Here is a 121,661-nt window from a genome sequence, read left to right on the forward strand (position 1 = left end):
GCCGCCTCTGCTCCTCGCTTCCCAGCTCCAGAAGGATGCCATCCAGCCTGCAGTCAAGAAGGGGGAAGGGCTGGTAGGTATCCCCTTCCCAGCTGTCCCCAGTGTGTTGCAAATGGCAGGGAGAACTTGGGGAGCCGTTGTCATGGAGCGCTATTGAGCCACTTCCCCTCTGGGCCTAGGCTGCATCTCTCCCTCTACCTTTCCCTCCCATCCAATGTGTCCTCCCCCCACCCCCTCCCCACTGCCTGACCTGATGAAGAGCGTTGCCATGGTGAAGTACCAACTCCTTTTCTCCTCCGTTGGAATCTAGGGAAGCAGAGAATGGCCTGTGAGCCTGTTATGGAGGTACCTAGGCCATTGTTCATAGATTCCCCCACTTTTCCTGAACCCCGAGAAGTAGCGAGTACACTCTTGATTATATTCCTGGCCCTACCACTGGTTGCTGAGTGACCTCGGGCAAATTACTTCACCTCTCTGATCACAGAGATTTGCCAAGACAACCTGTGTGAATGCCCCATGTCAGGCACCCACTCAGAGCAAGCATGGCTAGGTTTCTCTCCTCCCATTGGGCTTGTTAAGCTAAGCTCCCCTCTCCTACCCCCACCATGTCCTGGATCCCCCTCCCTGCCAGGGCCCACTACTGGCCACCTTCTTTCTCGCCCACTGTCCACTGCCTCTCCCCTTTGGGCATGTTGAGTGAGCCCAGCTGAAGCCCACGACCACCCTGAACTCTTTCCCATTGTTATTCTTGCCAACCTTGCTATGCATTTAGACCGACTTGGGCACCAGATAAAATATTTATGCCGTTATTTATGGGAATAGCTGCTCCTGCCTCGGGAAGGAATTTTAATGAAAACCAATAAAACCCCCAGTGCATATCAGCAGCTCTGTTTCGGGCTCGGCCCGCCCTCTGCATTCATCTGCTGTCGTTGATCTCCAGGCTTGATTCTGCACTCACCACCCCCCACCCACCTGGGTCTCCTCAGCTCAGGACCCCCATCATCCCTCCACCCCCACCCCAGCAGCGGGGTGAATGCATTCAGTGTAGCCAGCTTTCTAGAACGTAGCATGAGGCCCTGTGTTGGGTGCTGGGAGATGAGGCACTGCATGGGACTTGCCCTCAGGCCCCCAGTGGGCACACAGCCTGGCTAGAGGACTGGGGAGCAGACCCAGAGAGCAGAGATGGACCACGCGCCTGGCCCTCATCATGATCCTTGTCAGGATCCAGCCATCATTTCAATTCACAGCCACCTAGGAGGTAGTTGTTACTCCATTTCACAGAGGAAGATATTGCAGCTCAGAGAGGTACAGAGACTTGCTCATGCATGTGAGTATCAGAGCCAGGATTTGAATCCACTTGTTAGGCTCCAAAGCACATGCTCCCCTCACCACACCAGGGTGCCAGTAGCTAGAGGACAGAGCAAAATGTGCTCAAGGTCATGGGAGGGACACAGATAAATGCAGCAGGCTGGGGAGGAGGGCACTTCCAGCCAAAGACTCTGGAAGTTCTTGCACAGCACGGGCTGTAGGGTGGGTGTGGAATAGCAGAGGTATTTCAGAAATGGCGGGAGTGGGGGAGTGGGCGAGGGCATTCCAAATGAAAGATTCAGCAAGGAGATATATGGCAGCCTGGTGAGCGAGGAACACGCATGACTGTGAATGGGACCTGGTGCTGGGGTGTGTGTGTCTAATGCTGGCAAGTTGGGTGGTGGCTACTCTGGGGAGGTGCTAGAGGGGGAATGGGTGGCAGGGGCACCTGTGAGTCAGCCCCCATGAAGTGGTGTGGCTGCAAATCTAGGCAGGGGCTTTAACCTGGGTCTGAGAGCAGGCTCCATTAACTACATTTCTCAGCCACTACGCACCAAGTAGCTTCTCTGTATGGCCCAGGCTGGGCTATGGGGCAGAAGAGGAGAGGCAGGTCCCACCCGTAGGAGTGCCCTTCTGGTAGGAAAGTCAGAGGCAAAGCCATGATTTGAGATGATAAAACAGCAGGTACCTGGGGAGGGGGTATCCTGGATCATTCAGGAGTGTCCCCAGGCTTCCCAGAGGAGGATGAGCTGGAGCAGGATTTTTTTTTTAAAAGATTTATTTATTTATTTATACAAGTACTGGTACAGTCAGAAGCGCGGGAGGTGAGAGAATTTACCAGAGCCAGAGCCGGGAACAGAACAGGCAGACTGACGAAACACACTGCTGAGGGGAGCAGCGGGCGGCAGGAGAGGTCTGCGCTCTATGCGGGACACATGCCTGGCCCCAGTGCTCAACCGCTGTGCCACCAGGGAAGGTCCTGGGGCAGGATTTTTGAGGACAAGTAGGACTCACCCAGCTGGATGTGGCCAGAAAAGCCATTCCAGACAAAGGGGACACCGTTTGCAAAAGCTGAGAGATAAGTGATGCAAGTGTGTCAGGGAGCAGGGGGTGATGCATGAGGTCCTGAGTGGCTGGAACGCCACTTGGGGGATGAGTCAGTAGGGGTACATCAAGAGGGGGCCCTGAATGCCAGGCTCAGAACCTGGAACTCATTTGCAGGGCAGTGGGGAGCCATAGAAGGGGCTAGAGCTGAAAGTGCTGAGATTCAATGCATTTTTACATTCACATCACCTTGAAGAGTAATCCTGTTAGTTGGGTGGGAATGTGTATATCGGGGCTTTAGCTGGGAACAGCTCTGTCTGGAGGGGAAAGCTGCAGGCCCCAAGAGTTAAAGCCCATCCTCAGTGGGAGGCCTGGCCCAAGCAAAAGGGTAGGATGTGCTGCTGGATTGCCTTACCTGCTGTATCTGCACAGACTTGGATTCATGGGCCGAGCTGGTTAAAGACCTTGACATAATGCCAGTGCCTCATCTTGGAAGGACCAAAGGCATGTGTGCTCAGGCTCCCTGGATATTTGTTGGTGTGATCTCATGACCTTTGGCCCCAGCCCCACGTTGAAGTTGGCCAAACAGAATCGTGATGGGGTTAAACAGAACTTGCCCCCTGCTCCTTTTTCAGACTTCTAACAAAAAGAAGTGCAGCCACAGCAGAAACATATGTAGACTCAGAAGCCGTAATACAAAGAGCAGAGCCTCGATGGCCAACCCTGGGAAGCTGAGTTACCCCTTAACTCTGTCCTTATCTGCAAGGGGTGTGGGTGGTGGTAATGATCTAAGCCTCACAGAATTGTGAGGGCAGTGCTAGGCCCAGAGTACATACTCTAGAAATGTTTGCTCCCTTCCTCCTGGTTTCGGTTGAGCTGAGCAAGGTTAGGGATGTCTAGGAGGCTGTTCTGCCACTGTGACCTATATCAGTTCTCTGTGGAGCAGTGACATCTCTGACCCCGGAGTCCAGAGCATCCTGCTTCACCCTTGCTCTCTCTACCACCATTGTGCTCCAGGGCTGTAGATCTCCTATGGAGGCCCAGCCACTTTTCTGGCCTCCACAGGTCCCTAGTGTTGGAAAGTGATGTGGCGCCCTCAGGGTTTGCCCTGGTTCATAGCCGCTCTCTTGTCTGGCTTTCAAACTGTAAGAAATTAAGTTATGTGCCTGAACCACCCAGTACATGACAGAGCTGGGGCTGAAACACAGGCCTTCAGAGTCCTAGCCCCATGCCAGATCCACAACACTCATTATCTTGACCAATCTTCTTATTAAATATCTTAGGACACTGAGACCACAAAGGCGACACACCACTTAGAGTCAGGGATTAAAACCCAGTGGTTTCACCACCACTTGGATGTTCTTAATTCAAGAGCCTGGTTATGGTTTGCACGAAGCAAGCAATACTACCACCTGGTGGCAGTATGCCTGAATTGCAGGGGCAACTCATAAGCATTAACACTTCCTTCCCTTCAACCTAAAGATTAAAACTGATTTTCAGAAAGTAGCTAGCTGAGTGACATCTGTATGACAAATTCCAAACACAGTCCCTCCTCAAATGCCACTGAGAAGTGGAATTTTCAGGTGGGTTTATGGGATTGCAGAGACAGAATGGAGTTAATGGTATAAATAGATCTAGTGATCTCTGCTCTTGAACTTCAATCTTCTGTCCCTGCCATGAAGCTGTTGGAAGCCAAACACTCTGTTGTGCAATTCTGGCCCTAAAACAAGCTGTCTCTTTAAAAATCCTTCTGGTTGTAACTGAAGTGGTAGCTGAAACTGTTACCAGGGGCAACCTGGCAAGCCACAGTGCGTTAAATTAAATTAAACAGGCCTCTGACTGTCCCCTCCCCTCCTGGAGAAGGAGGGGGCCATTCCACCTCGCTCCTGGAGAATAAAGTTGCTCTGAAACCTCTTCAGGCTGCAAGGAATTCACTTCCAGAGTTGATGGCTCCCAGAGGCAAGATGTTTGGAAGCAGCTGGGTAGGGGCTGAAAGGACCTCTGCCAGGAGAGGAGTGTTTACTAAGGACCTGCCCCTGTGCATTCTGGGCGGGACACCCCATCCATCCTCTTGTTAAATCCTCATCACAACCCTATGAGCCGGGGACTCCAGGGGCTCTGAGGGGGGCTGGCCTGTGTGTGAGTCAGCCAGTTTCAAGCTGGAACAGCTTCCAATTAGCCTGCTATTCTGAAGCACATCTGTGGGAGGGCAACTGGGCAAGACCCAGCACCAGCATTGACCCTGAGGTGAAACCCTTGGACCCCAGTACCAGCCGTAATGAGAGGGGGGCACAGACCCCAGGGGAGGGCTTTGGAGGACATGTCTCAGCAACTCTGAGGCTTCACTGTTATTTCTCTCACTTTAGAAACGGGGAACCCAGGCTCTCAGAGGCAGACGGCTGCCCACTTCACCTGATATTTCAGGCCAGGCCTTTCTAACCTCAAGTTCATGTTCTCTTCCAGCATTTAGCTGCAGTATTTTTGTACAGTGCTTAGCATTTACAAGGTGCTTTCACATAGCTTCCATTTGGTCCTCAGAGTACCCTGCGTGGAATGTAGACTAGGTGAGCATTGCGCTCTTAGCGCAGACGGGAAATCTGAAGTGAGACATTGTCCTCAAAGTCCCACAGTGAGTGTGAAACCTGGACAGGAATCTGGAGAAGTTGCTTTTTGTGCTATCTAATAGCCCACTGTATAGAGGGCTTGCTACGTGCCAGGCACATGTTAACCCATCTGACCCTCTCAGAGACTACCTATGAGGTAGGGACTGGGATTAGCCCGGTTTTACAGGTGAGGCAACTGTGGCCCAGCGTGGCTCAGCTGAGGGAGCAGAGCTGGGAACTAGAAACTTAGTTCCAGAGTCCCTGCTCCTAAGTAGCAGACCAGCGTTTCTCAGTGTGTGGTCCCTAGACCAGCAGCATTAGCGTCACCTGGAAATTTGATAGAAAAGCAAATTCTTAACCCACTGTCTGAGAAACTCTGGGGGTGGGATCCAGCAACCAGTGCTTTAACAGGCCCTCTGCTGCACGCTGAAGTTTGAGGACCTGCACCAGACTTGTTTTACTATACGAGGAGAGTGGAGTGAGAGCAGATTGGCTGGTGTATCTCTTTGTAAATGGGCAAAAAGATCAGAACTTGTGATCCTCAGGGAAGCCTGAAGAACTAAGTGTCTGCAGTGGGATGGGCAAGAGGGGGGTCTGGCCTGCCAAGAAGAGTAGGGTTAGGATATGCCAGTAAGGAGCAGGTTTGTGTTGACCTGAGCTGGTATAAGGAGAGACCCTGACCATTCCACTGACTTCCAAAGGTGACCTCCAAAGAAGGACATGTGGTGGGGGGTTGACTGTGTTCAAGGATTTCAGTAGATCTTTAATATGCACAGAGATCTTACAAATCTCTATGTATCTGAATACAAAGATCTCGTTCATTCTGAAGGAATATATTTGCCTTCAAGCTTGAACTTCAGCCCTGATGACTTTGCACTCTACATATCAGTTTCTGAAAGCTGACTAATTCTCTTTCCAGGATGGGGAATGGCAAGGAGGAAGGAGAATGAACGTTTTCTAGAGCATCGACTGTCCCCTGGGTCCTTCGGTGCGGGGCGACACTGACGCCTCGGCGGCCCAGGTGCACAGCATCCTCCTCCTCTCACCAGCCCAACCCACAGCCCAGGGCAGAAGAGCTGGCATTCAAGTTTAGATCTGCTTCCCTCCAATGCCCCTGCTCTTTCCACCTCATCACGCTCACCGTGTGGAGGCTGACTCTGCAGAAATAAAAGTCACAAGGCGGCAGGCCTCAGGAATGTGTCCTTCCTGCACAACTGGAATGTCCTCTGTGATGACACAGGTGGCCTCTTGGAACTACACAGGGAGCCCTGCCCGTGCCCCTGCTGGCTCTGCACTGTGGGGTCAAGTACCAGAAGGGATTTCTTGTCCCCCAAACAGCCCCTGCTCCTGCTGGTATGGGGAGTAAACAGAAGATGGCATTGGAGTCCCATTTCTCTGAGCTTCCCCTGGGGAGCCTGGAGAGGTTGCTGGCCCAGCCTGGGCCTCAGCTTCTGCATCTCCAATGGGGGGTGGTCCTGTTTGACCTGTCCGTGTCCATCCTCTCTTGGGTTCCCAGAACCCAAGTTCTGCATGGATTTCAAGAATGAGCAGCTTGCTGCTCCCCCTTGTCACCTCCTTTCTGGTCCCAGTTGTGTCAGGCAAACTAAGGTCCTGTGGGTCATCTTTGCTTTGCACTGGTTCCTCTGGTTTGTTTGAATGTATTGGGGCACTTCTCTATTCCACTGACTCTAGAGAAAATGGGCCACCCCCACTAGTCCTGGGTGCTAGTTCATCTCTCACCAGTAGGCGCTGGGTGGGTGTGGAAAGTCTCTTGGCCTCTGTAGTAATAACAGTGACTCCTGAATTTTCTTAGTTCCTCCCATGGGTCCCTGCTAAGTGTTCCCTTAACAGACCTTTTCTTTCCTCTTGTAAGAGGCTGTTGGGCCAGATGATGCTTAAGGCAGCTTTGGCTCTGAGGTCATGTATCAATGAGGAGGGGAGACCTGGTCCCCAAACTTGCCAGGTGAGCAGGGAAAGAAGCAGCAGTAAGCTCAGGAGTTCTGACATGCAAGTGTGAGTGGCATCAGGCCAGCAGGAGGCCGGAGTCAGGCCTTTGGGGAGCTGTCCGCCAGCCTGGGCTTTCTGTCCATGAGACCTGAGTATAGCTCCTGCCTGCACTCATGCTGGCTGCACAGATGAGCCTCAGTTCCTCATCTGTAGAAGGTCTCCCAGCAGATCCATGAGGCTCAAGTGAGAGAGTCTATGGAAGCCTGTGAGCGTATAGCACCTAACACGTCGCCCAGCTTCACCCATCTCCTTTCCAGCTAAACCAAATCAGACCACTCAGGAGGGTGAGTGTGTGTGTGAGGAGAAGTTCATGACGTCAGAAGTTAGAGATTAGGGCCTCCCTGGTGGCGCAAGGGGTTAAGCACCGCACTATGAAGCAATCCGCAAACTCTGCAGAACAAGTTCGCTCCCTGGCTGGCTAGGGAGCAACCCACATGGCGCAGCAGACCTCTCCTGACTCACCTGCTGCTCCCCTCAGCCGTGTATTTCAGTAGATCCACCTGTTCTGCTCCCCGCTCTGTCTCTGGTGAATCCTCTTACCCCCCCCCCACACCTCTGGCCTGTACCCCAGCTCTTGTATGCATAAATAAATAAATCTTTTTTAAAAATTAAAAAAAAGAAGTTAGAGATTAATTCTGAAGTCCTCCCAGTATTGTTCCCCCACCCACCCACCTTATGTGATTTTGGCCTGGAGGTTCAATCCTCCCTCCTCTTCACTGCTCTACCAAGTCCTCCTTGTCCCTGAAATCTCCCAGTCACTCCTCACTCCACTTCCCTCATTTTACAGAAGAGGAAATAGGAGAGATCCAGGGGAAGAAGTTGACTTGCTCACTGCCCCCCAGTAAGTCAGTGCAGGGCTAGGACAGAAACCCAAATCTTGGCCCCTGACTCTGAGTAGGGTCTGCCCCAATGTCACTATCTTCGTCTTAATGCTGATTCTGGGGTGGGGGACAGTGACCTCAGAAAGGGGCAGGAGAAGCAGAGAAGGGGTTGGGGGTGTTGCTTAGAAGGAAGGCCCCAGGTCCCTTTTGGTTCTGGCAACCCCACCAGGGGATGTGGATGAGAAAACCAAATCACCAAAGCTGGCTGGGGCTGGGCCTTCCCTTTGTGGCCTCCTCCCATACCCCTCCCCATTGCGCAGAGAGACATCCAGAGAGGATGGGCATCCAGCCCAGCTCACCCAGGGTGTGACTGGCAGAGCAGGGATCCCCTGCAGTCTGCCGTACTGACCCTGGTCACCCTGCCCAGCCCTGCCCTGGCCAGTATGCTGAGTCCCCAAGGTCTCGGGGTGGCCCTGGGGCATCAGGGGGAGAAGACAAGACAGAAAAAGGGAGGTGGGGGCACATGGGAAGCAATAAGCTGTCAGGAGAGCAGCTCCTTATGGGGTGCAGGTCTTTGGGTTGGCCTCCCCCCGGGGTGGCAGAGCTGTGCATGAGCTTGTGCCCCAGGAACCCCGGTGCAGCTGACTGGCCGTGCCCTCTCCCTTCCTGTCAGGTCCTCGCCCCACTGGGTGCAGCGAACGATAGGAATGCCCACACCTTTGTTTGCAAGGCTGTCTGCCCTGCCTATCAGCAGCCCCTCCTTCCCTACTGCCCCACTGGGCCCCAGAGGGTCATGGTACACAGGGTCACCTTGAGCAAGTCGCTTCCCTCCCCGAGCCTGTTATCTGCTCTGGGAGGGGGACTCACAATACCCAACCAGCGCGTGTCTGTGAGGTCTGAATACAAATCAAAGGCACTAACAGATGGCTTGTTGGAGCTCAGTGCCCGGCACACAGGCTGGGATCAATGACACCCACTGGGTGCTGGTTCTTGTTATCACCCAGGGTGTGTGTGTCTTGGTAGGTGTGTGCATGCGCATTGTGTATTCACAGGAAAGGGGGAAGAAAATCAAATAACTGACTGTGGGGCAGGGATTTTTTTTTAGAGAAATATAAATTTGAGTTGCCTTATGTTAAACAAATTAATAGAGATGATCAGGCTTAAAATTCGGTTTTTCAACTGAAGTAAATTGCACAACAGTCAGATCCCTCTTGGATGTCCAGCTAGGCACTGGATGGTGGACTGAGGATGGGGGAGACAGAAGAGGGCTCCCCCCCTGGGGGGAGGCAAGAGAATCATCTGAAGATAAGCCATAAGCTGGGAACGGCTCTGCTAAGGAGCACGCAAAGCGCTGTGCGCTGGCCAAGCGGAAGCAGGGGAGAGTCTGGACCCCCACATGCTTTGTACCACCTGGAGTTTTTCACATTTTCTCACATAATCCTCATAGCACCCCTATGAGGGAGGTGTTAGAATCCCATTTTGTAGACAAGGAACTGAGGCTCACAGAAGTGAATGACTTTGTCATGGAGACAGAACTTTAACCCACTCTGTCTAATTCCAAAATGCATGATCTGATGCCCACCAAGCTTTGTGATTTGCCACTAAGAATCTACTGTGTGTGTGCTCTGTGTGTGTGTGTGTGTGTGTGTGTGTGTGTGTAGGAATGAATGGCAGATAAAAGCAATCTGCCTCTTCATCTTTTTATAACTCGAGAAAGAGAAAGGGGAGGGAAGGGAGATCTGAGAAAGGAAGTCACAAACACCCACTCTCTCTCGCACACATGCACACACACACTGCTCATTTTTGGAGCACGGGTGGAATTCTGAACTTTTATAATGTTTCCTCTTGTCGTGAGCAGAGAAGCAGCTGTTTGTTGCTCCTTCAACTGCCCTTTATGCTGTGAGCCCCGGGGGCACTTCCCCACCAGGGACAGTCCCGCTAGGATGGAAACTCTTAGACTGCCAGCTGCCCCCCCCCCACTGTGCTCCTGTTGGGGGTCTCACCCTGCTGCTCCACAGTCCCACCTCCTCCTTCCCTGGTCTGACTCAGACTTCCTCTCTGGCCTGCCTTTCGTGCACCCCCCCATACGTGACAACTCACCTCCTTGCTCTTGACATATCCTTTGCCCACGAGGGGCCTCCCCTCGCCATCCCCCAGCCACCTGTACCCCACACCGCACCTCCACTTCTCTGAACTCTGCAGAAAGAGCAAAGGCCTTGAAGTCTCTGTGGAATGGATTCAACTGCCAGGATGACCTTGGGCAAATTGCTTAGCTGGCTATGCCTCAGTTCCCACATCTGTGAAATGGGATCAGATGGGTGTTGGGAGAACTGCCTGAGTCTGGAAGGTGCTCAGAGAAGACATTCGTGGACACGGTCACACAGGGAGTCATGTGCGGCTTAACGACAGGGATTCGTTCTGAGAAACTCATTACAGGGTAAGATCACACAAACCTACAGGGTTAAACCTCCTGCACCCAGGTATTAATGTTAGGGCCTATGTGGACTGCTGCTGTACATAAGGCCTGTTGTTGACCAAATGTGTGGCTGTCTCCATCTCTCAGGTGTGCCCAAAACTGGCCAGTTTATGGGCGCCTTTACCTCCTGATGCAATTGGATAATCACAGTGAACCTGAGGGGAGATCACTATTGTTTAATGTTCCTGAAGCAGACAGAAGCCAGAGATGACAAGTCACTTTTCTAAAGCCACACAGCAAAATAATAAGGGAGGTAGGTGCTGGAAACCAAGCCTCTGGCTCTAACCATCATGAAATCACCACTGTCAACCTGGCTGCTGCTGCTGCTTAGGTACCTGCTCTGTGCCAGGAGCTTCTTAATGTGCAGATGACAAAACAGGGAGCTCCAAATCCTGGTATTTGTAGGGAGGTGCTGGCCATAGCTGCTCTGGGGAGCAGTCGCTGGGCTGGGCCCAAGGACACAGCCTTGGGGGAGGTCAATGGAGGTGTCCTTGAAAAGTGGATGCCTGAGACACAACACTAATGATAAAGGACTGATCACAAAAATCTGCAAAGAGCTGATGAGACTCAACAACAACAAAGAAAAATAATCCAGTCAAAAAATGGGCAGAAGAGCTAAAAAGAAACTTCTCTGAAGAAGAAATGCAAATGGTCAACAGGCATATGAAAAAATGTTCAACATCACTTGTAATCAGGGAAATGCAAATCAAAACTACCACGAGATACCATCTTACACCAGTGAGAATGGCACATATTAAAAAAACTAGCAACAACAAATGTTGGCGAGGTTGTGGAGAAAAAGGAACTCTCCTGCACTGTTGGTGGGAGTGCAAACTGGTACAACCACTGTGGAGAGCTGTGTGGCGATTTCTGGACCTACTAAACATAGAGCTTCCATATGATCCAGCAATTCCACTCCTAGGTATTTACCCAAAGGACACAGAAACATCCATTCCAAAGAGCACCTGCACCCCTATGTTTATAGCAGCACTATTTACAATAGCTAAGCTTTGGAAACAGCCCAAATGCCCCAAAATAGATGACTGGATCAAGAAGATGTGGTACATATACACCATGGAATATTACTCAGCATTCAAAAAAGATAAACACATGCAATTTGCAGCAACATGGATGGCGCTGGAAGGGATCATGCTCAGCGAAATAAGCCAGAAAGAAAAAGAAAAATACCAGATGGTCTCACTCATAGCAGGAATCTAGAAAACTAAGGGACCAGGAAAATGAATAACTATAGAAAGTGAAAATCAAAATCAACAAAAAACTATGAACCAGAGACACTTTTTGGGGGTGGGGGGTTGGGAGGGGAGGGATTGGGGTAAAAATGGGTGGTTGTAATTGTATGGGGAATATAAAAATAAAATTTATTATTAAAAAAAAAGAAAAAAGAAAAGTGGATGCCTGAGACTGAAGGGCCTTCCAGGTAAATGGGGAGCAGAAGGGCACCTCAGAAAGAGACTGCGAGCACGGCAAGGTGCGATGTAAGGAGACCTCGCCCATGGGGAACAAGAGGAAGTAGACTGTGGCAAACTCCTGACTGGAAGGGTGGCCATGGCAGACATCACGGAGGGCTTCAAATGCCTGCTAGATAGCCTTGAATTGAACTGCCAGGCAGTGGGGAGTCTCCGGGGGAGTTCTGAGGGATATGGTGGCAAAGATGGAGCAACATGCCACTGGCAGCAGAGTGTAGGATGAGGCAGAAGGGTCGAGGAGGGTAGGAACCAGGTAGGATAATGGCAGCTCCACTGCTACAGACTGGGGACGTGGAGTCTGGACTGGCAGAGGGAGACTAGAGAGGACCCTGGAGATATAAGGAGGTGGGATGGGCAGAATTTGGGGTGAGATGGGGGTGAGGGTGAGGGGAGTAGAACAGGTAAGACTGCTGCCCGAGGTTCGGGCGGGATGTGGGATTATGCCTTTTAGGTGGGTGTGCACGGGCCATGGACAGGTACTTGCTGGGAGGAGCAAGATAAGAGGGATGAGTTGGCCGGGCTGCCTTTGCAGTGTTGCCGAAGAGAGACTGAGCGGGCAACAGGAAGAGCCAAGGAGCCGGTCCACTCCCTGGCCCAGGAGAGGACAGCTACAGCCAGTTCTGGGACGGGAAGGGGGATGCTAGAGCAAAGAGGAGTACTTATGGAGTACTGGAATAGTACTCATGGAGTACTGGGTGCGGAGATCCCTGCAGACGTCAGGGGCCACCATCCTGGCCCTCCGAGCCTGGGAGTGCTCACTTACCTGCTGTCCGTAGCCCAGCGCCTTGTCGTAGAGCCCTATTCCGGCTGCCAGCACCCGGGCGCGCTCCTCGGGGCTGGCGCAGCCCACGTCGAAGCCGTGCGCATAGCCCTGCTCCGCCAGGCAGCGCGCAGCGCGCAGCTGGAGGGCCCCAGCGGCCTCGCGATCGCTCTGCGGGTCCATGAGGCCAGCCAGCCGCTCGGCGCACGCCTCCTCCTCCTCCTCCTGCCCCAGGCGCCCGTAGACTTGGGCCAGATTGGCCCAGGCGTTGAGGTTGCCCGGGTCCTCGCGGACCACCTCGAGGAAACGCTCACGGGCCACATCTAGCTCCTCCAGGTAGAAGGCGAAGGTGCCCAGGAGGTGGCGCACGGCGGGGCGCTGCGGGGTGGTCGCCACCTCGAGCTCCTGACGAAGCCCTTCCCGCTGCAGCTTCAGGTCCCGCGCGCGGAGCGAGGCCGGCGAGCGTGGCTCGAAGTTCAGCTGCATCTCCAGGTGGAAGTGGCCCGGGAGGTAGTCCAGGTTGTCGATGAGGGCGTCCAGGTCCTCAGCCGCAGCCTCTGGCTCCCCCATAGCTGCCGCGATGCTGCCCTGGTCTCACACTTGCCCCAAAGGCTGCAGAGGGCAGTGGGGAGGGGGCGCCCCCACTGCTGGCCCCGCGCTGGCAGCGAGGGTCAGAAGCCCAGCTCGCAGGTGCCTACGGTTCAGGGCCACCTCCAGGAGGTGGGTGGATCCAGGCGTCTACCTGGATCCACCTGTGGGTGTTTCCGCTTTCGCTGTTGGGTGTTAGACGCCCGCGTTGCGCAACCAGGTGTGCCAGAAAAACAGGTGCATTGCCAAATGCGGCGCTCGCAAACCCTGGTGCATGGCAAAAAGTGTATTTTACTCTTTGCTCAGCAGACAAGGAGACGGAGATTCAGAAGAAAAGTATTTGAACAGGTCACAGAACTGGGCTGTTCCAAGCAAGTGGAACCCAGTTTGCTGAACCCAAGCCAAGCTCTTCCTCCGCGGGCACTGTCCTTGAGTGAATTCGCTGACTAGGAGGGTCAGGACTGCCCTTTCCAGCCACTCTGGGCTCCTACTGCTGCCCCCCAGCCCAACCTCCCTTTGACTGGAGCCTGCCCCTCCCTCTGCTCTTCCTCTGACCATTATTCAGCAGGTTTCCTCTCCTGGATTTCTCTGCCTCCTCTCCACGGTGCACTGGGCCCCTGGGGAAGGACACTTGGGGTCCAAGTGCTGGATCCAATCCTGGTTCTCCATCCCTAAATACTGTGTCTCCTTGGATGAGTTGCTTCAATCTCATACTTAATGCCTCCTTGTCTGTGACTTGTGGGTAACACCCCTTTTCCAGGGACAGGGCACATAGCATGGGTAAACCTGGTAAAAGTCATTCTGGATAGCCGTCTGCTCCCACCTCTCCCCCACCCTGCCCTCCACCTGTGGTCCCAGTTTTCCTGTTCTTGCCAACTCCCCCCACCACCACTGGCCTGGTATCTATCTCCAACCCATAGAAGCTGGGCTGTGCTCCCTGCCGCAAGGCTGCAGTGCCTGGCTCTTGTAGCAGGTCTGCCCTTGGGAGTCCCTCCGGCCGCTCAGTCCACCTTGGTTCCTGAAACCCTGTTGCTTTATCTTCCTGAAAAACACACCAGCATTTTTCAGGAGAGGAAATAGAGCTAATTAGTAAATTTGAAAAAAAAAATTGACTTGAGCAATAAAAAGATAAATGAAAACAACATTCTGATGCTTTTTTTTAAAATCTGTAATTTTTAAAAAATAAAATCTAATAATTTTAAATAAAAAATCATTGCTATGAAGTGCTAGGGATTGTGAGATAAAACGTGGGCTTTTACCTGCTTGGGAGGACCGGGGTGGAATATCAGGATGTCTGGCTTGTTTTTCTTCTTTTTATTATGATAACATATCCTTAACATAAAATTTACTATCTCAGCCATTTCTAAGTGTCCATTTCAGCAGCATTAAGTGCATTCATATTGCTGTGCAGCCATCTTCACCATCCATCTCCAGAGCTTTTCATCTTTCCAAATGGAACCTCTGTAACCATGAAACAAGGACTCCCCAGTCCCTCCTCCCCCCACCCTGGAAGCCACCCTTCTACATCCTGCCTCTATGAACGTGACAATATCTGTCTTTTTAATCTGTCTTATTCATGTGTAATCTTGTCAAAGGTCATCCATATTGTAATTTGTGTCAGAATTTCCTTCCTTTTCAAGGCTGAATAATATTCCTCCGTGTGTGTGTGTGTGTGTGTGTGTGTGTGTGTGTGTGTGTGTGTGTATCCTCCAAATTTTTTTTTCCATTTATCCATCAGTGGACACTTGGTAGGTTGTTTCCATTTTTTCAGGTATTTGGAACAATACTGTTATGAGCCTGGTATACAAACATCTGTTGGAGTCCCTGCTTTTAATTCTTTGGGGTATATATACAGAACTGGAATGGTTACGACATATGTTAATTCTATGTTTAATTTTTTTTTGAAGAGCTGCAATCCTGGTTTTCCATAGGAGTTGCACCATTTTATACTCTGACCAATGGTGCCTGAAGTTTCCATTTTCTCTACCTCCTTGCCAATACCTGCTATTTTTTGTTTTGGGTTTTTTTGTTTGTTTTCATGTAATGGGCATGCTAATGAGTAGATTTGGCTTTTGTTCTAACTGAGAAGATGAGTAGGAATTGGCTGGGGGAGGGAGGTTTCAGGTGCATTTTGGCCACAGCAAAGACACAATAAGGCCAGAGACTTGCCAGTGCTGGGGGTGTCCTGGGGACTGAACAACCCTTTATGGCTGACACTCACAGACATGGGACTGAAGGCAGCAGCCAAAGCCCCATTGCAGAGACCTAAATCCTGGCTGAGAAGCTTGACTTGACTCTGTTGACATAACAGATGAATGCAGAGCCTGGATGAGTTAGAAACTCTTGCAGCCAGGGAGCTCAGAAACCCAGTCATTAGCCCCATATCTGGTGTATGATCCTATACCTCACCAGATGTGACCAGGCAAGGAGCTCTCCCTGTCTGAGCCTTAGCTTCCTATTCCGTATAACAGGGGTGGCAGCGGGTTGCAGCAGTCCCTATAAGAGAGAATGAGTTAGTTGTTCTGATCACTGAGTCACTGTGGTGAGGGGCTTCGGGCTGCCTAGGGCAGCAGGCTGCTTTGCTGCAGAGCTGACTCTCCTGGCTGGCTCTGACCTGCCAGGCTGCCAGGACTGCCAGCCCAGCAGACCTTGGCCTATATCCTGTGGTCACACCTCTGTTAGTCCAAGAGTCAAGGGGCTCAGACTGGGAGAGTTGAAGCAATGCAGCCCCAGGCAGGACTGAACCACCCTGGGAATAGCTGAGCAGACCCAGGGCTGGTCCCAGGGCCTCCCCAGCACAAAGGACATGATCTCATACACACCATACCTTGCCGACTCCTCCACAGACTCTAGTCACATGCCCACGTCACAGACAAGGAAATTAAAGCTTGGCCAAGATAAATTGCTCAGGGACACTTGCTAGAAGTGGCAGGTCTAAGACTCAGATGTGAGTCTCTTTGAGAAGTGATGCATTCCTGGGAAGTTGGACTAGATTCATTTATTTGTTCACTTGTCATTCAACAAATCTTTCCTGAGCATTTACTATGGGCCAGGTACTTTACCAAGAGTGAATGAGACAGTTTCTGCCCCTGGATCTTCTGTAAGTCCCTTTCCATGGGTGGGGAGTAATCTCTTATTGAGTTTCTGCTGTGTGACAGGAACATACATAAATTAGCTGATTTAATCCTCAGCAATCTGGAGAAATAGAGACTATTTACTTTTATAGGGGAGAAAGCAGAGAATCGGTAAAGCTAGTGGTTTGCCCAAGTTCACACAGATGGGGAGGGGTGGTGCCTATGCTTGCGTCACCCAGGCTCATCCCATGTGTGCTCAGGCCTAATGCCGTTGACTATCATTTCAGAGTGCAGGGTGGATGCTCAGCCAGTCAAGTGCTGCTGGTCCTGGAGCCTGGGAATCTAGCCAGGGAGCCACACTTCCTATTTATTTTTCTAAGATTTATTTATTTATGCATTCAAGAACTGGGGTACAGGCCAGAGTTGTTGGGGGGGGGTGAGAGGATTCACCAGAGACAGAGTGGGGAGCAAAACAGGCAGACTGACTGAAATACACTGCTGAGGGGAGCAGCGGGCGAGTCAGGAGAGGTCTGCCATGCCATGTGGGTAGTTCCCTGGGCTGGGGACCGAACTCGTGCTGCAGTGGCTGCTGATAGTTTTATAGATTGCGTTTTAACCCCTTGTGCCACCAGGGAGGATCCACACCTCCTATGTAAACACCGTATTATGATGTCAGAAGGGCATTGGGCGTGGCCTGCCAGGGGATCAATTTGCGTACTAGTCCAGTTCCTTCCAGGAACCTTTTTCTCTACAGCTTCAGGCATGTCATCAGTGGGGTGGCTCTCTGCTTCATGTTAGCCTGAAGCCTTGGATTAGATAATCTACACTTGACTCTGTGGGGATAAAGAAGGGGGAGGAGGGGAAAGAACTGACCATGCCCTATCTGGGGCACATACCCGCAACTCCTTTACTTAACAGGTCATACACAGAATTTAGTGTTGAGTGTGACTTCCTCCTCCAGGAAGTCTTCTTTGACCTACGAACCCACAGGCTGGGTCAGAGTCCTCCCTCTCTAACAGGCCTGGCCATGAAGTGTGATTATTCCCTCCAGCCCCTCCACACTTTCAGGCATCCTGCACAACATCTGCCCAGAGTGGGTGTCAGGGCTGTCTGGGGAATGGTGACTGCTGACTCCAACCTGCAACTCTTCCTTGCCTCTCAGGAGCCTTACTCCTGCCCTCCAAGGTCTGACTCCTTGCCAGCTCCCTCCCTGAAGGCAAAGGACAGGCATGCCCTCTTTGCCCAAGTGGCATGTGCCAGACTCAGTTCTAGCAACTGAGGCCCCTCTGTGCACCCAGTGTTCCCATGAGCCTAGGGTGAACCTTTCCTGGGCTTTGCTCCATCAGGCCACTTCAGGCACTGAGAAAAGGCAAGAAACCAGAAATGGCTCAATGAGTGATTCTCAAACCCACCAAATGGCATCCATGTTAACCACCAGGAGGGGCCATTATATATGCAGGGCTAGAGGAAGGATCTCTGGCAAGGGAGTGGTGAAAACGTGCAGAGCAGCGCAGAAGCAAGTCAAGTCTGAGCGCCCTGGGCAAGCGGACAGAGGCAAGAGGGGGCGCCACGCATGCAGACAGCGCACAGTCCTCCCGCTTATCACAGACCCGGGTTGCCTTGACAGCAGCAGGACCGCCTGGCGGGCAGCGCGGAGGAAGATTCCCGCCACAGGTATCTCGTAAGGAACTCGCTGCTTGGCGTGGGTTAGCGCAATGGCCACCAAATGGTTTACTGGGGCGCCCTTTGGAGTGCAGAGCCACAGGTAGGGCCTGGTGGGGCTGTGCTGGTGATTCTGGGCTTGGGAGTCAGCCCCCTTAGCCTGAGAGGGGGTCGGGGGAGGGCCCACGACGCTGCATTGGACTGGGGGTGGGGGGTGGGGGATGGGGTGGGGGTTCCTCCTGTGCTTTCCTGCCCAGAGTTCTTTTACCATCCTATTTAAGTTACTTAAAACCATTTCGAGAGCATCTACTATACACTAGACTCAGAAGCCAAGAGGCTTGGCCCACAGTAGGTCACTCAGCTCAAAGGGAGTGGTTAGGATGTCACCTGGGTGTCTTTCTTTATACATACAATTCATATATATATATTATAATATTATATAATATATATTACATAATATATAATATAATATAAATTATATATTAATATATTGTGTTATATATAATATATATTATATAATGTGTGTGTGTGTGTATCACCTGTGGTCACGTACATATACACTGACAAGTGGCATGTGCCAGTCTCAGTTCTAGCAAGTGGGGACACATCAGTGAACAAAATAGCAAATCTCTGGACTCAGGAGTGTGTGTGTGTGCATGCGTGTGTGTGTGTGCATATGCGCATGTTGGTTAGTGTGAGTATTGAAGAAAAATAAATAAAATGTTAAGCTATAGAGATAAAGAAGGCTGGGGGAAGGAGCTGGCAGGTGCTAAAGGGTGGCTGGGGTTGTGTTGAGAAGCTGACTTCTAAGTAAAGGCCCTTCAGGGAGGCGGGGACCAGGTAAGGGGGTTATCTGGAGACAGGTACCAGGAAGGATAAGACCCTGAGGTGGGAGCAGCCCTGCTCTTCCTTCCTGCCTCAGCCAGCTGGCAGGGCTGGGTGGCAGGGCTGGGTACCAGGTCTTGGACTATCCCTGGGCCTCCACCCCTCCCCAGGTTTGACATCTCTGCTGTTTATCCCAAACATAAGAAGTTCAGCACCTTCACAGAGGCCCCATACTTCAAGAAATATTCCGAAAATGTGGTGAGTTGGTGCAGCTTCCCTGAGCTCTCAGCGGGGTTGGCCACTGCCCCTCAGAGTCCTCTATTCTGTTGGGTGAGCTGAGCTGTATGAGGGGTATACCTTACCCTTCTCCAAGCCCATGGTGGAGCACAGACCTTGACAGGGAGCTGGAGCTCTGGGCGATCCTGCAATGCAGGACTGCAGTGAAAACAGTGTGTGTTGTGGCCCAGAGACCTGCATCCATTCCCCGCTCTTACACACACGGGCTGGGCTCTTGGAAGGGTTACTTCACCTCTCTGAAGTTCTCTGTAAGGGGCCAGTGATGGAGCATGTCCTGATTGCACCCTTAGTACCATGCCCCTTGGTGCCAGGCTGGTTCTGGGGTTGGGGGCCACACAAGGGCATTACCCCAGGTCAGGGCGGCTGCTTGGTGGAAACCTACTCTGTGGGTGGACAGGGTGAGTGTGGCCACCCCAGCTCTGACTGTGCTCTCACTCAGGCCCACATAGGACCTGGGACTTATGGGACCATGGAGACCTGCTTCAGCAAGAAGAAGCTCAAGAGAGAGATGGGCACAGGTTGGGCCAAGGCCCAAGAAGCCACGCGGCTGACCCAGCTGCCCCACTATCAGTACCAGGCTATCATGAAGGAGAAGCGGCAGCAGGTGAGGCCCCAGGGCCACACTTTTCCCTGTCTGTTGGGCCAGGTCCACTTGGTCAATTCTAGCACCCACCCCCCTCCCCACTCCTTCCTAGGTGGACATTCCCAAGTTTAAGGTTTTTAAATATCTGTCTTTCCTTGTCTGCTCTCTTCTCTTGGTGCAGAAGGAAAAACTGGGCCCTGGCTCCTATGACTTCAAAGACTTCATTGAAGTGCTGAAGCAGAAGCCATGTAGCACCCGTGGGCTGCTCAGCTCCGGGGAAATTCGTTTCCGAGGACTCATCGGGGTAGGTATTCTCACCTGTGCCCTGCGCGGTGCCTTCCTCCTGCCGGGCTCCCAGCCGGCTTGGCCAGGCTCCACTCGGGGTCCCACAGCCACTGTGCTTTCCAGTGCCACTGGCTAGCCCATATTCCTGTGTCTGTCTCCCCAGCAGACCTGCTGGCGGGGATGGGCCTGGTTCATCTCTAAGTCTGCAGCACAGAGCCCAGTACCAATGAGGTGCTCAAAAAAAATCCATTCATCCATGAAGCCAGCCAGCCAGCTAGCCAAGGATGATGGACCCCTGCTGGAACCATGGCTCTTCTAGGCCCTGGGGATCAGCAGCGAGAAAGACAAGGTGCCTGCCCACATGGAGCTGGTGTCCTGGTGTAGAAGCAACAGCACAAAAAAGCAAATCATATACAATCAGGTCTGTGAGGACCATGAGACAGGAAGGGCTGGACAGTGGTGGAGATGCAATTTGTAGGCTGGGCAGGGAAGCCTTCTGGAAGGTGACGTTTAAGCAAATGTTCAGGCCATGAGCAGTGGAGACTCATGGTATTTGTGAGAGTATCCAGGCAGAAGAAACTGCAAAGCCTAAGGCCCTGAGGTGGGAACCTCCTGGGGGAGTTAGACCAGCAGACAGGGTTGAGAGTGGAGGAGGCAGGAAGGTTGAGGAGCAGCAAGCTTGCTGGTCAGAAGAAGGACCTTGAATCATGGAGGTTGAGGGGAGGGGTGTTCGGGTCTGGTTCTGAATGCCAGAGAAGATGGGAGGATTTTGATGGGGTGGGGGAGGGTCTGATTTGCATTTTCATAGGGGTGGTGGTTGGAGGCTGCAGGAGTGAAGGTGAGAGGTGGGGATGGCAGGGGGGCTGCAGTGGTATTGGTGTGGGCCAGGTTGTGGGGGGGATACTTACTGGGATTCAAGCTTAGCAGTGAGGTCGCGAGGGAGGAAACAGGAGTCACCCTATTACTGAGCCTGTCTGCACTTTATAGAGTGCCCCTCCACCCAGGCCGGCCAGCACGCCCTCTGTACAGGACACGCATCCTCACGCGTCCTCCCAACTCCTCAAATGCACCGTGATTTTTACACTGCTTTCTGCTCTTGCTGTTCCCTCTGCCAGAAATGCTTCCCCCTCCACCCGCAGCAGCCTCCTTACCCAAGGAGCTCCTATTCACCCCTCAGCTTTCAGCTCCATGGTTTTGACCTGACCTCCACTGGGTGAGGTCTGTCTTTCCCAGGAGCCCTGACTGTGGAGTGCGGTTAGTATCTCTCTCCCTCTGGACATCAGCCCCTGAGGGTGGACCACATCTACCTGCTTCATTCACTCCAGAATTTCCAGGTCCTGGCAGTGCCTGGCACATAGTAGGCATGAGTAAGTACTTGTGGACTGAGTAAGTGCATGCTTGCCTACTTAAAGTACCAGGTGCTCCAAAACATTCTACATTTTTGCAGTGAGTCCAGATGAGTCCTGGGCATTCAGAGAGGACAAGCAACTTGCCCTAGGCCGCACACCAGGGCCTTTCCCCCAGACCTCACCCCTGTGAAACCTGCTGTGAAGCCTGGGAATTAGTCTGTGCCACTTCAGGGGATGAGCACATGCATTTTTGGGTGCAGAAGCTGTAACTGTGAAGCAGGGAGAGGGGGGCACCTGGAGGCATTTAAAATGAGTCATTACCTTCAAATCTACAGTAATAATAGCTGACACTTAACAGCACTATCACGTGCCAGGCAGTGTTCTAAGCACTCGAGTGTACTAATTAATTTAATCTTCACAACCATGCCATGAAGTCGGCACTATCATCATCTCCACTTTACCGATGAGAAAACTGAAGGGCTGAGAGGTTAAATAATAGCCCAAGGTCACAGAGCTACTAAGCGGCAGAAGCAGGTTTGGAATCCACGGGGTCCACATACCCACTGCCCTTTACCCACAGACTCGGTGCGCTTGGATTCCGTTCTTGGCTGTCCGCGGAGGACAGAGTCTTATGTCAGCGCCCGGCCCAGCTGATGCCAGAGGAGTTGGGGAACAACTCTCATGCTAGCTATTTGCTTCCTGTGTCCCCAGCCGCCAGCACTGGGGAACCTAAGTGGTGGCCGACTTGGTTGAGCTGAGGTGTCACGGCCTGTCCCTCGCTCTGGCTGTCTCTTCTCCTCTTGGTCCCCATATCGCTCCACAGTAGCCTCTGCTTGGCTCTGCAGGATTTCTCTGAGCTGCTGTCCTGGGCTCAGGGCTGGTTAGTCAGTTCACAGAGGTGGCGCTGAAGAAGGCAGTCCCCGAAGGAGGGCAAGTCCTGGGCCGGCTGCAAGACCTGGGCTGGGAACCCCATGCCGCCTCTGCTCCCTCCATTTGCACCCCCACTACTGAAAGTATAGAAATGCCACCCTTCCCAGGGGCCTTCCCCAGTGCCAATGCCAAGGCATGAAGGTGCCCAAAGCACTAAGGGGTCCCACCAGCTCTTCCCAAATCAGACTGGGTGGCCCGACCACCCCCCCTAGGCAAAGGCAATGTCCTCTGTGGGCTTATAACCCCACCCCTCCTGGTCATTGATGGTTGCTGCCATCCCCTTTCCCTCTCTTGACTCTGTGGGTACTGGGTTTTGCACTTGATCTTAGCCAAAAGGCCGAGAAGCGATGGTACTGGGTTCTGTAGCCAAGTTCCTTGCAGATGACGCTAGATCCCACCCAGGGTTTCCCAGGCACCTTAAACTCTGCATGCCTCCCCCCAACCCACAGGTCAGAAACTCCCCTGGGACTGCTCATCCCCGGGAATGGTGCTGCCTTGCCAGAGCCAGAAACCTTGCAGGGCCTCTAGGGCCTGTGCTTTTACCTTGTGCTCTTCATCTATCCTCTTCCTTTCATCTCCACAGCCTCCACCATGGCCCAGGCCCCAGCCCTCTTGACCAATTTCTGAATCCCCTACTCATCTTCCTCAGCTTTCCTCCTGCCTCAGAATCCGACCTTGCTGCCCCTCCCTACCCTCTTCCCAGCACACCTCTCCCATTTGGTCTGGGGTATTGCCTGGCATCCCTGTCTTTGCCCCTCTGCCTGCAGGACCTGCCCCTCTCCCACCCCTGTCTTTGGAATCCTTCTCATTCATTATGCCCCAGCTAAAAAAAATCTTGTAAATGAAGATTGAATTACTCACACCTGGGACCCAAAAGCTCGGCAACATAGCCTCGTTCAAATCACGGGCTTTCACGTCAACCCAAGTATCTTATTATCTCTGAACCTGACGGTTTTAGGGGACAGATGAATCCATGCCAACAGAGCACCAGCACCAGCACCAGGTCCACGAGCTCCCAATTTGCTCCTTGTTAGAGCCCCGTTCTCAGGTCTCCCAGGGCGGGCTCATTGCCCTCCCACCCCAGTGCCTACCATAGCGCCTGGACGGTAGAGACTCAGAAAGATCATGGAGCTTGGTGTTGGGACCCTAAACTTGGACAAGTCGTCTCTGAGAGTCAGTTTCCCCATTTGTTAATTGTGGATGGTGCTGATTGGATCTTTTCCCTTCGCCTCTGGGACAAAGATGTTAAGATTTGTGAAGGACTCACTTAATAGATGCTGCAGAGACCCAGCTCAGCCCTGGGCGCTTGGAGGAGGCCGTGTGTCATCCTGTTGCTCTGAAGGTGAACAGATTGGATGCCCACAGTGGCCTGACTTTCCCAGCAGCGCTCCCTGCCCCTCAGCCATACTCTGTGGAGCTGCTTCCCAGAGCTGCGGGGAGCGGGGTGGAGGGAGGGGTGGGAGGTGGGCAGGGCTGAGCCATCTGTGGAACAGCAGCGACCCCACATGGCTAAAAGGTGCAGTTCTGCAGCAAACTTCCTGCCCGGTCCCTACCCAAGGACCCCCAGGCCCTCACTCGCCCACCACCCACACTGCAGGGTGGCTCTCCTCACGCCACTTACAGAGAGCATACTTCTGATCCTGGCAGTCAGGGCCCCGGCAGGTCATTTCAGCCACGATTCTCAACCTCTTCTACCTCCTCCTCCTTCACCCCCCACCCCCACCACTGACCATGTGACAGTTGTGCCCACTTTGAGTTGGAGCAGAAGGCTTTATAGACATTATTTAAATAGTGGGAGAAAGAACCCCCATTTTACAAATGTGGGCCATGAGGCTCAGAAGTATTAAATGGGGGCCTCCCTGGTGGCGCAGTGGTTAAAGACACAGCACTATCAAGCTATTGCAAGCCACTGCAGCACGAGTTGGATCCCCTTCCCCCCACCCCCAGGGAGCAATCCACATGGTGCAGCAGACCTCTCCTGTCTCCCCCGCTGCACCACTCAGCAGTGTATTTCAGTCCATTTGCCTGTTCTGCTCCTCACTCTGTCTCCTCTCACCCCCTGCATCTCTGGTCTACACCCCAGTTCTTATATGCATAAATAAATAAATCTTAAATAAAAGAAGTATTAAATGGGTGCCGAAGTTCACTCAGCTAGGAAGCAGCAGAGCCAAAATTTGAACCCAGGACTCCAGATCCTCCCAGTACAGTGGGAAACCCATTCATGCAAATGCAGGATTATGACTTCGAGCAGAATTTCTGAGATCCCCCCACCCCCCAAAGCAAGCAGCTGGGCTGATAGGGGAAGGAAGACTTCATTCCCAGGCACTGGCTTTGCAGATTTAGAAGTTTCCAAAGCAGTGGAGGCAGGAAGAGCATCTTGGGTGTTAGTAATAGCACATGCATGCAGAGACAAGGAGGTTGGCAGAATGACATGGGTTTGGGGACCAGAAAGGAGCCCACTCTGGCTAAGAATGGGATGTCAGAGGAAGTGGTGAAAGGTAAGCTGCAAAGGTCAGGGGGGCTTAGCGGAGAGTCTGAGCTTGGAACTGAAATTCTGGGCAGTGGTAGAGGTTCAGTCTGTGGACCTGAAAATCCCGTTCCCCTCCAAGGGCATCTCCTCCTCAGATGCACTCAGCACAGGGAGCGGGATTGGCGGCTATTGTGTGCTTTTCTCCCCCTGCAGAACTACTACCCAGGTCCTGGAAATTACGGGGAGAAAGGCAACCCCTACACTAAGCTGGAGGAGAGTGCTTGGAACCGGTCTCACTCCGAGGGTCTCATGTCCAAGATGTCCAACAAGCCATCCCCTTTGGCTCATCAGGTAGCCCCCCTTGCCGGGCCAGGCTTTGCCTTGTCCACCTTCCTGCAGAGTCTTACGGGGAGGCTCCCAGAAAGATGGGGAACAGCTGGGGTGGTGGGTCAGCCCTAGCAGTTTGCCTGCAAGGCTGGTCCTCTGTGCTCTGTTCTAGGGGAGCGGCCTGGCACCAGGCACCTACCGCCTCAAAAGTGGCATCGAGACTTACATGGCACGATCTGTGAGCACCCGAGGACCCTATGACATTTTCTCTGGCGACCGACACAAGCCCCAGCCATATGGACATTACGCTGTGCTGGTGTGTGCCCAGGCAGGGGTGGGGGTAGCTTTCCCAGGAAGATGCCAGGTCTCAGTTTTCAGCAGGAGCACCACCCTGGGTGCCTTTACCCCCACAGCAAGGGCAGGGCATGGCTTCTGTGTTATGTGGGGAAACTGAGGCTGGCTACCCAGCTGCTCAGGGAAGAGTCAGGTTTTGAATTTCAGTATGTGGGTCTGGCTTTGCCACCAGTTCTGTCTCACTTGACTTGGCATGAGCTGCAGGGGAGGTGCAGTTGGCCACGATGCCAGGACTGGGTGGGAGACTGGTCACCAGATCTACAGGGACCTTGGAGGCACAGGTCTAGGTATCCTGCTGCCCCAGGCATCCCGGGTCCAGCTTAGCTGACAGGGCTGGTGGCAGTACTCTGTTAACATGGCAGAGACTTGGAGCACCAGCACAGGAAACTGAGGCGGAGTTTTGCCTTGCCACCTCCCTTTCCTGCACACGTCAAATTCCTGTGGTGTGATTCATGGGAAGCTATACTTTGCTCTCTTTGGACTCATAGCAATTGGAATTGTTTGTCTTTACCTGCTTATTTTATGTGCACCTTGTTCACTCTGTGTACCTTCAGGCCAGGTCATAGTCCAGGCACAGGGAAACCTGCCTTGGCGAGCCTGTAGTAAAGGGCTTCGGGAGAGCCAGAAAGGGGTCAAGAGGGTGGAACAGGGACCTCCCTGGTGGCGCAAGGGGTTAAGCACCGCACTATGAAGCAATCCACAGCCTCTGTAGCACGAGTTCAATCCCCGGCCGGCCAGGAAGCTACCCACATGGCGCAGCAGACCTCTCCTGTCTCTCCTGCTGCTCCCCTCAGCAGTGTATTTCAGTCGATCTGTCTGTTCTGTTCCCCACTCTGTCTCCAGTGAATCCTCTCACCCCGCCCCCCATCTCTGACTTGTACCCCAGCTCTTGTGTGCATGGGTAGATGGGTCTTTTAAAAAAAAAAGAGGGTGGAACATTGAAATACTTTGGGAGCAGGTGGAAAATAGCTGCTGAACTGGGCCCCCCAATCTGGCTCTTCCTGGAACCTCCCACATCTCCCCATGACCAGCTGCTGAAGTGTCCAGCACAGCAGGAGCTTCCAGACCTCCTCCTGCAGGCACCACCACCAATGCCCAGTCAGGATGACAGCACAATGTTGCTATTGTCTAAAAAAATAGCCTTTTTTTTTTTTTTTTAGAGAAGATGCAGGTCCATGCTAAAACTGAGCAGAACATAGAGGATTCCCACCTACCCTCTGTCTCCCCCACCCCCATCAACATGCCACCCCTGAGTGGTATGTTACTTACAGCGGATGAGCCTACAATGGAAGCGTCACTGTTACCCACAGCCCCTAGCTGACATCCAATTCGCTCTTGGTAGCTTATATCCTTTGGGTTTGGACAAAAGGACCCACTATTATAGTAACATACAGAGTAGTTTCACTGCTGTAAAAATTCTTGTTCCCTCCCTCCAGAAAAATATCAACAACACTGGTTTTTGAATATTTGGACTATTGCTCCTGCTTAGGGTAGTATGTGACCCAGTGAATGTCTGTGAAGCAAGTGAAAGGAAGGATGGAGTAACGCAGCTGGTGGGAGCGTGTGGCCCCAGGTGGGAGTTGCTGGAGACTCCCTCAGACTAACCCACACTCTGGCTGGGGGGCTCATCCCTGCCTGCCCAGGTCTGGCCTCGGGAACAGGTAGGATGGGCACGGATGCCCTGTGTGGTCCCTCGCTGTTCTTCCATTGCTGGTCAGTGCTCAGAAAGGGACTCTTCATTTTTCGGGTCTAACAGAATCCTTTTTCTTCTGTGTCTCAGAAAAAAAAGCCCAAAGAACTGTCGAGTTGCAAGACCTTCGTGGAAGAACTTCACTCACGTTACAAGAAGAAGCACGGGGTTTTTTCAGATGTTCCCCGCAACCCTGAAACCCCTCCAGAGAGGATTTACTGGGCTACCCTTAGCCAGTGTCCCCGAAAGCTAGTCAGTATTCCCCCATGGCCTTCCTTCCTCTCTTGGCTCTCCTGTAGGGGGCTGGAGTTAGGTGGAGGCTTATCCAGGGGGTGCAAACGAGGGGTATCAGGCTCAGCTCAGATCTTGCACATTCTAGTCACCTTGAGTAAGGCCCGCTCACTCTTTGTGCCTCTGTTTACCCAGAAGTCCCCTGTGCCTTGCCCTTCACTCTGTCTCTCCTCCCCTGGAGAGAGGAAGGGAGAAAACTGGGGCAGGGCACCCTTGCTCCGACAAGGGGTGGTGGACTCCACTTGGGGGTGAGGGTGTGCAGTCAGACCAAGCAAGGTCTGTCCCCCAGGGAGAGAACTGCTAAGGGCTTGGGAAAGAAAGAGGCTGGAGATAGGAAAAGGTGGACCGACATTTTCTGCAGGCCTGCTGGCTTAGGCCCCTCCCAGCTTCCCCCCATCCCAAGGGAAGGATGACCTGCATTTTACAGATCCAGAAACTGAGGCCCAGAGATAGGGAGGGATTTGCTCAGGCTCTTCCAGCAAAGACAGAAGGTGCTGGGATTGAACCCAGCTCTTCTTGCTCCAGCTCTGTGTGGGTCTCCTCAAGTTGGGGCCGGGAGCCTCTCTGGACCCTGCCAGGCCACAAGAGTCCTTGGGAGCCTGAAAAGAAGTGTCAGGCTGATGGGGGAAGGGAGAGTGGGTGGCATGGGTCATGTGGGCACAGCAAGATCCCTTTCTCCCACAGGAGAGGCTCCTGGTGAGTTGGGGATGGCAGGGAACCACCTGCTGTCTTTGGCTCAAGGTCCAGGGTGGCCAGAATGGGGAGGTCAGGTCAGAGCGCTCTCATGCCCTGGCCCCAGCTGACCACCACGAGCCTCTCCACCTGCACCTCTTTCCTTCCCTCTAGGACACATCGGGTCCTGGCATGTGGCTTCCTGTGGAGAAGAAATGCAAACACGTCAACCAGCCCCCCTTCCTGCTGTCCTCCAAGAGGCCAGGCAAACCCTACCAGATGCTTTTGGGAGCCTGGGTGAGTGTGCTTGGGGTGGGGTTCCTGCTGCTGGGTAGCTCTAAACCCTTCTTGCCCCCTAGGAAGTGACGATCTGCGTGAGCAGGATCCCACCTCTTTTCTCCCCCAGGGACTATGCCGGGCTCCCACCATCTTCTTTCTCAAAGACCCTGGTTTCCAAACATGAGCAAGCATTACTATCATGTGGGGAGGCAGGGGGGCTTGTTAAAACACAAAACTTCTGCCCAGTAAGCCTGGGGTGAGGCCAGGAATTCTAATTTGTTCCCAGGTGAGGCCCATGCTGCCTTTCCAGGCGCTCAAGACAGGGGAACACACCCTCCATTCTCTTTATATTGGTCTGGGGGCTGCAGGAACTGCTGAAGTTGGCTCATTTCCCCTCCTGGTTAAGAACCCCTCGGCCCCTCCTCCCATTCCCTCCCCAGAGGCATCCTGTAAGGTAGGGGAGATTTTAGTTTTGTGTTCCTGCCTTCTTAGCTCACACTATTGGCAGTGACCTCATTTGTTTCTTATTCCCGGCCTCCAGGTTTTAACTGCACACATCAGTGTCTGTAATCCTTCAGAAAGGTGCACGGATTGCCACAAAATAGCCTGACCATGCGGCCACCCTCCAGAACATTGAAGATCACATTTCTGGCACCCCAACACCCCCTTCCACTCCAATCCCATCAGGCCACCCCCATCCTGACTTCTAGTAGCGTGTATTAGTTTTATGTGGCTTTGAACACCTTTATATTTTTAAGCTCCCTCCTGGATTCCCAGGGAACATATTGCCTGTAACATCTGCCTTCCCGCACTGCTCCCACTGCCCCAGACAGCACCCCACACCTCCATTTTACCTCCTCCAGGGATGGCTTGTTCCCCAATGTACCTGCGCTCCAATACCCTGCCCATTCATGTGAAGCCCAACCGGCCAGTCCCACATCCTTTTTCTCGCTCCCAGCTTGCATTTCCTGCAGAGGAGAAAGGGTCTTTGCTTGGGGCTCCCAAGTAAGATGTTTAGAAAAGGGCCAAAGGACCAAGCTATGACCACCAGGCTGGCCCTCCAAAGTGGGAAGGATTGATGGGATGTCAGGTTCCAGAGGCTGAGCCCTGGGGATGGGGGTGTCTGCGCGCACACCCAGCGGGAGCCTACTTCTTCATGAACCAAGTCAAGTTTGACTTTGCATTGGACTCCTGGGTCCCCAGCATCTCCCGGCCCCACCCCAGGCACTGCTCCTCTACAGATGGCAGGGTTTTTGTCCTGTCGTCTCCTGGGTCAGAACAGGCACTCCAGCTTGGATTTCTTGGTGGGATGGCATATTCATTTCCCAAGGCTGCCATAGGAAAGTTCCACAAGCACACTGCTTTAAAACAAGAGACATGTCCTATCACTGTCCTGGCAGCAGAAGTCTAAAGTCCGGTTGTTGCCAGGGCCACGCTTGCTCTCAGACCTGCAGGGGAGAACCGTTCCAGCCTCTCTCTAGCTTCTGCTAGTGGTCAGTGGTCCTGTGCCCACCTTGGCCTGTGACTACATCACTCCAACCTCTGCCTCTCTCATATGGCTGTCTCCCGGTGTGTCTCTTTTTATAAGGACACAGTCACATTGGATTAAGGACCTGCCCTACACCATTGTGACCTCATCTCAACTAATGAACCTGTTAGCTATTTCCAAATAAGGTCACTCCGAGGTACTGGTGGTTAGGACTTCAGCATGTCTCTTGGGGGAGGGAGGGCACAATACAACCCCTAACAAGTAGAATAGGGCAGAGCCTGCGGGTGGGGGAGGAGGCTTGAGATCAAGTCTCAAGCCAGGCATCCAGCTTGCTAATGTGCTGCCTGCTCTCCCGGTGCAGAACCCGGTAGGTGTGGGCCGCTACCTCAACACCTGGCTGATCGAGACAAAGGACCGGCGGCAGCGATACCAGTCTCTGTTCCTGGGCGAATCTAAGCGCTACCCCTCAGACCCGGTCAAAGACAAGCTCATGCAGTGAGTGTTGCAGCAGCTCCAGCAGAGACAGGGCAAGGGTTACCTTGAGGTGCAGGGGGAGGGTCCCCCCACCCATGGCCATTCCAGGCTCGCTCTCTAAGGGGATACAGTTGCTACCTTGGCACTGGAGTTGCTCCTGGCCAGCTGCTTACTGGCTGTGTGAGGTGGGACAGCCCCTTCACCTTCCCTCAGCGGTCAACTAAACAGAGAACTGTGGAGAACCAAATGAGGTGCTCTAGCTAAAGCTCCTGGTAAGGAAACAGAACTCTGTCAATCCTGACCCCTCCACTAGCAGTCCACCCAGCTTCTCCACATGAAACCTCAGTTTCTTGGTGCTGGTGGTGGGGCGGGTAGGACTCATTTCAGGACGTTGCTGTGAAGCTTGAGGCAGAGGGTGCATGCAATTATGGTAACTATAAGCCAGCTTGCAGATGTGAGCTCCTGCTTCTGCTGCTGTCAGAGAGCCCAACAACTGGTTTCATTATATGCCATTTTGTATCAAGTTGGTTTCCCTCAAGCTATGGACACCATTAAGTGAGCACCCATTGTAGTGTCAAAGCATCCATTAGGGGGACATGGATAGCTCTAAGTGCTCTTAATATCAATCAAGAAAGAGTCAAACCCAATGAAACCTTCACTCGACTCTAGAAGTTAAAAAAATGTGAAAATAAAGCAGGAGTAAAGAGTTCATAAAAATGAGTGGAGGCTGGCTGGCTGGCTGTTGCTCACAGCTCCTCGGGGCTGACGCGATACTGCAGTCCCTGCCTCTCCGGGCCTGGCCACTGTCCAGCGTGCCTGAGGAGGCACAGGGGCAGCAGGTCCACACGCTGCAGAGGTGCAAGGTGCGTGCCAGCACTGCCTTGCCCTCTTATACATGAGTAAGGGAGGCATGGTGAGGTGGCCTTGAGGAGTTACTCAGAGTCCTGTAGCAAACGGGAGGCCTGGCAAGGACCAGAAACGGTGGTTCTGACCCTGTGCTTCCTTCAGCCTCCTCCTCTGTCAGGTGTGGAGGGGCCATGGGTGGCTGAATACCTGTCCTTGATGTTTGCTGTCTTCAGGTCGGCAAGGGAGGCATTTGTGGGAGAGTTGCAAAGACTCCTCCTGGAATGTGTAGTTACAACTGCTCTTTTTCACCTCTCACTCCCAAGCTTCACCTGTATCTTTCTGCCAAACCGCAGAATTCTGGGCTTCTAGCCAGGTAGCCTGGGATTTAACTCCTATGTGGGAGAGACGGTCTTTTGTTTTTCATTCTTCAGAGCTATGTATACAGTAAGTGCATCATAAATGTGGTTGGCTGACCAATGGAGCAGGTTTCCCATCTGATCACCTTCCTAGCCCTGCCGTAGCCAGGCCGTCTTCTTCTGGCCCACCCTCTGACCATGGCCACGGACTTTGCACCACTCACTTGCTCTAGTCCACTGGGCCTTTCCCCACACTGTGATCTGTTCTTGGAATATTCTCCTAGTTTTTTTTTTTCTGGAAAGCTCCTATTTATCCTTCACAACTCTGCTTCCCTGATTTTCCCAGACAATGTCTCTTTATTCTCAGCCTCTTGTGCATTCCCAGGTTGGAGCACTTTTCCTATTACGTTGTAATTATTCAGATGCCCGTGGTCCTTGCTAGACAGAACCGCTCTATTCTTTAGCTCCAGGGTGTAGCTGGCACGCCTAAGAGGCGCTCAATAAATATCTGAAGGGTGAGTCAGCACATTAAGGATGAAATGGTGCAGAGTCTGAATAGCTCATGAAAGAAAGAATGCATGGGAAACTCCCCATTTCACTTGACAGAAGCTTACTTTTCCTTTTGTCTTTTTTTCCATCTGCATTTTATGATTTTTTAAAAAAAACCTACAGCATACTAGAAAGGATTTCCCAAGGGTGAACCTGTATGTCCACTGTTTCGACATTATCAGTAATGTTTTACTCTTACTTGCTCTGTGACTTATCTTTCTACCTATTTTCTATCCCTCTGTTAATCATCCTCTATTTTGAGATTTTCCAAGCAAATGGCAGACACCTATCCCCTTTAAATCCTAGTGCAAACAGCCTTTTAAGCAGTTTAAACTAAACCAATATTCCTTGTCCAGGAATTTGAGTTGAAATCATAACTATCCATTCTTTGTAATAATCATCATAACAACAATTGATGCCTGCATTCATAGACTATACAATGTACGATGTGATTTTGTACATATTCACTGTACAAAGTAACTTTAAAACTTAGGTATTGCTCTTGGTGTTTTTTTCAGTTGAGACATGGAAGGTCAGAGAGAAAAAGTGATTTCCTAAATCACTTGCTAGTCAGCGGTGCTCCTTTGTGCAGTCTTTACAGATTAATTGACCACTTACCCCGTGCCAGGCACATCCTGGCTGCTGGACCACCGCAGGAGAGAACGTCCTGTCCCAGAGTGGCTGCCAGCTCACAGGGGAGGGGCCAACCACGCAGTGTGAGGACAGGATGAGGTCAGCTGGGACCCAGAATTTCCCTATGTTCAGAAAGCTCCCCCACTCCTTTCCCCACTGTTTCCTGGAGGATGAGACTGTTATAGGACAGGGAAAAGGGTCAGCCCAAACCCCGCAAACCTGCCTATTCTAAATGGGTTCTGCCATCCGCCGCATCAACACAAAACATAGGAGACTTTAATGAAAAGGAACTTTAATAAAACTAGGAAACAATACAGGTAAGGCAAAGAATCTAGTTTCTAAATGAAGCACCCAAAGTTACCCGTCCCCTCGTGGGTAAAAGTCCATCCATATGGGATTGGCCCAGAACAAGGCCCCAAAGCCTGCTACAAGTCTAAAGCATCTTCCAGTGGGGACCCACAGAAAAGGGTCACAAACAACTGGACAAGCCCAGAAGGAAAAGAGCAAAATCAACATCAAGATAAAAGCTGCCGGGGCCTCCCCGGTGGCACAGCGGTTGAGCGCTGGGTTGCGAAGCTGCCTGCAGCCTCTGCAGCGCCGGTTCAATCCCCGGCTGCTCCCCGGCTGCCAGAGGAGGGTCCCACATGGCGTGCAGACCTCTCCTGCCACCCGCTGCTCCTCCTGAGCAGTGTGCTTCGGTCCTTCTGCCTGCTCTGCTCCCCACTCCGGCTCTGGTGAATTCTCTCACCCTCCCGCGCTTCTGACTGTACCCAGTGCATGTATAAATAAAAATAAATCTTTAAAAAAAAAAAAAAAAGATAAAAGCTGCCATGGTCACCTCCCCACGGGTCTCACCCACATCTGTGTCACCCAGTCCACGACCAAAAGACAAGCGCAGTTTCTTCACGTGTCTCTAGGCTCCATGCGCCTCCTCCAGGTCTCCTGGCTCCATCCTGCTTCCTTCCTTAGTCTCTTCTTCCGCTTTTTCTCTTCCTGCTCAGCTCCACCCTCCCTTGGGTGGGGCAGGGAACCTCCCCCTTTCCTGGGGACCACCCTGTTACAAGACCAGCAAAGAAGGCTCTTTGAACCCAGGAAGGCTAAGGCAGAGTCTGTCGACCCGTCTCTCTGTGCTTACCCCACCTGCGCTCACCCCTTTGTGCCTGCCACTATGGTGGAGATTGGGCAGTTTGGAGAGGAAATGGAGACTCAGGAAGTTCAGCATGGGGGCCCTGTCCCCTGTAAATCCCATTACACATTCACTCTGCACCCCAGAACTCCAGAGATTGCCACAGAGATGACCGGGCACTAGGGAAGGATCGGGCCTCAGGCCCAAGGGCAGGCAGCCTGGAGAAAGGCCAGTGTCTTACTTTTCCTTCCTTGTGACCTTCCTCTCCTTCTTCCCTCCTCCTATCTCCCTTTGTTTTTGGTGAGGGTGAGTGGGCATGGACACAAGAGCATATCTCTGGACTGAGAGAGATGCCCGGTCCACGTGGGAGGGTGGTGCAGAGAGATGGAGTGTATTCCGGGCTGCAGCCTGGGCCTGGAGAGACAAACCAGCTTAGCCTGTTGGGGGTGACGGAGCAGCTGGCAGGTAGGGCTTGGGAAGGGGATAGGAAAGTGCAGAAGCAAGACAGACCAGGCAGGGTGGGAATGTATCTTTCTGTAGGAGTTTGACCTTCATGCAGACACATACCTGCAGGTCAAGCATTCAACAAACAGCCGAGTGGGTAAACACAGGAGGAGGTCTTGGGCAAGGGCCATTGGAAGCTGTAATATTAGCTTTGCTAATAGGCAAAGCTGTAATATTGGCTTTGCCTCCTCATGGCAGAAACCCTGAGAGATTGTGAAACTTCAGTGGACCCCAACAGGAGCCTAGGATTTGGGGAGGAGACTGTGGTTCTGTGGCTTACAAAGCTGTGTGCATGTGATTAAATTACCTGAGCTCCCTGGGGCACACTGTGTTCCTCCAGTGACCTACCCTCTGCCCCGGGGCCAGCCTGGCTCACTGTGTCCTGAGGGCTATGTGACCCGCCTTATTCCGACCAGCCTGACTTCCCATTGATGGGACCTGATTGAGGCTCTGAAGTTTGTGGGCTTTAGGATGAGTGCAGGTTAAACTGCTGTGCCAGCCCCCAACTGGGTGGCCCCTGGCGACTAAGCCAGCCTCTTGGTTCTCAGCTGTGGGCTGGGATCATGACGTCTGTCTCACAGGCCAGGGTCTGTTTAGAAGACATACTTGCTACCTGCCTCCCTTCCCATAGACCAGCCTCTCTCAGCAGGCCGCCCTTGGCATTTGGGGGACACCTCTTCATGGAGCCAGGTACCTCCCCTGCCTTTGGCACGATGTGTAGCATCCCTGGCAGCTGCCAGTGTTTGCCTCCTCCCCTGTCTCTGTGACAGTCCTGACTCTGCATATTTCCATTGCCCCTGTGGGACATGGACCACTTCTAGGTCAGCCACTTCAATCTAGATCCACTACTGGGTGCCAGCTGTGTGCGAGGAAGTCCCTGGCATTGCCCTTACAGAGGTTGTGTGTGACAGTGGACAGACCGGGACCTGGATGGCAGGAAAACAGATTTTCCACCCCAGGACTATACGAATGATTTCATTTTGTTCTGACTCTGAGTATACATCTGTCCTGTGTTCAACTGGGACCTTTATTCAAAGCACATGGAGTTAGGGCTTAGCTCCAGTCCATTGGCGCTAAGTTGCGTGGACTTTACCCCGCCTGGGAGAAGTCACAGGATTTTTGTTTTAAAGTCAGATTTACAAGAGTAATAACTGATATATAGTAAAATCCACCCCTTTAAGGCATATACTTCCGAGTTTTGACAATGCATGTAGTCATGCTGTAATCACCCAAGCAAGCTAAAGAATATTACCACCCCAGTTTCCTTGTGCCCTTTGTAGCTGGTCTCCTCCCCTGCACCCTGGTGACTACTGAGATGGTCAAAGCGCTGTAGTTCTGCCTTTTCCAGAATGTCACATAAACGGAGTCACGCCATATGTAGGATTTTGTGTCTCTTTCATTTTACATGAAGCTCTCAGGTCCACTTACCTGGTTGCATAGATCATAGTTACTTCCTTTATCTATTTCTAAGGTGAGGGACATTCAGGTGGTTTCCTGTTTGGACAGCTTTGAATAAAGCTGCTGTACAGAGTCAATAAGGTCTTTGTGTAGACATAATTTTTGCTTCTCTTTGTTAATATCTAGAGCAGGATCTCTAGGTTGCTTGGCGAATGTATTCTAACTCTATAAGAAACAGTCAAGTGGCTTTCTGAGAGGGCTGTACCATCAGCGATGTATGTGGGTCTGATGACTTCAAGTCCTTGTGAGCACGTGGCATTATCAGGTATTTCTTTTTTGTTCCGTTTGCTAAAGTGAACCTTCCTGAGAGGCCCATTTCCTTGTGGTTTGAATTTGCGTTTCCCTGATGACAAGACATTGAGCATCTTTTGAGGTGCCTCCTCCACCTACTTTTGTACTTAGGAAAAAAAAAATGGGTTGTTTTCTTAGTTTTGAGAGTTATTTAAATATTATTAGATACGCGTTTTGTCAATATTTTCTCCCACTCTCTTAGAAAGGTTTTAATCAGAAGTAACTTGTGTTTTAAAAAATGTCACCTGTGGCATTTTGGGGTGAAGGTGTAGGGCAGGGGAGGGATAGAGACCACGAGGTGGTTTAAAGATCCAAGTGACAGCTGAATCTGAGCCAGGGACCTTGGGAGAGGGGAGAATGGAGCCTTGAGGACCCACCCATATTAGTAACACCCTTTTCCACCTCGTGAGCTCCTGGGAATAGGATAGTTATAAAGTTCTGCCTTCAAGGAGTTTGCATCTTGGTGGGGAAGCAGACCAGAAACACATAATGGCTGGTAGATGCTGCTTGATCCACGAAGCAGAAGGTTCTCATGGAAATGCCTTCTTCTGAATGGCTCCCAGAATGGCACCAGAGTCCCCGGAAGTTCCACTCTGATGACAGAATCGGGAGGAGCACAGACCGAGGTCTACTGGCTCTCACTAGGCCCTTTGGGGAGACCTCAGGCAAGCCCCATTAGCCTGAAGGCCACTCCCTTTCACAGCTGGGCTGGATGGCCTTTCAGGTGCTAGGATTTTGTGTTTGAAGTTCTTACAAAGCCACATGGGGGCTCCGGTGAGTCATACTAAGTATAAAATAAAGGCACCTCCTCCTTGGAACAAGGCTGTCTAGGTAGAAAGGCTCTAAGGGGTCATCTACTTTGGCTTCTCACTCAATGTCAAATCCATGGACGCACAAGCAACGGCAGATTCATTGCCTTCCAAGGCACCAGTTCCATTTTCTCTTTCTCTTTTCTTTAAGGGAAAGGATCACACCTTTTACTAAAGGGAAGTGTCTTCCAACCGTGGATTACAGTTCAGATCCTACTCCTTAAAGCTGCTTACAGAGGACGGCCTGCGGGGACCGGAGGGCCCTAAGGCCTGAAGACTAGTCTGGGTATGGGAGGGTAGGCGTGGGAATGGGTTTTTGGGGTGAGAGGGGGATGCCTGGGAGAGCAAAGAGGTGTGTGGAAACATGTACCTGGAGGTCACGATGTCTGTGGGGACAGCTGGGGCCAGATGTCTTTTGATGAGATCTAGTATCCTAAGATTCAAATTGGTCAGTGACGTGAATAAGGGAGCCAGAGGGCAGATGGACGCAAGGGTGGAATGTGGAGACACTCTGGGAACCCCTTCTATTCTAAAGCCAAAGTGCTTGACTGGTTCATTAAAATCCAAAATTAGGAGTGTAGCATGTCATAAGGCAACTAAGGCCCTCCAGGAGTACGCTCCACCCCGGATGCTTCTGGAAGTTTGGCAGGGCCTCATGCTGAGAAGGGACTGCTGAACCCCTGGTGAAGTGCAATCATCGGAACAATCAGCTCCACCTCTGGAGTTAGGCACCCCAGTCTAGCTCAAAGGTGGGTCTTGGGGTGTGTGTGTGTGTGTGGCCACAATGTCCTTAGCGTCTTCCCTCACTGTTTCTGTCAGTGAGAGATGGGACAAGAGGGGTCTGTTGTTTCTAGAGAAAGGGGATTGGGACACCAGAGCCTCAGCCACAAAACTCACAATATCAACATTGCTTCAGACACTCTTCAAAGGGAAAGCAGGTACTTGTCCACTCTTGTCAAAGTGCCTATTCTGGAAGAAGTAAAGCTGTCTTTATTCACAGACGTTGCGTCTATGCAAAAAAAAACCCTCAGAAATTCAGACTGAGGATTCTGGCAACCTGCATCCTCAAAAAAAGCTGATATGCCAAATGAGGCACAAACTAGAATGCTGAAGTCAGTTTTAGGAAATACGATCAATATATTCAAATTAAAAAAAGGATATATTGAAATCAACTATTTTAATATACTGGCAATACACAGTCAAAAACCTTAAAAGCATCCAAATTATGAAACAAGTAAAAATTTGGCAAATGATGTATGAAATCTGTACATAGGAAACTACAAAATATCATTGAGGGAAATTAAAGACCTAAATAAAGGGAGAGAGAGATCCCCCAAATTGATCTAGAGTGTCAATGTAATAACAATCAAGATCCCAGTAATTTTTTTAGTCGATAGGTTGATCCTAAAAGTTATATGAAAATATAAAACATCTTTGAAAATGAGGAATAAAACTTGAGGATGAACACTATCTTATCCCAGTGTGGAACTGCTGTCCAGACAGACCTGTAGATGAAAGGAAGAGACTAGAGAATCGAGACACAGAGACTCCACACCTAGGTGGGCAACTCACTTCCAGCCAAGGTGCAAACAGTCTTGTTTAAACAAATGATGCTGGAACTACTAAATGTCAATATGCCAACAACAAAACAAAAAACTGCAATCAGACTTGCATCACATAAAAAAATTAACTCAAAGTGAATCATAAACCTAAATATAAAACCTAAACCATATCCTTCTAGAAGACCACACAGGAGAAAACCTTTGTGTTCAGCAGTGATTTCTCAGACACTATTACACCTGGGGATTCCATTAACACCTATACCAGAGCACACCTTGGCAGTGATAGAAATCCCCAAATGGGGTCACCCACAGCCCTGGTAAACTTGTCCCTCCCCATGGTGTCTTTCAGCCCTTGTTCATGGGAGGGAGCCTGACTTGAGCCCAGTTCACACTGTCTCTCCCTTTATTTAGGTCCCCAGAACAAGAAATGACAAAGGCTACCTTCCAACTCACACTTTTATTTTTACAGAAGCAGCAGTCATACAGTCATGGGGGCATGAAGTATTCTGAATGGTCATAGGCGCAAAGTCTGCAGCTCCAGGAGCCTACTGGGGTGGGAGTGGGGGTGAACTCATGGCCTTCTCCTTGGTCCCCTGATCAAGGAAAAAACTAAAAACCACATACCATACATTGCCACACCCATGGCCACCCCCTCCCTTTCCTTAATATCCAACTATATTATGTATCCTTCCAGCCAAAGACACCGACTACAATTCTGATTTTACAGAAAACCTTCACACAGCCAAGAAACTTGGGGCTCTGGAGGGGACAGGCCTATCCTCCTACTTTCACACACACCACTTACCCTCCCACCCCCGCAACCTGGGTGCCAAGTTTAACTCCACCTGAGACCACCACCTGGATGGACAACGATGGACTTGCCCCAAAGAAAAAGCTGGTAACTCACTCACCAGTCATGCTTGGAAGACTGCCTCTTTCCAGGCGAGGTATTACTTGCACAAAACATTAACCTGGGGGCAGTGTGACCCCAAGACCTTCCCTTCTAAGTCCCAGGTTGCAGGGGCTGTAGAGGGCAGGATTTTGGTTTGCAGGACTAAGGACGACAGAGGATGCTGCATCTCTGGCCACAGTCTCAGTGGCTCAGGGATGGAAGCCCCACGGGAAATGACAGAGCTTTAACTTTGGGGTACCCTAGCCCAGGCCTAACCGTTCCTCTACAGCAAGTAGAATCATTAGTTTAACACTGAGCAGGGAGCGCATGGGCCCATTAGGAGAACTAATGCCAGAATTCACGTGCTTCCATACAAGCAAGAGATGAGGTTACTTATTTTTTTCATATGCCTCCTCCAGAGGTCAAGTGAGTAAAGGTGGTTCCTCTGCCTTCTGAGTGCAGTGCGCATGCCAGGCACTCACAGGACCATGCTAACTAACACTCTGCAGTGTGCCAAGCCTGGGAGACAATCGACTGGCCCACGGCGGCACAGCCCGCTGACAACAGAGCAGGGACTGAACCCCGTCTCCTGATGCCTGGTGTGGGGCACACACTCAGGATGTCACTGTCTGGCACAACTTAATTTCAACTTCCCTCAGGTGACACAATTCTCTCTCTGATTCTGGGCAGTTCTTAAGATGGAGTTGCATAAACAAGCAAGCTTTCATAGATGGGGAAGGACTAGGGAGGTTCCTGTCCCTCTGGGACAGAAACGGAGCTAATGTTTCTCTGAGCTTAGGATTTATAAGGCACTGAAATTAACTACAGCTGGGGGTGGGGGAGGAAGAAAGAAAAAAGTGTGTGGGGGGGTGAGTGGTTGGACAAAATCAAGCTGAAGCTCTTCCAGCCCCACAGTGAGAATCCTCACGAAACATAACAATGGTGGCCTCCATTTTCTGCTTGGTGTGCACTGGCTCCTGCTCCCCCGCAGCAGAGTAGCACCCCCACCGTGACTTAAGTGGGCTCTGAGGACAAGAGGGTTGGAGAACCAAGAAGGAGCGCAGGTCTTCCAGACCCAAATCAGAGCAGAAACGATGCACCCCACCTGGGTAGAGGGCCTGGGGAGTAGGGGTGGGGCAGGATTCAACCCTGAAACGTCTTTTTCAGGGCCACAGCCCCCTCTGAAGGGACCTGGGTGATATCTGGGCATGGGAGGTGGACCTACAAGCCTGAGCGCAAAGGAGGAAGGGGCAGGACATCCCCAGGGGTGGCAGAGTGTACTTTGGAATCAGACCCGGCTTTGGCATAGCACTTCTTGGCCCCTCTGCCCAGCTGCTGCCCTCCTGAGACCCCAGACCTCACTGAGACCCCAGACCTCATTCCTCCTTCCCGCGAGAGCTCCTCTGGTGGACTGAAGTGATGGCAGTGCAACTCCAGGGCATCCCCTTCATCATTCCGGCCCAACCTGAGTGCCAGGAACCTGACATGGAGCCTTTCTGGCTCAGTGGCTGAATGCAAGCACTTGGGTCAGATGCAAGGCTGAGCGGAAGCACTCGTCATAACTGTCATTTATTCACCACCTCTAAGGTGGCAGGTGCTTAATTCAGATAAGGGCAACCTGTAGGCAGGTACTGTTGCCCCCTTTCAACAGATGAAGAGCCGGGCTCAGAAGGGTTGAGTGATTTGCCCAGGGTCACACAGCTTATGAGTGGCTGAATTAGGAAATGGAACACCAAATCCCACGTCCTCTCCACTCCACTGGGCTGCCTCAGGATGCCAGGGGCAAGCTGTTGGGGCTGTCTGGGTGGGATGTCTGGAGGGGCTTCTTTCAGAAAGTGTGGATCTGGGAGAGCAGCCAAGCTTGAGTGGCAGGAAGAGGCCTCCAGGGTCAGCATCTGTCCGTCCACTCATCTGTCTCTTTGCGGGCGGATCCAGCTCAGTGCCTGGCGGCCTTGCAGATCTTGTCGTACACCTCGGGGAAGGCGTCCTGGCAGCCGAGCTGCTTGCGCAGCTTGTGGTACAGGGAGCCGTCAAACATCTCCCAGAACTCCTCCCGGTTCATGTAGCAGTCAGCATACAGCATCTGGAAACTGTGGGGCAGAGACAGGCGTGAGACTGTGGGGAGGTGGCATCAGGGGGGCAGGGAGGGTGATGGAGTGACATAAGCCCTGTTGTCCTGAATGCGCAGCTGCTTTGTAGTTCAGGAAGAACTTTTGGAGGGTTTCTCTTGTTTAAAAGCCCCTGATGATCTAGAGGCTGTAGAGTGCAGGAACTGTTATCCCCATTTTGCAGAGGGAAAACTGAGGCTCAGGCCACTAAGTGGCATAGCAGTGGAGCAGAGCAATAGCACTCACACTGCTGGGTTTCTCCCCAGTGCTTGGAGTACCCCTAGGTCACCTCCCTGCCAGGGGTCCCTGCTGCTCTCTCCTTATTTCCTCCTGCATAAACGCATATATTTAAAGTATGCATCTTGGTAATTTTGACATGTGCATACAACCTCGAAACCATCCCCCTGACCACAAACACCACAGCCACCTCCACCTCCACGTTCCCTCTTGCCCCTGTTATCACCACCCTCGGCCGGCCAAAGCAGATCTGCTTTTAATCACCATGGATTCCCTGGCATTATCTGGAAAATTTATAGAAATGGAATCACATGGTACTCTTTTAATCAGCGTAATCCTTTTGGGATTTTGTCCATGTTGCTGACATCAGTGGTGTTTTCTTTTTTTTTTTTTTTTTAAACATTTTTTATTTTTTATTTTATTTATAGAGGCATGTTTTTATTTGTTTGTTTGTTTGTTTTGTTTATACATGCACTGGGTACAGTCAGAAGCGCGGGAGAGTGAGAGAATTCACCAGAGCCAGAGCAGGGAGCAGAGCAGGCAGAAGGACCGAAGTACACTGCTGAGGGGAGCAGCGGGCGGCAGGAGAGGTCTGCGCACCATGCGGGACCCTCCTCCGGTGGCCGGGGAGCAGCCGGGGATCGAACCGGCACCGCAGAGGCCGCGGGCAGCTTCGCAACCCAGCGCTGAACCGCTGCACCACCGGGGAGGCCCATCAGTGGTGTTTTCTGCGCAGTGCTCTGTCCTGGGCCTCTGTGTGGCTTTTGTAGCTGTGAATCCCTGCCCCCCTCAGCTTTGCTCTTCCAACCTGGCGCAGTGGCCCCTGAAGTAACCAAAGCCTTGCCTAGTGTGTGCCCTGACAGGGGGCTGTGGGGGGTTCACAGGGATGCAGGAAGGGGGCAAGAAGTCCTTTAAGTCTAGGTCCTTACCCTTTACCTTGAGCTTTCTGAATTATAGTACGGCCAGAGTCCCTGCATGACCAGTCTTGCTCTCAGCCCATAGCTGGCTGCTTGGTATAGGGCATATAGGGCCTTTCCCTGCACTACCACCCTCTGCCTGCAGCAGCAACCCCACTCACCCATGCACACTCCGGACGAACTTCTCCAACTGCCTCATGCAGGATCTGGCCTCAAAGTGTTTGACACGCGGCTCCCCATAGGCCCCGATGTCCACATAGAGCTCCGCCTCATCCCCCTTCGGGTGCACCAGGCCCGGCTGGCTGGGCAGGATGAATGGGCACAACCAGATGGGGTAGACCTGGGGGGACCAGTAAGGAGAATGTTGGCGCTTTGTCTCCAATATGTGACAGGCATATGCACCCTTTGCCCCCCACAAAGGGAGGTTCTACAACTTCTTCCAGGGACCCCTCTTTCTAGCTGCTCATACCTTCACCCTCATCCCCCCAAGCCCTGGCTGAGAGTACCCCAATCTAGAGAAGAATACAGCCCAAGCAGCTCAGTGTGCTCAGTACCAGGGCCATGGCTGAGGGAGGGGCAGTTTATAGTTGGGAAAGCAGCAGTCCAGAGGGCAGGAGAGCCCAAGGTCAGCCACGTGGCTTGGGAGGAACCCCATGGACACTATGAGGCGCCCTGGCCAGCCCCACTCACGTGGATGTCGTTTTGGAAGGTATGCAGGGCCTGTGGCAGGCACTTCATGGGCACCAGCATGTCCTGGACCACGTGGTGCTGCTCATACAGCTTGCGCAGTGTCTCTCCTTGGGTCAGCTTCAAGAGGGAGATCTTGGGGGGCACCATCCACCCGAAGAGGTAGCGGAAGATGGGATTGTTGCCGAAGGGGATGATATCCTGCAAGACGAAAGTTGGCAATGTAGAGAAGGGACTGACAAGTGCTGAGCGTATCCACGTGCCAGGAGCCAGGTCCTCGCCCAGGGCCCAGCGTAAGAACAACAGGCACACACCTATTTGGAGGGGTGTAGTAGTACCCAGGACTTTACCCAGTTGGATCTGGGCTTGGGTGTCAGCTCTGGCATTTAGCCACTGTGATGACCCTGGGCTAGTTACTTCACTTCTCTGAGCTCAGTTTCCTTATCTATAAAATGACAAGATACCAGATGGAAGGCACTCAGTGCAGTGCCTGGAGCAAAACGAGAAGGGAGATGTAATTGCAGTTCTGGTTGCTGAGGTCTGTGCTGGCACACAGAAGGCATTCCAAAATATCTGAGAAACAAATGCTGTTGAAGGAGAAGGATACCCAGAGAGATTGAGCAAGTTCCATAAGGTCACATGCCAGGGACAGGTCTTACTGGGATGGGTGAGGTCTGCCTCCATTCCTGGAACCCCTTATTTAAAATGTCACTGCTTGTGTTTTGGTTGGTCTGCCTGTTCTGTTTCCCACTCTGTCTCTGGTGAGTCCTCTCACCCCCTGCATCTCTGGCCTGTATGCATGAATGGATAAATTAAAAAAATAAAATATCACTGCTCCCCATCCCCTCACACACAACAGCAAATTCTTGTCCACCTCTAAAGGCCAAGCTTGATGACAATGCCTAAGTCTAGACAGACTGGCCACTTCCTGTTCCCATGCCCTGCACAGTGCCAGCCCTCCTGCCTCTCCCAACCCCGGCTCTGGCAATCCTCCCCTGCAGAGCTGTCTTTTCTCTTCCATGTCTCCAGCCACAAAAGAGCAAGCTGTCTGGTTGATACCACATACCCTGCCTCCTCTTACATGCAGTCCCCTTAGACTAGCTGCTGGGAACGAGGGCCGGCTAAGAGGCCAGGTGAAGGCAGGTGGGTTAAGGAGAGCTCTTGCTTCTGTCTCACTTGCACCCTGGTACTGCTGGGAAGGTGACATGGAAGGAGACACACGGAAGAGAGACAGGCAGACACTTCAGAAAGACATGGGCGGAGACACGTGGGGAGCTTGACAGTGGCAGCCATTATCTTTATGCCATAATTACTTTTGTCCCAGCTTTCTGGAACTTGCTTCAGAACATCTTTCTGATGGTTCCCTACAAGGTGTCTTAGACTTGTGGCAAGCTTTTGGTCCTCGCTTCAGGCCCACCCTGTTTGGCTAGGTATTTACCCATGAGGGGATGGGTAATCTGGAATTAGAGTGCATACAGTTTCATTGGGAAGCTATTATCCTTTCTTGTCTTCTTGCTCTATGCTCGCTAATTCTATTTAAGTTCTTTCACACTTAATGTCTGATTTGCCTTTGTGCGCATGGATAGCCAGACCTCTTCAGAGCGTGCAAGTTTGGGGGTCCCCGGGTGCCACTTCATTTAGCACTGCTGCTTTCTGATGATACCCTCTGCGCCCCACCAGTTCCTCCATGGCTCCCACTAGCTGGCAACCCTGTTCACCCCTGACAGTGAAGACTCAGCTCCCTGCTCACCATCTTCCTGGCCATTGCCAGTGCTCACCTGATAGCCCAGTCTCACAGCTCCTGGGCCCTTGAGGCCAAGGACACTCCATCCATCAATGACCAGGGACCTACCAAGTCAAGTACCAGGTTCTTTGCTGGGCACCGGGGATACCAAGATAACCGAGGCAGCTACAGGACGAGTGTGAGGAAGTGGGGACAAAGAGATGCAGAGGCAGCCCATCAGACCAGGGCTGGGTGGCTTCCCAGAGAAACCACTATCTTAACATTGAAGGCAGGTGACTCTTCCCCTTTACTCGCCTGGAATCCCCTCCTCAGGAGGGAGGGACCTCTCTGCTCTTTTCTCTGTAAGGGCCCAGCACACAGCATGGCTTTTATTGTTTCTTTGACTGTTTTTGGAAGTCACACATGTGCACAGCAGAAATCTCAACAGTACAAAGGTTAAGCCTCCTCTTTCTCAGCCCTGACCCCACTCCGTTCCTTCCCCAATCTGACCTCTTTCCCCTCCGAAAGGCACGACTGTTATAAATGATTTGTGGACACTTCTGGAGACATTTCTGGACACTTCTTGTTACGTGATGCATAACAAGCAGATGAACTTTAGTAGCATCTTGTGGCCTCCTGCATATCACAGCACTCAGTGCATCAGCACACAGAACCCTGAGCCTAACAATGTCCTGCAGGGATCCATGAACTATGGCCCCAGGACAAATCCAGCCCACACTCTAGATCTCTCAATAAAGTTTTATTAGCACAGCCATACCCACTCATTCACATACTTATTGTCTGTGGCTACTTTCAGGTTGGGAAGGAAGAGCAGCTCCTAGAGAGACCTCAAGGTCCACACAACCTCCATTCCTACTTGGTCCTTTGCAGAGAAGGTTTGCTGACTTCTGCTCTATTGTAAGGATGCACCATAATTCATTTTACATTAATAAATTTAGATTATTTAGATATTCCATTGAATATCCTTGATATGTCTTCATTCATTTATATGTACATCTAACTATAAATTTCTAAAGTGGAAACTCAGTGTGTGCAATTCTAATGGCCATGCCTTCAGGAGCTTGTACTATGTTATACTTGCCCAGACAAGGGAGCAGGGCGCAGTATCCCCTGGCCTTGCCAGCACTGCATGTGATCAGACTTCTGGATCTCTGTCATTCTGATAGGTGAGAAGTGAGGCTCCTCCAGTTTCCTTTCCCTGCTCTTTAATTCTGAGTGAGACTGCATCTTTTTTCTCACATTTAAAAGCCATTTGCGTGCCCTCCCCTGAACAAAACAGTCCTTTGCTAGTCAAAAATGCCAACCAGACCCACATATTCCCAAAGTCTCAACCTCAGAAAGTTCAAGTTTGTATCCTGCTCATCTGCCTTCCCACCTGACCTACCCCACAAGTCATTCTGCTGCCTCTGAGTGACCCAGGGTCCTGTGTCCCTGGCTTCCCTCCTGGCTCTTTCCCCTAAGCTGCTCTTGTGCTTTACTTGCGCCTAGTCTGTGACCAGCTCATCTGCTCTGCTGGGCTTCGTGACAGGTCAGAGCAACCCAGCCTGAGCCAGGACCCCCGGCCCCAGAGACAGGCCCCGTGACAACAGCATCCTACACAGCATGCCCAACCAGGGCCTGCCGGTCCTCTTATTGGTGTGATGTCACTGTATCGGCCAACTTCTTAGGCTGGCTGAAAGTGATGACGGACAGGGGAAGGGAAGACAGGGCTGTCCAGAGTCCCCATTCTTTTCTGCCCTTCATTATTCACCTGTAAGCCCCATGGAGTGCTGGCAGAATGTGCGAGTCAGCAAGAAATGAAACCTAAACAGGTGAATGAGTTTACTGCAGTGTTTCCAAGGGTCTTTTAAGAATGAACTACATATGCGTGAAAAGTTCAAATGCTCCCATATTTGTATTTAAAAGCAGGAACATTCATGATAGTCATTTAATTTTTTTATTTTTCCTTACTTAGAACAATATTAAATAGCAAATATTTCTTATAAGGGAGAGACCATGGAAGGAAGGAAAAATTTTACAATTTAGGACCTTCAAGTTTTTCTCCTGCTTTTTGCACTGGACCCTGCGAATTATCTGGTCCTGACCCCAAATATTGTTGATTGAGAGGGGGAAAGACCTGAACCAGCCAGACCTGGCCCGGTTGTGGTAGGAACGGACTGATCCTCTAGACAGCAACTTCCTAAGGGTTAAGCCCCAAGGCCTGGCACATTTGGCTTGCTGAAGGGCCCAGCTGGGCAGGGAGGAATCTGGGGGAGGGCTGCCAACAGGAAGATAAGGAGTTAACCTGGGAGAGAGGGGAAAAGACATACACTTGAAACTGCTTATCACTTTCTTTCTAGAAGTATCCTGGCTTCTGTACTTCTACTGCAATGGACACCTTGGCGCTCCTCCACTCAGATGCCGCCTCCAGGAAGGCACACAACCCCTCCTTGTGGGGGTGCTGGTTGCAGACCATCCAGCTAATACCTCTCCAGGGAGCTGCCCTGGGCTGAAGGCAGCTTTTGCTGTGACTGTGTAAAAGCTCAACTGCTCCCTCTATCTACCCTGCTTCCTCTGTCCCTCACAGCTGAGGCTTCAGAGAGTTCTCCAGAATAAACTTCCTGTGTGCAAATCTTAGCCTTAAAATATCCATCCTTGAAGATTCTTCTTTTAATTTCAAAAATTACAGGTCAGTGTTGAAAGCACAAGACCATAAGACAAACCTCACTTGATCCCTAAAGCTGTGATTTAAAATCTGTTCAGTCTTTCCTACTCTTTTTTCTCTTGAACTCCTACTGCTCTAAGTCACAGTGACCCTCTTGCAGCTAAGACCAGAGGTCCACTCTGGTCACTCAGCACACTGAAGTCACTCAGTAGCACTTGACACAACTGTTCATCTTCCTTCCTGACAGTGTCTTCCCTGGGTGTCTGGGGTGCCAGTTCTCCCAGGTTCTCTCCTGCCCTCTGACCCTTCTCTCCTAATCTGCAGGGTGGCCCAGGGCTTGGTTCAGGGACTTTTCTTCCCCATGCTGTCTCACTCATCTACTCCCACGGCTGCTGATGTCCACATGATGTGTGCTGCCACTGCTCAGCCCTGGAGAAGGGCTGCCTGCTCAGCGTCCCACCCAATGTCTGAAAGCCCTCTCAGACGATGTGTCCTGGACCAAACTTCCAATCTCCCTTCCAAGATCCCTCTTCCACATCACCCATCCCTCTTCCACATCATCCAATCACCCTGTTGCTTGGGCCCCAAAACTTGAAATCACACCATGGCTAATCTGTCTGGAAATTCTATTGTTTGGTTCAATCTTCACATTTACCTCCCAGATCTGACACTTCTTTCTACCTCCACTGCTACCTCCCTGGACAATAAAATCTTTCTTCTATTCTTCCAATCTTGTCCACCCTCCATACCCATACCCACCATCTATTCTCCAGAGTTCAGTGCTATTCTTTTAAAACAAAAATCAGGTCATTAACTTTTTTTGTGCAAAGCCCTCTCCTGACATTTATCATGCCCAGAATGTTAGACCCCAGCTCACACAATATATAAAACTTAATGAAAAATGGATCAACAACCTAAATATAGGCGCTAAAACCATAAAGTTCTTAGAAGAAAACATAGGACTAAATCTTCATGACCTTAAAACTTTGCTAATGGATTGTTAGAAATGACACTAAAGGCATAAGTAACAAAAGAAAAACATAGATAAGCCATACTTCATCAAAACTAAACATGTATGCACACTGAGGCTTTACTGGGGGAGTGAAAAGACAGTGTACAGAATGGGATAAAATATCTGCAAATCATGTATCTGGTAAGAGTCTAGAAAACTTATAACTCAACAACACACAAATAATCCAATTACAACTGTGCAAGGAGTAGACAGGTACTACTTCAAAAACCACACAAATGGCCAACATGCGCATAAAAGGATGCTCAACATCATTAGTCATTAGGGGAAATGCAAAATCATGATGAAATTCTACTTCACACCCATTAGGACAGCTATAATTAAAAAAATAATAAAACTAGCAAGTGTTGGTGAGAAAGTTGAGAAACTAGAACCTTATGCAATTGGTAGCAAGGTAAAATGGTTGTGCCATGGTGGAAAACAGCTTGACCATTTCTCACTAAGTTAGACATTGAGTGACCCTATGACCCAGAAATTCCATTGCTAAGCATATACCAAAAGAAAAGAAAGCTAGTACTCAAACAAATACTTGTACGTGAGTGTTCATAGCAGTGTGATTCAAAATACCAACAGGTGGAATCCACTCAAATGTCTGTCCACAGAGGAGGAGAAAAACAAAATGTGGTGTTTCCATACAGTGGAGTATTAGCCAGCTGTTAAAAAGGAAATGATGGACAGCCATGTGTTGCTTAGCAACAGGGATACAGCCTGAGAAACATGACTTCATCACTGTATGAATATCATAGTCCTACCTTATAAACTAGATAGTATAGTCAAATAAACACTAGGCTAATGGGATAGCCTCCTGGGACCATCCTCTGGTCCTTTGTTGATTAAATGTTATTGTGTGATGCATGCCTGTACTGACACAGTCTTCCATGGGGGTGGACCTTGAAAATATGATGCTCCATGAAAGAAACCAGATATAAAGGCCACATGTTGTATGTACCCACTGATATGACCTATCCAGAACAGGCGAATCCATAGAGATAGGGCTGGGGAAGGGGATGAGACAGAAGGGGTAAGGGGGAGTAACTGCTTAATGGGGAAGGAGTTTCCTTCTGGAGTGATAACAGTGTTTGGAACTAGACAGACGCGAACATACTAAATACCACTGACATGTATACCTTGAAATGGTTGATTTTATGTTATATGATTTCATGTCAATCTTTAGAAAAAAGAAAAAATAACCCTGGCAATAAATTTGAGGCCTGGTGCTCTGGGGCCGCCCGTGCCTGGGGCATCCTTCCCTGGAGTTGTGAGACTTGTCCTCCAGAAGTTCAGGTCTCTGCTAACAACACATCTCCCGAGAGACCTTCCCTGACCCACCCCCCGCACACTTGAAACATCACTGCTCCCCAGCTCTCCCCGCACCACAGCAAATTCTTGCTCACTGCTCAAGACCCAATTTGCCGGTGACCTTTGGCCCTAGGCAGAACTAGCTACTTCCTGTTCCTGGGTCCTGCACAGAGCCCGTCTGTCTGCTTGGCTAAGCTTCAGTTCCTCCAGGATGGACGGGGTCAGTTTTCCCCAAAGTATCTGGCTCAGATGCTCAGTGAGAGAGAGCCTGCTGTTAAGTGAAGATGGTCGGTTCCCTTAAAAGGAAAGGACAGCATCCCTGCGAGGGCGTTCAGTACCTCAGGCCGAAGCCACTTTTTTCCCCCCGAGAGAGTGTGGCTGCAATGTTACCCGTCCTGGTTCCCTGCCCGCCCGGCTTGGAGGAGCCAGGGCTGTTGGGAAACCCGAGCTTCACCTGGAGTTCCCAGAAGATGCTGCGCGTGTGCCGGTGGTAGTAGTGTCTCAGGGGAATGTATTCCAGGCCCTGTCGATTTGTCTTCAGGTAGTTCTCCACGTGCTTGAAGAACCACGGCTTGTAGTAATTGCCAATGCTATTCAGCTGAAATGACAGAGGGCACCGTGTCAGCCCGCAGACAAGCACCGAATGACGTCAGGGTGTAAGGGCGATACCCGGCTTCTGTTCAGCACTCCTGGCCTTTTCAAAGCTCTTCCCTGTCTATTATCGCGTTTGAGACTCTGAAAGCCCGGTGAGGTTAAGCATAGCAGGGATTCACTAGCAGAGAGAGCAGAAGCTCAAAGAGGTTAAGTGGTATGCCCAGGGCCCAACAGCTCATTCCTGACCGCTGTCTAGAGAGCTCAGCGACCTCATTTTAGTCTGTGCCTCCTTCCCCGGGAGAGACACCCCAAGGGCGCATGTGGAAGGGCATCTCCATAATGCAGGGCTCCAGGCAGGAGAGCTGCCCCCACAGAGCATGATCATCTCCTCCTCGCTGGATCCTGGCTGACAGCACTAATTAACCCGGCACTCTTCCTGCCGCCCCAGGCTAAGCCCACAACCGTCTGGGCGCAGCACTGCCCCCGGCCACCACCACGGGAGGAAGCTCCTGTGCCTCTCCAGCACCACCTGCTACGTGTCCCAGGGTGATTTAGCCTCTCTGGGTCTCAGCTTCCTCATCTGTGAAATGGATGCTGGGCAGGTGCTTTCAGGGAAAAGCACAGAGGCTGCCTGGAAGGAGCAGAGGCTCCAGGTTGGGCGGCAGGGGGCCAACCAGGAGACCCTGGTTCACTCAACCACTAGTTGCGTGCCAGGGGCAGGTCTCTCTAGAAATGTTTCTTTACCTGCACAATGGTAATAAAATTATACACTTTGTATAAGTTTTGTTGTGCCTATTAGAAATTACACACACACCCACGCACAGGCCCCATGTCAGACCAGCTCCTTGAGGGGGTGGGAGAGGCAGCACATTTTATGGGGCAGGTAAGATCATACCAACCGGCCCTGGAAAGGATTAGGCAACAGTCAAGTGGAAGTCCTGGAGGAGAGGGGTAATGTGGCTGGAGATCATCAGGAAAGAAGGCAGGAACAGAAGCTGAGTGAGCCCAGGGAGGGGTGTGGAGAATAATCACCACCACATGCTCAGTGCCTGTGCTCAGGGCAGGCCCACCCACCCATCAGCTCTCCATCCTCTGCGCCACCTTGCACGGCTGGGCCGGCCCTGTCTCACTGATAAGGAAACCAAGAATCATCAGGTCAGATAGATGACCCGAGGCCACAGGGCTGGCAAGGGGCAGGACAAAGACTTAAACCATCCCACATTGCAAAACAAGGCTAAGGTCAGATGGCAGAGACCTGAATGGTGGGCTCTGGCGTGTGGGCATTATCAAAAACAAACATAAAATGTTTTTCTGATTCCAAAAGCAACATAAACTCTTGATGATACTTAAAACACTGTAGAAATATGTAATTTGGAAAAGAGAATACCCACCCTTGAGCGGTACAAAAGCTGGCTTAAATTCAGTAGGTTTTGGGGCCTCCCTGGTGGCGGGAGGGTTAAGATGCAGCCTGTGAGGCTGCCAGCAGCCTCTGCAGCACGAGTTCGATCCCCCGCCAGGGAGCAGCCATGCCAGGGAGCAGCCCACATGGCACAGCAGACCTCTCCTCGCTCCCCCGCTACAACCCTCAGCTGTGTACTCCGGTCCATCTGCCTCTTCTGTTCCTCACTCTGTCTCTGGTGAATCCTCTCACCCCCCTGCACCGCTGGCCTGTACCCCAGCTCTTGTGTGCATAAATGAATAGATCTTTAAAAAAAAAATCAAACAGTAGGTTTTATTTTCTATGTACAGACACACGCTGATTTAGAAAATTAGGACCATCCTATGCTATTTGCCAATTTGCTTTTCCCACTTAAAACACACTGGGCTGATCTTTGTCAGGTTACTTAGCCTCTCTGAGCCTCATTTCTGTACAGGCAGTGTGGACACATTGCTGACCTACTGGACTGGTTGGGAAGACTAAAAAAAAAAAAGTGCTACCCGTAGTGGGGACACGCTTTTATTGGCCCCCCCACTGGCCATTCACCCCTCCCCATCCCCTACCCTGGAGCCAGGCAAACTCCATCTCTGGCTTCCAACCCTTGCTGCCTAGCTGGGTACAGGCCCACTGTGCCTCAGGTCACTCTGCACGGAGGACCAGGGGCCACAATGTGGCAGGAACTGGAGCTAAAGAACCTGTCTGTCCAAGCCGGTTTCAGCGTAGATAGCATGGGACAGGGCAAAAGACACTATAGGCTGGCTCGGCCTGCTAAACAGGAACATAGCAACCTGATCTAAGCCCAGGTGGGGCCTGGCCACACACCTGAGTGGCACCAGCTGCATAACGAAATCAAGACTTGGGGTACCTGATGTTCCAGGCCTCATCAGGAACCTTGATGCCAGGGAAGCCCAGGATATGAGTGAGAACCCGGAGAGCCCATCTCTCCACAGCTGCTACCCAAGCTCCAGTTCAGCACTTAGCTAGTCAGCTACTTTCTCTCTCTGGGCTCCCCTGTAAAATGGGGGTGGGCTGCCTCTTGCAGGGCCACATTGGGCCTGCCTTAAGTGCCGCTTCACTGATTCCTGAGCAGCCTGCCAAACTAGAAGCAGTGCTCCTCAAAAAAGAAGTCTGATCTTCTTGGGGAATAAGAGCAGCACATTCAAATATTTCAAAAGCGGTATGACTCCTGCTGCCTATTTGTAACCTGAAAAGGGCTCTAGTACATCAGACAGATGTCAGAAGTATGGGTACAGTGAGGGTGGTGTTGCTGTTGACCCCCTTCCTCAGTTTATCGCCACTGGCAGCCTCTAGGGCAATGTCTCAGAGAAGCTGGACCAGCTCTGGCCTAGATATCCTTGTCAGGTCAGAGGGGCTGGGCGACCAATGCCGACCAGGCTGGGGCCAGGATACGGCAGAGCCAGGGCCCTTGGACTCCATGTGCAGCTTTCCTGCTCCTGCTCTAATATCCCATCCTCCACGCCATACAGTGCCCCACAGGGAATGGGGGCTCCATCAATGTTTGTGGATGATGCCATGTTCTACAGGTTGAAAGGAGGACACCAAATACTAAAGGAGGAGTCACAGATCCAAGTTTAAAACTGCCCCAAGGGCTTTCCTGGCAGTGCAGGGATTAAAGACAGCGCTATCAAGCTATTGCCAGCCACTGCAGCATGAATTGGATCCCCTGTCAACCAGCCAGGGAGCATCCCACATGGCACAGCAGACCTCTCCTGCCTCGCCCACCTCTCCCCTCAGCAGTGTATTTTAGTAGATCTGCCTGTTCTGCTCCCCACTCTGTCTCTGGTGAATCCTCTCACTCCCACACCTGCACCTCTGGCCTGTACCCCAGTTCTTATATGCATAAATAAATCAATCAATCTTTAAAAAAAACCCCACAAAACTGCCCCAAGCTAGCTGTGTCTTCAGAGCAGTCCCTTTCTTATTCATTTCCTTTGCAGAAGGAACTGCACCACATGATTTTCAAGTCCTTTCCAATTTTAAAACATTTTATGTATGTGGGTACCGAAGCATCTAAAGAGTACCTATCCTGGGGCCTCCCCGGTGGCGCAGCGGTTGAGCACTGGATTGCGAAGCTGCCCACAGCCTCTGCAGCGCTGGTTCGATTCCCAGCTGCTCCCTGGCCGGCCACCGGAGGGGGGTCCCACATGGCGCGCAGACCCCTTCTGCCGCCCGCTGCTCCCCTCAGCAGTGTATTTCAGTTCTTCTGCCTGCTCTGCTCCCCGCTCTGGCTCTGGTGAATTCTCTCACCCTCCCGCGCTTCTGACTGTACCCAGTGCATGTATAAATAAATAAATAAATCTTTAAAAAAAAAAATAAATAAAGAGTACCTATCCTCTGATCTGCTAATTCTACTTTAAGATATTAGTCAAATTATAGACAAAACATACTCATTGCTACACTAATTAGAATCATGAAAAAGTGGAAGCAACTTGAAATTTCAATTATGGGGCAGCGATTTAGTCAGTGATGGACTTTCACTTAATGCCCATGTTTCGCAGTTGTGACGGTTTGGAAGACACAACATGGAGAAATGCTCATCACGATACAAAGATGAAAACACAAATTTGAACAGGTGATCACAACTGAAGACCAAGAAACCAAAAAACTGCACAAGAAGATGTTCAACCTTGTAATTAACCTGAAAATTGCAAAATAACATGAGACACTATTTTTAACCCTTTCAGATTGGCAAAAATGAAAGAGCAATACTATCTGGGTTGGCAAGGATGCAAGGAAGGGCATCCTCACACACCATCCCTGAGTGGCCTGCAGCACAACTTTCTCAGAGGGCCCCTTGGTGACAGCTGTCAGCACAGGCACCTCCCAGATCTTGCAGCCGCTCCAATAAAGTGTCACAATGAAGTGAGTCAAATGAATGTTTTGGTTTCTCAGTGCATATGTTTACACTTTACTGCAATCCATTAAGTGTGTAAATGGGACATAGAGATAAAAGTGAGCATTTGCTGTTAGAAAGGTGGCGCCAATAGACTTGTTCAATGCAGGGTTGCCAAAATCTTCAATTTGTAAAGAAAAAGGCAGTATCTGCAGAGTGCAATGAAGAGAAAAAAGAAACTTAAAAGAAACTAAAAGGAGCTACGCCTGTATTTAATGTGCTCTAGCCTTTGGGGTGGGAATCCCATTTCTTTGGACTCAAACCTATAGAAATGTTCATACAAGAGCCAAGGATAGATGTAAAAGAATCTTCAACGTAATCTTGCTTGTAAGAGCAAAATATTTTAAGCAATATAATTGCTCCTCAGTAAGCAATGAGGTTAATTATTTACATGCAAAATGGTGGTGTTCTACGGAATGAAATGAGGGCATGGCCACACACCCACACTCACACTCACACTCACAGAAAGAGGCCTTGAAGAATGCACACCATTCTAAGTGGTTTTGGTTACTCCAGGAGGGTGCCAGGGAGGGGTTGGGGTGGGCTGGGGAATATACTTCAGCTTTTTCTGTCTATATTTCAACACTGCGATGCTACTTTTGTGATTTGGAAACTTAAAAGAAAAATCTATGCACTGCACCAAAGGAAGGGAAATAAATAGACTGGTTACCAAACACAGCTGGCTTTGCTTCGTGGTTATAGGCAGTCTTTTCTTTCTTTTTACTTGTCTACAACTCTCTAAGACTCTCATAATAAGGACAAATCCTTTCTAAATGGAGGAAAAACCGCTATTAAAAATTGCTATTAAAAATTGTGAGCCTGGGACTCCCCAGTGGCACAGCGGTTGAGTGCTGGGTTGGGAGGCTGCCCACAGCCTCTGCAGTGCCAGTTCGATCCCCGGCCACCGGCGAGGGTCCCACAGGAAAAAAAAAAAAAATTGTGGGCCTCCCTGGTGGCGCAAGGGGTTGAGTCTCAGCACTGTGAAGCTCTCAGCAGCCACTGCAGCACGGGTTCAATCCCTGGCCAGTGGGTTAACCCACCTGGCACAGCAGACATCTCCTGTTTCGCCCGCTGCTCCCCTCAGCAATGTATTTCAGTCAATCTGCCTGTTTTGTTCCCCACTGTCTCTAGTGAATCCTCTCACCCCCACACCTCTGGCCTGTACCCCAGTTCTTGTGTGCATAAATAAATAAATTTAAAAAATAAATAAAAAATAGGGACCTCCCTGGTGGCGCAAGGGGTTAAGCGTCAGCACTATAAAGCAATGCAGCCACTGCAGCAAGAGTTCAATCCACAGCCAGGGAGCCAACCAGCATGACACAGTCTCCTGTCTTGCCTGCTGCTCCCCTCTGCAATGTATTTCAGTCAGCCTACCTGTTCTGCTCCCTACTCTGTCTCTGGTGAATCTCTTCTCAATTCCCGCACCTCTGGCCTACACCCCAGCACTTGTATGCATAAATAAATAAAAAATAAATCTTTAATAAAAAAAATGCATAATGTGAGCTGTAGGAGTGGCAATCTAGATTCTGAAGCATCAAATTAATTCCTCAAATATTGGCTGTATCATTCTGTGGACGCTCACATGATCTCTTGGACTCGGTTTCCTCATCTATAAAATGGGGTTGCTGTGAGGCTCAAAGATCACACCTAGCAAGACACACAAGTGGAGGCAGAGTAAAGGGGTGAGCTCTGATGAGAAGATCCTCTGGCCCGAGTCCCAGGTGAGCTGGTCCAGGACACGCATTAACAGGGTAGCTGCCAAGATAGGGGTGGGGCCGTGGCTCCACCCGACACACCCAGGCCTTTTCCCTGGACCTTTTCCAGGGCAGCTGCTGCCCCGCCTACCTTGCTGGGCTCTGCCTCATCCGTCAGGACCCCGGTCATGATGACGGCCTCATCCAGGGAGTAGAGCAGGCCTTCCACGAAGTGGTTCTCCAGCCGCTGGGACTCACGGGTGAACTTGTCGCAGATAGCCTCCAGGCCTCTCACGGGCTCAAACCTCAGCTTGACGTACTTCTTGGCAGGGATGATGCGAATCTCGGCAGCTACCAGGAAGCCCAGGGTTCCACAGGACCAGGGCACAGCATAGAACAGGTCTGAGTTTTCCGACTGTGAGGGAGTGAACACATGGCAAGAACTTGAACTCTGGACTCCAAGTTACTGCACACGGTCAACAGGGGCATGAGGAACCAGGCTAAATTCCTGCTCTATCACCATCTTGTGTAAACTCCAACAAGGAACTTCGTAAACTTTCTGGACCTCAGTTTTCCCTCGGCAACGACATTTGACCTTCCATCGCCCTCTATTAGGGATGCCCACAGAGAACGCCTCCACCCTTCTCCACTGGGCGGCCCCTGGCCTATTCAGGGGGAGGCCGCAACCCCACTGCCCACAGACCCAAAATGGGGCACTAAAGGTCAGGGTTGAAGGGGACATTAAAATGCCTCCTTTTGGGCCATTACCTACATTCACAAAGCCTTTCCCATCCATTAGCTGCGGATGGACACTCCACCCCCAACACAGAGCCTCAGGAAGCACTAGCACTCCCACCTGAACAGGTAAGGAAAGCAAGGTGCTCAGAGGTGACATGGCTCAGCCAAGGCTCCCCAGAAGTCAGTGCAGTGACTTATTCCCATCCAGTGTTTAACTGCAACACCTCACCTGGCTTCACAAACCTGCTTCAAATGATCATTTTCTTGTTCTGGTATTTGTCTTGGAAATAGAGAGCTGACTTTCCATATGGCCAATTCAAATGGATTCTTTTATTATAATAAAGCTCCTTGTGAAAAGGAGTGGGGTACAGTTGGACTAGGGGGTGGAACAGGGAAGCTCTGCAGGACAGAAGCCTCCAGAACAGCAGAAGTGGGCCAAGCTAGTATCTCTGGTTCCTACCATATGGGGTACAGATGGCAGCAGTAATAACCAGGTGCCTGCCCTGTGCTCAGATTTATGTTAGGAGCTTCACCCAAGCATCTAGTTTTCCTCCTGAAAACATTTGTCAGAGAAGGGAAGTACTTCACAAATATTTGTCTCCTTTCTCTGTTGGCAATAAATAGGTCAGAAGGCAGGGCCCAGCCAGTCATCTAGGGAAATGTGATGAATTGACATGACTCCGGAAAGGGGTTTCTCTTGTCCAAGTCCAGAGATCTCAAGCCAGAGTCCCGCCCTGGACTCTTCCAAGAGGCCAGCATCTCTGGGGACCTCTTTGAACATCTACTACTAATGTAGAGGCCTGTCCCCCTCATTCCGGGTGTCTCTTAGATACGCTGGGAGAGAGCTGAGCTTATTTTAGTTTCAATCCCATCCCACACCTTAGCAAAAAATGCCCAGTAGAAGTGTCTTCCATTTGTCCAAAAAAAGTTCCTCACAGTTTGTGATATAGAGCTCAGAAGCGGAGGCTCCAATGTGGTGCAGTGAATGGCGAAGGACACTGACCTGGGAACCCATAATCTGGGCGTGAAAACCTTGGGGAAGTACAGTCACTTCTTCTTAGTTTCCTATCTGTATATTGTGGCTAATAATAGTACCTATCTCTAAAGTTGTTGAATTAATTAAATGCCTTAATATACATGAAGCATTAACAACAGTGTCTGAGCACATAGTCTGGATATAGACACAGGCTGAACAACTGTATTTGAAATGAAGCACCCCTGGGGAGCCAGCTCCCCAACTCCAGGGTTCTAGATGCCCAGGGTTGGCTGGTGGGACTGTTTCCTGTCTCTGAGCTCACCGGTGTGCACCGTACAAAGCTGCCATCGGCCAGGACCAGTTCGTAGGCTGTGCAGATATGCTGGAACAGGCCATACTTGTGGGATGATGATTCGATGCCCGTGCCCATGATCAAACCCCCTGCAGAGACACACATGTTAGCCAGGTGGAATTGCAGGGGGCAAGTTTGGGGAGAATAGGGTAAAGGGAACTTCAGTGGAGCTAGGGAAGCTAAAGCATGAAGGAGGGTTATATGGGCTATCCTGTCTCTGTGGATCTAGAGAGGAGAGAGGAAGGGCTAAGCTGGGAGTGTGAGGGTTTGCTCGGGGGGTGGGGGAGGTGGTAGGAGAACCCCATCAGGACATCACACCCTTACCTCTGGCCAGACCCAACTTACAAACTTGTGAGCACATTTGGAGGGACTTTAATGAAAAGGAGGGTTAGATCTGTGGTGGGAAATGTGTTCTATGGGAACAGTTAAAGGAACAGAAAGTATTTCCCCCAAAGAAGACAAGGCTTTGTGGACCATGAATTCCATAGAAGGAATGACAGACTAGGTTTATTCTGAGTGCCCAGAGGCTAGAACTGGAGCAAAGGATATAGGTCACAAGGAAACAGATTGGAGTTAGAGATGAGAAAGTGCTATCTCATAATTTGAGCTATTCAGAGGTAGATGGCGGCAGTGGACACCCTCTCTTTGAAGTTGGGCAAGTAGAGACAGGATGACTTCTGTCATAGATGGGATGGGGTGACTCCTGAACTGGGCAGGAAGAGGGCCAAGGCGCCTCAGGCCTGATCTAGGGTTGACTAAGTCCTCACCCACTGTGAGGTCATCCAGCTCCGGCAGCACAGGCAGAGTCCAGCCAATGGAAGTCAGAAGGGCAGTTACCTGACCCATGGTCACCAAGGGCTCCACGCGGACAATCTGTTGACACAAAAAGAGACAACTGAGTCACAAGCAGGCTTCCAGGTCCGACGGAGGCTTCTGCACACAGATGGCACTGTGACAAACCTTCATGACAAAGAGGGCAGGCAACCCTCCACGGCTGCTACAGCCCTTTTCTAGAGCATTCCACGCCTTTTATTACAGCAAATGGGGCTTCTGGCTCTGGTGTTCCCTAGTGTATAATCTTATCCTTTCACATATCTTTACACTTACTTTCTTTTTCCTCTAGATTATAGGGGGGAAAATACTCATTTATTTGGAAGAAACAGCATATAATCATCCATCCTTCTACAGTTTTTCAGAATTATCAATGCTAATACCAGAGAATTTACTCTCAGTCTTTTTCCATGCATATCTGCATAACTTTTTTATGTTTTATACACAAACACATACACATACTTTTCTTGCTTTTTAAAATTTAAAACTTACTATGATTATCACCTCTTATCATTAAATGTTGGGAAACACAATTTTTAATAAACACATTAACATGCCATCATGTGAACTTCTGCTTCTAGCCAAGATAGAGCAACAGGGAACAGATGTACCCTGCTGCCTTAAACACACACACACACACACACACACACACACACAACCACAAAAAAAAAAAAAAAACACATAAAAAACCACAAAGCAGGCAAAATACATGAAATAGAAGTTTTCAACAGAGAGGACATCGGGCAGTGAAGTAAATGATCACTGAGAGAGAGAGACAGGCAACAAACCAGGTGAGTTCTGGGAATGTGCCAGCTAGCTGCCTGGAGTTAAGGCATGCAGGAAAGGGAGGCCAGGTACAGCCCAGGGGACTCCGGGTTGTGAGCCCAGAAGACCAAGGTGAAAGAATTGCAAGACAAAGACCAAGGTGAATAAAATCGCAGGACAGAGTACTGGAGAGGAGAAAATTATACCCACACAAGGCTATTACCTGAGGCTAAGGCCAGGGAAAGAACCACTGGAAAGGGTAATGTGCAATAGTGTCAGGGCTCAGATGGCAGGAAATATTGTGGCCTATTCTCACAAGCTGGACTGAAAAACCTCATGATTCACAGGGCACTGGGTAGAGTCATTAGAATGGTCTTGTGTCAGCAGTGGGGAGAAATTACCCCCAGATCTAAATGCTGTTCTGATCCCACCTGAAATCTCAAGACCTAACAGGACCAAATTACTTCCCAGTAACTTGGTTGTCTCACAGGACAAGCATAAAGAGATTTCTGGGACTACAATACCCAATAAAGTAAAGTTCATGAAGTTTAAAATCCAATCACGGTTTACCAGGCACGCAAAGAGGCGGAAAATTTGATCCATAATGAAAAGTAAAATGTTTTCAGAAAACACACCCAAAATTATCACAGGTATTAAAATTAGCAAACAAGGACATTAAAATAGTTATTAGTACTATTTTCCTTTTGTTCAGAGAATTAAGTAGAGATTAAATAGATAGTAAAAAGACCGATATCAAACTTTTAGAAATGAAGACTACAACATCTGAGATGAAAAATATACTGGCTGGGATTGATGGCAAATTAGACACTGCAGAAGAAAAGAACAGTAAATTAAAAATGAACAGCTTATCAGAGAGCTGAGCTGTGGAACAACTTCAGTGGCCTGATGGCAAGGCTGGTGAACACATGGAGCATGGTGGAACTGGATAGAACATAGAAGCTCCATATTCTTCCTCATACCTTGCCCTACACATCTCTTCCATCTGGATATTCTCAAAGGAGAGAGAGGAGGGGACAGAAAAAAATAGCTGAATAAATAAAGGCCCTGAATTTTCCAAATTTCATCAAAATTTACAATTAATGCCAAGCACCTGGATTATGAAGAAAGCAATACCAAGGCACTTCACAATAAAACTGCTCAAAACTAGCAATAAAGAAGAAATCTTAAATGCAGTCAGAGGACAAAAAAGACACAGTACATGCAGAGGAACAAAGGTAAGCTTTTTGGAAACCATGCAAAGAAGAAGACAGTTCAGCATCTTTCAATTACTGAAAAAAAAATATCAGCCTGCAATTCCATACCGAATATCTTTCAAATATGTACACAACCTTTAGGGTGGCTACTATCAAAAAAAACAGGAAAGAATAAATCCACAGTCACAGGCAGAGATTTCAATATCCCTCTTTCAATAATAAGAGAATAGAAAGAAAGTTCATAAGGAAATAGAAGCCTTGAACAACATTATCAACCAACTTGACTTAATTGACAATTATAGCACACACCACTCTCAAGCAAAACAATACATGTTTTTAAAAATACTTGTGGGGACTCCCTGTGGTGCAAGGGGTTAAGATGCAACACTATGAAGCTATCCATAGCCTCTGCAGCACGAGTTCAATCACCGGCCAGGGAGCTACCCACATGGTGCAGCAGACCTCTCCTGTGTTGCCCGCTGCTCCCCTCAGCAGTGTATTTCAGTCAGTCTGTCTGTTCTGTTCCCAATCTGTCTCTGGTGAATCCTCTCACCTCCTGCACCGCTGGCTGTGCCCCAGTTCTTGTATGCATAAATAAATAAATAAATCTTAACAAAAAAATACTTGTAACACCTAGCAAGACAGACCATATTCTGGGTCATAAAGTAAATCTCAATACATAGAAAAATGGTCTAATCATACAAAGTATGTTTTCTGACTACAAGTGAATTTTCCAGAAAGATCTGTCAAAAATTTGGAAGTTAAGGTATTTCTAAATAACCCATGAGTCAAAGCAGAAAGGGAAACCAGAAAGTATTTTGAGCTGATAAAAATAAAAGTTTACACATCAAAATGTGTGGGAAGGCTTTAGAACATTGCTTATGGGCAAACCTTTAGTACTAAATATCTGTATTAGAACAAAGTTCTTAAGTCAACTACCTCAGTTTCTTCCTTAAAATACTAGAAAGTGAAGAGTAAAATTAAACCCAAAATAATAAAAGGAAATTACAAAGATCAAAGAAGAAATCAATGAAATAGAAAACAAAAAATAGGGGGAAGAAAATCAATGAAACCAAAGTTAGTTCTTTGAAATCAATGTAACTGATTACCATGTAGCCAGATGGATGGATGGCTCAGAATAAAACCAGGTACACTTTACCAACATCAGTGAAAGATATGACATTGCTACAGCTGCTAAAGATGTTCAAAGAACATTAAGGAAATATGATGAATAACTTTATGTCAATAAGTTATACAACTTAGGGAAATGGATAAATATTTTTATATGTAAATTACCAAAACTCACCAAGAAGAAACAAAAACCCTAAAGTGCCCTACATCTATTTTTTAAATTTTAATTTGTGGTTAAAAACTTGCTCTCAAAGAAAAACTCCAGGCCTACATTATTTCATTGGTTAATTCCACTAATTACTGAACAAAGAAATTATACTAATTCTACACAAATTTATTCAGGAAGATGAAAAGGAAGGAATACTTGCCAACTCATTCTTAAGAACTTACAATTTATAAAGTCACAGTAATCAAGACAATGTGGTATTGGCATATGGATGGGCAAACAGGTCAACAGGACAGAAGAGTCCAGAAACAGACCCATGTGTATGGACAGATGCTTTCAACAAAGATGGAAAGGCAATTCAGTGTGTGTGTGGGGGGGTGGGGGGGTGGAGGAATCATCCTTTCAATAAAAGAGTGCTGAAACAGAGATCCACATGCCAACATAATTTTTGGGACCCCTAGCTCATACCTACCACATGCAAAAATTAAATGAACCACAATCCTAAATGTAAAATCTAAACCTATAATAATTCTAGAAGAAAACATAGGAAAGAACTTTTGTAACATAGATTAGGGCAAGATGTCTTACAAAAGACATCGAAAGCACTACTTACAAAAGAAGAAATTAATAAACTGGACGTCATCAAAATTAAAAAGTTCTGGATTTCAAAAGACAAGCCAAAGCCTGGGAGGAAATATTTGCAAACAACTGATGAAAGATTTGTTTCTGGAATATATAAGAAGGAAACAAACAACCCAATAAAAAATCTTGGCAGAAGGTTTGTACGGGCACGCCACCTAAGATGACACACAAATGGCAACGATGCACATGAAGAGACTCAACCAATCTCTTTCACGGTCATGAGGCTCTGGAGGATGGCAATGGTGAGCTAAGCTCTCCACGAGTCTCCTACACCACGGGCAGTGCCCTGCTCACTCCCAGAGCCAGGAGCACATGCTCTCACCTGCTTCTTGGTGTCCACCTCCAGAATGTCCATCAGGTTGATCATGATGTTTTTGTGTGTCTTCTTGTACTTCCCGACGCGTAGTGAGACGGTGAGCCAGCCGGGGCGCCCTGTGCACATGAAGGTCTTGCTGCCCTGCTCCTTCCATTCCCGAACCTGTGACCACAGACAGAGGCTGAGCTCAGAGCCCTGCTTTCAGGAGAGGGGGCTAAGACCCAAGCCTTTGCCCATCACAAACATTTACTGAGCTCTGCCTCCTTATAGGCACTGGCCTTCCCCTCTGGGATCTCCCAGGCTATGAGGCTGACAGAAAAGTCGAGCTGTCGCCACAGTATAAAGTAGAATAAAGAGCTAGAACACAGGATCAAAGTGCTTGGGAAACATTAACCCTAACTGGGATCTTCAGGATACGGTTTGTAACAGTGAGAATAGCAATTATATAAATGATAACCAACCACCGGGTGTGCCCACTGTTCCAGGCACATGTTGTACACACTGTCTTATTAAACTCTCACAACAATCCTAGGAGGTTGGGATCACCAGTCCCCTTGGCTGATAAGAAAACTGAGAGGCAAGAGAACTGCTCAAGGTCACACAACCACTGAAGGGCACAGCCCAGATCACAGACAGGACGATCCACTGTCAGCCTGGAAGGAGAAATGGGCTTATATGAATAGTGAATGGGATAAGGCTAATGCTTCTTGAGGCTTATCATGTGCCAAGCCCCATTTTAAGCACTGGTGTGTATTGACTCATCTATCACTTGGAGGGGGAGTACCTTTGCGAAGCCACTCCTGTAACTGACCAAAGGACAAACCACAGGGAACAAATGACGCAGAAGATGACAAGCCCAGCAGGAACACCAGAGCAAATGTTCCCTTCCCGCTGAGACGCACGAGAGCAGGAAGGTGGATATCTGTTGCTGTGATGTGCAAAAACCCAGTTCCTCTTCATCTGCTTCTAACATTCCCTTCTTCCTTTGGTCCAAGTGATGTTCATTCTACACCCTCTACCCCAGGAGGTGGGCACATGACTGAGCTCAGTCTCTATCCTCCCGGACACAGCGACCTGTTCAGGGATGGACCTGGAAGCCACATCTAGCCAATAAGACCAGTTCTAGGAGAGGCACTCTGGCTTTACCAGGGCTGCTAAACTGGTTGAATGTTAAGCCAGAAACTGTTGCTCCCCCCCACCCCTGTTGGCTGGGGAGCAAACTGTTGGCTCCTCCCCAAGGAGATGGCTTTCCTGAGAATGAAGTCAACTCAGAAGAAAGCAGAGCCAGAGATGGAAGATGGATGGAGACGGAGACAGGGAGTGGGATCCTGATCAGTCGTGCCTGAACCACTTTACTCCTGGACTTTTCAGGACCTGAGTCAATAAAGTCCGTTTTTGCTCAAGTTGAGTCTGAGTTGAATTTCTATCACTTGCAACCAGGAGTCTTGGAGAAGACTGTGTTGAGTTGATGAGGCAAACAGGTCAACATGGGGAAGAACTTTCCTACCTTCAGAGGGCCAGGTGCCATGTGAAGTAGAGGGTTTTGAGGGCATTATTGAGGAAGGCATTCCTGTGAGTAGGGGCTGAAGGGCCAAGAGAAATGATTCTTCCAAGCATGCCCTGCCTGCCCGACCCTGCCGTCCCAGATATGACATAAGCTCAGAGGTGTGGGGGGTATGGATTGGGGGGTCTCGAATTCAAGCTGAATGGTGCATCCCAGGAAGTTTATGTGGGAAGTCATATTGGTTGGAGCTAACCAAGATTTTTGTTAGGGAGTAAATACATTGGAAAGTCACCTTTGTGACTTTGTGTCAGTCAAAAAGGGAGGGGAGGACCCGGAAATAGGGCAACTCATCAGGTAGCTATTGCAACCATGATGAGGCAACAGAACCAAACCAACAGGGAGATGGAAAGTGTTGGAGAAGAAATGTCGGCATTCAGACTATGAAATCAGGCTGACCTGGGTTTCTACCTATTTACTAGCTCTATCACATTGGGCACATGATTTACAACAGACACAAGACCTAGCAGGGTTGCTGTGAGGATTAGAAATAGGACATTAGCAGCACGGGTTGTGTGTGACACATGGCAGGTCCAGGGCTGTGGGCTGGTCTGGCAGAGGCTCTTGTCCTCTTGTCCACAGTGAGTCCTTTGGTGCAGTTTAGGCAATTAATTACTCACTGGTTCAACGGGTCAGGGTGAGTCAGGTGCCTTCAAGGCACCCACACTCTGATGGGGGAGTGAAGCATGTACAGGGAGAATCTGAAACCATGGAAAGAGCTGGAGGGTACAGTTGGGAAGCCAGGGTCTAGAGCTGTCACTGTGACCAGCAAAACCCAGAGCTGTCAGAGCAAGGCACTCCCAGACGCTGCCCTCTCCCACCCACCAAGGGCTACTACCCCCCACCCCCCAGACTCTCAGCATCCATCTTCATGCTCCTTTTCCGAGGACCCACCACAGCACAAACAGAACATGGAGGCTGCTACACCTGCCATGAGGGTGGCCGCAGGAAACAGAATCTCTTTGCAACCTGATGCCCATCAGTGAAGAGAACTAGGAGGGGCAAGGGAGTCAAGAAAATACCTAAGCTCGATGCCCGTGCCAGCCCTGGACTCGAGAAGAGGGCTCTACTCTGAGCAGCGGCAGGGGCACAGCTTCTGCAGGGCTGACACTGGGAGGATGGAGAGTTACTGGGAGGTGGCTCCTTGCCTCGCCCAGAGTGAGCACCCAGCCTGGTGAAGAGGCTGGGTGCTACCTTTTCACTTTTCTAAACAGCTCCCTGCAGCTACAGAGTAAACTCCAAACTCAGTCTCTCCCACAACCCAGCGCTAAACTGACTTTCCAACCTTCTGCCACGCTGGACCTCACACGAGAGTCTGCACCGGACGCAAACCTCCCCGCTCATTTCCTCCACTTTCCAGTCTCCAGGGCCAGCTCCACCTCCCAGAAGCCTTCCCTCCCCTGAAATCTCCAGGGCCAGGCGGTAGCTACCGCTCACCTTCCCCTAGCTACGATCCTTTCCACCCAGCCAGCCACCGCACGCGCGCTGCACAGCCGGCACGCCACAAACATGCGAGCAATGATCTGTTCCCCCACCGCTTTTGCTCACTCGGTTTCCTCCCCGGGAAGCCCTCTCCCCATCCCTTTTCCGTTTAGTTCCAATGCGCCCCAGCGCCACCTCCTCCGTGGTCTCGGCTGCCCCCGCACCGCGCACCTCCCTGCGCCGCGCGCCCCGCCGAGAACGCACGGAGCCCCGCGCGCGGCGCCCCACGCGGGCGCGCTCACCTGCTTCTGGATGTCCCGTACGCGCTGCTCGTGCAGCCGCGGCGCGCTGCTCAGCTTGAACACCACCCAGGCGCGCACGTAGTAGTAGATGTCGAAGATGAGCGAGAGCGGCAGGAGGAAGAGGCACACGAACACCCAGCGCTGGTGGATGAGCACGAACTCCAGCCCCTTCACGCGCACCCAGAGCAAGAAGAGCAGCGCGCACACCGCCAGCGACACGGCGGGCTCCATGGTGGAGCCGGCGGCGCGCCGCGCTGGGGAGGGGGTGCCGGCTCCCGCCGCCTGTCACGGACGCCCGCTCCGAGCCACCCCGCGCCGGTCGCCGCCCGCAGCCCGCGCCCGCCGGGGGAACCCGGGCCGTCCTGCTGCCTCGCGATTGGCTCGGGTCGCGAAGGTTCGGTGGGCCGAGACCCGGGTGGAGACCAATAGAGAGCCTCACCGGAGATCGGACCAGGAACCCGCTGGTTTTATTGGCTGCGGCGATCAAGCCGCTCCACCCTCTCTCTCCGCGCGCGGGGCGGGGTGGCGGCCGCTCGGCTGCCGGCGGGGTCAGCTCCGCGCTGCAGCGCCCCGGGGGCTGCCCGTGCGGGGGCGGCGGGACTCGGGTCTTCCGGCGCTGGGGACTGCGGGGACCGCCCGTCGCGCGAGGGCGCGGCTGGTCCCTCCCCCGCTCCTCCCGAGGTGGCGCCTCCCGGAGAGGCGCGTTAAGCGGTCGCGCCTTGGCTACCTCTCCAAGGGTGGGGGGGCCCTGGGACTCGGGGCCAGGCTTCCTTCAGCAAGGCTGAGGGCTCTGGTCACCAAGGGGGGAAACCTGGCCTTGACCTTGGCAGGTCGAGTCACCCCGTGTCCTCAAGTCACCTTTTTATTTGTCGATGTGCGTTCTGTAAATTCATCTGAATTATGCGCAGTCCTGGGTGGTGGGTTGTGGTGGAGCCCATAGTGGACACCTGACCCTGAACTTCAAAGGACTTTTGAAGTGCAGGCTGTGAGGCACCCGCTTTCCTCTCAGCTGCGGGTGGTGGGGAGGTCTGTAAGGGAAAGAGTGAAGGAACCCCAGCCATCTCGCGAGCCTTGCAGCGCCCACACCGCCAGCCAGGGGAGCTGCAGGCCCTGGGGTAAGGCCAGATGAGCCAAGCAGACGGCCTTGCCCTCATGGAGCAGCTGGTGCAGAGGAGCAGCGACTCTTTCCAGCAAAAGCTAAAATCCATTGTCATGTGCATTGCACCTCGGTTTCACCTCTTCCGAAATTGTAGGAAGCGAAGGAGATTATTTTAGAAGCTAAACCAGGGTCTTCCCTGGCTTTGCTTACCTATCCCCTTTCTTCTCTTTCCTCTTAGCCCTAATATGCACTCTTAGGAGGTTCCTGGGGCCCACTCCTCTTATTTCAATGCTTTTGCTCCTGCTGGTACCTCTGGAATGCCCTTCACAGAGCTATTACACACCTGGAAGCCAGCTCAGGGCCAACTCTGAGATTACGTTTAGGGACTCTCCCTTCCCTTTCAGGTGCTTATAAAATAGAGTACATGTATGTCATGAATCTTTCATGGTATTTTGTAATTGTCTCTTTGTTTCTCTCACCCCCACAGTCTGAGCTTTAGGGCAAATGATGTCTCCTTTATGTTTGCATTTCCAGTTTCTAGCCTAATGCTTGGTGCAGTAGACATTCCAGTGTTTGTTGACCAATGAGTGAATGAAGAATAGTTTCAAAGTACAAATAGAGACTGTATCGGCTTCCAAAGTGAACATTCCAGACCTATATTGTCTTATACAGCGCCTACTAGCTGTTGGTTAGGTCAAATTGAGATGTACTTTAAATGTAAAATGTTGGACTTCAAAGACTTAGTACAAAAATATTTCATTAATATAATATCTTAGTGCAAAACATCTTATTAATAATTTTTATATTGATTACATGTTGAAATAACATTTTGATATATTGGGTTAAGCAGAATATAGTATTAAAATTGATTTCACTTGCTGTGTTTAAGATGGCTACTAAAAATTGAAAATGACACATTTGTCTTGCCTTTTATCTCTAGAAACTTCAAGCAAGAGGGGGCAATTGAAGGTAAAGAAGAGAGCTGCTATGGAAAATTCCTTTCCCCTGTTTCCTTCTGAATTCTAATGTTAGAACTGTCACAAAATTTGATTTGCTTTAAGGCTTAACCAACCATTCTGAGTATTTTGGGAGCATGAGGCAATCTGGGAGTAAAGCTCACCTTCAAAGTGAGTGCTGAACTCAGGTGTTCTGTGCCTTTTAGGAGAAACAATGGAAATGAAAGGTAACCAGAATAGTTTTAGGCTGAAGAAAGGAAGAGGCAGCCCCAGGAAGTTGACAGACTGATCTTTAGGGCATGACTCTCAAAAGGGAAAAGGAATGAAAAAGTCCTCACAGTTGTTCACCCAGCATGCATGTTCTCATTCCCCCTTCCTGCCTACTCTCCTGTATCTTTGATATTTTTTTTGCTCTTTCTGCAAACTCCAACCCTTTGGGTTGCTATTTTCTTGGCAAGAAAAACAGCTACCTTGAATTGGGCCAATTCATTAATTTTACTTTTAATTAACATATGCTACAAGTGCTTATTTCTGTGTACAGGTTATGAATTTTAGCACAAGAAAGACTCCTTGTAACTATCACCACAACGAGGGTACAGAATAATTCTGCTCCTCTCAAACAAACTCCCTCCAGGACTCCCTTTGTAATCACGGCCCTCCCTCCTTCCTAGCTCCTGGCAACAGTGGTTCTTAGAACCATAGCTTTGTCATTTCCTAAAGGTCATTTATTCTGTTTTCTATCTCTCTGATGTTGGCTAAGTACCTGACATACGTGAAATCATATAGCATTTGTCTTCTTGTGATTGGCTTATTTCATTTAGCATACTATTCTCAAGTTTCATCCATGTTGTAGTATATTAGAGAATTTTCTTCCTTTTTTATGGCTAGACAGTATTCCATAGTATGCACATGCCACATTTTGCTTATCCAGTTGTTGATCAATGGACACGTTTCAAGTATTGCGAAAATGCTTCTATGAACCTGGGGAAACAAATACAGTTTTGAGACTCTGCTTTCAATTCTTTTGGGTCTATATCTAGAAGTAGAATTTCTGGGTCCTACGGAAATTCTATGTCAATTTTTGAGGAACTGCCATAGTGTTTCCCACAGTGACTGCACCATTTTACATTCCCACCGACTGTGTACAAGGGGTCCAATTTCTTCACATCCTTGTCAACGATTCTGGTTTGATTGTTTTATAATGGCCATCACAGCAGGTTCAGGGTGGTATCTCGTTGTAGTTTTGAGTGATATTGCCTGTTTACTTGTTGCCTATTTATTTTTGAAAAATTGTCTATTGAAATCCTTTGCCCATTTTGGAATGGGTTTTGTTGTTCTTGTTGTTATTCAGTGTTAAGGGTCTCTATATTCTGGATATTAATCCCTTACTAATCTGGATATTAATCCCTTATTGGCTATATGACTTGTAAATATTTTCTCCCCTAGAACTCACAAAAATGTGTCATTGTTAAAAAATTTATACTATTTATATGAAAATCAGAATGTTCAGGAGTAGGGGGCCTTCCCAGTGGCTCAAGGGGTTGCACACCACGCTGTGAAGCTGTCTGCAGCCTCTGCAGTGCAGGTTCGATTCCCGGCCGGCCAGGGAGAAACCCACATGGCACGGCAGACCTCTCCTGCCTCGCCTGCTGCTCCCCTCAGCAGTGTCTTTGGTCCTTCTGCTTGTTCTGCTCCCCACTCTGTCTCTGGTGAGTTCTCTCACCCTCCCATGCCTCTGACCTGTTCCCCAGTAAATAAATAAAATAAAATCTTTAAAAAAAAAAAAAAGAATGTTCAGGAGTAGGATATTCTGGTTAACAAGTCTTTGTTTTAATTAGAAATTAAGCAAAAACTTATTTTCTATTTGACCATGTAGCTATCTTTCTAAAGTGTGAGTCTCCTTTCTATCTTAATGAATACAGTCTAGTGACTACAAATAATTCCTTTTATTAAGGAGCTCAATAAACAGAGTTCTAAAGAGAACATTTTCTTACATTTGTATAGTATATCTACTGAGATCATTTGGTCTTTACAGTCAGTCTTAGGGATGGCAATACAGAGAACTATTAATCTGTTTTTTAAAATAAATGGAGACATTCAGACTTAGAGAGATTAAGTGATTTGCCCTATCAGTGTCTTATTCTGGTTAATAGAGAAGCCAAAATAAGACTCTCATCATCTGGATCTTTCTATGATTTGAACCTGCTCCCTTGATTACTGTGTGAAACATGATTTCTTGTGATTCAGTTCCACAGATATAAAATGGAAATTTTAAAATAGGGCTTCTTGAAGGGTGGTCTACAGGCCATCCACATCAGAATGTTGACTAAAATGCAAATCCCTGGCCTCCACCACTACCCACTAAATCTAAATCTCCAGAGATGAGGCACAGAAATTGACTTTTTAAAAAGGTTTCCAAGTAGTTATTCTGCTCCCCCTACACACACACACACAAACACTCCAGGAGGGCTTCTAGGAGGAAGTGCAGAGACGCCATGGAATGAATAGGAGTTAACTAGGTAAAGTATTGGTTTTAAAGGAATAAGAGCTTTCCAAGAGAGGGATGCCATATTTGAAAGCCTAGAAGAGGGCAAGGGAATGTGGCATTTCAGCAACTGAAAGGAGTGCCATGATCAAGAGTGCCATGATCATCCCTCCATCTGGAGTGATCACTCTGGTTGCAGAACGGGAAATGAATCAGTGAGCAGGAACAAGACCAAGTAGGAAACCCTGCCAAAAACCCAGGTGAGAAGTTATGATGCTACAAAACTCAGATAGTAACAGTGGATGTGGAAGTCGATGAAGGATTTAAGAAATAGTGAGAGAGAAGGTAGGAAATAGCAGAAGAGTTCAAGATGATTTCTGGGCATTCTGGGTGACAATGGGGTAAGAATTTTTACTACCAAGGCAGAGAGAATAGAAGTTGAGAATAGGACAAAAAGTGGGTGAATGTTTGCCATGGAATGAATGTTTGTGTCCCCTCCCCACCATTCATGTGTTGAAGTGGTTACCCCCAGTGTGATGATATTGGGTGGTGGGGCCCTTGGGGGATAATTATGGTTAGATGAGGTCATGAGGGCAGATTCCCCTTGGTGGGATTAACGCCCTTATAATGAGCCAAGGGACAGGAGGTCTTTCTCTCCACCATGTGAGGACACAGTGAGAAGGTTCACAGTCATCTGCGAACCAAGAGAAGTGTCCTTGCCAAGAAGCTGACCGTGTTGCTGCCCTGATGTTAGACTTCCAGCCTCTGGAATCATGGGAAATAAATATCTGTCGTCTGAGGCACCAAATCTATGGTATTCTCACAGGCAGCCCAAAATGACTGAGACAATGAGTCAGAGGTCACTGGGTCTGGGGCAAGAAGTCACAACTGGATGTTGTTAGAGCTGAGTAGCAAACAAGCCAGGGAAGCTCAGGCCGTCTCCTGTACCCTTTTCTTCAGAGGGCTGTCATCTTCTTCCCAAGATGTTAATGAACTGATCTGGCAAATTAGCCCTTTGGAAAGCATGGCTGTCTTAGAAGGAGCAATGTTTTTTATTTGATTTATTTATTTTTTTAAGATTTATTTATTTATTTATACAAGCATTGGGTACAGTCAGAGGCGCAGGAGGGTGAGAGAATTCACCAGAGCCAGAGCAGGGAGCAGAGCAGGCAGAAGGACCGAAGTACACTGCTGAGGGGAGTAGCGGGCGGCAGGAGAGGTCTGCGTGCCATGTGGGACTCTCCTCCGGTGGCCAGGGAGCAGCCAGGGATCGAACCGGCGCTGCAGAGGCTGCGGGCAGCTTTGCAACCCAGTGCTCAACCACTGCGCCACCGGGGAGGCCCAGGAGCAATGTTTTTTAAAAGGGGATTATTAACAGCTCTCGCTAATTATATTTTATGTAAAATTAACTTTATTGCTTTTGTAAGCGTGGGATATACTCTTCTAAACAATTCAAACGATACAGCAAGACCTGAGAAGACAGTAAAAAATGACCTCAAATTTCATCATCCAGAGATAAAGCTTACACATTCATGACCATTCTTCCAGATCTATCTCTAGGCCCACGTACATGTATCATTTGACAATACAATAGGCCATTGTTGGTACTATTGTAAAGCTCAACACGAATTTTCTATTTGCCTTTTATAAACATAACCATATGCTATAGACATTTTTATGGTTTTTTTGTATTCCAGTGTGTATGCAGGATACACATGGGCTGACCCTCACTGTATGAATATATGTAGGGTGTGTGTGTGTATAGCTTGATTTATTTGATTCAGTCCTCTATTGAAAGGGCATTTGTTTCCAAAGTTTTTCTTTTCTTTTTTTTTTAAGATTTATTTATTTATACAAGAACTGGGGTACAAGCCAGAGGCACGGGAGGGTGAGAGAATTCACCAGAGACAGAGTGGGGAGCAGAACAGGCAGACAGACCAAAGACACTGCTGAGGGAAGCAGTGGGCGAGGCAAGAGAGGTCTGCCAAGCCATGTGGGTTTCTCCCTGGCCGGCCAGGAATTGAACCCACGTGCAAAGGCTTCGGACAGCTTCACAGAACTGCACTCAACCCGCTGCACCACCAGGGAGGCCCCCATTTCCAAAGTTTTTCTCATGATGAGCAAAATCCTAGTGAATTTTAGTTATCCACTTATGAAATTTTCTTAAACTTCTTTTTATATTTCAAAACTTCATATGTTGTAAAACCCATTGCCAAAATTGCTCTCCAAAGTGCTACCCACGGGATATGAGAATAGTGGTGTCCCCACGCCCTTGCTAACTTGGTACCTCACGGCTGCTCAGATGATTGGTCCATCAGCAGTTCTCACAGTACATGTGTGCGCAGTTTATGTAAGAACAGCCACCAGCGAGGACTTGCAGTCACCAATCTCCTTTCCTAGTCTTCCATAGTGCCCACTTCTCAGTGCTTTCTACAGAGGAAAAATTGAAGCAAAATGTCTCAGGCTGACTGGTCTTGGCAATGGAGCGGGGGAGGGCAGCAGTAATGGGGATGTTTCCATTTCTGCCTCTGGTGCTTTGCAGAGCCACGCGATTCCCACTTTACTGTCATCCCAAGGCAGTTCTTGCAACTCCTTTGTGACGACAGCCTTCCTTGTGCAACAGGTCAGTCACAAACTTTATGATCAGTGCTAAGCGCAACTCTCATTCACTTAAGTAATCAGTTAATAAACCATTGTGATCACTATTGTTTCAACATTGACTAAGTAGTCATAAAATCCCCATTCCTTAACTTGTGTCCCCTGTTCTTTATTTAACTTTTTAACTTTTTCTGTGTAGAACTTTATATTAGGCGTTCTTTTCAAACCTGCCAGCCATCATCACAGAAGGGACTGTATAGAATCCCATTTAGAATTGGGCTGGAGAATGCAGGAGAGCCTGTTTGGGGCTTTGTGGATATTCTTTACTACACGTCACTCACTCTACCAGGTTCTGGGAGTAAAACAAGATGATCTAGTTCTTACTAGAAACTGGTATGGAGTAGCCTTTCTCAACCTTGCTATTTGGGCACTTTGGGATGGCCTCTGTTTCAGTGCTGCAGATGTGAATAGCATCCTCTATCCAGTTTTGACGACCGGTCTCCAGGGTTTGGGAAATGTCCTTCTGTGACATAAACTTTTTCCTGCATGAGAATGACAGGTGAAAGGGGAAAGCAGACATAACTCTTCTCACAGTTGCACAGTAGAGGCACATAAAGGATTAAACCTTCAGAAGGCCCAGAGCCTCTTACTCAAAATGTGATTCAGGAAACACTTGAATCATCTGGGAATCTAGTTGAAATGCAGAATCTTCTGTCCGTTCTGCACAATAGGCCCCACCCCAGATCTACAGAGTCAGAATCTATATGTGACAGCAATTTTATGTCATTTTATACGGAGAGAATAAAATGATAATTCAATCCTTCCAATATGGCTGATCAAAATGTTTTGTTATTATCAATAGTTTGGAAAAGTTTTAGGTATAAAAATAGTTGTTTACATCATGGAAATTTTGTAAAATTGTTATAAATTTGGGAAATCTCCTATTAAATTTTTTCAGTCATGAGCTGAAATGTTTCAGCTTCACAGCATTTCAATTTTTTTCATGTAGTGAATAATCTCCCCTTTCTGAATTGAGGACATTCATTAACCAGGACTTTGGAAAGCACTTCTTTAAGTGAGGGGTCTTGATGCTTAAGCTTCATTAACTTCACGTAAATACTTTTCTCGGGTATATCCAGTTTCAGCTCCATAAAAGAAACCAAACTGGGTCTTAAGTGATAGAGACACAGTCCTTTCCCATAGGAAGGTCATGGGCCAGTGGGGGAGATGTGAAATAACAATAACTACAAAGCAGGGAAGAATGTACTATAAACTTGAAAGACAGACAGAATTGTTATTAAAAATGCTGGGGATATCATATGCATATTAATAATTCTTAAGACAGGAATCACCCATTCCATAAATACTGAATGTGCTGGGCACAGGTTGGGAGAGGAATTATGGATCTGTCCATCTATCTCTGCTGTGGGTCGTGGTTTAGTGGGTAAGATATGTGGGTGAGGAAGCAATGTCAATCATAATTATGGTCGCAGTTAATATTTTTTGAGCATGTATTATTTGTTAGGCATAAGTCTTCATGCTTTACTTCTAAATACAATACAATTAGATTCAATATACCTGTACCGAGGAGGATATGGTAAATGCCTCAGAAACGGTCCAAAGGCAGCATACTTGGGCCTCCCTGGTGGCGCAAGGGGTTAAGACACAACCTATGAAGCAATCTGCCACCACTGTAGCATGAGTTCTATCCCCGGCCAGGGAGCTACCCACATGGCACAGCAGACCTCTCCTGACTCGCCCGCTGCTCCTCTCAGCAGTGTATCTCAGTAGATCTGTCTGTTCTGTTTCCCATTCTGTCTCTAGTGAATCCTCTCACCCCTCCACACCTCTGGCCTGTACCCCAGTTCTTGTATGCATAAATAAATAAATCTTTTAAAAAAACAACAACAAAGCAGCATACTCAAGAAGGAGGGGACAATCTCCTGGCTTAATAATAATAAGTACCTGTTGTACTAGGCACATCACACCCACTATCCTAAAAACAATTAAAAACAACTCTATAAAGTGGACCTGGCATGCACTTGATGTGTCAGTGTTTGGACAGGTTAGACAGCTGGACAAGAGAATGAGGTGAGGGACATTTGACCCCTTTGGAAAAATATCATGAAACAGGCACAGAATATGGGTCTGGGCTTTGTTCAGCTTTGGCAAAGGATACAGCACATAATTCAACAGGCCAAAGTACAGTCAGGTGTTTCTTAACAGAAACAACGTCTCTTGCTTCTCCTTTCCCAGTCCCCACCGTGCTTTTCTCTCTTGCAGCTGGTTTCCCTGGGTGTGAGCTCCTGGATATGTGTGTAGGGGTGAGGGGGTGTCTTCTATCTCCATGTATCCCAAAGTCAACTGGTCCCCAATGGTTTCTTGAATCAGAATAATTTCAGTTTCTTCTAACAAAGTCAGACGATCCCTTAAAAGTAGGCTATTAGCAAATAAGCATTACAGATAGCCAATAACAACTATATATCTTCATTTATTTAGTGGTCAAACTTGCAGTGGCTCACCATTGAGAACACTAGCGAAGCCAGGGAACGGTTAGCGGTGCCAATTTCATTCTGATAGTCTTGGTTTGAACCATGACTCATGCACATATTAACCTTGGAAGAGTCATTTAACTGCTCTAGATAAGTTCTTGCATGTGTTAAGTTCCCTGTATATTATATGTCATTATCATTGCTCAGCTGAAAGGGGCAAATCTCTTATCATTTACTGAGCCTATGTCCTTGTTCCCTGGCAGAGATAAACGGTCTGGAAGTCACAGTCTATTGACTTAAAGTGAGACTTAAAGTGACGTGTAAAATGAAACCTCTGATTTAATATCTTGATGGCCTCGCATTTTGTGGACGAATAAGATAACCTAAGAAGGATTAGCTGATTGGGGTGAGGGTATAGGGCAGAGGCAGAAGGATTGCTACTCAAAAACAGAAAAACAGCTTGCATGGCCTAATAAGGGACAAATCGTGATTTCTAGTGGCCTCCCTGAGGGCATGTGTGTGAATTTGATGGGTCTTTGCAGTAATTGATCTGCATGATGATAACTTGAAGCATCAATAAAAGGTCAGACATGTTCCCAGTAAGCTGTTCAGACAGGCAAAGAGATTCATAATGACTTTTTTTTTTTAAATATTTATTTATTTATTTATTTATTTATACAAGCACTGGGTACAGTCAGAAGCACGGGAGGGTGAGAGAATTCACTAGAGCCAGAGCGGGTAACAGAACAGGCAGAAGGATCGAGGTACACTGCTGAGGGGAGCAGCGGACGGCAGGAGAGGACTGCGCACCATGTGGGACCCTCGCCGGTAGCCGGGGAACAAACCGGTGCTGTAGAGGTTGCGGGCAGCTTTGCAGCCCAGCACTCAACCGCTGCCCAGGGAGGCCCTCATAATGACTTTTTAACAGACACCTGAGCTTAACTTTGGAAGGATCTCTAAGAGAAATCATTTAGTCTAAACACTTACCATGAGTTGTGTGTCCTGGATTTTTGAAGTACATGGGCCAAAGGGATTTTTTTTAATTGAGGACCGTTACAGGGTTGCTACCTTGTTTTGCCATGTTAAGAAACCACGAATCAGAGGAATGCCCCACAGCCTACTTTCTACAAAGAAGGGAATGTTAATGTCAGAAAAACTTCGAAGGTCATAGCGTCAGAATAAAGCATAGTCCTTCAAACTGACCACATTTAACATTGTGAAATCTTTGATGCATTTCATAATTTTTTTGGACTTTGTTGTAACTTCTAGAAATACTGCTATGGACCAAACAAATGGGCCTTGAATTCGGAGACTGCTGCTCTCCACAGCAGTGGTTCTCAATGTGCAGGCCAGAGAGGCAGCATGGGCATCACCTGGGAACTGGTTAGACACACAAATTCTCAGGCCACACCCTAGCCCTAATGAAGCAAAAAATCTGGGAGTGGGCCCAGCAATGTGTGTTTTAACAAGACACCAAGAGATTCTGACACACCCAGGTTTGAGAACCACAGCTGTAAATCATCCCTTCTGTTAGATTGCTCAGGCCTTTCCTGGACAATCTCCAGTAACTGGATCCTACCACCTCACAAAGAAGTCTATTCTAATGTGAGTCACCCGTTGATGCGAAATTCCTAGACCATCCAGTTCTGCCCCCTTGAGCCACACGGAACACGTCTTCCCTGTCTCCTCCCACTTGACAACTCTATACATTTCAAGGTGACTTACAGCTCTGGTCTCCAGGGAAGCACAACCCTGCTCTCACCTGGTGCTCATGTGATTTGATCTCCAGTCCTCTAGTCAGCCTGGTCACCCTCATCTGAAAATCCTTTCATTTTTATTATCAACAACTGTCATTTATTGAAGCTTATTATTGTGTGTCACGCACTGCCTTGGGGCATTCCGTACCTTCCCATTTTTAATCTCAACAACCCAGAGAGGTTGCTCTGCTGTCTCCCTTTGACTGGAGGGAAATAAGCTGAGAGGTCAAGGAACATTCCCAACCCCTATCAGCCGGTAAGGGCCTGCGCCAGGGCTCCATGCTCAAGTCTATGGCATTCCAGGCCTCATGCCATTTCCACATCAGGCTGCCCTTCCATTCCCATTAAAATCTTGTGATTTAGGGGGAGCCGAGCCAGGAAGAGATGGCCATGAGCGCTGAGTATGTAATGTGCTTAACAGCATACTCTCTGGAGTCAAACAAATCTGGGTTGAGTTCCTGTCTCTGCAGCTACTAATTATATGACCTGGGGTGTGTTTCCTATTCTAAGCCTCAATTTTCTCACCTGCACAATGGGGATAATAATAGCATTCACCTCGTAAGACTGCTCTGAGTAGTAAATGAATTAGTGCTTACAAAGCACTTAGCAAAGTGCCCGGTTCATACTATTCAGCAATATCTCTGTTATTATTACTGAATAGATGCACTCAACAATTATGTAATTATAATACAGATGGGTCTTATCCAGACACAGGTATAGTATAGCAATATAAATGGCTGCTTCCTTTCTAACTCCACTAAACACCCACTTATTTCTGGCTCTGCACTCTTCAGCAACTTCCTAACTGATTCCCTGCTTCCAGTTTCTTTTGCAAGTCAGTCTACACATGCTGACGAGTTAATGTTCTCAAAGCGCAAGTCTGATTATATGTATTATCTCCCTGCTGAAATATCTTCTTCGGATTAAGTTCAGATTTCGGGTCCTGATTCTCCAGAGTCTGTATATGACAAGGCCCTCAGTCCCTACTCCCACACTTTGTCTGGCCTACCCTATGAAGATAAACACGCCAGTTTGGGTAATCACACTATTCTAAATTATCTGTGGGATGGTTGCACAACTCTGTAAATATACTAAAAGAAGTTGAATGGTGACAATTTAACCAGGAGACTTTTATGATACGTAAATTTGATCTCAATAAAGCTATTAAATATTAATCTGACACTCAACTAAGTGTGCTATGGGACACCAAGTCAAGGGAGGAAATTGATTTTCCTACCCTACTCCCACACTTTGTTGACTCCATGGACTCTGGTTCCAGCTGAACTGAATTATGGACCTTTCTACACACTCAAACTTCCTCCCACATTTTCTCTATCCCATGGCCATTCACTTCCACCTTACCCCTTGTTTATGGCCTTCAATGATCCAGTTCTACTTGTCTCTTCACATTTTTTCTACCACTCCCAAAGAGATATGGACAACTTCTTCCTTAGAATGCACTTGGCTTTTATTTCTTGAATAATTATTTCTTTGAACTCATTTGGCCTTGCTTTCTTGAATTATAGTAGCTTTAGGAAAAGAACTTCGAGTACAAAGACTGACTCTTCCTTTGATTAGTGTATCATGTTCCCGAGATTAAATTTCCTTATCTTTAAACTGGGGATAATAAACACCTCTATCTTATGGAAGTGTCTCTGAAGACAGAAGGGGATTCGGAAATGTAAGGCCTCGGTCCACTCAACTAAGTTTCTGTGGTCTGTTCCCTTGTCTGCGACACATATCACATGATTTATAGCACCTATTTATAGCACCTCATCTCCATCATGTTGGTATCACTCACCATGTTAATGTGCTCATGTTGAATTGAAATACAATTGCTAAGGGGTCTCAGTTCATTTAACCTTTCTGAGCATCAGTATCCTTGTTCTTAAAGTTAGTGATATTAAAAATAAATCTCTGTTCCTTCAGCTAGGTCATTCTTTTATCCGTTCAACAAATATCCACTGAGCACCAACCATGTGTTAGATGATCTGCTGGGTGGTGCGGAGGCCACGGTGTCAGTTGTTCTAGAAGTGGAAGCTTGCTCTACAGCAGTGACAGCCCCGCCCAGGCCTGGCCTGGGGTATGGGTCAGCAGGCCCTTCTGCAGCTGCTGTTGTTAGAGGACAGGGTATGTGGGCAGCTTGGCAGAGTCAGAGCCTCTTTCATCAGAGGTAGGAAAATCAATTTCTTCCCTTGACTTGGTGTCCCATAGCACACTTAGTTGAGTGTCAGATTAATATTTAATAGCTTTATTGAGATCAAATTTACATATCATAAAAGTCTCCTGGTTAAATTGTCACCATTCAACTTCTTTTCGTATATTTACAGAGTTGTGCAACCATCCCACAGATAATTTAGAATAGTGTGATTACCCAAACTGGCGTGTTTATCTTCATAAGGTAGGCCAGGCTTTCTTTATCAGCACGGTGATATTGCTAGATGGTTGGGGAGAGGACAGGGCTCAGAAATCAGCGTGGAAGTATATCTTAATTAGATCATGGATTGCCATTTGGTAAATTGAGCTAAGACATATTGTTAACCCCAGAGAACCCCAGCTCGGGTACATGCTCTTCTACAAGTGTGGCTGGATCCCCGGCAGCCCCCTGCTCACCAGCTCTGGGCTCCCTGCCCTCTGAGTAAGCACAACACACAGTCACATTCACAAGATGACCTAAGGTGGGCCCGACCTGCCCTTCCTGTTTATCCCCCTCTCCTCCCATCATGCCCCCGAGTATACCCAGGCCTACTCTTCTCCCCATTCAAGGCATGACCCCTTCTTAGTCCTGTCTTCAAAGGGGCTCTTGTAATAGCAAATTCTCTCTCTCTCTCTCTCTCTCTCTCTCTCTCTCTCTCTCTCTCTCCTCTCATTTTTTATTGAGTTTCATTTAGCAAACACTGGCCAAATGAATGTCTGACAGGGAAGCCTCCAGTGCCTGCCGGCGCCTACAGCAGCAGCTGTCCTCACTCCACCGCTCAGGAGGCATCCATGGCTTGAACTGTCTCTTCCAGCACCTCAGGGTAGTGGTTTCTCAGTGAGGAGGCTGGTGGTCCCTTTATCAAACATGTACCAACCAAACCTGTTCCCCTTCTTGTTGGGGACTGAGTATGGATGGAGAGAGTCCAGCTCAGTCTTGCTGATGACACAGAGATCACTGTTACTTCCATCCCCAGGGTCATTAAAGATGCGATTGCAATGGCTTCACTCACCAGTTTTTTGACTTTCTCCTCCACCATATCTGGCCTAAGGTTATCTTCAAACATAGCCTGTGCTGCCAAGGAGCCAGAACCCCTGGTGACATAAGGCAATATATATGTGGGTCCTTGAGGGTAGGTGCTGCAGAGGTGAGGCCTGGTGACATCTACTCCCCCTAAAACTAGGGCTCCCCCAATGTAAGCTTGATACCTGAAAAGCATCTGTTTCCACATGCGATTGGCCATCCCCGCTCTGGGAAGGCAGCCATTGGAGAGGGAATGGAGTTCCAAGTTAGAAGGAGTGAGCTGGGTTGTCATGTCTGCATTTGCAGCTGTCCCAGTACCACATCAATAAATGTTAGGAGATCTGAAATGCATTTTTGAACAATTCTCATCAGCAATAACCATCCCTTCAGCTGCCTTTGTATCTTCTCCAAGGACTATGCCATCCTTATAGACCACCCGCTCGTGGTCGTCCAAGTTTTCTAGACCGTTGGGAGCTTGTAACCTTTCTTTGCGAAATCAGCTTCCAAGATGGCATTTCTGTGAGTTATCAAAGAGAAACCTCCAGCTGCTTTCTCGGATGGTGAAACAGCCGTCATCTCCCCAAGAAAGTACTAGCCTTCCCTTGATCCTGCCTCCCTTCCCATCCCAACTCTTACTTTTCTTTCCAGATGTACGCCTAGGATGAGTTCCCATGCTTCTGCCCCCACTTCCAACTAGACTCCCATTGGAGCCTCACCTGGGCTCCTGTCGAGACTACTAAGGACTTTGGAACTGCCTCACCTGGTTGCCCATTCAGCCCTTCTCTGGCTCTTGAGGCCTCCTCTCCTCCTTGGTCCTCCCTGGCCTGTGTAACTTGGCACCCCGGTGCTCTCCTTCCATCAGTCTGACTGCGCAGCCTCATGCCTGGCTCTGCCCCCTACCTCTCCCTCCCAGCCTTACTGAGGCTCAGAGCCTCCTCCTCGGTCCACTGCCCTTCTAGTGCTCAACACCCCCAGCCCCACCCCAGTGTGACCTCACTCCTCATCACATGCGGAGGCTTCCAAACCATTCTAGACAGCACAAGTCTGGCAAGTGGAGATGCTTGGTGCCGAATTTCTTGGTTCTCTGCAGGGTCTCTGGACTTGGACTCAGCCATGGTCACATTGTTTTGGAAGAAGAGGATATTAGGCAAAGCTGCTGCCCCCTTGATAAGTAGAGAATCTGAGGAGAGTATGGGCCAGTTTACATAGGAATCCATCACCCCCAGGGAGAGAAGGGCAAGAGACACCACCCCCTCCCCCAACCTCTTCTCCCTGAGATCTGAAGGTAGAGACACCCAGCAGGTGGACCCCATAATCTTGTCCCTGTCTCTGGAGCTGGTAGAATGGGCATCAAAAGCCTCGAAGGACAGTACACCACAGGGGTTTGGTGGAGACTGGAGTGTTGGTTCTTAGGCAGAGCCCAGCTCTGCAGTTCTGTTCTGAGAAATGAAGGAAAGGGGCGGCCTTTATGGAGTGGTGTTGAACAGTGACACCTTCTGACAGCAGGGAGTCATCGCAACAGTGAAGAGGGCTTCCCTCCTCTGAGCCAGTTCTCAGCTGGGGAAGAGGCAGGATTCTTAAAAGAGAAATATTGGACTTTCTGTTGAGAAGGACAGGTGAAGTTTTGAGCAGTTAATTTGAAAAACAAAGGTGTCACCACATTGGTACACTGAGCCGTTGACAGAGCCTAAAAGGACACACGTAAACAAACACGCCTGCTCCCGTCCTGGTGTGGCCAATGCTAGCGGGCACCTCCTCTTGGAAGCCAATGGGACACTCAGCTCAGCATGGCACGAACTCTGTCTCCAGGCAAATTCTTCCTCCCACAGGCCGCCCATAACCTGGATGACCACACAACCCATACTGTCACCCAGCTGGAAGCACTGAAATCATTCTTTAGAAAAACACTACCCAAACCAAACCACTACCCATGTATTTTTTCACTGTATAAGTAATGCCCACTGTGGGAGAATTACAAAACAATCCCATTTTACAGATGTGGGGACTGAAGCCACCAAAAGTCATGATGACCTCCAAGTCACATGGCCAATACAGAGCTTCTGATGTTCACCCCCTTCCTACTCTCAGTTCCAGAGAAGAGAACCCCTGTCTGGCATTTCTGGGTCCTTACAAATGTCTCCAGATTTTAATCTCTCTGAGGGGTGGTTTGTCTGTTCACATCCTGTGAATTCATTGGGTCCAGTTTCAGTCTGGCTTCCAGGCATATTGCCCTGAGTCCTGATCCACACAGATGCTGTAACAGGGCCTGTAAAATCTTCTTGACCCCTGCTGGCATTGGGGGCATTTGTCTACTTCACTTCGTTTCATCCTTGTCAGGATTCTGTGAGTTTCACGGAGTTTGCTAAACTGGCCTCCCTGGGCCAGATCACCACGGGCGCCCAGAGCTGTGCTTCTCAACTGTGTGCCCTGTAAATCTTGTTGCATGCAGTGTCTGTTTCTGGGTGTCAGAGTGGGGCCTGGGACTCTGCCTTTTAAAGAGCTCCCCAGCCTCCCCTGGTGGCACAGTGGTTGAGCGCTGGGCTGCGAAGCTGCCCACAGCCTCTGCAGCGCCGGTTCGATCCCTGGCCACCAGGCGAGGGTCCCACATGGTGTGCAGACCTCTCCTGCCGCGCCCACTGCTCCCCTCAGCAGTGTACTTCGTCAGTCTGCCTGTTCTGTTCCCCACTCTAGCTCTGGTGAATTCTCTCATCCTCCTGCGTTTCTGACTGTACCCAGTGCTTGTATAAACAAATAAATAAATCTTTAAAAATAAAATAAAATAAAGAGCTCCCCAGTGATAGGCAGGTTTCTGTCTGAGAAACCCAGTTTGAGAAGCACAAGCTTAGGTCACCCCTCTTTCTGCAGAAGAGGAAACTGAGGCTCAGAGAAGGAAGAGATTAGTTCAGGCCTTTCAGTGCCAACACTACCTTTCTGCACTGGGTTTTGAATGCTGGAACCAGGACTTAACAAAGCCCATTATTCTGCTTTGTCCATTGCCCCCATGTTAGGATGTATATATCTGAGCAAGAAGCAGAGAGAGCAAGAGCCAGAGACTCAGCGACCAACTGGAGGGAGTGGGCTTATTCCTTCCTGAGGACTTCTGTCCGTTCTCCTCTTCCTGTGAGTACTCCCACCCCCATTCTCCCACGGCAGCAGCAGTTCCTTTCAGTAGTGAGTAGAGGCAGTGGGGTCCGGTTTGCAGTTTCCCCGGGACTGACAGCACACCCTCATATGCTTCATAGACACCAGCACCAGCGATAAGCATCCCTTCCCTGGTATTGGGGCTCAGGTCCCCGGGCCCTCCTGCGAGTGTTTACATTGAATGATTCCATCCTCTTCCCTCTCTCTACCCACCCCGCCTTCACTCCAGGAGTGGGGGCAGCTTCTTGCTCTCGCTCCTCCACAACAGCCAAATGTTTTCCTGACTTTCCAGTTACTGAGCCAACAACTTTAATCTTGTTTACATTTCTGCAAAGTAACTGCTTTCTGTTAAAATAACTGTACCTTGACTCACATACTCTATGACATATTCTTTTAAAATTAAACAAAACATCCCCACCAGACTGAATTCCTGGAGAGCAGCCCCTGGGTCATGGTGACCAGCAGCACCCATGGGAGTGAGTGCTGTGCATAGTAGCAGGAGCACCCATGCCCGGGTGCACACAGACCCCGGATGGTGCTGTTACAAGTGTTTCTCTTAAATGTTAGACCATGGAGGGCCCTTGTTATTAAATACACATTGGTTGAATTGAAAATTAAATTTTGGCTCCCTAGAGGTGGTGAGGAATGAGAAAAAGTCCAGATTTAAGAATCAACAGGACTTGAGCTTCTAATCGTGGTTCTTTCACTTTGTAGGCAAATTGCTGACACTCCTCCCACTTCCTCCTCTGGAAGATGGAGATCACAGGCCTGCCTGTGGGCTGCTGGCATCAGAAGTAAGGAGGTGAGGGCCGCGCTGTGGTTGGAGCACACTTGGAGAGCTGCCAGGGCACACCATGTTCAAAGGGGATTAAGTGCTGTTTTAATCAGGTTCCAGCAGAGAAGGACAGGAAGCACATGGTGAACTAGGAAAGTTAAATTGTCCATGAAGATGAGCTAAATGGGAGGTAATTTTCTGATGGAGTAAAGATAGAGAGGGAGTTGAAGTCTAAAGGCTTCAGTGGAATTTTTTGGGGTTATGAGCAGTTTTTGGACTGATGTGGAGCCTGGCGACCACAAACACAGGACCCTCCAGGTACTAGGCCCAGGCGGGTACTAGGGTGTAGAGACAGATGGGCTGGGGTGGTTGTCCTGGAAGCACACAGGCATGCAATCAAGTCACTCAGCTGGCATCACTGAGGGACTATTGGGTGCCTGGCCCTGGGCCAGACACTGGGTCTACAACGGTAAATAAAGTAGTCTTTGACCTCAAGAATTTGGAATTTAGTAAGGCAGGAGTGTGACCATAGGGATAACAGCTACTTAAAGCTTAGAGGACATCTTGGTATTTAAATGGTATTGCTGCTCCCACCCCCTCTCTTCCTCTGCACCCATCCTGCTAACTCATTGCTATTGCATTCATATCCCCGAAGCTCAGCTCTGCCCTGAATAAGAGTATATCAGCTGGGAAGGCTGGGTTCAAATCCCAGTTCCTCTACTTGCTAGCTACATGCCCATGGTGAGTCTATCCCATGTGTAAAATGGGGCAATTCATGACCCCACAGGGAACCAGCGAGGGTGAAAAACACAATGCATGGGAATTGCTCGGCGCGCTGCCCAGCACATAACACATGCTCAATTAATGCTAGGTTTGACCAGGTACCTTTGACTCCTGGCGGTCGCTGATGAGTGCTTTAGGTGCTTTACCTCATTGATCAGAGAGTCATTTAACATTCAGGTGATCCTGCCAGGTGGGAATTCTGCCCTTTTGGGAAGGGTGATGATCTCTCATTTCTATCAAGGAGGAGTGACTCCTCGGCTGGGGAGGACTTAGAAGGAAGTGCATGCAGGGTCCTCTCTTTTTCCTGGAAAGACCTGTCCTCGGCACATCCAGGCTGTCCACTCAAATCTCAGTTCTCTCCATCCCCCGACACTGCACCGCTGTCGCTACTCCAGGCTGCCGCTCATGTCACACTGCTCTCAAAGACCTTCAAGCCCTGTGGCCCACAGAATAAAGTAGCCACCCCTCATTCTGGCATTCAAAGCCTCCTAGGGGGCTGAGTCTACTTTTCTGGCCTTCACATTTGCTCCACAACACTCCCCAGGAGCCCAGGGCCAGTGTGGGGGTGACATGTTTTCTGACCCCTTTCCTATTGTGATGGTACATGGCCTGTTTCCTTAAAACAAAATTTCCTGAGCCCCCACTGCTGAATCATTTCCCACCTCTGGGGAAACCCCCAATTGCTGAGTCTTGGAGGGAGGCAAGTGCGGTGAATAGAAGCAAAAGAGAGCCACTATCTTGCCTTTTCCACTTCCCTTGCAGCTGGGGCTTTGCAACTGAGGTCTCTGGCCCAGTGTGACTCAGCAGCGAGACACAGAAGCAGCAGGGTCATGTGGACCCTGGCGTGGTTAGGGTGGTGGCAGCAGTGCCAGCAACTCCCTCTGGTTTCCTGAGGCAGCTCCGGGGCCCTCATCACAGCATGGGGGCCAGGAACATGGCACTGACCACGCAAACTGCAGGGTCATGGCCCAGTGGCAGCTGCAGGGGCTTCCAGTGGCCTGTAGGAGGCTGTGGCATCTCCTAGGCCAGTTCTCCTGTCCTGGAGATACACTGAGAGACCCAACACCTGTCAAGGCATCTCCTTTCTGTTCAAATATTTAGAGTTGAGTTGCCCTGCCTATACACTAAGCTGCCTGCCAAAGTGATGGTGTAGTGTGGGGTGCTGGGGATGGGTTTTTGCTCTTGGGGACACCCAGTTAGTGGTGATGGGGGGCAACATGTAAACAGAGTCACCTTATATTTTCATTCAACTCAATTTTTGCAAGTCACTTCTGTGCTCGGCACCCAGTAGCATAAACTGTACAAAGGCTGAGGTTAAAAATCAGGTGGAGAAGGGACACTTTTTGTGCCATTCATTGGGTCAAAGGAAACCCTGCCATTTCCTCAAAGTGAGCTCAATTATTGGTGATCAGTCTCCCAGCACACCTCCAGCTGAATTTTGTCGCTCTCTCTCTTAAACCCTGCTTGTTTTTATGTGTTTGTAAGAAATTTATCATGCGTCCTGGTGGATGGGTCTAGGGAACAGTCATGGAGAGGACTGATGGGCCAAGCTGCACTCTGGGTGGACAGAAACAACGGCAAATGCTCGATTCATGCCAGTGATGAGTCAGCCACGTCACAGCCGTGATCTCAGTTCTTTGCTCAACAATTCTATGAATAGGTGCTGTTAATCTAATTTTATAGATGAGCCATTTAAAGGCAGAGTCAAAATTTGAGACCAGGTCACTCTGACTTTGGAACCCACTGCATCACACAAAAAGTTGAAGAGTCACGTTAGCTGTTTACTCTGCATGTGATGCTTGCGATGTTCCCGGCTGTTCAAATGCTCTTCATAGATTCAAAGCCCCCAGTTTATCATCCATGTCGCTGTGTGCTGTCTTACTGCTACAACCATAAAGTCCCTCTAAAACCCACCAACACTGCAGGAATGCCCACTGGGGAAAGATTGACATGGACACATCTGGGGACTCACTGCACTGGAAAGCTGGTTTCTTTAACAATTGAACGAAAGTCTAGAACATTAAGGACTTTCTAAGTCTTTGAATGAACTTGAAATAGAATGACATTAATGGGGTGGGGGAAGTGATGGTAGGACTAACGGCAGCGGTGATGGTGGTGGTGGTGCAGCTAGTAGTGTTGGTATTGGCAGCAGTGGCAGTGACGGTGGTGGTGGCAGGGGTGGTGATGGTGCTAATGGCAGTAGTTGTGGTGGTGGTGGTGATTGTGACGGTGGTTCTGGCCGTGGTGGTGATGATAGTAGTTATGATGGCTGTATGATTGTAGTGTGGTGGTGGTAGCAGAGGTGTTGATAATGTCCACAGTGACCGTCATGATGACAATGACCATGGTGAAAGCATAGACATGGAAGGATCTCAGAACTCAGGATTCAGACTGAGTTCAGATCCCAGCTCCACTGGAAGGGATCATGCTCAGTGAAATAAGCCAGAAAGAAAAAGAAAAATACCGGATGGTCTCACTCATAGCAGGAATCTAGAAAACTTAAATAAGGGACCAGGAAAAAGAATTAACTATAAGAAAGTAAAAATCAAAATCAACAAACAACTATGAACCAGAGACACTCTATGGGAGGTGGGGGGTGGGGAGGGAAGGGATTGGGGTCAAAATAAGGGGGTTGTAATTGTATGGGGAATATAAAAATAAAATTTATTAAAAAAAAAAAACAGATCCCAGCTCCACCACTCACTTACTTAACTGTCTGGAGCAAATAATTACTTTTTTTCTTTGAGTCCCAATTTCGTTATCTGTCTAATGGGAAGGCCAAACTGAATCCACTCATTTATTTAATCATCCAACATTTACGGAAAAACATTAGCTGACCGGCAGGGTGTAGTAGCTAAGGATTCAGTAAACTTTAGTTGAACAAAGTTATCAGGAAGTGTAGAATTAGTTTTATGCATACCTAGGTTGAAAGCACTGAGATACAATTCAGAAAGACTAAGGGATAAATGTTAATTCTGGAGTTGGGAGTGGGTGATGTTTCAGAGTTATCTTGACCTTGTAGGTGGGCATAATTCCATATAGGCAGAGAGGGAGAGGCTCTCAGACAGCCCCACCTAAGCAGAGGTGCAGCAGTTACAGAACTGAGTGTTGGTGAGCTCTCCAGATTGATGAAGAGAGGGCACTGAAGATCTTGACCCAAATAATAGGTTTCAGCGCTCTTCCCTGGGTAACTGTGGATGATGATATTAATGTGGGCCAGTGGAGTCTTGATGTCCTGCAGCCATAAATATAGTTTGCTACTGAAAATAGAGAAAATGCCACCCACTATCAGATGACATATTTGGGCATTCTAGAAAGTTGTTGGCTAGAGACCAGGATGTTCCCAAGGCTGGTTCTGTGGTTTATCTCCACTTTGGGACTGGGAGGGGAAGGGAGAGGAGGGATAGGGGAAAAGAAAGGTAGGAGGGGAGAGAGAGAGAGAGAGAGAGAGAGAGAGAGAGAGAGAGAGAGAGAGAGAGAGAGAGATTGCAACCCTGCAAACATTTAACCATATTGCTGGCTTGAGATTTTAACAATAGGCATTCAACAGCAAGTTAAATTCAGCCTTGTCAGTCAGATCTTTTTCCCCCCAAACTCAGAAACAGGTCTGGCTAATCTAAGAAGAAATCTATTGTGTGTCAGGACAGCCCCAGCTTGATGGAATGGCTTGAGAGCATGATTTTGAAAGGAAATGGGGGAGACCTATACCTCCAAGTTGCTGCTGCTGAAGTGTCTGCTTAGGAGGGACGATCCTGGCATCACTGCCTGGATGCTTCCTGGAGACCTGAGCCCCTGTCTTCAATAATGTCACTCCAGGACAACATGAATATGCCAAGGACAGGTCATTCAGAAAAAATAGAGAACCCTGTATGCATTTCCTTCTCTAAGTCCTCCCCAGCTCAGAAGTCACTCCTCCTCTATAGAAACAAAAGAAATATGATATATTTATATGATTCTCTGATTAAAACCTGTTTCGGCTCCCTCTAAGCTCCATGAGGGTGAGGACCGGCTCTGTGCTCTCCGTTCCAGGGGCCCTGTCCAAGGACTGTGCCTGGCACGGAGCCAGTAGTCTGGAGCTCCTGGGCTAGTCAAGCCACTCTCCCCCACCCCAATGGATAATTCTCAACATTGTAAAAGATCGAATATAAATCATAACGGACCCACAGGAGGGATCATAAACTCTGGAAAGCATCACAAACTGTGACACTGGTGGGGGTTCCAGCTTGGCCTGGACATACTCATGGTGTCCTGCTATTTAGTGCTTGAGCCTCTTTTATTAGTGGGGCAGGAAGGAGAAAGAACACGATGATCAAATCAGTTTGGGCTTTTTTTTTCATGTCACTAAGCTCTTGGGGTGAAAAATAATAAAAACTCTCGCTGAGGCCACAAGGTGGCAGCACGAGGCAGCAGTCTAAGCAGGGGCCAAGGTTTCCTCCCTCTTCCCTGGAGAGGAGCCCGACAAGTGGCCTGAGTCACAGCGGGGGACCTTAAACTGGAAAGTCTGGGCTCTCCCACCTCTGGCTTTAGCCAGGATGCCAGGAGACAGACACTTAGCTGCCTTGGGTCCTCATTTAACCTCCTTGAAAGTGGGATTCAATCTATTACTTTGTCTTTCATTCTTGGAGTCAATTCCGGGGACCCCAACCTGGACCCCAAGCCTGCCCTCATGCAGGGTGAGGGAGCTTGGATAATACCTCGCCCAGGGCACACAGCAGGGAAGACAGTGTGCCTGGGTGTGTGTGGAGGGGGATGGGTGCAATCTGGGGTGCCACAGAGGCCAGGTGGGGTAGAGATGGTCTGTGCAAGCAGGCAAGAGGGAGAGAGGCCTGGGGGTTCCTGGTGGCTGCAACTCTAGGTGAGAGGGTGATGGGAAGTGCTGGAGAGGGGCAGGGGCCGGCTCCTGGACTGTTTCCTGTGGCAGGATTCTGAGCGATAAGGAGGACTTTGTGAGGGGAAATAGCAGGAGGGGGCTCATAGCAGGGGGGGCGGGTCATAGCCTCCAATATCAGCAGGGAGACCAGCGAGAAGGCAATGAAATCACTATGCTGTTGATTGCAGGCTAAGAAGCTAGGTGCAGGACAAGCAAAAGTTTTAGAATCTAGAACCCTCCTGGGAGGTCCCTTCAGCATAGAGGCTACCTGGGCAGCCTCAAATGGTGACTGCTGTGTGTGTGCATTCACTTGTGGGCATGAATTTTGGGGTGACTCCATTCTTCTTCTAGCAGCCATTGCACGGCCCCAGTCCTACCTAGAGAATGGCAGAGCAGAGCAAAACACTTCCTCTGTTGCTCATCCGAGCTGCCCCAGACTTGAAAAATGGGGTGAATGAGGTTCACAGCCTGGAATCCTGGGAGATAGGCCACTGTGCTAAGATAGCAAAGAAGCCAAGCCTTGGGGTCAGACCTGAGTCTGATCCCAGCTCCATCTTGAACAAATTAGGAGTCTCTGAGCTTCAGTTTCCTCTTCTGCAAAACACAGGGATGATGTGTGTCAGTAGATACCTAAATAAGGGTCCTTCCCTGTCCCTTTCACTGCTTTATTCAGCCTCACCCCCATCATGGCAGTGCTGCAGGCAGCCAAAGAAGTGGGGATTCAGGGAGTCTGCAGGTGAAGTACAAGCGGCTTAGAGGGGTGATATCCAAAAGGACCCACATCTCCTTGTATACCAGTCGGTTGGCACACCGCCCCACCCCTCACTGGGCTGTGATGGCTTTGGAGTTCTGTGATGTTCCTTGGAAATCTGACCTCCCATCTGCCTGGGACTGGACTCTGTACCCCAACCACAAACCCCAAGGGGGGTTATTTTCAAAGCTATCTCTGTGTTCATTTTAGGAAAAAGAAGAGGAAAAGAGACAGACTCCAGGTTCCTGTGAGGCAGGCACTGCAGTAACTGGACCCGTACGGCCCTCTCACAGCCCTAAGAAAGGGGCCCTGTTACCAGCCCAATTAGAAGAGGAAATCAAGATGCAGAGAGGTGAAGGCACGTGGCTGGCAAGGGGGCCCACTGGTGAGTGGTGGGGTCACCGTGGAAACATACACCTATCTGTCTGACCCTGCGCCTCTGCTTCTTCCGTGCTCCGCCACCCCCCCCCCATCCCATAGCCACAGAACAGAACACAGGGCCTGGCTGCTCAGCCTCAGGACCCCTAAGAGCCAGAGGAGTCCACACCCCTTGTGACCTGCCTTGTTTTATCATAAAGTTCCCCAATGCTCAGAGAGGGCAAGTAGTCTTAGCAAGCTAAGTCCAGTTTCTCATCCTGATCTCCACATGCCCCTGATTCAAATGCCACAATCTCCTAGTTTTAAAGGCAGTCACCATTAAGAACTTTCTGTGCAGTTAGGTGTGGAAAGAGCCTGTCCCCCATCCCAGCCACAACAAAGCAGAGAGAAGACCCTGGAGGGCAAAGAGGGGGACTTGGAGGTCTTGGTAGGGATCTGTGGGGATAGGGGGGTGACCATTTCCCTGGTTTCTGGAAAGAAGACATGATGGTGCTCTTTATTCTTGCCTTCCTGATGAGAAAGCGTTCTAAACAAACTGGCGGTTTCTCGTTGTGTCTGCAGCTGCCGCCACCTGCCCTTTGGCCCCACACGCTGCGGCTGTCAAGATGATCACATCCAACAGCTGACCCTCATCACCAGGCAGGTCCTGCAACATTGAGAGCAGCAGGGGGTCTTCCTAGCATCGCGCTGGGCTGGGCCTCCGCCACGTGGCTGAATGTTGGCAATGGGGAGACAGGGTGTCTAAAGCAGGGGCTTCACTCAGGCTCGCCTTCTGCTGTGGGCATCTGAGATGGCCACTGCACAGGAAGTGCCTGGAAGGGGTTCAAATGCCCATCCTGACTCAGGGTCTGAGTGGGGCCAAGAATCCACGTTTCTAACAAGCTCCCAGGGATAGGTCACTGCTGGCCCTGGACACACTCTGAAGGCCAAGGATTGAGTGCGTATGTACCAAAAAGGTTGGTGCCAAGCTCTGGGCACTTAAAAAAATAACCTCTTTGCATATTAATTTTTGCATTGCCTTTATAGATCAATTTTATACATTTCCCCCTACTTTGGTTGCTCCCCATCACTCTCACCCCCCAGCTCTCTAATGCTTTTAGGAATTAGAGGGAACTTGTCCAGGAGGGTTTCTACAGAGAAATTCTCATTGGTCAGATTTCCCTTCTGGAAGGTCATTAAAGGTTATAGTGCAGAGAGAAAAGTTCAGGGGTCAAGAATAGAGGCAGGGGCTCCAATCACAGGCCTTAGCAATTGTCCAAGCAGAGATGGTGATGATTTGGATAGTAGTCGGAAGGGAAAGAAATGGAGGGGTGACCATGATATTTTGTGTGGTGATTGGGGGTAGCAATGGAAAGGAAGGGATACTGGGAGGACCCCAAGTGTGGAAGTAGGTGCCACTAATGGGTGTGTGGCACTGGAAGGTGGGTATTGGGGCAGAGAGGGGAGAAGTGGCTCTGGCAGGACAAGACACAGGTACGCCCTGTGGGGGATCCCTGGGATCAGGCTTTGGGCACAAGAAGTGTCCAAAAGTGTGGGTCTGACACTGCATCTCTGTAAATGTGTGTGGACTTAGTGGTGGCTGAAGCTCTGGGTCCGAGATGGTGTAGCAGGGACCACACAGGGACCACTAGGTGGGCAATGGACCCCACTGTGCCTGAGAGTGACTGGGGTCTCGACTCCGGGTCATTAATGACTATTTGTGAACCCTCTGGGCCTTGAAAACCAGGCTTCTGGTCCTGGGTGGATGGCTGTGTGGAGGTCACTGTAAGTCTTACTTTCCCTAAGGCCCACTGCCAGGGAACCAGTGTGATCTTCATTGTCAAAACACCTTTACTCCTTTGACGTGTGAGGGCAGAGCTCATCACAAGGTGGCGCTCACTGGTTTTCTTTATTTTTAATTTCCCTTCTTGACAAATGTGGGACTCTGTGTTGTCCAAGAGACAGAACCCCGACTTAATCTTCACAGTCAAGAGGCTGACTTTGAGTGCTGTAGAATTTCCTACTCAACATGTTGCAGCTATCCCCAGCCTGGGAAATACAGGCTAGGGGTCCAAGGCCAAAGTGAAGGTCCTCATTCAACAGCTCAGGTGGGTGATGGCCACCAGTGGCTCGGCATGCAGCCAACTGTGTGATCGGGGGCATGTCTCTGAACTCCTCGAGACCTTCATAAAATGAAGCATGGGGACAAGAATCATTCCTTTCTCATACAGTTGTTGGGGAAGTAAGGACATATGGAAGCAATGCTGATTAAATATATATGTATATGTATGTCAGGCTTTGGGGACAAGAAGCCTGTGCTTGGCACAGAGTCTGGGTCTGACACTGCCTCTGTAAGGTGCGTGGAATCAGTGGTGGCTGATATGCACGAACACGTATATTTAATCAGAGCCTCTCAGTCTGCCCTGCACTACCACCTCAGCCGGGCTCTTCCAACCAAAATTTACAGCCCCCCCCCCCATTCCTAACCTGGCCCTATGCAGGGTGCTGGGGGCCAAAGACGAATGCAGGGGAGCAGCTGCCTTCTGGTCCCCTCAGCCTGGGAGAGTCTCCCATGAAGTTGGGTCCTCTGGGGCCCAGGATTGTGAATGATGTGACTGAAGTGTCATAGCTCCTATGTCACCCATTGGGTGCTGGACCCTGAGTGTCCTCATCGCCTGCCCAAGGTGACAGGAATTCAGAAAAGTGACTTCAGCTCTCTGGCTAGAACAAGATTCCCTCTTATACCTGCTCAAGGTCTGTTAACACCTTGGCATTAGGTTGGCTGATTCTGGTGAGTGAGGCTCCAGTCTGCACTCACATGGAGGGATTTACAAGGACATAGAGTCAGATTGCTTCCAGAAATGACAGGATTTCTTGCAGGTCTGGGCCTTTGCTAAGCCATAATAAGAGCCATTGTCTACAGGGTGACTTGGCTTTATGGGCAGTGGGCCACAGGACACACTTCTCCTGGAATAAAGTTTCCAGGAAATGTTCCCCTGTGTGCAGATGGTTTGACCTGTTTTCTTTCTTAAGGGAGAGAGAACAAGTAAACCTGGCACTTCCTTGATGTCTGCTTAGTCAGGGAATGAATGGATGTCACCAACTCTCAGCAGGTACCTGCCATCAGCAGCTCTTTCTGCCCCTTTCAACAGGCTATGCTCACTTGGAAGCAGAGCATAGTGGATATGAGCACAGACCCTGGAGCTGCACTGTATGGGTTCAAATCCCAGCTCTGCCTCTTGCTCGCTTGGTCAGGTGATTTACCTTGACGTTTTATGTGGTCATGGGAATGCCTGGGGCCATGCTGGGGATGGAAAGATCAGGGGCTGGTTGGATCAAGGTCCTGATTGCCTTCTGGTTCATACAGCCCTTTGTCTCCCACCTATGGAACAGGCCCAGCAATTCCTTTCTTTGCAGAACAGTTGTAGGAATTACAAACAAAATGCAGACACCCCTGGCTAATAGGCTGTACTCTTGTTATCTGAGTACTCATCATGCTAACTTGTAAAACTATTACCCAAGAGCCACTGCCCTAATTGAACACCTGCCCAGTGTGTTCACCTGTGTGCCAATAAAACATTTCAGTTACAGGAGAGTCCCAGAGAAAGTATGTGGTGTGCACTGAAAGTCAGTTTTGGTCTTTTCTCCACCAGTCACATCCTTCTGTTGCATTGTTCAAATGTGTTGGGCATTATTGCTGGCATCATCCTCACACGAAGTGAAAATCCCTGCCAGGAGATGGAAAAACCTGTGATGAAGGCAGATAGGCCTAAAGGCCCCTCATTAGCAGAGACAAAGTGTTGAGTAGGGACACAAACAGGATGAGCTTGGCTGTGGCCTTAAGCCTATCACTTAAGCCTGCACTGGAGAAGAAAACTGACTGTGATCACTAGAGAATGTGGTCACAACCTGGCCAGATGGAGCACATTTAAAAATACAGGAGGGTAACAGGGGCCCCCAGAGCTGCTTGTAAACAAAGGAAAAGGAAACAGATACCTACTTGGATGACTCCATCCCAATAACTCATCTACAGCTTCAGGTGCTGGATGGCAACCAGATACTCCCTGGGCTTCAAGTGTCAAGAGGAAAAGGGTATCATCCTCTGGTTCCTGGGATGTGGGCACAGAGCAGCCTCAAGTGGCTGCACCCACCATCTGCAGCTGATGTTGCCTCCTTGAAGCCGTCATACTCAGGCAACCCCCCTATTATTCAAATTAACTTATGTATTTTATGATACTACGGGGTTCTTGTATTTGATACATATTTAATATAGCATTTCATTGTAGTTTACAATACTATTTATCTTTCAATATAGTTTATCTTTCAATATAGTTCATTGAAAGATAAAATACGTGTATCTGATCACATATAGTATCATTTTGTGTTAATAACAGCTAGTCAATCCTTCATCTTACGGAAAGGTTATCTACTTCATATTTGTAGCAGTTCTTACTGATTTATTAAATAGATGTTTACGAGTGTTTTCATGAGGCCTTAATTGGTCAGTATTTTTAGGTAAGCTATGAACAATATATGAATTCTCTATTCAAATAATGGAATATAAATACCTGGTGGCCAACTTTTCTCTCTGCCTGGGGAGCCACAGCGATTAAGGGATCTTCGATTGTTCTGAAGAACAGTCCCCAAGCTTCCAGAACGATGAGAGGAGGTAATATATCCTGGTGTTATTAGATAAATGGCATAAGGGACTGAGTCCCAGAATGTCAGGGCAGTGAAAAGGCAGTCCTTGGGGACTGGGAGACCAGCCTTCCCATCTGATATGAGGACCGGGGGATCTGTGTCTTGACCTGGGAAGGAAATGATCCAGAGCCCCAAGTGAGTAGATAATTAAGTGTGTCCAGGTGTCCTGCCTCCAATGTTAGTGTTTTTCCTACTTCTGGTTCAAAACTCATCTGGTCTAACCATCTCAATTACTGGTGGGGAAACTGAGACCGCAGAGAATGACTTGACCAGGGTCACTATGTAGCCTAATGGCAACATTGGGAGAAAAATTACAGCACCCAGACCTGTCAGCAGCCTCAGAGACCATCCAGTCCAACCCCTCATTTAACGTGAAGGAACCATGGCCAAGAAGGGGAGCGTGTGATTGAATTTCTCCCGGAATCTGCCTTTGCTCCTGCTCGTGTGCTCTCCTGGGTAGGTGTAGGTGCCCTTTGTATTGACCATGGGAAACAGAGCATCTTGGGTGTGGGGGCATGGGAGGTGGGGTGGGGAATAGTTATTTGGTTTGAATGGGCCATTAGTAGGTATGTTTTATTAAAATTGCTGTCATTTTTTTCACAATTGACCCTTGCATTATTAGATTAAATGAGATTTAGGTACATCGGAGGTTCTTATGGGACATCAGTCATTGAGTGAGTAGGACCGGGTTGGGAGTGGATGGGCATTGGAGGCAGGAGCTGAGGCAGGCAATAGGGTTCCTCAAAAGTCCTAGAGTAGAGGTAGGTCATTCCAGAAACAACTCCATATACCTTTAGTGTGTCCACCCTGGGACCCCTCAGAGTCCAGGATTCCTGAGACTTGATTGGGAACTTGTACACTAGGGAGTCACATTCAGAAGAGGGGGATGGAGAGAAAAATTAAGGCCCAAAATAGAGTCTGGAACTTGAAAGCCCCTCCTCCCCTTCCACCCACCACCACACACACACTTTTTACAGATAGGGAAACTGAGGCTGAGAGGAGGCAGAGACTTGACCAAGGCTCAAGTCCCAGTCAGGACCTAACCAGCATCCCCTGCCTGCTAGAGGCTCTCTTCTCTCCCCTCCAGTTTCAGCCTGTTGAGAGAACAGCTCTCCAGACTGACAGGCAGGCTGGCTGCACCCCTCTCAGACTCTAGATTTTGAGGGAGCAGCTGGCTCTTTCCCAGGATCTGAGACTTTTTATGGGTCTGTTCCACTCCTGGAGGTCACCCTTGGAGTCAAGGCTGCCGTCAGCCCTCCATGCACAGACCCTCTTGGCTCACAGCCTTTGTTTTGGCTCCCAGATTTCCTCTGGCTGGACTGGCATGCATCTTCCCCATCCCCCTACTCTGGCAGCCCAGGCTCCCCCAGGAGAAGCCCCAGAATAGCCCAGGCACAGCTCACTTGGGCAGAAAATGCCTTCCAAGGAAGCCGAGGCCCTGAGGTTCTAAACCTTTTCTTACCACAGACGGCAGTTTCCCTTTTTAGAACATGAGCTCAGAGCACACAGCTCCTTGCCTGTCCATGAATAGACTGTCCCCCAGGCACAGAATTCCAGGAACCCGCGGGCCGCTAGAGACCACGGGTCACAGGCCTTTCAAGGCTGACTACAGGGACGAGCCATGTCCCTTGCAGGGTGGGTCCCTGGCAGGGCTGCTGGAGCCAGCTTCAAGGCCTGAGAAATTCACCCCAGCACCAAAGCTGCAGCTTTGGATCCAAAAGGAATTTGGGAGATTTCCCACAACCTCATTCACCCACATGCATATCAACCATATTGACTCAATCTCTCCTTCATTTAATGAGTATTTATTGAGTGCCTACTATGTGCCAAGCCTCTTCTGGCACTAGACTTTTTTGACTATATCAGCTAAAACAAAGATCCTCGCTCTTAAGAAATTAATATTTTAAGAGGGAGATGGTTATAAGAGACCTTGTATTATTTTATACCAAGAGGTAGGAGGTAGAGGGCTTCAATGTTGGATGGAACTCATTTTATTTTTGCGTGTTTATTAATTTTTAATTGCACTATTTTTGATTGCAGTAATGTTGGCTTACAAAACTATGAATGATTTAGAAGCATAGGTCACACCTTCTCAGATATGTGTCAGCACCCGTCCCTCCACGAAAGCACCCAAGTTCCTTCACCATAGACTATTGGGTTCCTGCCTCACTTTGCTCCCCACCCTCCATACTTCCCCTGTAGTAACCTCAACTCTATAGTCAGATTTCTGGGGTTTATTATTTTGGTTTAGTTTTGTCTGTCCTTTGTTTCTTTATATTCCCCATGTGAGTGAAGTCATCTGGTATTTGCCTTTCTCCTTCTGCCTTATTTCACTTAGCATAATCTTGACCTCATTTTAAACTTGCTCTGCTCTTTGATTTGGGGGATTGGTGGTTTTAACTTCTCTGAGCCTTAGTTTCCTCAGTACTAAAGTGGAGATAAAAATTCCTACCTTATCCTCAATCAGTTAAATATAGTTACCATATGATCTTTTTTTTTTTTTTTTTTTTTTTTTTTTTTTTTTGTGGGACCCTCACCAGTGGCCGGGGAATGAACCAGCGCTGCAGAGGCTGCGGGCAGCCTCGCAGCCCAGTGCTCAACCGCTGCGCCACCAGGGGAGGCCCTAGTTACCATATGATCTTGCAAACCTACTCCTAGGTTGTACAACCGAGGGAAATAAAAACATATGTCCACATAACAACGTTTACCTGAATGTTCACAGAAGCAGTGTTCACAACAGTCCAAAGGTAGAAACAACTCAAAATTAACTTAGGGTAAACAAAATGTGATCTGTTCACAAAATGGGCTGTTATTTGGCAATAAAGAGGAGTGAAGTACTGTCACATGTTACACATGGCGAACCTTGAAGACATTATGCAAGTAAAGAACCAGACATGAAAGATCATATGTGTTTCCATCTACATGAAATGTCCAGGGTAAGCAAATCCCTGCAGATGGCAAGTAGATTAGTGGAGCTGCCTACAGCTGAGCGGAATGGAGCAATTAGAGTATGATGATTAATTGGGGGGGGGGCTTCTTTTTGGTGCAATGAAAATGTTCTCAACTTGATTGTGGGGATATGTGCCCAACTCAGTGAATACGTTACAGGAATTTGGGGTCTGGCTACTTCCCTCTTATGAGCCAAAGCTCGAGAGGCAAGCGTTGATGGAAGGAAATCAGGTTTAATCAGGAGCCAGCATCCTGAGGAAATGGTCTTTTACTGTCTCAAAGGTCATCTCCCCAAAACTGGGTAGAAGCAGGGACTTGATGGGAGAGTGCTAAGGAAGGGGAGAGGTTAATGGGTCTTTGACAGAAGGTTTTCGGAGAAATCGGTAGGGTTTTCCAGGAATTATATTCAAGCTCCTTTTTCTCCCCAAGTTTGGTCTTGGCCAGGTATGTCATGGCGCTGGTGGGCATGATTTTTGCCATAGTAATGAGGCTGTGGTTTAGCCCTTGCTTGCTTCTACCGCTTGCTTTGTCTTGCTTCTACCGCCATCTTGGTTTTAGCCAGTTTTGCCTGGTTTTATGGTTTGTCTGCAATAAAAAATAAATAGGAGCAGAGCAATAATGAATAGGGCATGCATGAAGAACTTATTGTTATCAGGCTGAAGACAAACACACTAAAAGCCACTGAGTAGTATACTTTAGATGGGTGAGGTTTATGTTAAGTCAATTATATCTTAATAAAACTGTAACAAAACAAAATATTACTGTTAGTGTGCAACTGAAGAATACCAAATGGTAAGGGGTGCATGCTCTAAAGGGATCCAGTGAGCCATGCACACAAAGGTAAAAGAAATAAACTCTTCTTGTGAAAGGCCTTTAATAGAATTAGTGTGCATAGAGAGAGATGAAAGAATAGTCCTAATAAATAATCGTTTCCCAAAAAATCTTCCCAAATTATCCATCCCCTCATGGCCTAACAGGTTAGCCTAAAGCAGGGCCAAAACCTTGCCACAAGTCTAATGTATCTTTTGGCAGGGAACCACAGGAAAGAGGCAAAAGGGACCAGGCTGAAGTCTGGGACAGAAAGAAAGATGCAAAAATACAACTCAAGATAATAGCTGCCATTGTCAACCTCCTCAAGTATCTCTCTGTGTGTCTCTTCCAAGTTTCTCCACGTGTCTCTTCCACCTGTTTCCTCTAAGTGTTCTTCCCAGCATGCAAGTCAAAGCCAGAGAAGCAAGAGCCCAAGAACCCACCTGCCTTCTGTGTCTCATAGCTTCATTTGGCCATTCAGTTCTGCCCTTACTTCCCAGTAGCTCCCCCTGCTGAAGAAGTTCAGTTCATGGTGCACCGGGATCTGAAATCCAAGGCACTGCATGTAGGTAGGGGTCAGGGAGATGGGACCTCTCTTTCATGGAGGTATGTCTATAATACTACCATGCCTACATGCCTTTGAGGATTAAATCACCTAAGAATACAGTGTACCTAGCATAGTGTCTGACATTAGGGAGATTGTCAGCTGAGGCTAACGATTTCTTTTGTTTTGTTGAGAAATCTTAATAGCTCGTTTATACAAAAACCTAACCATATGTTCATTGACAACACAAGAATGGTGTCACCTTGGTAATGAGTGTTGTGTCTTGAGCTATTCCAATCCAGTCCTTTCTTTGCTTGTTAAGACCGACCTATATCACAACCAGTTCAGATGTCACCTCTGGGAAGCCTCCCTGTTAACTCACCTAGAAATCCTGGGGCACTCACTATAGTGTCCCCATCAGGGAGTATTCAGAGGCAAGCTCTTATCTCCATCTGGTTGATTCCCAAATTCTTTGTGAACACTGTTCTCTGGGCCTACCACCCTGCCCGGGGGACATGATCCTATAGGAAAAGTGTTTACAACACACATACTCCCTGGACACACAGCACTGGCTATGGACAGCATTTTCAGATGGCTCTGGTGACCTTTGCTTTCTGGGTATGTGGCAAAACGCCACAAAGCAGGAGGCAGATATGATGGGGTGGGGGGTTTCTCCATTGCTGAGAAGGAGGGTCCATGGGGCAGGGGCTGAGCATGGCCCCTGGGTGATGAGAGCAGGTCCTAGCTGACAACCAGAGAGAATAGAGAGAAAACAGAGCCTCTGTCCTATAGTCACAAGGAACAGGATTCTGCCAATAACCTACATGAGACTGGTAGCAGGATTCTTCCCCAGAGCCTCCAGATAAATCTCAGTCTGTTATAGAGCAACCCCGATATTAAACGGGTTCCTGGCTGTGGGTCCTCACCCGCACGCTTTAAAGGGACTTACGAATACTCTACTACAGACACACACAAAAAGGTTAATAAAAGGTTTATTTACAAGAGGAAAGGAAATAAGGAAAACGTACAACTCAGGGAGAAAATAGGGAAATAAAGTCTTTAATGCGTCCTACCCGATCCGACGACCTGGAAACCCAAAGTCACTCTTAGAGCTGGCCGGACGCTGCGAGCTGGTGGAGAGCCCAAAATGGGGTCCCCCAAAGCCCACATGTCTGCCTTTTCTATCCACCTGGCTGCTTAACCCCACCCTCAGGTCCCAGCCACCTTCCCTTTGGTGGTGATGGGATTTGGAGTTCCCAGTGTCTTTGGCTTTGACCTGGGGTGGGGGTGGAGTCCACAAAGCCTATATGGAAATAGCTTTGGGACATCCTTTTCCCCCTAACAAGTCCAGCTCCCACCTTGACCTTTTACCATGTGAGAAACCATGAACAGAGGACTTAGGTGAGTTCCAGAACCCATGTGGACTTCTGACCTACAGAACTGAGATAGTAGGTGTCATATTAAATCTCTAAGTTCATGTAATTTGTTATGTAACAATAGAAAACTAATACAGAACCCGATCTGTGCAGAGATGGTTTATCCTTAAGTGAGGAGGCCCAGAGAGGTGTGGTTACTTGCCTAGGATGGCAGAGCATATTAGAGGCAGGGCTGAGCCAGAGCAACTAGGGCAAGGGCTGGCAAACGTTTTCTGTAAAGGCCCAGACAGTATGTATTTTAGGTTTTAGGGGCCAGATGGTTTCTGTCACATCTACTTCATTCTAGTATTATAGCAGACAAGTAATAGGTGAAGATTGATCATGGTTATGTTCCAACAAAACTTTATTTACGGGCATTAAAATTTGAATTTCATAAAATTTTCATGTATCATGAAATATTCTTCCTTTGATTTTCTTTATTCATTAAAAGATGTAAAAACCATTGTCAGTTTGTTGACTTTATATAAAAACAGGCAGTGGGCCAGATTGGGTCCTGGGCACAGTTGGTCCTGCCAACTCTGCTTTCCCTCCTTCTCTCCCCTCTGCCCTCCAGGGGCCTGACTGCTAGCCCAAGGCATCAGGGATTCTAAACAGTGACTGAGAAACCAGAAAAGGGCTCAGGGCCTTAGGAGCCCATCTGGGTCCCTGCCATACTTCAATTCACTGTGTGTCCTCAGGCAACTCATATTCCTTTTCTGAGCCCATAAAACAGAGATCAAAACAGATCAGTAGTTTTCAAACCTTTTCTTCACCCAGCCCCCAGCCCCCAGGTGACAACAAAATATCTCCATACATTACCAAATGTCCTCTGGGGTTGGTGGGGGTGAGAAAATCACCCCTGATTGAGAACACGGATCTAAAATCCCTCTTTCATGACCTCGAAGGTCAGAACCTACTGCTATTGGGCTTGTGAGAATATGCAGAGATTCTTTATGATATTCCCTCTCCCGGGCCTGACTGGCCTTGGCTGCATGGCTGGAGGTCCCTGGGCTGCCCCTCACCCTTGAGCTGTCCTCCCTCTCTATAGTAACGCTCTGTGCTCCTACGTGGCGGGCCGTGCAACCCTCCACTGCGCATGCTCTGCTACTGTCAGCACATATCCATGGTGGGCTTACTGTGTACAGGCTTTGAGGTGGCACAGGGGTGTGGGGTGGGGCCAGGGCATGAGCTGGCTGTACCTGCCTGAGGATCCTATCAGTAGAAGAGCAGATAGCTAAACTCTACTTAGAATGGGCGGGGTATGGAAAGATGTTCAGATGGATTGTGCTGAAGGAAAATGAAAGCCCATTAAAATGGCACACAATGCGTGATCAGATTTTTGAAAATGTGCACATTTGGAAATAATTAGATCAAAATGTTACAATGGTGGGTTGTCTCTCGGTAATGGCTCTGCAAAGGACACTGACTCCAGTCCTGGAGGCAGGAGTAAGGGAGAGAGGGAGGATGCTTTTCTAAGAGCATGTATTCTCTCATTGCTTCTTTACAGATATAATAATAATAGCAGCCAATTTATTAAGCACTTAGTATGAGTCACATTATATAATAATGCACATTATATAATAACTCATTCAATTCTCGTAACAAAGCTGAGAGTTCTATCTGGTTCCAGTGCTTATTTCTTGCTGCTTTTCTAAATGTGGCCTGAGCCCACGGACCCCAGGATCACCTGCCCAAGAAGGTAGGGGTGAGAGGGTAAGTGGGACCTGCGCCGAGAAGGCTGCATTTAGAGAAATGTTTGTCTTCCCTTACAGGGTGGGAGGCTGTTCTTTATCTGTGAAGGGGGATATTCTGATTTCTTTTAACACTGATATGTTCTAAATTTTCTGCCACGTCCAGTGATTTCTTCTTATTGGGAAAGAAAGGAAGGCCCATGGCTTTATTTTGCTGGTATGCTTGGGGCTGTGACATGAGGGATAAAGCTGTGGGCACTGTGGGCACCGGGGAGAACAGGACCAGACAGTGCTGCTTTGGGACTCTGAGAAGTCACCCAGAGGAGACCTGTGACCCAGCCTTGGGGGACGTATATGAGCTCACCAGGTGAAGCTGGTGGGGAGGGAGGGCCTTCTGGGCAATGGTGTGGCATGGGGACAGAGGGCCGATGAGTTCAGGAGTCAGGTGGGGGGAGCTCAAAAAAGAGACAGAGCATGGATACTTGGGAGCTGGCGTCCTTATCTGAGGATGGGGACAGGAGGAGCACTGACAGGTTTAGGCAGGCGAGGGACTGATTGGGGTGCTGATTGGAAACTTGAGCTGGCAGAGAAGCCTTTGAGAGGTGGTAGCAAACGATATGGTAGCAAACAATATGGGAAAATGCAGATGGACTGAAAGATTGAGAATCATGGAGATTTTAGCACCTTCCACCCTCTCCCCCTCCAAATAGCTATGTGACCTGGGCAAGACTCTTCTCTCAGTCTGGATGACGGGTAACAAACAAGAAATGTGACATAGAGTAACTGGGTACAAGAAGTTGCCCCTTCTTCCATGTCCTTGAAGCAGAAGTCGGTGACTGACTTTCTCTTAGGAGTCACCCAGCAGGTGCCAGGGAGAACCTGAAGCTGCAGGTTCTGAAAAGGTTTGTAAGTACATCCAAGCTGTGGGATGTACTTACACGGTACTGGACATCATGGTGGACCTGGGCGCTGGGACCAGAACTCCAAAAGGTGGGGAAGAGGAATACAGAGGCAGAACCCTAAGGAACCCAGACCCCTGATTCTGATCAGCACCCAGTCCCAGCCTCCTCTAGTCCCAGCTGGCTCTGCTGGGCCCTGAGCCACTACATATCGGATCCCTGACTCAGGGAGGTCACCAGTGATTGGGGGAGAGTCACCAATAGAGTCACTCTATCACATGAGAATGCTCCCTGCCCACTCCTCATGGATGAGATCTTTAACACACTTACTACCCTGGGAAGGAGGTACCATTGTCTTCACATATAAAGGACACAGAGGTTCAAAGAGAAGAATATGATAAACTTCTCCTAACCTGGAAGTGACTAAGAACAGAAGTAATGACCTCTCCCATTCTGGGCCTGAGGATCCATTCTGAGTCAGGGGACACAAGTTTAAGCAGGGTCAGGGGTGTGCCTAGGCTGGACCTCAACGTCCCCAACCTGTGACCCAGTCCTGGACCTACAGGCAGGAGGGGAAGGTAAGTATTAATCAGTGAGGGGTATAACCCCCCCAAAAGCTGCCTGCCCCAGCAAAAAAAGAGTAGGGCTGATAGCTTCATGGCATCCTCACATCGCCCTTGAGCAAGCCCCAAGGGCTCCAAGAGCTGGGGTGATGGGTCCCTGGGCAGCTGGTCCCCAGTTCCACATTGAGAAGAGCAAGCTGAAGGATGTCCTGTTTTGAAGTCTGCCTGGTTCCTGTCTCAGCTCAGTGGCTCCTGATCTCTGTAGACTTGGCAAGGTTTTGCTCCTCTCTGATGCTCAGCTTCCTGTCTGTAAAATGGGAGCATTTATACAGACCACACACAGTGAAGGTGGAAAGAGAGACCATGTGAAAGGCCTCAGGTCAGAAGCAGACTGCTCAGAGAAAGCTAATGCTCTTGGATGGCATCTCTCCTGGGAAATGAATTTAGGACTTGGGGCCTGGGGCCTGCCACCTGCTCCATGACTCTGAGGCTTCCCCTCTCTGAGCTTCAACTTCCACTGGACTCACACAGCTCAGACCTTCTGCATTGCTGGGCTGGGAGCAGTTAGTCACCACCGGCTGGGTGGGGCATCCCGACTACCGACTACCGCTGAGGGGAATCTGGCCCTATCCTTTGGCTGGTTGGAGCAGCAGGAAAAGACAAAAACAAAACTCAGGCCCAGACTGATTCAGAGTCAGTTTCCTTTGACCCACATGAGTCTGTGGAGGTTTCAGCAGTCTGTGACCTGCCTAGCCTTAGTACATGCTGTTCCTTCTGCCAGGGTACCACCCACCCTGCTGCCGGCTCCCACCTTCCTAGGAGGACTCCCTAGTCAACTTAAGAAAGGTGAGAAATTCTCCAGGAATCACCCCTCATACCCGCCCCCCCCCCCATGCCCAAACAACACTCCAGGCTCCCAAATCCAATGTCCACAAAGTGACACTTGTTCAGGGGCCATGCCCAACACTCCTCAGGTGGGTTGAGCCATGCAGTAAGAGGGTGCAGGCCAGGCAGGTCACCCAGCAGGCCGGCAGCCTGATCCTGGGGCAGTGACCTCCTGTCAGGCTGGGGGAAGCACAGCCGCCCATTATTTCTGAGAATGTCTTCCTCCTCAGGATGTAAGGACCTGGAGGCCCCAGGAGGGCTTGAAAGGCTTGGCCACTAAGAGAAGAAAAAGACAGTTATGTCAAGCGGGCATTCGCTGGACATTTAGGAAAGAGCCCGTCCCTCCGTTGGCCTCAGTTTCCCTGGCTCAAGATGGAGTGGGGCGGTGTGGGCTCAGGACTTCTAGCGCCCCGGCTGGGCTAGTGGGGGCGGGACAGCCCCGAGGTCAGACGATCCCGACAGTTCCCGGGTCGGGCCGCCCCCCGCGCTAGAAAACCCCAACCCCCCCAGCCCCGGTGGCGCGGCCGCTTTAAGGCCGGGCGGGGAGGCGGAGGGCGGCGGCCACCTGGAGGCTCCGCCCGCCGGGGAGCTGCCAGCACGCGGATCCCAGAAAGGTGGGGCGGGCGGCGCCCGGAGCCCCAGCGCGCGCCCGGGGGCCTGGCCGCAGGCGTCGGAGCTCCGGCGGGGCGGGGCGGGGCGGGGCGGGGGCTGGTCACCTCCGCAGTCCAGGGCGAGGCCCGGCCCCGCGCGATCTCGGGGCGGCAGCGTGGGGGTGGAGGGGCGTAGTGCCACCCCGGGCTTGCCAAGCCTAGTGGGGCAGCGCGCAGCCCCTCGGCGGATGCCCTTCGGGTGAAGCCAGACTCAGTACCCAGTGAGGGGCGGCTGGAGTAAGAACAGACCCGGGCTGGGGGTCGGCGTAGAGCGAGACCCCTGGACGAGACCTGGAGCCGGAGTTTAGCATTTTTGCCGCGCGCAGAGAGGAGGGTTAGGGGCTGCCCCTGGGGCGGTGGCCTGCAGACCCAGGAGCCGGGGTGTCCAGGCTCGCTCCAGGCTCCCGTCTGACTGTCACCATGCTTGCGCGCCTGCACCACGTCTGACAGCTGGCCGGGTGATGACTGCGCCCGAGGTAGGGGTAAGCTTCCTTTTCTCCCGCCTTCGGGAGCGTCTTGGTTTCTGCTAACGCCCGTCCCACCTGGAATCTTTTCCTTCAGCTTAACCAGTGACTTGGTGGGCATGTGAGGGGGAAATGATGTCCTGAGCTAATCCCATACAGGATTTGTGGACCCCACTCCCACTCCAGACTAAAGCCATCAAGACATTGGGAAAGACAAATCCCATCACCACCAAAGGGAAGGTGGCTGGGACCTGAGGGTGGGGTTAAGCGGCCAGGATGGGTATAAAAACCAAACACGTGGGCCTTGGGGTCTCTCGGCTCTGTCGCTCGCCTCCTGGCTTCACGGCTCCTGGCTGGCTGCCAGCTCTCAGAGCCATTTGGAATTCCTAATCAGCGGATAGGGTAAGATTCATTTAAAACTTTGTCTCCCACTTTTCTCCCTGAGCTGTACATTTCCTCATTTCCCCTTCCCTTGTAAATAAACCTTTTATTAACCTTTCGCGTGTGCCTGCAGTAGAGCACTGATAAGTCCTTTTAAACGCGCGGGTGAGGACCCACAGTCAGGCACCCCGTTTTGTATCGGGGTTGCTCTACAACAGGCAGAGCGGGGACACCCAGGTATCCTCCTAAATGCTCTGACTGGTTGGCTGGCCCTGGGTTTCAGTTTACCCAGTGTTTTTACATGGGATGGTTTGAACCCCTTCTTGTTGAGATGGTTTAGTTCTTTACAGAAAAGTGGCCCCTGAGTTCTCTCCGTGGTAGTATGGACAATAGGTGGTGTTGCATCCATTTTACAGAGGAGGGTACTGAGGCATGGACTCTCTCCCAGGCCTGGAATTCCCCAGCCCCTGCTCCACTGGCTCCGCTTTTAGAAGAGCAGGCTGGCCCCCATTAATCCTCATAGCAGCCCGCTAGGGAGCCTGCCCTTTAAAATAGGGCTAAGTAAGCAGCCCAGGCAGTTGAGAAGTTAATCTCCTCTCCAGGTCCTTCCTGGCTGCGGGGGAGGCTTTTTTGTACAAGAAATCTCATTTAAGAAAGTTTCCTTAAGAGGCGTTTATTGAGCAGTTACTACTGTGCCTGGCATGGGGAAGATAGCAGTGGACAGGGCCAATATGGAGCCTGGCCTGAGCGAGCACACTGGTGGGAAGAGCAAAACAAAAATGAGACACAGGTTGATAAGGGCTGTGGTCCAAGAAGGCCCAGGGCACTTGGGTATTTGAAGTGTCACCAGCAAAGCCTCCTTGGGTGAGAGCCAAGCTGAGTCTCACGGGAAGATAATGGCAAGATCCCAGGTGGATGGACCAGAGGCTGGCTTTGGGGGTGATGTGCTTGTGGTCTCAGTCCTTCCTGCCTATAAGATGTGGGGCTAGTCTATTCCCAGGTTCTTTCCTTTTCCTGTGGTTTTTTCTTTATCTAACTGAGATAACACTGTCTGTGTGGTTCCATACACTACACTGAAAAAAGTAAGATGGCAGTATTTCCTCTGTGTCGTAACGCATTTGTAATGAACTTGCTTTTTACAAATGATCTTTAATATTCCACCTAAAAACTATGCCCTGGTTTACTCACCATGTCCCTATAACTGGCCATTTAGTCTTTTTCCATATTAGTACCATTATAAAAGGAGGCCACTGAGAACATCTTTTTGCACAAAGTTTTGCTTCTGACATGAATTGCAGCTTCAGGCTTCTCAATGCCCTCTCTCACACTTGCTCCTTTTTTGGTCCTGGGTTTCGGTGTCTTCCTCTGTCAAATGGCGATGACAGTGTTGACGTCATGGGGTTGTGACAGGGGAATGAGGCAGTGGCAACCAGCAAGCCCTGATCCTGGACCCCTCAAGTGTTCACTCTCTTCCCTCTCAGCTGGTGGGAGACACTGTGGATTGGGGGTATCTTCTACCCACCAGGCAGATGAGGTCTCTGAGCCTGGAGAGAGGCCAGATGTGAAGCTGGCCAGCCTTAATGGTTCCCAAATATGGTACTAGAGATTTGAGACACATTATCTGTCACCTTCAAAAATGCCCTTCAAAGTTGGGAGCCTCGTCTCCATCTCACAGATGGGGAAACTGAGGCACAGAGGTGGAGAAAAATGAGCTCTCTTAGATTGTACCATGAAGCTTAGGCAGAAGATTACCACCCAGATCTCCTGAACCCAGCCGGTTGCTCACATGACCCATTTCCTTTTCTCTTTCCTTCATGTCCAGATGTGTGACAGGAGCCGCATGGCCTCCACCCTGCGCTACTGCCTGACGGTCAGCGGCATGGTGGTTCTGGTGGCCGGGACGCTGTGCTTCGCTTGGTGGAGTGAGGGGGATATGGGTGCCCAGCCAAACCAGTCAACCCCACCCACTGGGCACCCCACTCCCAAGGCACCCAGTACTCTGCTCAGGTCGGTTAGCTTCTTCTGCTGTGGCGCAGGTGGCCTGCTGTTGCTCTTGGGCCTGCTATGGTCTGTCAAGGTCAGCACCTGGGGTCCACCTGGATGGGACCCATACTACCTTTCCAGAGACCTGTACTACCTCACTGTGGAGCCCTTGGAGAAGGAGAGCTGCAGGTCAGCAGGGCATGGTGTGTGTGTATGGTGGGGGGTGGCAGGGAGGAGAGCATAGGTGGGGCATCATCATGCCATCAGGCATTTGCTAAGCAAACTCTCTTGGGAGTCCTCTTCTGGACCAGACCTAACCTATGGCCCTGGGGACTTGAAGTCTGATCAATACAGTTGAGGAAGAGTTTAAAGCCCCATCACAGAGGCAGATGTGGACAAAACAGAGTAGTAGAACTGTGAGAGAGGGGTAGACACGGTCCTGTGGAGATATGGAGAAATATAGGAAGGCTTCTTGGAAGAGGTCACAAATGAACTAAACATAGTAGTACTAAGAGCAGTAGAGAGATTGAGAGCCCAGGCACAGAAGTTAGACTACTGGGGTTTTCCCCTGGTTCTATCACTAACTAGCTGTAGGACTTCAAGTAGTTTGTGCAACCCCACTGAGCCTCAGCTTTCTCATTTGAATAAAATGGGGATAAAAGCCACCATAATAGTAAACACTTGGGTGATACTTGCTAATACCATGTACCTGCCTCTGTTCTATTTGTTTTTCATTTATTCACTCAGTCTTTACAGCAGCCCATGAAGTAGGTATAAACGGAGTTATTAACTCCACTTATAGATGGGCAACTGAGGCACCATGATGTTAAACAACTTGCCCAAGATCACCCAGCAGGTGTGTCCCAGAGTCTGTGCTCTCACCCACTTCCTACCTGAGGGGCCATGGGGAGAATGGAATGAGACTCTGTGCATGTAAGATTTAGCCCAGTGCCTGGCACTGGGTAGGTGCACAGTAAATGTCAACATTTCCTCAAGTGGACAGGCAGAGAGAGGCTGTTTAGGCAGGCGGAAGAGCACGTGCTAAGGCTCAGGGGTGAGGTGGGGGTGGAGGCAAAAGTTTGTGTTGAGATAATATTTCTCAACTTATTTGTATCATGGCTGCTTCTAAGAGACCTTTTAAGGCATTTCCCCCCTTAACCTCCCCGCCCCCCTTGGAACTTTAATACCACAGATACACTGTATATTTGTTCATGGCCTGTATGTATACCTGTGCTTTATAGACAAAGTATCACCAAGATTCCAAGAACCAGTTTTTACCCTGCTGAGAATGCATGCATGGCCCATGTAAAATATATTCACTCACGCGTGTCAGGGGTGCTTACCTATCAGAGGCCTGCATGCCTCTCCTCCAGCCCCTCTGTCCACCCATGTAAGGCGACACTGTCTGCAAGTAAAGTAAGACTGTTGCCATTTGTGGAAGAAGATGAGGGTCACACAGCTAGAAAATGGCAGGGTCTGAGGGCTGCAAAACTGGCCTTCTCCCAACCCTATCTGTAGGCCCTGGATTTAGGTGGGTTGGGGGCTGAGCCAGCTATCCCTGAGCTGACTTGGGACCTGGGCACCTGTCTTCCCCGAGTTAGAGGGAAATGCATTCAGAGTTCCAGAATGTAGCTGCTTCTGGCCTGTAACTCCCCAGGACCAGAGACAATAGAGCATTCAACAGAGGCTGCTTCATCTAAATGGTCAGGCCTTGGTCTGACCTAGTGTTAGAGAGAAGAGCAGGACCTGGGGGACTCTGCAGTCAAACCCTTCACTTCCCAGATGGGAAGCCTAGTTCTCAGGGAGACCAATGACCTTTCTGGTCACATGGTATGTTAATGGTCATTTGGAACCAGGCCAGGCCTCAGGGTTCTCTGGACTAGAGCTTGTGCCTTCCCTGCCCAGCTGGGTCTTCATCCAAGGGTGGTTATTGTCTGTATAAACAGCCATGTTGACCCAACAGGATCCAGGCCATGATGGTGGCAGTGGGGTGTGGTCACCATGCCCAGTCAGGCCAGGGAGGAAGCCTACCCAGGATGCTGCAGGGTGCTCATGGTCCAGTGGTTTCAGAGGCTGGAGTCTTAGATTCAGACCTGGATGTCAGGGAGGTTGTTTCTGCTAATGGCTGTTTCTTGTCCCCAACCTAACCTGCTATTTGTGAATCCAGCAGCCGGCCCCCATGAGGAGGCCACTCTGCTCTTTGCTGTTCCCACCTGTAGGTGTCCTGCCCTCTGGGGGTGAATTTAGATGAGAGACAAAGGCCTTCCTTCTAGGCCGATGGCTTGAGGTTGTCCATTCCCCTCATGGGACCTCTGTTTCCCCATTTATTCATCAACTTATTCTTTCATGCATTTAACCACTGTTTACTGAGCACCTACTATGCACTAAATCCTATGTAGGGCACTGACAATGCAGTAGTGGACAAAAAATCCTTGCCTCAGAGAGCTCCTATCTTAAGTATGAGCCCTAAAATAAGGTGGCTGGATGGGAGATGTCCCTGGGCCCCCACCCTCGGACAGTATAGCAGAGAGAGCCTGGATTTATTCAGACACCAGCATCAGTCTCTGCTCTTTCTTTTATAAGCTGTGTGTCCTTGACGATGTTACTCAGATTATCTGAGCCATGTCTCATTAAGTCCTCATCTGTGAGCCATCAGGGACATAATTTCCCCCCTAGAACAGCAGGTGGGCACAGAAGAGTGCTAGATTGGGAAGTACATACACTGCGAAGTTCATGTACACTTTAACTTCCACTGCTCTTACTGTATTTTACAGTTTGCAACACGCTCTAGTAACTAACTGCTCAGAGACTGGTCTAAGTGCAAGGGTTAGACCCATTTTACAGAAGAGAAAGCTGAGATGTAGAGGGATTTAGGTGATTGGGGATGAGGAGTATGACAGGTGGAGTATCTTGAGCTTTGCAATCAGACAGCGGGGCCTTTGTCCCTTAGCTGATGGTCACTTTCATGCATGTATAAGATGACGGAGAGCTGCTAGCCCCAGGGTGCCAGGAAAATGAAAAGTATTTCATCCCTTCTCTCTTTCCCTTTTTCCTACTGTGTTTACTTGACTCAGCTGAAGGGCAGAGGAGCTAGCGCCAGGCCCAGGTCTCCTGTCCCCACCAGGTTCCCGGGAGTAGGGGAGCTCCCAACCTCCATTGAGCATCCTATACCTGAGACCATGGTGGCAGCTGGTGCCACACTGCAGGCCACATCCAGAAAACAACACAAGTGGGTCCCCTCCCTAGAGTGTGCAATATAGCCACCCTGCCTAGGGCTTCGTGTTCCCAAGTTCCCAGCCATCTGGCCGTGACTGTGGAGACTTAGGGCTGGGTGGGCCTCCTGGCTACTAAGGTAACAGCAGTGGGAGGGCCATTCCACATCTGCCCTCTAAGCAAACTTCCTGCTGCAGGCTGAGCTCACCTGGCACCAGTGCCCTGCCCTGCCAGCTGTCACCTGCTGGGTGGCCCCAGGCATACCCAAAGCCTGGCTCCCGTCTCCAGGACTTGGAGAAGTGGGGAGAGGAAGGGGCTCCCTCCCCTGGCCTCTGGAGTGAAGTTCCCACCCCTGCCAGAGCCTCTGTCTTTCCAGCCAGCCTCCTGCACTGACCTAGAGAATCAGGCCCACTGGTACGGATGCAATTGTTCCCTCATAGGCTCCAAACTGATGGCCTTGGGGAGGTAACAGCTTCCCAGAGCCTGTGTGGGGCTTGCCATGCAGGAGACCTGTCAAGAGTCTGTCCCTACAACCCTTTCTCACGGAGACCTTTGAGATTTTGTTTCCACTCCTATTTACTAAGTGTACTGAGTGCCCCCTGCATCATCTCACTTAATCTTCACACTGTCCTGTGAGGTAGGTGCTGCTTGGTTATTGTCCACATTTTACAGGTAGGGAAATTGAGGCCCAGGTCAATGGACTTAATGGTCAATGATCTTCCACCAAGAGATCAAGAGGCATGGTAGAGCAGAGAGTTGAACCAGCCAGGGTTGACTCATACCTGGCCCTTGGGTCACTTGGTGTGGGATGGGATCTTCATGGTCACTTCCCCTACCTACCCTGAACCTCCTATCTGGCAATATCACCCCTGCAGTAGAGCAGCCCAGGCCTAGGGCCAGTGACACTCCCACCCCCAGTGTCCTGGGAGGGGATGGGGCAATGACTGTGGGTCCCCACAGGTGACCCACCAGGACACTGAGAAGACTGAGGGACAGCCTTGTTCCCAGGCACTGGTGTGGCTTGGATTCTGGTGACCTGGACTTGGAATCCAGCCTGGGGAGCCTGGTCAGAGCTGCCTCGGAGGACCAGGTCTCTTCCTTAAGTCCCTGCAGGGCGGTTCACTTCGGTGAAGTTGGGGCAAGTCACAAGTCAGCTGAGCTGTCCAAAGATAGAAGTGGTTAACTTGGTAGGTGGTGAGCCCTCCCTCTCTGAGGCATGTGAGAAGCAGGGCCTCAAGCATTCAGATGGGCAGGAAAATTGAGGTCTCATCCTGTCCTGAATGTCTACAACTCCCGATCTTGTAATGGATATTACAATAAGTTGGAAGTCTTTCTCCCCATGGACCATTACTCAGTCTTTCAACAAACATCCTCAAATATCTGCCTTTAACTCCTAGACACTTGAAAGTCAGTCCCTTCCCTGGGGCACAACCCATTGGGGTCAATGCAGTGACAGAGAGGAGAATACTCTGGGAGCCCAGAATAGGTAGTGGGGCTTTATTGGGTGAGGGGGATCTAATCAGGAAAGCTTCCCAGAAGACTCTCAAAGCACAAGTGGGGACTCACCAGCAGCCAGGAGGTGAGAGAAGTGAGGACTTTCCCTGCAGAGAGAACTGAAGAGGCATAGAACTGAAGCTGGGTAGCTCACGTGGGGCACTCAATCTCCAGGGTAGGGAGAGTGGAGTGGGAGAGCTGAGGCTGGCAGGTGCCAGCTCATGCTAAGCTTTAACTGTGTATACAGGGTATACAGGACCCCACAAAAAGTTTGGCCTGGGGCATGAAGCCTTCCCTGCACCCAGCCTTCCTCACTCTCTAGTATGCATGTGGGTTTGCCCTAGCCCCTGCTAACAGTCTCTCTTCCCCTGTTCCTACAGGACCCCAGAGCTGGTTGCCATCCCCACCTATGAGGAAGCTGTGCACTACCCCCTGACTGAGGTTTCCCCGCCACCACCTGCATACCCGATGGAGGAAGGCCTAAAATGCAACATCTATGGAGACCCCCTTCTTGGGACCCAGCACCCCCTGCCTCCCCCTAGCTATGAGAGCATCATCCTTGGTGTTGATGGCACCTCTGGAGAGACAACACCTGGAGCTGCATGCTACTACTACCCAGGCCCGGTTCAGACTGCAGGGGAGGAGCCCAGTGTGATTCAAAGTCAGTATAAGTGACAAGCTCTTCTAGTGTCTAGCACAATGCCTGGCACACAGTAGGCGCCCAACCAGTGTTTGTTGTGGAGTGCTGGTTTAGTTATCTATTGCTGTTAACAAATGGCTTCAAATAAATGCATTTTATTATCTCTCATGATTCTGTGGGCAGCCTGGGCCCAGCTGGATAGTTCTTTTACCACACATGATGTTGGGGGCTGGGGGCTGCAACTATCAGGGTCCCTGCTGCATCAGAATGTCCAACATAGCATGCTCGTGGCTGGCAGTTAGTGCTGGCTGTCAGCTGGGAGATTTTGTTGTGCAGTGACCAAACCAGGGCCCAGAAACAGAGCCAAGACTGGCCTAAAGTCGTATCATGTTTATAACCAAAAGAACATGGACTCCGAATTCAAATCACCCTGTGCATAGGTTCTACCACATCCCAGCTGAGAGACCTTGGACAAGTGACTTGACCTCTCTCTGCCTCCATTTCCTCATCTGTAAAATGGGAATTGGGAACAGCAGTAGCACCAGCTCCTGCCTCAGAGAATTAAATTGTGGGGATTAAATGAGATGACAGCAGCTGACACTGTGAGCGCACCTTGACCTGCCAGCTCACGCAAGTGTATCAGATAATACATACAGGTTTCTTAGCCCAGAGGCAGCTGTCTATTAAGTAGATAGATTGCCAGATTTTGTTAATAGAGGTAACACTTTCTCCATCAAGTCAAATTTGGCTCCTGCTCCCATACCTCCTAGAACAGGGAGCTCACTACTTCTCCTAGTTTGCAGGTAATGGCAGAAATGTCTGCTTTCTGTCCAGCCACATTCTGCATCCCTACATCTCCACCCCATTTCACAGATGAGAAAACCAGCTCAGAGAAGTAACCTTTCCACAGTCACACAGCAAGCAAGGACTCAAAGTCCTAGGTTTAGTTAGCTGGCTAAAAGTGGCATTCCCTGAGGGCTTCCGGCATATTGGGCCAGGCTCTCTGCCATTGTTTCACACCATCAAGGCTGCTAAAGGTGGTATGTCCATGTAACACGTGTGGAAACTGAGTCTCAGAGAGGTAAAATCAGAGAGCAGAAAAGCAGAGCCAATATTTCATTCAGGCCTGGTGGGCTCCAGGCCTGGAATCACATCCAGTATCCCAGTCCTGCCAATGTTCCTGTAGTCTGTTCTCAGTGTGGTCTCCACTGTGGTGTCTCTCAGCCTGATCAAACCCAGATCTAGCAGGAGCACAGAACCTTGAGTGGCTCCCTGCTCACTTGAGCCCCAAAACTGTTAATTCAGTGTGCAGACAGGGCCAGTGCCCTGTAAGTAAGTGGGTCTGCCCTCCCCACTTACTCTCTGCCACCCACACCCTTCTGTGGGCCTGGGCACTGGTACTGTCTTCCCAGACACTCCCCCCAGGGTCACCTCCTCACCTCCTTCTCTCCACGAGGCCGTCCTTGACCCTGTTAAAAAACTGAATCCCACCTGGCCTCCTGCACGCCAGCCTCTTTCCTGCTCATTTGTTTTTTTAACACCTGTCACCATTTAACATTTTACTTTTAAAAATTTGTCCTTTGCTTGTTTGTTGTATGTTTCATCCTGTTATAGAGCAACTCTGAAATTAAATGGGTTCCTGGCTGTGGGTCCTCACCCGCGCGCTTTAAAGGGACTTACAAATACTCTACTACAGGCACACACAAAAAGGTTAATAAAAGGTTTATTTACAAGAGGAAAGGAAATAAGGAAAATGTACAACTCAGGGAGAAAATAGGGAAATAAAGTCTTTAATGCTAATGCGTCCTACCCGATCCGACGACCTGGAAACCCAAAGTCACTCTCAGAGCTGGCCGGACGCTGCGAGCTGGTGGAGAGCCCAAAATGGGGTCCCCCAAAGCCCACGTGTCTGCCTTTATATCAACCTGGCTGCTTAACCCCACCCTCAGGTCCCAGCCACCTTCCCTTTGGTGGTGATGGGATTTGGAGTTCCCAGTGTCTTTGGCTTTGACCTGGGGTGGGGGTGGAGTCCACAAAGCCTATATGGAAATAGCTTTGGGACATCCTTTTCCCCCTAACAATCCCACCAGCAAGCTTCAGGAAAGCCTAGAAAAGATGCTGGGCATCAGGAAGATCTCTGTAGATATTTGTTGACCGACTGAGTGAATCAATAAATGTCAATCCCGCCTTTAGCCACCAAGCCAGACTGTGGATCTTCTGTAAACCCCAGCCTTTCCCTCATCACCAAACCCTGGGTCCCCCATCCAAACCCTGGGTCCTCCATGCCTTGCTTCCTTCCCTCTCTCCCCTCCTGTGCCTAGCTCTTCCTATATTCTGGGGATGGAGGTCTGAATCCTGCCTTAGCCCTGACCTCCCAGTGTGACCTTGAGTTGCCCCCCACCCCCCACCTGACACAAGTTTCCTATATGTGTCACAGGGATTTATTTGGTTAGGGGAGGGGCCCAGGATTTATCAAGTTTCCTCTGCAATTCCAAAAGGGTTAACTTGGCCCCAGATTGGAAGCAGAGCCCAGCCCCCCACTCCCACCTCAAGTTGCCCCAGGAAGGTGAGTTAATGAGTGGCAGGTGCGACTTGAAGTTACCATTTTTGCCAGGCAGTCGCCTGGAGGGGTGTACAGTGGGGAGGGCAGGCGGACTGGAGAAAACTTTTGTTTTTCTCTCCAAGCCAGCTCCTCCAGTCCCCACTGAAAGCCCTGGGAGGGGCAGTAAATTGCTCAAGGTCACCATCACAGGAGGCAGAACCAGCAATCTCCTGCTTGGCAAGCCACAGACCCCTTCTGAGCTGCAATGGCCTCGCTGTGAACTGGGGACACAGGAGCCCGACAGCAGAGGCCGGGCTGCTGCTCAGAAGCCTCCCACAGCCACTGGCTTGCTTCCTGCTCTCTTTCCTCCTGTCTGGGCTGTCTGGTTTTTTCACCCACCATCAGAGTCGTATCTTGGGCCTACCACCAGGTGTGGGATGTCAGGGGCTCAGGCTCAGGAGGCCAGGCCTCTCCAGTGCTTTCCCTGGGCCCTCCTGTTACCCTCTGGGCAGGCTGGAGTGGAGACTCCACCCCCTAGAGTTTCCCACCTTAAGTCAGCTGGAAATTTCCCAACTGGAAATTCCCTCCCTGCAATGAATTACTCCTAAAGTGTTCACATAAATCTTTTTCTCCTTAGGCTTCTGCTAGACCTTTCTCCTCCCCTCCGCTATCTCCTGCTGCTGCTTCCAGTCTGATCTTGGAACCAGGGGATTGTTGTAAAATTAAAATCTGACATGTCACTCTCCTGCATGTGCCCCTGAGAGGCTCCCTGCTGGCCTCTGACCCAAAAGGGACTGGTTACCTTAACACGGCCCCACCCTAAGGGGCCCCACCCTTCCTGCCTTCCCCTCTCTTGCCTCCCTTTCCTCTGGAACTTACACTCACCCTCATTCCCAAATAGGAATGGAAGCCTACCTGGTTCTAGCCCCTAGGGATACAACAGGGAACAAAACAAAGTCCCTGCCCTACGGCTGCTTGAGTTCCAAGGGGAGGAGACAGACAAGAAAGGAGATAAATTACCAATGCATATTGTTTGATAGATAGTGATGAGAACTATGGAGAAAAATAAACCAAAGAAGGACAGGGACTACCTTGTGGGGCAGGGAGAGGGTTCTGCAATTTTAGGTATCACACCAGGGAAGGCTTCACTGAATTTGACATTTAGACAAATACTTGAAAGAGGTAAGGGATGGAGACAAACAGATATCTGAAGGAAGACTTTTCCAGGCAGAAGGAAGCACTGGTGCAAAGGCCCTGGGGTACCAATATGTTCCAAGAAGAACATGGAGCTAGGGGGGCTGGTGTGGTGTGAGTTAGGGGAGGCAGGGCAGGAGATGAGATTGGGGTGGGGTTGATGGGATGAGTAAATTATTGAAGGCCTTGTAGGTCATTTTAAGGTCTTTGACTTTTACTCTAGAAGAGTGAAATGCACATGCACAGCATTTAGAATTTTATCTCCAGTCATATGTCAGTATTTATTTGCCCCTGGGCCTTTGCATATGATGGTCTCTGCCTGAACTGCTTTTCCTGCCCTGACAGAAGTCCACCTGACTTCTCAAGAATCCCTTCCGTGAATCTGTCCCTCTGTTCCTTCACCCATTCCCCCATGCCAGGCAAGCCCTCTCCTGCTTGTGCACATGCTGAAACTCAGGCATAGCTCAGAGCCTTTACCAAATTGTGCCCCAGAAGGTAGAACCAACTGCTATTATAACAGGGTGGTCCCCAGGAAAGGGGAAGGTTCCAGGTTTTCTGCCCCACTCAAGGGAGGGTGGAGCTGAGCAGGGAGAGAAGAAGCTGCAGAGGAGACTGAGGAAGGAAGGAAGCAGGATGGAGAGCCAGAAGGAGACCTGGAGGAGGCGCATGGAATGGAGAGACATGTGAAGAAACTGCGCTTGCCTTTTGGTCGTGGACTGGTTGATACAGATGTGGGTGAGAGACCTGTGAGGAGGTGACAATGGCGGTTTTTGTCTTGATTTTGATTTTGCTCTTTTCCTTCCAGACTTGTCTGGTGGTTTCTGATCCTTTTCTGTGGGTCCCCACTGGAAGACGCTTTAGACTTGTGGCAGGCTTTGGGGCCTTGCTCTGGGCCAGTCCCATTTGGATGGACTTTTACCCACGAGGGGACGGGTAACTTTGGGTGCTTGATTTAGAAACTATTCTTTGCCTTTCCTGTATTGTTTCCTAATTGTATTAAAAGTTCCTTCCCATTAAAGTCTCCTATGTTTTGTGTTGATGCGGCAGATGGCAGAACCTATTTAGAGCGCGCAGGTTTGCGGGGTCTGGGGGGCCCCTCTCTCTGCCCTGTAACACCATCACTCTCTGCAATCCTGTGTTTATCAGAGCGCTCAGTGCCCTGCACATAGTAGGTGCTCAACAAGAGACTCCCTGGGGACCTGGTCTGGATTCAGCTCTGCTATTTACAGATTCTGTGACCTTGGGCCGCTCACCTTGCCCCCATGAACCTCCTTTTCTGCATCTATCAGTTGGGTGTGACCCTTCCCCACTGGACCTCTGGAGCATCTTGCCAGGATCCCAAATGCCTTCCGAGGAGAAGAAACGGTGGTTGGCGCGCCCTCTGCTGGAAGACGATGGATTCCTGACGCGCTCCTTGGCGGGCTCCCTCTTGGCAAGAGAGGAAAGTCTGAGGCAGGGGAGCAGGAAGGCGGATGACCCGGCACTTGCGATGCACCCAGCACACTTGTTCCCACGCAACCTTCGCTGTGGACCTGCGGGAGGAGAAAAGGACGGTGAGGGGGCTGGAGTGTTGGGGTCGTGAAGAGGAAAGAAAAGAGGAAGCAGAGAGTGCTTGGGAGATGCCGAGGTCTCCCAGGCAGGGCTAAGGATCAAATTCGTCTTCACTGGGGCTGGGCTTGCGTGGGTCCTGGGCCCCGCCCAACCATCAACCTCAGTTTGGGGAAGTCCTGCCCGGGCTCAGTTTCCTCACCTAGAAAATGGGTACGATCACTATAGGGCCTGAAGGTGCCTGTGGAGCCACCAGAGGGCGCCAGAGGCTCTTGTTGGACTAGACCAGAGTGGACCCAGGGGCCAGCTGCGGCAGGCTGGGGCCCCTGTGGGCCTGGGTTTCCTTTTTTAAAAAAAAAAAATATATATATATATATTTATGCATACAAGAGCTGGGGCACAGGCCAGAGATGCGGGGGGTGGGAGGTCTCACCAGAGACAGAGCGGGGAACAGAAAAGGCAGATTGACTGAAACACAAGGCTGAGGGGAGCAGCGGGCAAGTTAGGAGAGGTCTGCCACGCCATGTGGGTAGCTCCCTGGCGGCTGTTGATCGAACTCATGCTGCAGAGGCTGCAGATTGCTTCATAGTGCAGTGCTTAACCCCTTGCGCCACCAGGGAGGCCCCCAGGTCTCCTTTTCTGGGAGGGGCACTCATTGCTTCCCTGCTCTCAGCCTCTATCAGATGTCCCTGGAGGGTCCTGCCCTGTTAATAGACATAGATTCAAAGCATTTCCACCTCTATAAAATCACTTTCTCCTATAACCCCTGGAGGTGGCCTGATACCTCCCTCAAGTCCAGAGTGGAACCACCAGCCCATGTTGCCCTGGGTCTGACTCCCCCTGGCCACCCTCAGCCCTTCTCAGATGCTCAGCAACCTCTCGCTATAAGGGGACACTGAGATCTGCTCAGGGAGCCTC

The 121,661-nt window shown here is 49.7% G+C and overlaps 4 protein-coding genes and 1 pseudogene across 11 annotated transcripts in view; 2 read left to right on the plus strand and 3 right to left on the minus strand.

Annotated features, from left to right (window-relative positions):
* The window catches only part of TTC22 (tetratricopeptide repeat domain 22), a 20,017-nt gene extending 6,523 nt beyond the window's left edge, over positions 1 to 13,494 (minus strand). Inside the window, exons 1-3 of the mRNA XM_037500295.1 lie at positions 12,510 to 13,494; positions 251 to 306; positions 1 to 47 (exon numbers count right to left, since the gene is read on the minus strand). The exon at positions 1 to 47 is cut by the window's left edge and continues 69 nt beyond it. Coding sequence (XP_037356192.1) covers positions 1 to 47; positions 251 to 306; positions 12,510 to 13,076 — 670 coding nt within the window. The 5' untranslated portion in view covers positions 13,077 to 13,494. The remainder of the gene's footprint in view (positions 48 to 250; positions 307 to 12,509) is intronic.
* A 4,226-nt stretch (positions 13,495 to 17,720) lies between these two features.
* LEXM (lymphocyte expansion molecule) lies at positions 17,721 to 47,407 on the plus strand. 5 transcript variants are annotated; one of them, XR_008550148.1, is made up of 11 exons: positions 17,722 to 17,933; positions 18,826 to 18,913; positions 19,392 to 19,556; positions 19,717 to 19,839; positions 24,783 to 24,920; positions 25,069 to 25,212; positions 27,031 to 27,192; positions 28,078 to 28,200; positions 30,033 to 30,166; positions 45,661 to 45,761; positions 47,204 to 47,229. XR_008550148.1 is itself a non-coding variant. In XM_037498202.2 (10 exons), the coding sequence occupies exons 1-10, from the start codon at positions 17,884 to 17,886 to the stop codon at positions 47,325 to 47,327; spliced, it is 1,251 nt and encodes a 416-aa protein (XP_037354099.1). In that variant the 5' UTR covers positions 17,721 to 17,883; the 3' UTR covers positions 47,328 to 47,407. The 5 variants fall into 5 exon arrangements, 2 of the variants coding, with proteins under 2 accessions (XP_037354099.1, XP_037354100.1); XR_005122787.1 differs by lacking the exons at positions 45,661 to 45,761; positions 47,204 to 47,229 and adding exons at positions 35,744 to 35,882; positions 36,869 to 36,890; XR_005122786.2 differs by lacking the exon at positions 47,204 to 47,229 and adding an exon at positions 36,869 to 37,003 and having other exon boundaries at positions 17,723 to 17,933; positions 45,661 to 45,698.
* Positions 37,886 to 67,250, minus strand: DHCR24 (24-dehydrocholesterol reductase). The gene is made up of 9 exons (XM_037498201.2): positions 66,894 to 67,250; positions 63,615 to 63,770; positions 59,311 to 59,416; positions 58,514 to 58,632; positions 56,629 to 56,892; positions 50,292 to 50,435; positions 43,124 to 43,321; positions 42,595 to 42,773; positions 37,886 to 41,261 (listed from the first exon to the last, which is right to left on the minus strand). Exons 1-9 carry the CDS (start codon positions 67,122 to 67,124, stop codon positions 41,108 to 41,110), a joined length of 1,551 nt encoding a protein of 516 aa, XP_037354098.1. The 5' UTR covers positions 67,125 to 67,250; the 3' UTR covers positions 37,886 to 41,107.
* A 14,005-nt stretch (positions 67,251 to 81,255) lies between these two features.
* On the minus strand, positions 81,256 to 82,076 carry LOC119237030 (proteasome subunit beta type-7-like; annotated as a pseudogene).
* Positions 82,077 to 107,222: 25,146 nt separating this feature from the next.
* Positions 107,223 to 115,631, plus strand: TMEM61 (transmembrane protein 61). 4 transcript variants are annotated; one of them, XM_037500514.2, is made up of 3 exons: positions 107,223 to 107,248; positions 109,952 to 110,301; positions 115,200 to 115,631. In XM_037500514.2, the coding sequence occupies exons 2-3, from the start codon at positions 109,952 to 109,954 to the stop codon at positions 115,492 to 115,494; spliced, it is 645 nt and encodes a 214-aa protein (XP_037356411.1). In that variant the 5' UTR covers positions 107,223 to 107,248; the 3' UTR covers positions 115,495 to 115,631. The 4 variants fall into 4 exon arrangements, with proteins under 4 accessions (XP_037356411.1, XP_037356408.1, XP_037356409.1 ...); XM_037500511.2 differs by lacking the exon at positions 107,223 to 107,248 and adding an exon at positions 107,395 to 107,766; XM_037500512.2 differs by lacking the exon at positions 107,223 to 107,248 and adding an exon at positions 107,395 to 107,760.
* Positions 115,632 to 121,661: the final 6,030 nt, after the last annotated feature.

The sequence above is a fragment of the Talpa occidentalis genome, unplaced genomic scaffold (genome assembly GCF_014898055.3).
Source record: "Talpa occidentalis isolate TD23 unplaced genomic scaffold, MPIMG_talOcc4v2.1 talOcc4.9, whole genome shotgun sequence".
Classification (NCBI taxonomy): Eukaryota; Metazoa; Chordata; class Mammalia; order Eulipotyphla; family Talpidae; genus Talpa; species Talpa occidentalis.

Coding starts and splice junctions, on each gene's coding strand:
- TMEM61 (XM_037500511.2), top strand. CDS start 107,746: ATGACTGCGCCCGAGGTAGGG. Junction 107,767..109,951: donor TGACTGCGCCCGAGGTAGGG/GTAAGCTTCCTT, acceptor CTTCATGTCCAG/ATGTGTGACAGGAGCCGCAT. Junction 110,302..115,199: donor TTGGAGAAGGAGAGCTGCAG/GTCAGCAGGGCA, acceptor CTGTTCCTACAG/GACCCCAGAGCTGGTTGCCA.
- DHCR24 (XM_037498201.2), bottom strand. CDS start 67,124: ATGGAGCCCGCCGTGTCGCTGGCGGTGTGCGCGCTGCTCTTCTTGCTC. Junction 43,322..50,291: donor GCATCTTCTGGGAACTCCAG/GTGAAGCTCGGG, acceptor TTCGTCTTGCAG/GATATCATCCCCTTCGGCAA. Junction 42,774..43,123: donor CCTTCCAAAACGACATCCAC/GTGAGTGGGGCT, acceptor TGGTCCCCCCAG/GTCTACCCCATCTGGTTGTG.
- LEXM (XM_037498202.2), top strand. CDS start 17,884: ATGGCCACCAAATGGTTTACTGGGGCGCCCTTTGGAGTGCAGAGCCAC. Junction 19,840..24,782: donor GTTTCCGAGGACTCATCGGG/GTAGGTATTCTC, acceptor CTCCCCCTGCAG/AACTACTACCCAGGTCCTGG. Junction 25,213..27,030: donor ATGGACATTACGCTGTGCTG/GTGTGTGCCCAG, acceptor TCTGTGTCTCAG/AAAAAAAAGCCCAAAGAACT.